General features: G+C 36.7%; 1 protein-coding gene across 1 annotated transcript; it reads right to left on the bottom strand.

Annotated features, from left to right (window-relative positions):
- Window positions 1-43,666: 43,666 nt before the first annotated feature.
- On the bottom strand, window positions 43,667-140,019 carry LOC149069299 (uncharacterized). Its single transcript, XM_089249618.1, has 4 exons — window positions 138,512-140,019; window positions 48,654-48,745; window positions 48,332-48,515; window positions 43,667-44,055 (listed from the first exon to the last, which is right to left on the bottom strand). Exons 1-4 carry the CDS (start codon window positions 139,548-139,550, stop codon window positions 43,763-43,765), a joined length of 1,608 nt encoding a protein of 535 aa, XP_089105744.1. The 5' UTR covers window positions 139,551-140,019; the 3' UTR covers window positions 43,667-43,762.
- Window positions 140,020-144,179: the final 4,160 nt, after the last annotated feature.

The raw sequence follows: 144,179 nt of genomic DNA, 5'->3' as shown, positions 1-144,179 counted from the left end.
AGTAGAATCGTATAACTTATGTTAGAGTTGGTGTTACAACGAAGTTTGCATTCGAATTGACGTATTCGTATCTACACAGAGCAGTCGATCGTTATCTACTTTCGTTGAATTAGGATCTACTGAACTCTAAAATTTTGCCTGGAGATAATCTTTGGCGTTTAGTTTTGGTAATTTTGGGCGGAAAAAAGATGGCTCTCTCTTACAGACACACACACATGCACACACAAGCCAGAAAGATCGCGTCTGTATCTCAATATAACCAAGGTCTTTGGAAAATTTCAGTGGTCCGTGAGCATGGACGAGAAAACAACACGTTAGAAGGTGTCGCGTTGCCGCTGTGGTGGTTGAGTGGTCATAGTGACGCACTCGCACTGCGAGTACCCGTGTTCGAACCCTACCGTTGCCACAGTGGTGGTCGGCTGGTGTCGTTTTTCTGTGGTTTTCAACTTCCAGGCGTGAATACGAGTTGACCTCCCCATCAAAAAGTCTCGCTGAAGAGAGTAACAGGCCTACAACAACGATACAATTACTCAACTAATACACTTCACTCATACTTTGAAAAGGTAATAGGAGATGACAGAACACTACATAAGGAGCATTACACAGGAACCCACTTGACGTTAGGATTGCAACACATACACGCACATTTTCCAGCATGGTCCCTGGTCTTCTTCGACCCCACCTGCTAAAATCTCTTCATTGAGATATGGCTGTGGGCCATCATCAGGTGAAGAGGCTGGGCGTGTCGTAAATAGTTTAAAACTTTATTAAAAAAATGTAGGAATTGGTATATTTGAATGCGGTTTGCGAAAAAGTTATTCTCCGGAAGGGGGAATATTTTTTTTGGTACAAAAAAAAATTTAGTTCAAATTTTCGTTAGTAGTAGCTCAGGGAAACCAGTCCGACATTGCTGATTGGACCGACCCGAACCTTTCTTCAATCTCTTCTGTGTCCGAAACGTTCGTAAAACTTCAGCCGACCGACGATTCGTGACTGAGGGAAAACTACTCTTCACAAAAAAAAGAGTTCTATACACCAAAAAAAAAAAAAAAAAAGTCAACATCGCAATGAAAACATTATGGAAGCACTAGCAACAGGAAAATCCAAAAATGAGCTGTTAATTGTTTATCCTGCAATTTATAGGACTCTGATTTGCCTCTTCATTTTGGGGTTTTAATACGAATGTTGATCATTAAAGATAAGTTAACGTAGAGGTATAAAAAACCACGCACCATATTGGAACGTAGAGCCATAAGTAGGGCTAGGATTTTTACGCTCTAAAAACTTCTAAAAAATGCTCTGTAAAATATGCATTTTTTGTGCTCTTAAAAAACTAAATATACCGTATAAAACGAAAAATATGTGCTAAAATTTTTTCATTGATATCTCAGATAGCATTAGTGTTTGCAAAATAATATGGCAATGTCTAAACTATTTTGAACCGTCACTTATTGTATAAACAGAAACTCTTCGTTTCATTAACTAACCTCATCCAGCCAAAATTTCCCTGAGAAACTTCCCTTTTTTAAGGAAATTTTACCCTACTAATTCAGAATTAATGAAAAATAAATGAAAATAAAATAAAAACATTAAATTGTTTCCTTCATCAATTCTGGAATTATTACTCTCATTTGTTCCAGGATGTTTCTTTCATTAAATCCTGGAATATTATCTCGTATATTTATTTTTTTCAACTCCTTTAAACTCCTATGTATGAGACAGGTAACGGGGATTGCGCAGGCGTCACGTGATCTTCCGACGGTTGATGGTTAGGACACTGTTCTCAGCGCTGTTTGAAGTGGAGACCGCTGACGTCATTCTCCCTGCAGTAATATAAGCTCGGTGTGGCTAATCTCCATTAGAGAGACTTGAACGAACATTCCGAAGGATTCATTTGATAAGAGAATGGAGAGAAGAACACCATTTCCCTTACAATTGCCTTGAAACTGTAAGGAATTGTTAAAATCTCGAGAACAAAACATGATCTACTACATTTCTGTATTTTTCCTGCAAGAGTTATTTGTCTATATAAACCGCCTTGTATAAAATAATTTAAAAATTGGAATTACTTATCCAGTCTCTTCGATCGCCCACCACCACTGCTAAGACGGCTTCTACTGAAGTTGTGACCTTTCTAATACCAAGGACTTCGTCCTCGTATTTTGTTGTGATTACCCAGTATTAAACTTGGACACAAAATCATATAAATGATCAAATAATCTCTTCGCTGTTTTCATTGAATAAAATCTCAAACGTTCGTAACGTATAAACGAAATATATAAAAATAGATTTATGGCTCGGCCAATTGGCGGCTTTTCAAAAAATTAAACGTTCAAAACGTTTTTTGTATATTCAATCCGAGCCGCGAGTGCTCTTTCTTTCTTTTTCTGTCGTTCCTCCATCTTTTTCTTCTTCGCTTCCTCTTCTTGTCTCTTGAGGATGATGTCGATCCATACAGCTCGACATTTGTGCAGTTTCCCTCCGCACCTGTTCCGACCACATCGAATTTTTTCTATCTGGAGGCATTTCGCGAGTACGAATTCGCGCGGGCCGGACTTGAAACATTTTTTTTTCCATAATCGATTATCCACCATAACTCGAAAACGGTTTGAGATAGGGCAGGGTGTTGGTGGGGTGTTTTATGATTCACTTGCGCTAGTCTATCACCCTCTTTCATTTGGCAGAATAGGGTGGATTCACCCTGTATACAGTATAAAGTAAGGCAGCGGAAAACCCGCTCCACCCTTCCGGGAGAAGAAACAACGCGTGCACTATGCGCATACCGTTACGGGGGGGATGCCTCTAATAACTGCACCGTCTGTGCCGATTCTTTCGAGGACCCCTCTTGTTGCCTACGGTTACGTAGGTGCACCTCAATGGTTCTACAATGGCCCTGGATCTTCAGAGTAACTTTCCTGCAGATAGACACTCCTAATATAATTTCATCGTCTCAACTGCGACGGATGCTCGTGGTCCCTACTCGAAGGTACCCAGTACTTCTACTAGAACAATAGAGAGTTTAGACTTTCCTTTGATATAACCACCGATCATCACCATCGTAATTTTGACAGTTCTGTTGATCTATATGCCATATATTCAGAAATTTGTCTTTGTCAATGCTCTATTCAGACCCCCCCCCGAACGAATTAATCTTAATGTCTTAATTCAATGCAATCAGAGTCGCAAAATTTAAAAACGTCTTTGGTTTTTGATTCATTGTGTTTGATATTCTTTTAATATGTTCTTGTAATACAATAATTGTCAGTGAACACCTGGGCGATTCTTGAATCCATTTCCCACTTGCGTTACGGCTAACCCCTAGCATTAAATTTAAAATTTGATTGGTAATTTTGTTAATCCAAATAATACAAGATATACAGTTGACTGGATGTTGTGAAGATATTTATTATTTTAGATGTTAATTTTTTTTAAGGAAGGAAAAAACTCATCTCTGCCTCTACCTAAAAAAAAAATTAACATCTAAAATAATAAATATCTTCACAACATCCAGTCAACTGTATATCTTGTATTAACAAGTGGAGAGCGACATTCATGTCATAATCCAAATAACTTTAGAACAATTATCAATATCTTATATACTCTTTATACAAATCTACAGTTTTAAACCGATCGTCGCCAGAGTTTGCGTATATACCAAACAGGACCGGGATTGAACCGTAGGCTACTTTTAAAGTTCGTCAGAGCTGGGCAAATGCCCCAAATGGGCGAAAAACTATCGGGCAACAATGGTTTTGGGGTCTCAACAATCACTTTCGGAACGTTTATTTTGGTTACCGTGGTTCCCAACAATGCGTTTCAGACGTGTATATATACCTTTATAATGGTTTGTCACACTTTTAATTCTATTATTATAACAGTTTATTCCTTTATAACGGTTTGTAACTTTTCCAATCCTCCTTAACTATTATTAACTGATATCAATTCAGTAGGAATCTCCTTGTGTGGAGATTTTTCAGCATATTAATAAACTTCTGTTTATTTTTTCGTGGTACATCGACTAATTTACATTTGGTAATTCATCCCCATATTTACGAGCTTTCGGCTCTAAGTGACGCACTAGCGTGCAATTATCCTTGGCAATTACTGAAGTCCCCTAAAATTATAGTGGCAGGAAATAAAATTGAGTTACTCGAGAGTCCTTCGTTGAATCACAGAACTACTACAACAATATACAACAAGATTATGAGTATCTGGATGATTTCACTGCGATGCAAATCAATTTGGATTATTGGAATCTTGCGATTCTAAAATGTTGTTATTTCAGCTGCGGTTTATTCAGCTGCCTTCGGTTCGGTAAATAGTGAAGACTCCTATGCAATCGTGTAGCTACTCTCTGAGTGTGTTTTGCAGGTCGGTGTTGATTTTCGCGATCGTCAGTCCAGGCACAATATTTTTTTAAACTAGGACTAGCAGATTCGAAAACTGAGAAAGGAAGACGTCTGCGCACACCCTTAATGACGTCACTTACTCCAATTTCCAAAATAGATGGCGCCACTACTCTGACCAATAAAACTGTCCACCACAATAATTTTTTCTCATAACACAGGAATGCTAAAAAATGCAGAAACAGAAAAAATTCTGAGAATTTCTGTGACTATTGGCGAATGCGTGTAGAAAAACAGAATTCAGAAGAATACAGAACTCCCAAAATGGCCATCTCAATGAGATAGTTGACAATAAATTCTAGGTCCCGATCTAATTAGCCCTCGGTGCAGAAAATGACCGTGGTGCGACAAAAATGATCAAAAAATGGAAAAATAATGAATAAGAAAAAGATAAATTGGGGAAAAAGTTATTGGCAATGTTATTTTCCTATTGCTCGGTATATATGTCATTCTATTGTATCCCGCTTTATCAACTTTGCTACTAGTAATATTGTACTCATTTATGAGTTTTGTGTATTGATATATTTGTTCGGAATACCTTCCGTGGGCCGGACGGAGGTTGTGCACCATGTTTCAGCACATCCAAGTCATCCATTACCTGTTATACACGGCATCTACGCGCGCACATACATAATGTAGATAACATTCCGTTAGACATTTGACGTGACGTTCATTAATATCTCCTCCCGCAGACAAGAGTGAAACGTTAATCCTTCCCAGTCCTGTCAGGCATGACAGGATTCTCGGAAACATTCTGAGAAAACGATATACCCGTACATTTTCCACCAACACTTACGCGAGGTTATCGATCCCTTGGTTTGACTTGACCTCCGTGTTATACTCATGTTACGGCAGCGTTTCTCAACCCAGGGTCCGCGACGATGAGATAAGTGATCCGCAGGTGAACTTGATAATTTTAGATTCTAACTGAATGAAAAATTATTAAATTGTTGTAGTTTTGACATTAGAAAAAAAAATTAAAATAAAAATTACAACTTTTTTCATACTTAGGATCATCGTCCCTCATCGATTGCTATTCTAATTACGGGGTACCGCTGATTGTAGCCAGAGAATGCAATTTTCGACTGATTTAATAATTACTGCCAAAATTTCTGAAGAGTTGGGAAATAAATGGTTTCTTCAAATCTCTCTTGAAGTAACAATTTTTTTTCCTTACGAAAAAGGAAAAAAAAAACATTCACAAATGAATGGGTGACCATATTACATTGAAAATATGGGAAACGGGGATCAAAAATACTACTACTAAACCAGACATGCACCTCGTCCATATTCCTGTGTGGAACCTCTAACGAATTGGTATATGTTGGAATGTGCGGGTACGTGTAGTGAAACCTGGCGTGTTAAGTTTGTTCCTGTGTAATGCTTGTTATGTGTTGTGCTGCCATCTGCCAACAGTTTTTCTAACTATGAGTGAAGTGTAGTGATTGAATGATTTATCGTAGGCCTGTTGCGCTCTGTGGCGAGACTTTTCAATAGGAATATCGGCTCGCATTTGCACCTCGAATTTGGAAACCGCAGTAAACCAACTTCAGCCGACCACCACTGTGGTGACGGTGGGGTTCGAACCCGGATCCCGGCGATGGGAGTCCGTCACTATGACCACTCGCCACCACAGCGGCGGAGGATCTGAAATACTGGAAAATACGGACAATACAAATATAATGCTAATTGTCACCCAAAATGTTCACATGAGTCGACAAAATCACCAATTGTTGCTGAAATGGGAGGGGAAATATTGAGGTATACTACTACTACTAAACCGAACATACACCTCGTACATAATCCACTACGGAATTTCCAACAAACTGGTACATGCCGGAATGCGCGTGTGCGTGTACTAATGCTTGATATGTGTAGTGCTGGCATCTATTGAGCTGTACTGGAAATCGCGGCGATTTGAATATTAATGAACTGAAAAAACGTGAACTTTTATTACCTGACAAATATGTGAGATGAATATTCATATTTGTAGTTATAATAATATCATAATATAATTTATTATGATGTTGTTATATCATTTATGGTGTGATAAAATAATGTTTTATAAAAGTTATCTTCAATTTTAATTTTATAATCCATTTCATACAACTAGCGTTTTAATATTGTGTAGATCTCTATACTTCAGCATATTATCAGCCAATGAGACTATTACTACGACGTCTTACCGTGGACGGTGCAAGTTCACAAAATTCTAATGAATTATTAAAAATCATTTATTTTTCCTCTCACGAAATCGACAATTATAATCTTTCGACGGATTTATTTAGGGGTCATTCAAGTATGAAAATTCTGATCTCCTACATAGTCTTCCTGATCGATGACTATCCTAAATCCTAAATATGACATAGTGGCCTGTGGGTTCCGACTGATATTGGCAAACAGTGCATACCCCTGAGTCAATTCTTAGCCATCCTGGACTAGTAGTGCGATTTTCACCATGGTTGTATATTTTTTTATTTTTAAACTACTTAGAGTTTAATATTTTAAGTGAAATATTGAGTTCACTTAGAGAGATATATGACGCCCAGGAGATTAAACATGAAGTAATTAGCCGGACCTACTTTTGAGTTGGATATTCATGCAATAACATTGATTTCAACTTTTTATTTATATATTCTTAAGCATGAAAATTAATGTCTCCGTATTGGCTTTTAATGTTCAACTGCATAAATTCACCTGTGGGTTAGGATATTTTAAAACTAATTATGGGCCCTTAAAAAGTACATCGAAAAAGTTCCACAGCTTTAACTAAGAATTTTTGGAAGTAGAAACAGGCAGAGACAGATAACGTGAAGTTCAAAGGGAGGAATCGAAATACCTAGCACCCTTTAAACAAGGGGGGAAAAATATATATTAATTTCTACGTTTCTTTAAATCTAGATTTGTTTATTTCATGAGTCGCGCAAGAAGTCGCCATATTGGTTAACTTAGACACGATTTGCATGTCCCTCAAAGAAAGAAGGCGATATCACGTGATATCCAAAAAAGCCTCATTAAAGAAAACCGGGGCAGCGCCGGGTATTATAGCTAGTATATATATATCTGTGGTGTTTGGTCAGAACATGATAACTCCAAAATCACATTTTTGAGATATAGCATTTTCATCGCCATTTAAAAATCAGAAATAAATCATTCACACAAATGCAAATGAAAATATCATACGTTAGTATGTTGTTTAGCTGTACGCACGTATTTGTGCATTTATCTCACTTCTAATTAGTTACAATTAACAAGACCTACTACTAGATCAAAAAGATATTTTTTGGAGATATGTTCTCACCAAACGCCACAGATATATGCGTACGTCATCTATTTGTCATTCAAGGACTTCACGTTAAAAAAAAAAATTGGAAAAACTCTAGACCAGTGATTCCCAACGTTGGCGTTAACGCTTCCTGGGGGGGGGGGCGGTAGAAGCTACGGATATAGCATAGTATTCTATGGATTAGATTGCGTTGGGGGGCGCTGGGAGAAAAAAATTTCTCAAGAAGTGGGTAATGGGGCAAAAAATGTTGGGAAACGATGATCTAGACCATCTCACAGGATGATAGGGAGCAGCATGCTGCTACGCTCATCATCCCAGGATGTGGGGAGGGGGGAGGAGAAAGATGGGAACACACTGAGGGTTAATGAACCCATTGACCATCATGCACTTACTGGTTTCTGATGCTCATTACTTAATTAATAGTGAAGTTATTTGATAATTATAATTATAAATACCTAATAGTTAACTAATGAATTAATATATTAAATTATAATTATATAACCACACCATAGTGAAGTTCGGTAAGTGAGAGGATGTGGGTTCGATTCCCTGCAAGGGAAGTTGAATTTTCTTTCTTTCCTAAATTCATCTTCGCACATCAACCAGCCGTTAAATACCTTTGAAAACGCTAAATTTTTCCTTACAAAAATTAGAACACCGATACCATTGTACGCTTTTTCGAAAGCTGGTGCAATAGACAAGTTTATTGGTAAATTTGACCGATTGAGCTCTATTATTATTTTTTTAATTGGAGGGTGTTTGCGGAATTGACGATTACAGATTTTGGCACAATTCGATTTTGCACTTCGCCAATATTTCTGTCCTCATAACTCGTCATTAAATCCAAATATTTCGATGAAAGTAGTCGCGTCTTATAGGATATTTTCTGATTTTTTCAATTATGCGCTTAGTTTGCGTGTAAATATTTCAGAAACTGAACAACTCACGTTTTTTCGAACATATCTAATTTCACATCCATAATCCATTCATCCATCATGACCCACAAAACGGTTAGAGATAGGACATGGTTACTATGGTATTTTATGTTCCATTTGAGCTCGTCTAACGTTTGGGGGATTATATCTTTATAAGCTCGTGGTGTTTTTCTAGGAAAATGAAAGCTAGAGGCGATCTCAAACTTTACCAAGTCCAGTAATAGATTATAATTAGATTCTTCTATAAACGTAGTGGTATCGGCGGAATAAAATTAGTTTTGGTTTCTTAAGGGTCAGCAACTTACTTACGATGAACGTCTTTTATCGAAGAAACATGTCAGTGTAGATAGCTTAACTAGCTTAAAGTCAGAAACTAATTAAATCAGCTATTAATATATGCATCTATGCAGCACACACGCGCACAATGTTTATCTTTTAAGGTGTTTTGCATGTATAATTCATGCCCTAAAGAGCTTCACACCCTCGCGCGCATCTAGTTCTTTTAAAACCATCAGAGATAATGCATTTAAAGAAAGCCATTATTTACTTATTTGTAAATACCGTACGTAACCCCCGAAGGTGTTAGGAAAAGGTTACGTTTTACGTCATATTTTTCGTTAAAAAAAACACCAACCAAAAATTGTCAGCATGTAGAATAATTTCTCAGGGGAAAATGATACTTGCATTCATAAGACACGTTTCAATAATGATTGAAATCTGTTTTCGAAGAAGTAGTAAGTGATGCGAGTGATGGTTCTTGCTTGAAATCACACTGAAATACAGGGAGTTCCAGAAATGCATGTACAAACTTCCAGGAGAGGTGGAGCAAAATTATAGAAAAAGAAAGAATCCTATGGTAATGCTGGGTCACAAAAGCTATCTTCGACAGTTTGTGTACTGTTAAGGCGAGAATTGAAAAAAGGCAAGGGGTTAACCTTTGAGTCATTTAAGATTTCAGTACGGACGTCCCAGTCCCTTGGAAAACTCCACCCGTTTTATTTGATTTGATATTTTACCCATCATCTCCAAGTTTCTATTCGTTTCTTGAAGGTTTATTCATAAGATTGGTAATTGCCGATCCATCCCTAATTTTTTTGTCCAAGCGACTCTCCCTTCAGGACCCCGAGAACCCCAACGGCCATGTCCTAACCTTTAACCTACATTGAAGCTTCCCATGACTAACATACTCGACATTTTAGATCCTCTGCAGGGTTTTGATCCACAAACCTTTTTTCTTGTTATTCAATGTTTTTTGTCAGTCCTATAATGCACTCGTGACTAAAGTTTCACTGAAATTGTGAGTATAAGCATAGGGTTCACGTGATCGAAATTTCACAACCGTTTGTCTAGTATTTTTTTTTTATAAATTCGAGAAACTCCAAAAAAGAACGCAGACATTTGGAAATACAGCGTATATTTGATAGGAAAAATAACTATTTCACATCATGCCATTCATTTCTCTCTCCTCACAGGCTATACTTGAATAATTTTCCCTGATTAATTCGATATATTAATAATATATTGAACTCATCTTAATGTACGCTGTTGGCTACGCACGTGGACAATGTACGTCAACATGAAATTAAACATGTGTTTATGATTCATGCGGAATAATGACAATTATAATATCATTATTGTAACTGTCTCATATGTTATTAACGCTTCAATCAAATTGATTGGATCTTATTAATTATCAACAACGAGAACCGTCGAATGTTTTGAAACATTCGATGTTTGTATTCTAAGTTTGAATAGCGATGGATATTAATTTAACGTGTATATTAGTTTGCATATTTTCATTGAACTGATGCGAACATCAGGGATGGATTACATTTACAAGCTGCGTCATTAATCAGATGAACTTCACCTTATAATCTGACGGTGAGACTGAGCTCACCTTCAACAATGCATTTAGCTAGAGCTGAATTCCGACGATACATTTCGCGAGAGTTCATTTACAACAACGCATTTTGCGAGAGCTAATTTTCGATGATGCGTTTATTCTAGAGCTCATTTTTAATAGTGAATTTCACGATAGCCGATTTTCAACAATGCATTTCACTATAACCCCCCTCCCCCACTTTCGTTATCATGGTCACCCATTAAAATGAACAATATAAAATTATTTAAATTTTAATTACCTTCAAAGATGAAAAATCTGGATACGTGACACAACAATGTATTTCCATGAGAGCTAATATTCAACAATGCATTTCGCTAGAGCTCTTTTACAACTATGCGTTTCGCCAGAGCTTTTTCAACAATGCATTTAAAGACAGCTAACTTTTTAACAATGCTGTTCGAGAGAGCTTACATTCAAAAAGGAATTTCAATAGAGCTCACTTTCAATAATGCATATCGTGGGATCTCACATTTCAATGATCAGTTGCACGAACTGCATTGTTGAACTCTTCTTCAACAATAAATTTTATTAGCCACCTCGTTGGGCATTTTGTCTGTTGTGGCGTTGTATTTGTATTTGTATAAAAGAACTCGCTTTCAAAAATGCATTTCACTGGAGCTCACTTTCAACAATGCAGCTCACAAGGGCCAACTTTTTCACTAATGCGTTTTTCGCGACAGTTTACATTCAACAATAAATTTCACTAGACAACAAAAATTCAATTCACAGTTTAACAATGCATATCTCCAAATCTCACTTTTTAATAATGAATTGGGCGAAGTGCATCGTTGAACTCACCTTCAACAATCCACTTCGTAAGAGCTCACTTTCAACAGTGCTTTTCACCAGAGCTCACTTTTAACAGTGCATTTCACGAGAGCTAACATTCAACAATGCATTTCGCGAGAAGTCATTCTCAACAGGGCATTTAACTAGACCTTACTTCCAATAATGCGTTTCAAAAAGACATCTCAAAAGCTACATATCACAACGTCCAATTTTTGATTCTGTATTTTATACGAAATAATTTTCAATAATGCGCTTCATATCAATTTTCAATAATTCAATTCAAAAGAATTTCTAACAATGCATTTTATATAGGAACATATTCCTAATTTACGCGCTTTCCCTCTCCCATGGGTAACATTTCCATCATAGACGCTATAATAATGTGGAAGAAGTTACACATATTGATATTATAATTTTGTGTGTGGACGTCTGGTCTCAAAAACTTTCTTCAGTACTCCCCCTAGGAAGTTCTTTGCTTTTGAAAATTATTCTTCAGTTCGACCGATTATCACCATCATTATGCACAAAGACATTCTCACCTGTTCGCTCAACCGAGCGGTATTCAGAAACCGTAAACGAATGTCCGGAGGTCCTGTTTGAATTCGCAAACGCAATCACAAAAGTGTGTTTCCACCATTTTATAACACAAAACCTCTCTCTCGCTCTTCCCGTCAGTGACTTATTAATCATGTTTCGACTGAGGAAAAGACTTAATTAACACTGTTCCGTTTCGGCGGATTCCACGTCGAGGAAGTAAAATTCGAGGAATTCGTTTGAAAAGAGTCGTTTTCAAAGAGCGAACGCTGATCGTCGTATCGGATATTGTCCAAAAGGCAGCTCGAAGGCAATTCAAAGAACGTCCCAGAAGGTTTCGTTCGTCGAAATTTTTAATTTTTATTCTCCAGATGGAGTTGCGTTAGCTGGGAGTTAAGATTTCGCAAATATGTACGCACCAAGAGAGTCTTTTGATGTGTACGAAACATTTGCATATCTGAAGGAATACGTAATTTGTGGAATAAGCTCTCACCTTCACATTCTGATGTATTTCATCTGCTTTATATGATTCGGCGCTGCCATTGAAACTTCCTATTAAAGTTGGTGTATTTCCGAGAATTCGGGGGAAAAATGATTTAGCAATATTTACTTTTATTTTGTGATAGAATTTCCCTCGAAGTATCTTCAGAACATTATTAATATTTTACTTGAGTATATATATATATATAACAGTCATTCAAGTTTTATGTCAGCACCCATGAGGAGAGGGGGAGGGACGCATTTGCTGACTATTGATGACAAGTGTGTTGGAATGATGATTCCAGCTTAAGAAATAAAGCAGTATTTCCCAACATTTTTGATAACGTGGACTCTTTGTAATAAAGGCCAATATACACCGGAGACCCCCTTAGAGAAGGTCTAGGCTCACCGTATCCCCCCCTGTTGTGAAGGTTAATTTCGTACAAAAGGCATGACTCACACTGCAGCAGGCCCCCTCTCGGACTGGGATCTTTAGGTGGCCCTTATGATCGATTTTTCATGCCCCCCCCCCAGAGTGAATTTATTGTGTGAGAAACAGAAAAGTTATGGGAATCATCCCGGGCACCTGGGCTGGGAGCCCTGTAAGCCCCGAACCTTGCGGGGGGCCATGCCCGTGTTCCCTTACATTCTGCAGCAGGGCCTTCAGGCTGTGATCTCTGGTGGATTCCGTGGACAGATTTTCCACAGACACTTCTGCATTGAATTTAATGTGTGAGGGAAAAAAAATGATAAGAATCGTTCCACGGCTCCGGGATGGAGCCTTGTTAGCCTCACCCTCGTGGGAACATGCCCATCCCGAATAAAATACAAAATGTATTTTGTTTTTTTTATAATTTTCATATCATAAAAAATTGAGTAAATTACAATTTCACGTCACAAAATGTGTTATTCATGCCAGGGCCGTCTTAAGAGCATCATGGATCCCCGGGCGAAGTGATTTTTCTGAGGCCCTACCTGGCAAATTCTCGAAAAATTCAACCACTTCCTATTTTTCTGAGGCCTCCGGGCCCATGCGTTAAGACGGCACTGATTCATGTAATGGAAGTAAATGAAAATGAACCCACTGACCCCCCTTACAAAGTATTCACGGGCCCTCTCTCTCTCAGTGGTCCGCGGACCACAGGTTTGGAAACATTGCAATATGATATGAAATTGGGAAAAGATATAAGAGTATGTGGTTTCCAAAAATACAGTAGGAATATAAATTGCTTGTGGTAATTGCAATCAGCTCTAGAGCATCACTTGGCTTTCGGCCCCATGATGCAATTAGGCTTTCTAGACTTCGTGAGTTATAGCACGAGTGGATAACCTTTTTCTTCCCTCGCTCGCCAGAGGAGAGGGAAATAACGCTTGCGGGAAATAAACTAGATATACGTGGGGTGACCATATAACCGGTATTTTACGAAATATTTTTGTAATTTTGGTCATTCCGACTTTTTTATGAGATGTCTTGTTTTTTCCAACGAGGCCTACTCAAATTTTTGAAAGATTATTTTCCTGACTTAGGGTCATAGTTATATTCTATATCAGTGATTCCCAACGTGGGCGTTAAAGCCCTCTGGGGGAGCCATGGAATGTTTCAGAGGGGCGATAGAAGCTACGGGTATAATATAGGATTCTATGGGTTAGATTGCGTTGGTGGGTAATAGGAGAAAATAATTTCTGAAGAGGGGGGTGATGAGACAAAAAAGATTGGGAAACTATGATCTATATCATATTGATTGTGGTCATATAAAAATATTTATCTCATATATTTGTCAAACACCTGCGTTTCCCTTTTTCGGTAAGTTGCATTTTTACCCATTGTAACTTTTCCTGTATCCCCCATTATAGGAAACTATTTCAGCAATTTTAACGATAGTTGGCAACTTTATTTGCGTTTGACAATTTTTTTTTGACTACTACTACTACTACTAATAAACAGCACATGGACCTCGTCCATATTCCTCTGAGAGGAACGCCTAATGAATTGGTACATGTTGGAATGTTAGTGTACGTGTTGTGATTCCAAGGCGAAGTTTTGCTTCTGTGTAATGCTTGTTATAGCGCTGTCATCTGTTTTTCGAACAAAGAGTTAAGTGTGATTATTGAATATTTGTACCGTTGCAGGACTGTTGCTTTTTGTTGTCAATTTTCTTTGACTGAAATTGATAACTTCACTTGCCTTTGAAAGTTTTTTTTTTGCTGTCATTGTCAGCTTTACTTACCTTTGACTTTACTTGCTTTTGACACCTGTACTTGCTTTTTACAACTTTACTTGATTTGACAACTTTTTTGGCTATAATTGACAATTTCCTTGCTTTTCACAATTTTTTGAACGTAATCTATATGGCACTGATGAATCAATGGCAACTTCACTTGCCTTTGACAATTATTTTTAGACATAATGGGCAGCTTTGTTTGCATTGGACAATTTTCTTTGGCGGAAAATGGCAACGTCCCGTATAGATATCAATTTCCCGTATTTTTATGAAAGAAACATGGTCATGTTAGGTATTAATCGTGTTGTGTGAATCGACGCTTTTCTACTGGAACACTTTCCGCAGCCGGGATGGAATTCCTTGGTGAACTCGCGGGCAGGAAGTTGTGCGCTATGATAAATATTTTAGTGTAAACCACAATTTTTTATGTCAAATTGTTGATTTGTTATAAATTTTTAAAATGTATCCTCCCTGTATTATTTTGAACCAATGGAAACTATTCAGATCCATTGGAAAAAAAATTTAATTTTTCTAAGAAAAGTGTCTACTTTCATTTTGCTTTTATATATATATATAAAAAGTTGTATATATCATTTATAAAACATTTTAAATTTCTCATTTTTAGATAAGATTACACGATAAATAAAAGAGAGAGATAAATGAAAATATTTCAGCGTTGTAGGTATGGCTGGGGGGAGCACAGCGTCTGTTTCCCCCCCCCCCCTCAATATTTTTATTAGAATATTCTTGAAGAAAAATGAGAAGCTTGAAGCGACGATAGGTATGAAAGCCCCGACAACATCAATTTCCTCGCATCACTTCTTCCGAAACAAAGCAATTTTTCTTTATTTAAGGAAAGAAGATATAGACAAAGGAAAAAAAACGAAAAGAGACTATTCAGTACATTCTTATTAATGTCAAAATATTGTCTTCTGCCACTTTCGTCCTGTTGCTTCACGTCGCCGCTTTCTTTGGAGGTTTTGCTCTTGACAACGAATTCTGTACCGTATTAAGAATAGAAATACCCATCAAATATTCTTTTACGTGAAGCAGTGATTTATTAACTTTTTTTTTCTGTTACGCAAGAGAAAAGAATTGATGAAATTCTACGGTAGATCCAAAAATATATATTTATAAAGGTTTTCTACATTTATCGACAAAATTTACCCATAAATGCTCTTTTTTTTCGAGCTGATAATTCTTTTCATAGTTGATGACACGTATAGAAAGCTTGAAAAATCATTAAAACAAATTCTATCTCAAATTGCATTGCATAGAGGGATTGGTTCTTGACCTATGGGTCTCGACCCAAACTTGGGTCGCAAGATCTTTCAAGATGGGCACTCAACACCACTAACAACCGGGGTCTCTTATGCTATAAGTCACGACCCAAACTTGATTTACCAGGTTTTCCGAGAAGGGCCGTCCAAATCCATTGAAATCCAAGGAATTCTTGAGCTATGGGTCGTATAAATCCACTAACGGTCAGGGATTCTTGATGGTAAATACACAAGTTTGATGATTGTTGTGAGTAAATACATAATTTTGATCCTCAGAGGCTTCCGAGATAGGTCGTACAAATACACTCACACCTATGAGTTCTTGTGATACGACCCACACTTGATTCGTGGGGGTTTTCCGAGAAGGGTCATATGAATCTACTTACAGCCACGGATTCTTGATCCATGGGTCACCACTTAAGTTTGATACTCAGTGGCTTCCGAAATGGGTCGTACAAATCCACTTACAGTCCTGCTGTAAATTTTCACTTATTTCGAAAAGCAAACATTCCCGTGGGTCGCAAAGCTGATGTTTTTGTTGATTTTGGGTCGCAGCTGATAAACGTCAAGAACCCCTGTTATAGAGCCTCAAGAATCTTAAGCCTCTTACTCCATACATAAAATAGATATATTGAAGTAAAGCCGGATTTTCTTAGGAGCAGGTGTTTGGCGTCGCGTGCAACGAGAATCGCACAGTGCGACACCTTTCACACCGCCTTTCACTAAGGCCGGTATTACACTATAAAAGTTTGATAAAATCCTTTTTATAAAACTTGAAAAAATCTAACCAGTAAGTTTTATTGGTTACATTCTAGAAAATGCAACCGGTGAGTGACCTTATTGGCAAGATTTTTCAAGTTTTATAAAAGGGCTTTTACCAAAATTTTATAGTGTAATACCAGCCTAAGTCGATTCCTTAGTAATGCATGACTACCATGAATTTTTCGAAACTTTGTTGCTGTAGCCGTAATCACCAGACCAAATGGTTTTTTTGTTCTTATTTTCATTCTCGAGCGCTTACTTTGAAACAACTGTATCTCCAATTTCATGTGCATTCGTTCGTTTTCGCGGCACCAAGAGGTTTGTGTATCGACAAAAAAATTTTTTCGACCACCCTGTATGTGAAGGTAAATAGCAAACGAATGGGCGTAGATTGTAATTTCGAGCTAAGTAATGTCATTTCTCTTCTGAAGTCGAGAAAAAGATGAATAGAAACTAACTTGGAAACGTCAAAAGATTCCACTTCGCGCCTTGTTTTCTTTTAATGAAAGTAAATTTTCCGCCTCAGGTTATATTTCCTGTAATTTGTTTTTTTTCAAAAAGCGAGTTTTGTGACATTTTCTAAGGAAATCGCTTTAATTACAGTTGAATGAATCGAAAAATTGAATTTTATTTTTACCCGACACGCGTCCATTCCAATCTCCTTGATATTCGTAAATTAATTTAAAACTAATGGAATCCAGGTTAAAAAAGAAAACTTAAAATAATGTGGCTCTTCTCAGAAGTCATTTCGTGTAAAGCTGTTGGAAATAAGACATTATTATTGTTTTCTGATGATTGTTTGAAAATTTTCGTTTACGGTTTTCTTTGCTCCCGATTATAATGTCTCAAGGGGCGACTAATAAAGCTGCTGAGAATTTGCTTATTATGAAGTGAGTGTAGAAAATTCGAAGGGAAACCTTTGAAATTCTTTTGTGAAATAACTATTGTTGGGGTTCGTCGCTATATAGATATTTAGGATATCGTACAATTCAATTTAAGAAGAGCCAACTATATCTGTAGACAACAATTCAGACCAGTCATGCTCAACTCATAACCCAAGACCTCAACTCGCATCGCGTGGGGTTCCGGGACCGCAGGACCTCGCGATGCGAGTCTGTCACTGCGACCATCACAGCGGAGAGATAGAGGTTACTATAAAGTTTCGCGATCGTGAAGAGAGAAGAAAGAGAACATTTTGGTATATTTTTTTTTATAACCAGAAATTTGTTTGCAACAAAGTTTCAGTAATCGTCGATAGATAATACTGCAGCTTTACTGTATTGGCAATACTAACTAAAGCGCTATCTTTCGATTGTAAAAGTAACGGTTTCGGCAATAATATTTCTCGTTTTAAAACACTGCTATACTAATTTGCTGCTGCAATTTGATTCATTTAGTGATTTTTTTTCTATTATATCTTTAACGGTAAATATGATAATCGGTTATTATACATAATAACTGGTTATTATGCACTTACGAATCGTCTTGGTATTTTGTATTTGTATTTGTATTTTGTATTTGTATTTTGTATTTGTATTTGTATTTGTATTTGTATTTGTATTTTGTATTTTGTATTTATTTGTATTTGTATTTATTTGTATTTGTATTTATTTGTATTTGTATTTATTTGTATTTGTATTTTGTATTTATTTGTATTTGTATTTTGTATTTATTTGTATTTGTATTTGTTTGATAAATTCACTTTTACCGGCGAACATACATAATAACCAAGTGTCGTTCGTAAATTTGATATATACTTGAATTTATCGCCTTTGTCTGTGATTATGTATAATACCCTAGTGTGGTTAAAGAATTTGATAAATATGAAAAAAATTGCAAATATAAGTCTAGTATGTGTGATGAATATAGTTGGACTCCCACATAGTGATAGCAAATTTTACGATCGTATCCCGATATAATGATACATGATAACCGTTTATTATGCATACTTATCAATCGTTTTGGTAAGTTTGATAAATTCATCACTTTTCATACAAATACAAATACAAGGCCACAACTCAACTGGCAAAATGTCCAACGAGGTGGCTGAGAAAAAGATGCCCATAACAAATATGGATGTCATATATTACTAAAATACAGCGACCCAATTAAAAATGCAATTACGGAAACTATAAATATGTATAGTATATTAATACATGTATGAATTATCATGTATAGTGTATCGTATAGTACGATTCATCATGTTTACCAACGACGTGATGCTTGGATATTATACACAATCGCCGGTAAAAGTGATAATTTTTTTTAGTACAGTCGAATCCCGTTTGAACGAATACGGTTGTAGCGAAAATCTCGTTTTAACGAACGCTTTTCTAATCCCCCATATAAATTTACATGAAAACAATGCAAAAAACTGGAATTCCTTTATAACGAAATTTCGTTATTACGAAGTGATTTCTCCGGACTGTTGGAGTTCGTTATAACGTGATTCGACTGCACTTATGAAATTTACCAACGACGCTTGTGGGTACTATCATTACCTCCTAGATACATCATGCTTCCTAGAACCTCTAGGAGGTAATGGTAATGCATAATCGCCGGTAAAAGTGATCAAATTTAGAGAAATTTATCAAACTTACCATGTGACCACCTTTAAATTACCTTTACCACCCATTTACCATAACAAATACATTTTGTGCTTTTCTAATATGAAACTTTCTTCCAACGGCTGAAGTATTTTCCAATTTCTTCTTGAACCTACCGAAGATGGAATTCCGAATATAGCAATATATAAAAATTACGAATATGTGATTGAATATTACTCAAAAATAGGAATCCAATAGTTTCTTCCAAGAGAGAGAGAGAGAGAGAGGAAAAGAATTTTCACAGGTAAAATTCTTCGGGTGGAAAAATTGTGTCTTTCACGGTGTCTCGGAGTCGTATGCAAATTTGTTGCATTGTGAGAAGATTTACACGGAAAAAGAATCCCAGTTCTTGAAAGAAATTCGTCGCACCGAAAAGAACATTAACAAGAATTCTTATTTTACTGTGGGGGGGGGGGGAAGAATAACTCTAGTTTCTTCATGTTAACTTAATTTCAAGATGACGAAACTTCTCGTTATTGCATGTTTTTTTTTGCGTTTTTCCCATTTTCTGAAATAACGAGAGAAAGTAAAAAAAAATTAGTTCCGAAAACAAAAATAGAAATAAAATATTAAAAAGTAAGTCAAGTTTTTCTCGTAATAATAAATTTACAAAAAAAAAAATTGTCGAGTTTTTTATGTATTTATGTGAATGGTATTTTGGTAGGAGTTCGTTGAGACAGAGTGTGGTGGGCTGTGTTCTTCTTACTAGGGGAGAAGAAGTTAATTTTTTGATGTATATAAAAACTTTGTTGAGGAAACTCATTTTAAGTACAGCACCAGTGCATTGTTAGTCACCTACAGCACTTTTATCGAATACAATGTTTGGCAAAAATAGATAGCTACCAGAAAAAGAACGCAAACGCTTTTTGGAAAATGCCTCGTTGCATTTAATGTATTCAATTGATCCCTATGAATTCTATAAAAAAAATGCATTGTTTAGAAAATCTTTCCACAGGATGCTTGTTGCGAAACCCTTTCCACATAATGAATTCCGAAACATTTTCCACAGAATGCATTGCTGCAATGTCCTTTTCCCCAGAATTCATTGTTGCGATGTCCCTTTCCACAGAATGCATTGTTGCAATGTTTCTTTCTAGAGAATGCATTGTTTAGAAAATTTTTCCACAGGATGTTTGTTGCAAAACCCTTTCCACATAATGAATTGCGAAACATTTTCCACAGAGTGCATTGTTGCAATGTCCCTTTCCACAGATTGCATTGTTGAGAAACCATTTGCACAGAACACGTTGTTGAGAAACCCTTTCCACAGAATTGATTGTTGCGGAAACCTTTCCATAGAATGCATTGTTGCGAAACTCTTTCCATAGAATGCATTGTTGCGAAACTCTTTCCATAGAATGCATTGTTGTGAAACCCTTTCCCTTTTTTGAAAATATATTAGGAACAAACCTCAATCGTTGAGAAAACAATTTCATAGAATCTGTTGTTACTAAATTCCTCCGATGAATCCCATTGTTGATAGACTCTTGTAATTTAATGCATTATATAACATACTCTCATAATTTAATGCATTATTAACACACTCTCTCAAAAGAACGTATTTCTTCCAACAATGGGAAACTAAAAATAATGGTTAAAGTTTTATGAAATACATCGATGAAAATCCATTCCACATAATGCATTGTTGACAAACTCCTTCAACGGAATGCCTTGTTAACATATTTCGTCCCTAAAATGCGGTGGTGTGAGAAACCTTTTATATAATAATACATAGGTAGAAATCCTTTTCACAGAAAACATTGTTTTTCACCAAGGGGGGGGGGGAAACAAACCACAAACCTTATGAAGAACGCATTGTTGAGAATCCAATTTCATGGAAGAGTTTGTTTATGAAAAATGGGAAACAAACACAAAACTATAAACCTTTCATAGAATGCATTGCTGAGAAACTCTTTCATGTCCTACACTACTACTACTACTAAACCACACATGAACCTTCGTCAATATTCCTCTGCGGAACTTCTAATGAATAGGTACATGTTGGAATGTGCGTGTCCGTTTTGTGAACCTGACGTGAAGTTTGTTTCTGTGTAATATTTGTATGTGTAGTGCCGCCATCTGTCATCAGTTTTTCTAAAAAACTATGAGTGAAGTGTAATGATTGAATAATTGTATCGTTGTAACCCCGATGCTCTCTGAGGCTCGCCACAGAGAGCAACGGGCCTACAACGATACAATCATGTTATACAATGCACGAGAATACATTGCAGCGAGAACAGCGTTGTTATGCATTGATCTGAAAATGTCGAAAAAATACAACCCCCATCCATCAAAAAAAACACAAAAAAACTATGAATATATATATATATTCATTTAACATAAAGATGGTTATAAACCATTTTTTGGCTTATAGGCCTCATCTGGCAAATAATGACTTTCTCCGGCCATATGAGAAGTAAACAACAGTTATATTCATCCCCTCCCTATACTGTCAAAAAATTGAGATCTAATGCCCTAAACCAGGGCTCTTCAACCGATCAGACATTGCGGGCTGAAAAAGGAAAATATCCATGAAGCTCGACTGTCAACGCTCATACTTCCAATTAGAGAAAAGTACTCAAACAACGTTTGGATCTCAGATACGTCGTCCATATTTGCAAGGGATTGTAGGTTGTATAGTTATTAAAATATAGAAAGTATAACTTTTTGCAAACTGTACAACCTCTTGCAATATGAATGACGTCGTTATTTGGATGCTTCTTCTAATGGGGAGTATGCCTCTAGGATCAACGATTCTCCAGTGACCTGCGGTTCGAGGAGTTAGCTATGCACCCACTTTATATATGCACTGGTGTTCATAATTAAAGGAATGAACATATTTTGTAGAATTTCTCAAAAATTATTGAACCAAAACTGGAAAATATGTGGTTAAAACTTATAATTGACTTAAAATATATGCAAAATAATGTGGTTTCGAATACGATTGTTGGACTGATGGGAGGTACAGAGAGGAGGACTTGAGACATTACACGCGACATTCCAGGAGCACTTGTTGACTCCCAATTCTTTATATATATATATATATATATTCGACAAAACGCCTGTTTAGATAGAGGTTGGATTGACGGGCCAATATCATCAAAGATAAGGTCTAACGATGTATTGGATACTTTACTGCACACCAACTCCGGCCATATATCGCCATACAGCAATTTCCAACCAGTGGAGTTGGATGGAAAATGAAGGCACCATTTATCGGTGGTCGTTTCTGGCTCGATAGGTAAAGGACTTGTTTCTGATGTTCTACTCCCGGATTCGAACCTTGACGATAACCTTCATAGTAGAAGACGAACATCACTGCGACACTCGCGCATGCGATCTCGAAGCACGAAACAGATGGGACAAGTCTGGGATCAGACTTTTGGAAATCTCTAAATACCTTCGAGAATCAACCAGGATCTAAAAATTACTTTGGAGCAGCAGTAGATGCTGTTGCCAAAGGGGGGGGGGGCTCATAATATTTCTCGTTAGCAGTGTGAAGACGTTGTTTAGAGGTGACCCTAAATCATCCAATTCTATTAACCTCATTTTAGGGTGCTATCTTTCTGGACATTCCGGTTTTAATGAGCGCTACTCATATCATGAGTGCTATGTTTCTGTACTGTAAATATGCTGCCTTATTATATCCTGTTTATTAGGTGGAAAACAAAGTTCTTGTGTCAGAAATGATAGGTAGCATCAGACGAGATGCAGCAGGCGTGTTTACAGTTAAATTTGCATAATCGCGATCGTTTTGGAAACGTTAAAGTGTGTTCTGGTAGTATGCAGAATTTTGTTCTTTGTTTGCAACTTTTAAGTGTAATACGGGACGTGTAAAATGTCTGTCGAAAAATTTAAAATTCGTCTCATCATTTGGTTCCACTGAAATTCTAAAGCTGCAACCGCGATAAATTCCGTTTTAGGGGCCATTCAAGTATTATGTAAGCAGATTTTTAGCCATTTTTTGACCCCCCCCCCCCTTGTCAGCAAAATTTCGTCAGCAGCTTAGAATATTTCATATCTTCAAAAAGGGTGGTTGATGACGTAAGCAACCTTCAAATCCCCCCCTCCCCTGTTGTCATCAAAAGTCAGCAAATCCGAAACCCCCCCCCCCTCGATGCTGACGTAATACTTAAATTGACCCCTTAATGAAAGTCCAGTGTAAATACTAGAACAGTAGGATACTATTTCCACACTATGAACAACATTTCCCCAGACAATCCAACTGGAAAATACCCGGTGCGTGGGCGAAAAGGTCGCCAGACGCACAATGACACACAACAAGGACATATTGTCTGTCTGGTGGGATCACCGTGGGAAAATCTTCTATGACTTTCTTACGAAAAGACATTTCTTGCTTTTTTTGTTCTGGACATCCTTTTTTTTCCAAACAATAAATTTCTGGCAAGAACTTTGTGTTCCCCACCTGATATTCACACCGAATTTCAGCGACTTCTCTGCCTGGTATTTCTTTGAAAATTCCAAAAAAAAATGTGTTATGCATATTTATCGTATAAATGAAGGGTTTACAACCATATGTTAGACCAAGTCCATTTATCTTTATTATGGACAATAACACTTTAAAGTCTTTGATAGAATTAATTCAGTTGAAGTGATGTAAAGGAATAATGTATGTCAAAATTCAGTTAAAACTATCATTTTTAGTTAAAAATGTTGTAAAAGCAGGGGTTTTACAAAAACTTTGAGGTGTTGCTGTCCCTAATAAAGATAAATGGACTTGGTCTACTATATGGTTGTGAACCTCCTATACTATTACTGTATAATGTTCATCAGTGCTCTCCTTATATACGGGTATCCTGTAAGTCTTAATTTGGCTTTTATCCGATCATCCCTTCATCGTGCAGTTGCAATTGAAAATATGCTCGAAATGTGGTTCAAAAATCACCATTCATGAGTTTTGAGAGTGTAAATACTGTGTGTGTGTGTGCGTGTGTGTGTGTGTGTGTGTCATAAAAAAATCTAAATTTTTACGCGATCGCTCTGCGCTCTAAATTCCAATTAAAAAGTTGTTTATATCCTGTCTTTTCAAATCTTAACAAGAAGAGTTCCACGTTTCAAAGGGGTGGGATCACAGTGAAAATCACCGGGAATCAGCGGAAAATCCAATGAGATATTTGAATTCGAAAATTGGAGAAAAGAGGGGAAAGAGCTGTATAAACTAACGAATATCCCTCATCTGTGCTGTTTTTCCCCAACTTTTCTCAGTATTTTTTGAATTCAAATATCTCGGTGAATACTGGAGATAAAAACATGGGATTTTGTTATTGGGCTCAGAAGAGACAGGGCAACAACTTTCTGATTGGGAATTGGAGCGAGGGGGGGGGGCGTATGAAAATTCATTTTTTTTCTTTTGTAACACACTGTATTTTCACTCTCAAAACTGGTACAGGTTGATTTCTAAAACATATTCTGAGCATTTTCTTCTAAATTCACACCCCTCTACGTCAAACAGTTGATGAGACATAACGGCTCTGTTATATAGGACGAGCGCCCAAGTGGCGTGGTAGTAAGATGATCGTCTACCCCCGTGAAGGATGGTGTCACGGTCCCGGGTTCGAATCAGAGGGAGGATATCGTTAAGATATTTTCCCTAACAAACTTGAGGCGACCAACGATAGACAGCGCCTTCATTTCCAATCCAGCTTATTAATGGCAGTAAATTCCTGTGTGGCGATATGGCCAGAGTTGGTTTATATAGGACACCTTTTGTTTGTTTGTTTTTTTTTCTTTCTTTCTTTCACACCGAGCACAACTCCGGTCTATCGCCATGGGCAATTTACTACCGATTGAGTTGTGCCGGAAGTGTGTATATCCAGAGGTGCCAACATGAAGAAAACATTGGGAGGTCTGAAAGTTGTGGGTCGTTCCGTACATACGAGACTTGACATTGAATTTCATTGGGTACATTGCATTTTTTCCTAAATTATTAAGGAGGGGGCTCCGCCTTCTCACAAAATTTATTGGGTGGCTCAAATGGACTCAGCCCCCACGTTCCGCTGTCTATGTGTGTACCTAATAATTGTCCGAGTACACATATAGTGCTGTTTGTGATTTTTTGTGCTGCCATCTATGTTTCAAATTGTGAGTGTAGTGTAGTAATTAATATTTATACCCCACTCTCTGCCATTCTCTGTGGCGAGTCTTTTTTGAAGAGGGAGATCGGCAATCGTTTGGGAACCACAGAAAACAAATTTTAGCCGACCACAACTGTGGCGACAGCGGAGTTCGAACCCGGGTTCTCGCAATGCGAGTCCGTCCAACGCCATTTGTAGAAGAAAGCCTCCGCGCGAAGCTCGTGAGACGTCACTGAAGAAGCCTATTTCACGTAGAACCCCTATAGTGGATATGAAGGTGTCTTAATTTCACCTGTAGCCATTGGATATAGCAGGCCGACGCATGCGACATCTTTACCTTTGTTTGCAATATATCCAATGACTATAGATGAAATAACTTCTTATGTGACGTCACGAGCTTCTCACGAAGGCCTTCTGTTGTAGATGGTCCGTCAATCTGACCACTCCGACTACCACAGCGGCACTAGAAGACCCTTGTGTAACTAATGAATATTATCCTTTGTGACCGTTATGTGAGTTTTTATACTGTGTGGTGGATACGTAAAACAATCTCATCTAACGATGCAAGGGACAATAAATGTTTATTAGTTTTCAAATCTTCTACATTACATAAATATATTTTCATGTATGATATTCAGTATATTATATACAGACGTCGTAATGATGTAAACAGACAATAAATATAGCGATGGTTTTATTTTTAAATTACTATTCAGCGCAAAAGCATATATTCAACATCAAAATTTCAACATAACAATTCTCGCGTGTAATGCTTATTACTGTTATTATAATGCTTATATCTTGGATAATACATGCACGAACTACAAAGGAAATATCGTTACTGCGGTTATAATGATCCTGATGGAGGAAATGATGTTTCGCAACAAGTTGGAGCTGGAGTATCCACCGATATTACCGTATATCATAACATTCCTTCATTAAAAAAAAAACGCATATCGTGTATAGATAACATTTCCTCCGCGTTCCAAACATTGTTTCATTTTCTAGAAAAGAGCCGAAATCAATACAATATTCACAAATCGAAAATAGAAACATTGATGAATATTTGGAACGTTTGTTGTTATAAACCGCACTCACTGTGTTGCTGTCACTTCTTTATTGGAATGGATGGGTTTTTTTCTTGGAACCCAACCCCGGCCATGGTCTTAGACCGGGGTTGTGTTTTACTACCGAGTTAGTTGTGCTGGAAATGTGAGTGTGTGTGCACTTAACAGTCTAAGTGCATGTAGAGTATTGCGCATGATTTTCAGTGCGTCCATTTATGTTTCAGAAGTGAAGTGTAGTGATTGAATATTTTTATTTTTGTAGCCACGTTGCTCTCTGTAGCGGGAATTTTTAACGGGGAGATCGGCTCGAATTCGCTCCTCGGAGCTGGGAGCCATCGAAAACCAACATCAGACAACCACCTATGTGGCGTCGAGGGGTATGGATTGATCCTGCACAAGTTATGTAGCAACTTTAACTACTAAACCACCCATGTGCAACTCGTAAACATAAAAAAAATATATTACAGTCACTGCCAATAGGTGATAGTGTAGTGCAGTGGTTCATAAAGTATGGGTCGCGACTTCCTGGGGGGGGGGGGTTCACGTTAATGAACAGTGGTGGGAGATTCTCCAAATTGCATAAGTCAGAATAAGAAATTTATTTTTCGCAAAGTAAAACTATGTCAAAACTAAAAAAAGGGCTCAACTCAGTTGAATAGTTACTTTACCATATAATATATGGTAAAGAAACCAAGAAACCATATGTGGCACATGTTATATATACATGTATCACATAACGAAATTTTATCATCGATTTCTGCACGAACGAGAATAATCAATACGAGACAAGTTAGTACTTGAAATAGATGATTCAGAAAGAATCAACCGATTTTGAAATATTTTTATAAATTGAAAACGCATGATGATGAGTAGAATGTGAGTGTGTAGGGGGGAAATGCCTACATTTTAGATTATGAATACTTAATAGCACTGGTGGTGCGTTTTTGAAGCTTTTTTGATTAAGTGGTGAAGTTATTGAAAATATTGGGAGGACTTGAAAATATCGGAAAGAAGGAGGGCGGGCGGGGTTAAAATAGTGTGCAGAGTACACCGGATACTTGTTAGGGGTCATTCAAGTATTACGTCAGCATTAGGGGGGGGGGAGAGAAGGGGGTTTCGGATTTGTTGACTTTTGATGACAAGGGGGAGGGGGTTTGAAGGTTGCATACGTGATCAACCATCCCTTTTTGAAAGTATGAAATATTCTAAGGTGCTGACGGGGTGGGGGTCACTGAAAATCTGCGCTTACGTAATACTTGAATGGCCCCTTATAATAAAAAATACTTCTGCAGTATAAAAATGATTTTGTAACCAAGGGTGATTGTGCCACAACCATGAAAATTCAACGAATATTGGAAATGACAATAATATAACAAGTAAAAAAAATTATTTTTCTGACTAAAAAGGACCCCGAAAATATTTTTGCACTGGGTGTGGCAATGGTGACAGAGTTTGGTTACCAAGCTATCAACTCTGCACCATTAAGACAGGTTTTCCTAGGAGTAGAAGTAGAATTTCGGCGCCGTATGCAGCGTGAAAACGCTGATTGGTTGAAAATTTGAAATTCATTGTTTTTTGACCAATCAGAGTTTTCACGCTGCACACTCTGTAGAAACCTGCTTCTAGGAAAACCTGGCTTTACGATGCATGTTTCGACCTAACTTGCGGCGCTGTTTTTTTATGACACGGTTCGCAGGATTCAGAGCTATGTATAAAGCATGTGGGTGGTTTGAAATGTCATGATAATACAGTAAATTTCTGCCACACAAACATCGAAAAATGATTTGGTCTCTCTTGTCTTTAATTACGGAAATTATAACACATTCATTAACAAGAAATCAAGATTCGCAAGTTACTTTACCGGTTTTTGTCATCCAAATAAAAGGGTGTGCGGGAAACGAATCTCACCATTAAAATGGGAAATCTTTAGAACGATAAATGGAAAAAAAAAAGTACATGTACAAGGTGGGCAAAAAGTCCGTAGAAACTTTAAAAACTCATAGAAACCGGGAAAATAACCGAAATAAAAAACGGCTTGCAGGATTAGCATCGCTAGGTCACGGGAATTTTTTAAATACGGGCAAAAAATAACTAACAAAACAGCCAATAATGGCGCTGGAACGAGCGACTTCGGTTGAAATATGTAAATGAGACGGTTATAAGAACTTGTGCTCCTAATCCACAACCAGTTCATCGTTGTAAACAGTGCATGTGAACGTACTGCACTCTGACGTTGTTGGATTTGTGACTCGCCTGCATTGTGTTATCCCACGATTTGGAGACATTCTGTTCGTTAAACGCGTATCTTTTCTGTGACTTGTGTATGTCAGCGTCACCTATCGGCCAGAGGGGCAGAGCTGATGACGAAATTTTGCTGACAAGGTGGGGGGGGGGGGTCAAAAATGGCTAAAAATTTGCTTACGTCATACTTGAACGGCTCCTAATCCAGCAAACGTTTTTTTTATTTCGGTTACTTTTTCATTTTAAAAGTTGTTACGGACTTTTTGTCCATCCTGTATATTATTTGATTATGCTTGCAGACAGCCCTATACAAATTTAATAAGGTTTGATGGATCATGCAGTTGAATATTCTGACGATAGGAAGCCCTACAATCATTCATTAAACTTTCATCGATTGTCAAATACAGGTTCATCTATCCACTGCATACACACATATAAGCACAAGCACTTACGTGTCGATCAGAAAGTGGGTTTAAAAAAAAAATCGAAATATGCAGCTGATTATGCACATATGACTAATATCAGTACAGCGCTATCTATTGATCATATTTTAACTAAAGTTGAAAAACCGGGTCACCAATAAAATTCTTGTCAAAATGGGGTCGCATTTCAGAAAGTTTGGGAACCGGTGCTTAAACATAATATGTGTTCTTCGTTGCTCTCATAATTTATTTGTCTGTAGGCTTTGGAATTCACAACTATAAGGAATGTCCAAGGTGATTCAAAAGCAACTGGAAAAAGTAAAAAATTTATAGTTCGAAAAGTATAAACAATGGACTGATGGGGGTTGTTACTGAAATTCCGAAAAAGTAATGGGATATTTTTTGAATTACGGGAAGTTTCTTCGCTGCACAATCGCGACCGACAGATGACGCTGCGCTAAGTATTGAGAAACATTCACCTCTGTTGAAAGCTACTAAAGAGTCATCTATTAGTTTTATGTATAACAATTTTGGCAATAAAATTTTTTGTCGTATAAAAAAAAATCCATGTCTTACTGTGAATTTCTGTAAATACTGGATCACATTATTCATTAAAATTTTTAATTTAGTAAGATTTGATTATTATAAAACAGACCTATCATATTAAATAAAAGTTGCTTGTCTATCAAACTCTTTTTAAATAAAATTAAATTCAATTTTGGAACGTGTAACTTTTCTCAATGTTCTTATTGTAAATTGTACTTGTATTGTACTTGTACATGGTATTCATCAAACCAGTCTGCGTTGTTTGGTCGGAACGTGATAACTCCAAAATCACATTTTTGAAATATAAGCGTTTAAAAATAAAGTGTACAAATATCATACATCAGAATGTAGTTTAGCTGTACACAAATATTTATGCATTTTCATCTCGCTTCTAATTAGTTATAATTAGCAAGACTTGCATTTAGATCATAAAGCCGTTTTTTGGAGATATGTTCTGACCAAACACCAAATTTTCCTTTCAGTTCGTGAATTTTGAATGTTTGTAGTCCGGATTGCTCTGTTTTGTGGAGACTTTTTTTTGAATAGAAAAGATCGACCACTTGAACGAATCAAGTGGTTCACATAACCTTGTGAACATGGAGAAAAGAGGCCGCAGTTTTATCTAATACCTTTTTAATTTGAAAATCTATATACTGTATATATAACATTGATTTTGTGTGTGTGTGTTTATATTCCCTATATACAAATCTACAATTTTAGACCGATCGTCGCCAAATTTTGTATGTATACCAGACAGGACCCGACTTGAACGATAGGCTACTTTGAAAGTTTGTCAGAGCTGGGCAAATACCCAAAATGGGCAGAAAACTGTCGTGCAACAATGGTTTCTGGGCCTCAACAATAACTTTTGGAATGTTTATTTGCGTTTCCGCGGTTCCCTAGCAATACGTTTCAGACATCCATATGCCTTTTTACAATGGTTTGTCACTTCTCTACTGCTCTATAATGGTTTGTCACATTTTGAATCCTCCGAGCAATTGAAGAAAATCCCGGGTAGCGCCGGGTACTATACCTAGTATGATATCATTTTATGCCTTATTATAAGCGCAAATGACTGACACTCGATGCTACGAACTACGAATGAGTTGATATCTAAGTTAAAATTGGTTGAGGAAAGATGTTACGTTCCGGCCTACTATACGCATCAAAGAAAGAGATTTTCCGGATATTAGTGTCCGAGATGATCTTCGTAAAGAAACGTTGTCCCCACCGAGAATCGAACCTAGGTACTCTTTCAATCTGGGCAAGCATGTTTTACGCAACACACCTGAGATATTCCTCTTACCGAATAAACACGCATATTCGTGTAAGGCTGGTCGTCCACTGGCAGCGACTTGAAGCGATTAACAAGTCACGCGCAGTTGTCTGTATTCGCAAGACTGATCCCATTGCACAGAAAATACGAGAACTTCATTCATTTGAAACGACTTTGAGCCAGTCATTTCCGGCTACAACAACAGGCGATGGAGACTTCCGAATCGGACGGGATTTTGAGCCTCTTGCCGTATCTACTCAAGCGCAGTACAGTTGTTTACTTTTTTTGCGCCATTCGTTCTTTTTCCCCCTTTCTCTTTCTCTCTCCCTCCCTACCCTCCTTTCATGAACATGAAAGCTGTGATTTGATAATTGCCGTGCATGGGTTGTGATGTGAGTAGTTATCGTTTTTTTTTCTTCTGGTTGTAATACATTTTGTTATAAATAAATAGATTTATTTATAATTTATTTATTTATTTGTAAATAAAAAAAAATATTTCTTTAGAACAAAAGGATGCCTTCTCAAAAATTGAGTCTGATGTCTCATTATGGCCGGGATTACATTATAGAAGTTTTGCGAAATTTCTTTTATAAAAGTTTATAAAAATTCAACCAATAAACGTATTGGTTATACAGTATTCGTGTGAATGTAACCAATAGGCTTATTGGTGGCATTTTTTTTTGTACTCTATAAAATAACTTTTACAGTGTAATCCCGGAGTTAATAAATTTTCTCAAAAATCTTATTTTCAATATTTCTTCATGATTTTCTAACAAACGCACTGATCTTCATGGAGTGCAGTTACGAACTGAGTAGCGTGTAAAGGCTGAAACACACCGCGCTGACGTGACGCGATTATGAAGTCACGTCAAAGACGTTGTGAATTCTTATTCGTGAAAAATTTGTGACGTGGCAATTCCACTCACAGAATTTACACGAATCAGGATTCACAACGTCTCTGACAATACATGAAATCACATCACGTCTGTGTAGAATGTTTCGGCCTTAAACGTCGCTTTTTCAGTGGACGACATCAGACGTCCTATGTCGTCCGGCACAATGTCGGCTGTCGCCGTGCGTTAGATTGTCGCATGCTGTCGCTTGCAGTGGACGAACGGGGAAATGCGTTGAGTGTAGACGTTACAAACTCCCATTTAACTTCAGCAAATATGTCTCATATGGTAACAGAGAGAAAGATTATTATAATTCCGACGTTCATCTTGGTACCATAGGTGCCGAAATCTAAGGACTGATGCCATTTGAAGCCCCCCTTTCCCAATACATACAATACAAACAATACAATAATAAATTAACATGTAATGCACCACACCCTCCCTCCTCCTGAGTACGCATTTGATTCCCGTATATACGAAAAGACCGGCAACTTTCACAGCGCCCCCTCCCCCCAAATTTTTTCTTCATGTCGACGCCTTTGCTCAGTACTTATATTTAGAAAATCTATTTCTTTAAAGTTGGATGGTTTTCCGATTTTTAGGAGTGAATGTGAACCGGTCATTATTTGAAAAGTCTTTTTATAGAGAACAGGCGGATACGATACTTACATAAACACAGAAATTCGGGCATCAGCCACTTTCGTTAATACTTATATATAGAGAGAGAGCAGGATTTTTCTCAAACACAAACGACGCATATCTTTGAAATCAGAGATATGTTGGAGCCCCAATTATACAGAGTGCGTAGGAAAGTCCCTCTATATCCTCGAATAACTCACGAACCGTTGATCCTAGAAACATACGTGCATTAGAAAAACGTATCCAAATAACGTGAAGACCTTAGACACGTCATTCCTATTGCAAGTGGTTGCAAGGTTATTAAAATAAAAATAATTTAATTTTACATTTGGTTAACCTGTGTTAAAAACCCAATTTGGGGGAGGAGTTGTTGTCTAGTTGTTGACACACAAAAACAAAATTGCACGTTTTCAGTACAGTACTAGCTCAGATATTTGAATTCGAAATCTCTAGAAATGAGGGAAAGAACTCCATAAACTAACTGACAAGCTCATTCTACGCTTCATATGCTGTTCTTTTCCCTCATTTTAATCGATTTTTGAATTCGGGTATCTAAGCGAATGCAGTAGAACTTGGTTAATTTAAATTTTGGATAATTCTAACTTTCGCGAACTTCCCTTGAGATTTCTATATAATTTAATGTTAAAATTTCTTGCTAAATTCAAATTTGGAGGGGAAAAATAATCATGATTTTTTGTATATGCAAGTTTTTATGAGAATAAGTTTGGAAGAGTTCTACAAAAAACCAGACTTTTGCTTTTCTCGATCAAGTTGTTAAACAACACATTTTTAACGACTATTAAAAGTCTGGAAATTCAGTTTTCCTCTACTATTTATTATTAATATTATTTAATGGCCATTTGAACATTGTTCAGCTTCGACTTCCGATTATGCTTTTCTTTGAACCTTTAGATCAAGTATAACATTCAAAATTTCTGAATCTTTTTGTCGCCATTAAGAGTATGGAAAGTAGTAGAAAGTTCAGGTTGTAATACGTTGATGGACGTATATTTCCTTGATATCAATAAGAACGATATATAAGCAAAATTTGGGAAACAGTCTCATAAAGGATGATCATGAATTGTTTCCGTAAATCAGACTCTGAACATGGTCAAGAAATTCGGCAGTAATGGCTATTCCAGAACAGTGAATAGCAGCTACGACGAATTATTACAAATTATTAAAATACGGGGAAAAAGTTTCATAACTGATGATAAAATTTTAATGATTGATAATTATTGTCATATGTGAATGTTGAGATTAGGTTGCAATTTGTGGTCATATTTCATATCCAGGACAGATTAATTGGATAATATCGAATTTTGGATAACTTGAACTTTCTCCCAGTGACTTCGGACTTCGAAATAACAAAGTTCGACTGTATTGCCCTTAAAAACATATATTTTTTTTTGGGGTGGCTCAGGACAGAAAGGGCAACATTTTTCTAATTCGGTAATTTTTAGGATAGGGTGACCATCAAATAAGAAATTTAACTTTTTTACCTTAATAACTATTCAATTCCTTGCAATATGAATGACATTATTTCTAACTCTAAGTGTCCTTCTAGAACAATGACGTGGGTGTTAACGCCCCCTGGGGGGGCGATGGAATGTCTCAGGGGGGCGGTAGAAGCTACGGGTTTAACATAGGATCCTATGGGTTAGATTGCGTTAGGGGGCGATAGGAGAAAAAAATTTCTGAAGAAGGGGGCGATGGGACAAAAAAGGAAGGTTGGGAAACTATGTTCTAGAATCAATGGTTTGTGAGGTACTCACAACCATTGATGCACCCTCTATATATACACAAACACACAACACATTCTGGCATACAACGATTTCTTAGAAATTCTCCCCAGGAATGTATCATCTACGGTTGAGTAGTAGTAGTTGTATTTTCTAGAAAAGTGAAATAGCGTATGGAAAATAACATAAAATATCACACCCACCTCCAAGATCCAGAACTGCGAGGACCTTGCACTGAAAGGGACACCACGGGGTGAAACTCGAAAGGTCTGCAAGTTCGTATAAGATTGAAATTCACTGTAGGTAAAGCAGGTGGCAGCAATTCGGCGAGTGCTATGTATAGTCAATTTTCAAAAAAAATCTTTTTTGATTAAATTTAAAATTTTTCCAAATCTTGGACATACTTTCGAATAACATTAAATTCTTTTCATTAATGAGACGTATTCGTTTGTTTAATTACGGAAAAAATAATTATTCGACATATGTTAGCATAATTCCAGCAACATAATGACTAATTATTAACCAAAGAAATCTTCAGAAATGGACTTTTCAATCTAATTATCCATCAATTATTGATTCCTCTTAATAATGTCTTAATATTGATTTTAATATGTTGAAAATATTATTACAATCCAATCCGTACAATATTTGATTAAATTTATTATAATAATCAATGTAGTTGTATATATTTCGATAAATATTTGTGTATAACAACAAATATTATTAGGGACAGGCAAATGTCAAATATTTATAAATTTTCTCTTTGAAAATATTGTCACAGTCTGTATTTTCATATATATTTTTAGATATTTTTGGATTAATAATAATTTTTGTTTCAAATGTTATACATACTATGACTACTTATATACAATAATATATAGATATTACATATGTATAGTTTACTTCTTTTTTTCAAGATCCCAAATGGGTAATAATAAATTAAATAATGATATGTTCATGAGCACTTCTTCGTAATATTTACACAAATGATCACTAATTCGTCACGCGATAATCACAATTCCATCACTTTTTAGCCGAAATTGGCACAATTCCTTCTGAAAATTGTCTTTATATTACACATACGTATACACTAAATATTAGTTATATATGTACCTGCATATATACAGGTTTATCGAAATTAGACTCTCCAAACTAGAGTATTTGGAAAGGTGTTCTGGTCAAAATGACACTGAATTCGATTAACAGAGATTTTTTTTTTTTAAATTATGCACTCGGAACTTATTATAAGGGTTCCGAACCTTTCTCAGCCGTGACTCAAAATTAAGAACAAGATCAGCTTCACGACCCATGGGCTGACTGAATGTTTTTCGAAATGAGTGAAAAAAGTAACGCAATAAGTACATTTACAACAGGATGTAAGCGGATCGAATGACTCGTCTAGTAAGCCCCGTCAATCAAGTTTGGGTCATGACTAAGATGAAGAATCCCTGGCAATAAGAGGGTTCATACGACTCCTCTAGGAAACTCCGGCGATTAGAGTTTGGTTCGTGATTAATAGCAGAAGAATCCCTGGCTGTAAGTAGATTTTTACGACCCATTTTGGAATAAAATTTTCGTCGTGGCCCATAGCTTCAGAATACCCGGCTGTAAGAGGGTTTTTACGACTTATCTCGGATGCCACTGCGAATCAACGTCGGGTCGTGACTCATAGCTCAAGGATCCCTCGCTGTAAGAGGATTTTTACGACCCTTTTTTGGAAGCCATTGCAAATCAATTTTGGGTCATGACCCATAGCTCAAGAAATACTCGGCTGTTGGTGGGTTTATACGACCCATCTCGAGTGCCACTGTGGATCAATTTTCGGTCGTGAGCAATCCCTGGCTTTTTAAGAGGGTTCGTGCGACCCATTTCGGAAGCCATATCGCGACCCATAGCTCAAGAATCTCTGGCTGAAAGTAGATTTGTACATTGATTCGTTTTGGAAAGACATTGCGAATAAAGTTTCCGTCGTGACTCATAGCTCAAGAATACTCGGCTGTAAGTGAGTTTATACGACTCATCTCGGAAGCTCCCGCGACCTATGGGTTGAGAACTCCTCACTTATTAAATAAAAAGATTTTCACGAAACTTCACCGATGGGTGGAGCCACCGCTTGTAAAATTACTATGTGCATGTTCAAAGTGTTTTTCTTGGTTAACAGCTAAATCGACTAATTCTGTTCTGCATGTATAAATGGATCAGATAATGCTGACCATATTTGTCCAAGAGAAATACGGTAAATTATAATTTACCGTATTTACCGTGCCACATGTAGGCCTATAGAAGAATGGTGGAGTGACCCTCTACGCTGGAATTATTGTACTAACATTTTTTTTTTTGGTGACTGCACTCTCTAAAAAGTGTTTCTTGTCCGAATTCAGTGTCATTTGTACCAAGAAGTACATCTTTCCACGATCATTTGAGTTGGAGATATTTTATTTCTGGTAACCCTGTATTTTTTGCATTTTTTCACTATATTGTTCGCCAACAAATAGCACCAAGATATCGAATAGAGCTATAACTCTTTTATTTATTTCGCGATGCATAACAAATTAAGTTGAGTCAGTTGCGAAATGTGGCCCATCTTTGGCGCCATAAACTATTTCTCACACCTTTCACATGCCTGTTTGTCAAAATGACGCTGATGGAAAACACTAAAAAATGCAATTTGTACTTGCCCTCTCCAGTCCGGAAAATAGTCGATCAGTGAAATTTGCGCCTCTCGCTCTGTTATGCTAATACAAAAAGAAATAGCAATGTTACAATGACAATGTTATACAAGGTGGACGGGAAGTCCTGGACACATTTTAAAATTTATTAACAAATCAACCAATTTACATAAACAGGTGCGCTTTACACTGAAATACTTATCATAACTTAATTCGCGGTTTTCTTTCGGTAAATTGAAAAAAGAAGTTTAAATTTCACTCACAGTGGTGGCAGTGTAAAATGAAAAACTCGACATAACACATAAAAAATCAACACAAAACAGTACATAACTAATGTTTATAAGACTATTTGCGGGTACGTAAAAGTACCATATTGGGCAAGACCCGTTTAGATGCAGCCGAGCTCAAAAAAGTTATAAACATTATCTATACACTGTTTGTGTTGAACTTTATGTGTTATGTCGAGTTTTCCGCGTTACACTACGAGTGTAATTTGAACTTTTTTTGTATTCATAGCAAAAAGACAACAATCTGGGCCACGATTACTATTTTAGTGGAAATTGCACCTTTTTATATGCCAATTGGTTCATGTGTTATTAGGGGGCCGTTCAAGTATTACGTAAGCAAATTTTTAGCTATTTTTGATTCCCCTTCCCCCCCTGTCCACAAAGGTCAGCAAAACGCTGACCCCCCCCCCCTCCCCTCCTCGTCAGCAAAATTTCGTCATCAGCTCTGCCCCTCTGAATCCTAACTCATATTTTCATGAAAGGTGGTTGATGACGTAAGCATTATCCTAACCCCCCCCCTCCCCCCTTGTCATCAAAAGTCAGCAAATCGGAAACCCCCTCCCCCCCATCGATGATGACGTAATACTTGAACGGCTCCTAATTTTTAAAATGTGGCCAGGACTTCTCGTCCAACCTGTATTTTTGTCGTTGTTGATTTTATTTTGGCTTGTAGAGTTTTTGATGTACTTAACATCCACAATTATATATTAATTTACAATTTTTTTATTTTCCAGCCAAATTGTTGGGCAATTTGCCTGTTGTGACTTTTGTCATTGTGTTTGAATGAAAACACTGCTCAACACTGATTTTGTTCTCAAAAATATTTCAATGATTTTGGGCCACTGCTGTGTGATTCCGAATTTGTCATTTGTTCTGTCAGATTGGCTCTAGTTTTTGAAGTAAAGTGAAAATTCAATTTCAATACCGTGGTGTATAAGAAGGCTTCCGATTGACAGACATCTTGGAGTGTCTTGTGGACGATGTGAACTAACACGTGAATACCTGGACATAGCGGTGAGAGCGTTCTCTTTTATTGTCTCATTGTAATATTTGAGAGAAAAGTTTAACTATGATAATTATTTGTAAAAATGTTATACTAATTATTAATAGTTAATAGAATAAATGTTTGTAGTTTAACTAAAGTCTTGTTCTGTTCATTATTTTCATCCATTCAATGATCCCTGGGGTTAAATTAATAAAGAACCGGGAAATGCAAGATGAACGTTGCATTTAAATATGCTGCACTGTTACACATTTTGGATGCAGGCTTATGGTATTGCCATAAGCAGCATCCAAATCACTATGAAACCGTGCGTTATAAGTAAATCATTGGCAAAAGATATTTCAGTGATTTTAGGGTGATTTTGAAGCACCGATTCTAAATTTGACAGTGGTTTCGCCGACTTGGCGCTAGTTTTTCAGATAATACATACTGAATTTTATATTGCGCTTATGTATTATCATTGAAATTTAATTTTCACTTTATCTCAAAAACTGGGGCCAATCTGACAAAAACGACGCCAGATTTGGAATTAATATCTCCAGTATATCCTGAAGCTATTAAAATTTCCTTTAAGAACATGGTTTTTCAAAAAAAATTTTTCGTTTAGCAGTGAAATTTGTTGAGATATTGGTGATTTATCATTATTGACTGTTGCCACTTTTTACTTGCTAAAATAACGAACAGAACTTCGGAATGACACGAAAAATTTCAGAAATCAAGCATGTCTATCACTGATATCTCGGCAAACTCTCATTCAATTGTTACGGAAAGAACTTCTTTCTCGTATAATATCATAGTAGGGAGAAGCGCAAATTTTATTATTCGACAATTTTTTTTACAGTGGGATCGATGACGATATCGATCCTACCACAAGGACTGCCTATGACAGATTTTTTTTGGTTTACGTGAGTATTTCGTTCCATGCTTATTCGAATAACTTTCGTATCTGAAAATAAAGAGTTATAGCTGCATTCCTACTAGGTGCACTTTTATTTCAAGAACAGCAATATACGTATATCCAGCTGATACGAAATCAATCCAAAACTACAAATTATTCATACCTAATTTTTAAATTTGTCACTAAACTAACTTTTGAGTGCACTGTACATAACGATATGTGGTTAGAAAATTATTTATCAAAGAAAGAAAAATCGTAAAAATTTATGAGACGAGTTCTTGATATTTGTCTTTTAAAATTCATCGTAACATGTATAGTATATGCAATAATAGCACAGTGGGTATGAAAGCGTTATAAATACACTCGTATAAGAAAAGTATACCAAATACATACCAATTGATTAATAATGAAAAATATTAAATACGTTATCAATAAGAACTTTATATGCAAATGAAAATGGAATATTGAAAATGATTAGCAAAATATATATTCTACGGCTATTCATTATTCTCGGTTGTGGTGCTGCAAAAACAATTGCAAGCGTGAGAAAGCTGAAGTAATTGTACTAGGAGAAAAATGCCATTACTGACATTTCTCAAGAATAGATTGAAAGAAATTTTTAATTGCCAGTACTGTAAATAAGGTTTAGTTATTAAGAGACAGCAATTGGCAATATTGCGATGAAATAGTTATGCGTTAACTGTTCTACGCTGAAATACGGGGTAATCAAACTTATCCTGTTTAGAGTTGTCTATACGTACAACTGTTTATCAGAAAGCTATAAGAGTGCGGGGAAAGCCATAAAGAAGGGATATTCAACATATCGGACACCGCGGGCCAAATTGAATCTTTCCATGATGCCCTCAGGTCACCAACTCATGTAATTCAGTGACATCTAAATAGAAGAGGCCAATGGGACCATGAGTAAAACAGAAACAAAAGATGTTCTTCTAAAACAAAAGATATAACTTCTGCAAATTGTGACACTACAAATCACACTATACTGATATTGTAGTAGTGAAGATATTATATGTGAATGCATTTATTTACTGAACTGATTATTGTAAAGTATTGAAAGACACACATATACTAATACAGTAAAACCTGTTTTCAACGGAAAAAAACCGTGGTTCTCTGATTTCAATGCCAAAATACACATTAAAACACCTGGATTGAACGGAACCTGTCGAACGTGGAAACGGAAAGGAAAATTTTACCCTTTAACGGAAAATTTCACACAAACACTTCGACTGTTTCGCGACCAATTGACCGAAGGATTGTACAAAATATTAGTTCTATCGAAATTTTTAATGCAACGACTGCTTACCAATGCGAGTTCCATTTCACCCATTCTTATATAGATTAGTGAAATCCGTTACCGTACTTTATTCTGTGGTTTTTGAAATGCCACAAGTAGTCAAACACTTGCTTTCTGAAATTTTTCTGTGAAGCAGGCTTTTCCACGGAAGAAATCAGTGTGAAGGTTAGATTTCCAAATGATATACAGTGGCTTACAAAATCGTGCGCAAGCTGCTTTCCGTGATCGCAAGTGCTGAGCAGGACCGGAATTAGAGGAAGGCGAGGGGGGAGGAGGGACGATTGCTCAGGCGGCAAAATTTAGGAAGTGGCAAATTTTACGTGGGAGAAATCATCGAATTTTACAGCGGTCGGGGCAGCGAAATCAATCCTCTCCCCTCTCGCAAAAATCCTAGTTACGGCTTTGGTGCTAAGGATTACATAAATATAGACGACAATGTACATACTTGACCTGACACGACAGATATTGACACCCTCATTGAAAAATTTCAAAGAAAGTCAAAATGAACGAAAATGTAGTCATTTCAGATGGAAAACAGTGTGGGGTGAAGTTTCATACAGATGCTGTGAAAACCTAAATATTTAGTAATTATAGAGTAAATAATGTACATTAGTTCATGTACATTCAAATTAATTATTTATTTTCACAAGTGATTTATTTTTATTATACTGTACTTCAATTACATACGAAATCGGTGCATAATTATACAAATACAAATACAACGCCACAACAGGCAAATTGCCCAACGAGGTGGGTGACTTAAGAACATCATGGATCCCCGAGCCATTTTTTGGAGGCCCTACCTACTACTGCTACACCACACATGTACCCCCCCCCCCCCGCTGAACCCCCCAACGAACCCCCAACGAATCGGTACATGCGGGAATACAAATACAAATACAAATACAATGTGCGTGTACGTGTAGTGCAACCTGACGTAAAGTTTGTTTCTGTGTAATGCTTGTTATGTGTAGTGCTGTCATCTGCCCCCAGTTTTTCTAACTATGAGTGAAGTGTTATGGTTGAATGATTTACCGTTGTAGGACTGTTGCTCTCTGTGGCGAGACTTTTTAACGGGGAGATCGGCTCGCATTTGCGCCTTGAAGTTGGGAACCACAGAAAACCAACTTCAGCCGACCACCACTGTGGGGTTCGAACCCGGATCCTCGCATCACGAGTCCCGCACTATAACCACTCGACCACCACAGCGGACATATATGTCCTTAAACCTTATGTCAATTGAACCTCTATTAAGCGGAAACCTGTGTTCAACGTAAAAAATTTCTGTCCCTTGCAATTCCGTTGAAGGCAGGCTTTACTGTATAATATGAATGCTCTGAAAATTCTTATTGTAACCTTTCACTATTGTTTATTTTCGTGCAATATAAATGGCAAATGTTCAACGTTATTCATATCTGCAGAGGGTTTTATATAGGCTTATATAAAAAAAAAAAATCACCGATAGTCGTTTTAAGCAACCATTTTGCCATTGACTGATTGCCAATATTCCTACCTAAGTAGAGAAACCAAGACGATAGAAGATGACGAGAGCTCAGTGCTCGGTACTTCGCACGAACTAGCAACGGCATGAACGTTATTTGAGTGAACTGCATTCTAATGCACTTCGATTTTTAGTATCGCTTCAATTCCCACAGTAGGTGGTTTTTCAGTGATAACAGCCACTTTGTTTACCTTTGACAACTTTTTGGCGATGTCTTGTGTTTCACGTATTTTATGTAGAAAATATAATCGGCCTTAGTTTATTTATACCGTGTTGTGCGCATTGATACTTTTCCAAGTGGAAAACTTTTCGCAAACTGGTAGTCGTGTACCTCCTGTTATGAAGTCTGTTTGTGTGGCTAGAGTTTTTCCAAGGGAAGACCGGCCTGATGTTAAACTGGGAGACACTCAAAAGGAACCAAGTGACACTCTCGGGTACTCCTCCTCCTATCCAGATCATGGCTATGACTCAATGAAGAGATTTTAGCCGGTGGTCGAAAACCGTTGCCATGCTGGGAAATGGGCGTGTATGTGTCGTGAACATATCGTGAAGCTTGTTTTCTGTGTAACGTTTGTTAGGGTGCTGCCAGCAATTTTTCAAACTATGAGTGAGGTGTGATGATAGAATATTTGTATCATTGTTGGCCTGTTGCTCTCTGTGGCGAGACTTTTTAACGTTCGGCTCGCATTCGTGCCTCGAAGTTGGGAATCACAGAAAACCAACTTCAGCCGACAACCACTGTAGCAACATTGGGGTTCGCACCAGCACCTCGTAGAAATGGAAGGCCTCCACAGTCTGCTTGTGACGTCAGTAAGTAGTCCATTTTCTCTCAGAATATCCAGAGAAACAAATCCCTGCTCGTGCCAGTATCATCGTTGTGAGGAAAAGAAATGATCTGGCTCAGAATTGTCGATTTCTATGCCTCACATCCAATCACTATGCGGTATTTGTGAACCAATCAGGAAGATTCTACGCCAAAATAAGAAGAAACGAAATAGGATGCTGTGTTTCTAAATGTGGCAAACTTGCTAGGTAGACTGAATGACGTTTATGGCAAACAGTGCAGAGGCCTTCTATCTCTTGGAGGTGCTGTTTCAACCCGGGTCCGTCACCATGACCACTCGACCACCACAGCGGTACTCTCACTCAACACTTCAAAATGACATTTGCGGACAAAAACGTCGGAACTGATTCTCTCCCCTTAACCATGTTTTCATTGAGATATTCATAAAATTCCATAGCTTTCTGATGAACAGTAGCGATTGTAAAGCAGCTCACCAATACATTAACATGGAATATATATATATATATATATATATATATATATTTATTTATTTATTTATTATGACGAGGTGGAATGATTTACAAGAGGTAAAACGGCATGGCTTCTCTAGTTTTCCATTATTTTAATAATAAACTTTAAACAATGGAATACGAGGATCTTGTTTTATGCGTTACTTGGTCCTTAACGTTGGAAATTCAACGTTTTCATATCCAGCCGTATATACACGTAATTTGAAACAGTTGAAAATATGGCTCTGGAAACGGTTTACTAGACTTTGCTTCCATTGGGGGGGGGGGTGCGTTGCCTTATACTCTAGTCTAAAAGAAAAATAGTTGAAGCTCAAGAATTTTTAGAATCCGACAGCACTGAAGTTATATAGCACAAAGCCTCTTGGCGTATAATCATTTATATTGATTATTATTGAAAAGAAAAGAAAATATATGTAATTTATAAATACAAAAACGGGCGGTTAGATTTGAACTGACGCCTCTTAGACACGCGTGGTGTCTGTTCTAATGGTAGGTTCGAATGAAACTTCGCATACACGAGATTCGCAAATCAGAATGAATAGTTTTATTCGAATCAGATCACTATAGAACAAACACTACGAGCGTCCAAGTACTGTTCAGTTTAATCCTAACTACTACCCTGTACATGCATTGACGTCCGGAAACCAGTCACAACACGTGCAAGTTGCCGCACGATTGTGACTTCAGCTTGTTCTTGCCGAGTAGCTTGCTGAGTATGCCACGAGCCATCCGACTCGATCCACCTAACGACATTCTCTTCTGACTGGCCCTGTCACACGGTGAACGCTGCGAATCCCTGAAAGCTTGCCGCTCTTCCTGTTGCGTTTGTTTGAGTCTCATCTGGGTGACTATCCCGACCAACAACTCGTCCACTTGGTGGTTGATGGCTGCCGACGTCTCGGTGAACTTGCACTCGTATGTACAAGCTATGTTTTTGCCCTCTGCAAAAGAATAAACGAATTCATTTATCAAACAATCTAGTGGAAACTATGAAAAATCAATCTTTATCACGACATTAGTTTCTTCCAACGGGGTTCCGTGGAAGAATAGGGGTTCCCGAAACAGTATTAGGTATTCGGCGAAAAACACTTTATTGCAATGAAAATAGTTACGCGGTACTGATGTAGAGAACGTGGATACATTATTAAACCTCTTGTGATGCGCGGGGGGCCGGATATCTCAGGCCTGAATAAATAGAAGAAATTCATTCGAACTCTCTCTACCTCCTTTTGAGAATCTTCATTGGCAACCCTATAAAAAAGGAGAATTGTCTTTTAATCCCTTCCAGGACCTCAGCATTTGTTTTTTTTTCTTCTCTCCCTCGCTACGCTTTGACGAATAAAAAAAAGTGTATAGACCGACTCTGAGAAAGAGGGAGAGGAATAAAAAGCCGTCTCTCATCTAATCTTTTTTTCCCTTCATTTGCTATATGTCAACAAGAACTCCAGTTTTAGAGATTTATACCAGGAATTTCAACTGTGGTGGGGGGGGGGGGGGCTAGTGTTTCTCAACCACCGGGTCCTGACATCAGTCAAACTGGGTCGTGAGTGGTTCATCGTTACATTTTTAAGCATTCATTTCTCATTAATCGTATATACGTATATGGCAGGGCCTTTCACTCACGAAAATGAAATCAACTGGGTTGCCGGCTTTCAAAGGTTTAGAACCACTGCTATGGACCAGTGTTTTCCAAAATATGGGATATCAGCTTTTGGAGAAAATGCATCAGATGCTCCATAGGATTTAATGGATTGGCTGTGCAAAGGGTGTGATGGGAACATTTCGTTTTCTTTTTTCTTAGAAGAGCAGCTATAAGACAAATGAGTTTACAAGACTGCTCTAGGAAACAGAAAGCAAACATTTTACACATAACTCCTAAACCTGGTGATTCATCAGGGTTTAGGAGTCATATGTGAAAGCACCACATGGTTCCTAGAAGAATGAATATTTTTCCCGCGAATTCCTACACAATGAACAACGTGATTCCTTAAGAATGGACATCTTCCTCGTGATTCTTCGACCGTCGATATTTTCCAATTTTCCATGTGATGCACATTTTCCACGTGGCTCCTAGACCCACGTGATGTTGGTCAAGTGACTCCTAGAACATGGATATTTCCCACGTGACTCCACGTGATTCCTAAGCTCCCAATATTTTCGACGTGATTCCATGCGATTCCTAGACAGTGAACATTTTCCACATGATTCCTAGACCATGGATACTTTCCACGTAACCATAATAGTTTTACACGTGACACCTAGAGCTTAAAAATTTTCCACGTGATTCCTAAACCACTGACATTTTTTACACGTAACTCCCTCACCACGTAATTTCTGCAACATGGACATCTTCCATGTGACCACGTGGATTCAGGGCAACATGCATTTTTTTCACGTGACTTCACGTAATTCCTGCAACATAGACGTTTTCATGTTACTACTAGACATGGAAATTATCCACGTCACTCCTAGACAATAGACACTTCGCACGTGATTCCCCGTAATTCTTAAAACATTGACATTTTCCACGTGATTCCTAGATAATTGACATTTTCCACGTGACTACTAGATAATTGACATTTTCCTCGTGACTCCTAGATAATTGACATTTTCCACGTGACTCCTAGATAATTGACATTTTCCTCGTGACTCCTAGATAATTGACATTTTCCATGTGACTCCTGGAGAATTGCATTTTCCACGTGACTCCACACGATCCCTAAAAAATGAACATTTTCCACGTGACTCCACACGATCCCTAAACAATGAACATTTTCCACGTGACTCCACACGATCCCTAAACAATGAACATTTTCCACGTGACTCTACGTAATTCTTAAAACATTGACATTTGGCACATTGCTCCTAGATCTATGACATTTTTCACGGGACTTCTAGACCGTGAAAATTTTTCACGTGACTTCTAGACCTAAATCACTGACATCTTTTACACGTGACTCCCACACCATGGAAATTTCCCAAGTAATGCCTAAACCATGGACATTTTCTCGCACGATTCTTACACCATAGAAATTTTATACGTGGTTCTTATCTCATTGACATTTCCCATGTGGTTCTTGGGACATTTCATCGACTTCGAAAGTTCTTCTTTAGAGCATAGAGATTTTGCTTAAAAGGATCCCTCACGGCTTCATGGATATTTCAAGAACGAATCACTAGAATATGCACATTGTTTAATGGGTTCCTTTTGATATTGATATCGTTGGAAAGGTCTCTTAAAAACATGGAAATCTTGCAGCAATAAAAATGTCAAGAAACGACACTCCAACTAAATTATAGAAAATCTAAGGATGTTTAAAAAATGTTTGAGATTTCTCTTCAAGGATAAGCAAAATACAGAAGAAAAAAAATTAAACTGACGTAAAAAGAATTTCTGAGAAGAGGAGAAAAAGGGATCCTCTTGAAGAATATAAAATGTGGAATCTTCTCGAAAAAAAAAGTCAAAAACTCCTCCGTAAATCTTCCGTTTTCCTCTAAGATAAAGATATCTTCGTTTCTCGAAAAGTTTTCCCATCGAAATTTTCGAAGAGGAAATGCGACTTTTTTTTTCCTTTTCACACGTGCGTTAAGGAAGGAATACACACCGTACACTGACTTAGAAAATGAAGCCTATGTATGACAACGAGGGAGTCATAAAAGTTTTGGTGAAAAGTTTTACGAGCGCCCAAAGGGCTCTCTCTCTATCTTTCTTAGCTCCTGAAACAACATCTTGAAGCCCCGGACTATCCATCTTCACCTTTTACTTTTCCCACCCCCCTGAGCTTATTTCGGAAATTAAACGGACGAGAAAATGTTCCTGTTCATGAGAAGAAGTTGTTTTCTTCGTTTTTAACAAGATTTCGTGGAAGAGGGAAACGTTGTTTCCAGACTTAGGAAACTTTATTGAGACCTTAATATTCAAAGTCATAATTTTAATTAATGAACGCTTGTTGTTCCATCATTAGAACGCGTAATTAGTTCTTTCTAATCGTTCATTAAGAAACGATTCGTGATTAAATCTATCGAGGCAACTCGTTATGAGAGTTGAGTACAGAGAGGATTCTTATCATATAATAATTTCTTCGATTCATGTCTTAGATAATGGAGATTTGCTGGAGATTGGTTCGATTTGATGATACATTAGGGGCTTGATTAAACTTGAAAGTGGTGAGTAGAGCCGGAAGTTTAGGCACTGAAAATTTCCAAAATAGGCAGGCAAAATGTGGTAAAAATTCTTATAATAGACACGAAAAAAGACATTTATTAATTGAAGAAAGGAAAAATTACTAAAAACCTAGATATTAAGTGTTCATCAACAATGCAATTGATTGCATTTTACTCCGTTTACTGTTTCAATTATAGCAGATAATATCTGCAATTGTCCGAATTGAATTGATTTGATGCCAAAAATAAAGTGTTTGTGATCCCTTGGGATTAGGTCGATTTCATAGGGCCAACATAAACAGACGTGGAGCCCGTGGAGAAAATGATTGTGGGACTCCTTCGAGTTACGAATTTTAATTTATTTCTTGCATTATTTGGAAAATTAAACATAATTTTCATAGTCGAAGCACAGTGTTTGGTGAATTACATTTTGAGACCTACAGTACCCATCGTTTTCCGCGATCGGCGAGTTTCCTGCAATTTTAGCGGTAGCTGGCAACTTTACTTGATTTTGACAATTTTTTTTCGGTTTTAAATGGAAACTTAACTTGTATTTGACAATTTCTTTTGCTGAAATTTCAACTTTACTTGGCTTCGGCAATTTTTTTTTTTTTTGTAGCTGGTGACTTTACTTGCTTATGACAATTTGTTTGGCTGTAACTGTGACATACTTCCGTATACTAACCGTACATCAATGTTTTTTTCCCTTGCAGAATGCGCTGTTTTCTACGATCCTCGTGACCTTTGTGTGTGTGTGTGTGTGTGTGATGTCTCTCATCCCACTAAGTTATTTCTTTTTTTAAGGATCCAATGATTTTTTTCCGTGTTAGGGTGGATTCACATCTACAGACACACACCGTGTCGTGTCAGACACGGAAAACATTCTTTATCATAAAACCAATCAATGCGTATTCATATCTATCGGATCGTTTCTGCGCGGGCGCAGACAGATATTTTTATGTTAAAGAATGGTTGCGTGTATGACATGACACTGCGGGTGTCTGTAAATGTGAATCCACCCTTTATCGTTTGGTAATCAACGATCGATCTTACCTTCAACGGTTATGGTTCGAGATCTGACGAGATCGGATTTGTTACCGACGAGTATCACAGCCTTATTGAGCGTCGATCCTCGTTCCCGCAACTTGAACAAGATGTCGACGGCTTTCTCGAAACCGCTCCTGTCTGTAATTGAATAGACTACGATGTACGCGTCTGCTTTCAGTTGGTCATCTAACTGCGGAGAGAGAGAGAGAGAGAGAGAGAGAGAGAGAGAATCCAATGAGATATCGACAAAAAGTACTGTAATGTTAATTACGTCTCAGAAATACAACTTATTATGTATTTGCTTTGAGGACGTATCGAGACGACTTACCGAGAAGTCATCCGTGGCAGGAGGGTCGATGAACGTGATATCACTTTCTTCGCCATCCAGAAGCACAGAAACGTTCTTTTCCGTGTCTTCTTCTATGAGTAAAAAAAAAAAAACACTTCATGAGGAAAGAGAAAAATCAACCGTATAAGATTCTTGATTTTCAGAGAACCCGGGACCCTCTGCAATTTTTTTTCAACATCAAAGAAAGGGGAGTAGTTTATGGTCGTGGTCTAAGCAGGCATCATATAAATGAATGGCCTCAAATTACTCCAGAGATATTAGAGCATACATGCTCAATCCATGGCTCGAGGGTTAAATGTGGCCCCTGGATTTATCTGATGCGACGAATGAGACCTCGATAATTTTTCCAAAGAGAACTAAGTAGCTCATTTGCAGATCACTTAAGTGACCCATGGCACATTTCCAGATCACTTATTTCACACGCGGTGCATGATATGTAAATGATAAAATTCTTTGTAATCATTTGACCCAAAAATTCGTCGTTATAATCAGACAGTTCTATATTGTTGGTTGCCTCGTCATTTATTCTCTGATGCCAATTTTCTAGTAGGAAGTTAGAGTACAGGAGGAACGTATAACAATTTATATTTTTTATTTTGCGACACACTGTATTTTCACTCTCAAAACTGGTACAGGGTAATTTTTGAACACCTTTGAGCATTTTTTAAATCGGAATCATACCTCTACTACGGACGGTTGATGTGATAAAGGCCGCATTAACACAGGATACTCTGTATTCCACTTACAAAATTGATTTTGCATTTCCCCCCATGTCTTGCGTACCGTGTTTGATCTGAGAAGTATTTTTCACCCTCTCTTATTTTGCGTCGCACTTGAATCTATAGTTAAACTTTCGTAACGCACTTGAATTGGGATTTGAAAAATACAGTTTTAATGATTAATTACGAACCAAGACAAAACAAGTCATTGTTAATTGTAATGAAAGGACAATTAACATTACTGAAACACTAATTATAAGTAGAATGATGTTTGTACTTCTTTAGAGATAATTTAGTCAATGTAATTTGAAAATTTTTGCTGCACACCTACGATCCTCTCAAGACACAGCGGTTGAAAAACCCTGGGTTAAAGAGAAGACAAATAAATCTAAGTTTTGGATACACACATTCCTGCTCTTATGAGCATTCAATTTTTCAATTCGATTCAATTTCACTTTATTGTTCCATTTTGTTGCATAAAATACGTACAAAGATGAGAAAAATTCAGTTAAAGGGTCTAGAGACCCATACTGGTTGATATATTGCAAGTTTATAATGAATACTAATGAACACTTACTTATTAGAAGAGATATACAGAAAACTAACTAGATGTGAAGATATTAATTTTTTGCGATGTTGATTTTTTAAGGAAGGAAAAAACTCATCTCCGCCTCTACTGGGAGTCAAACCCGGGTCCCTCGTTTGCCGGACGAGTGCTCTCACCACTAAGCTAACGCGGAAATAGAGGTTTTCCTTCATTGGAGCGTATATATGCCGAACGGAGCCTTGCAATGGACAGTAACACGTCATACTTATTAGTAAATAATATCAACAAACTAGAACGGAAAAAGAAATAAAATAAAATAAAAAACGCAAAAAAAGGGTATTTAGAAATAAAAATTTTTCTTTTTTTTCCCCGTGTTTTTTTTTTGTAGTGGTTAATATGAGGGGAAAAAAATCAAATATCGACACACTTTCGCATGATTTGTAGTATTTTTGGCTACAGTAAAGAGTACGCCTATATGAAATATACATTGCATGGTCTTCAAATGAGTACAAATAAGAATCAATATAATGTTACAATGCGTAAGAACGAATATATTCATAATTTAACTGAGTAAGGAGTATATGACAGTTCAAAAGAAACTCTCAGTGGCACTGATTGAGAAAAATATTGCTTCATATGTCTTTTGAAAGGTAATAAATTAGTAATATTAATGACATCATATCAGGATTCATGATCAATAGAAAAAAAAAGTTGCAATATTGGGGGGGGGGAGGGGAATGTATGAGACAGGTAGTTCAAAGTCTGAATTTCTGTCCGTCTTATACTCTACATCATAGTTTCCCAACCTGTTTTGTCACATCGCCCCCTTCTTCAGAAATTTTTTCTCTCAGCGGGCCCCAACGCAATCTAACCCATAAAATCCTATGCTATACCCGTAGCTTCTACCGCCCCCCTGGAACATTACATCGCCCACGTTGGAAATCACTTCTCTACATCTAAGCCGAACTTCATTAAATTCTATCCGGTAATTTTTTGAGGAATTTCATACAACGTATTTATTCTATTAATTTTGAACACAGCAGAGTAAAACAATTAAAATAAAACTAATTTCAAAAGAGAGTTATACGCACCAATTTTTATTTCATCATATTTATTATCTTTCGAAATCTTTTACCTCAATATAAAAATTTAGCTTAGAATTTTGAACATTTTTTGGTACAATTAATTAAAATCATTCGGCTCTAAGTAATCCGATTATTTGGATTAATCCGGTAAAACTATTCAGCTTTTCATACAGATTTCAATACAGATGATGCGGATGAATTTTCCAAGGCATGCGGTCAAATAATATTTTCATTAATTTTCGAGAAGTTCCAAATTAAAAAAAGAAATTGGAATTCCAATCTTCAAATATTTAATTAATGTTCGAAAAGATATTTCCTTTGAACACAAAAAAAAAAAATTATCAACATTTCAAGAGATTTGAATCCGGATATTCATCATAACCAACGATTTATCAAGAAGAAGTCGAGCCTGAAAACAGAGATTAATTACTTGTTCGAAGTATTTGACAAATTTTGTTTTGAAACAATACTAGTTACTCATAGTTACTACAAGATTAGGTGGAAATATTTTTCTTTTCCGGATTACTGAATCCTATTCTCCTGTTTAAACGAAATACAGCAGACGACGATAGAATGACGGATAATGTTATCATTCCATATTGTTGTCACTTTTGTAAAGTACGGAACGGATAGATATTACAACATGAGATTATTCTTTGTATCTACCGGATTCCGGTTTATGTTATCTTTTTGTTCTTTCGTCGAAAGCTTTTTTTTTTCGCATTTTGATGCTAAGTTTGTGTGAACCATATTTATTTCCCTCCCCCATATAAGTTATCATTATTGACCTGCAGGACAATGTAGGACAAGGGTGCACAACAACCGGCCCGTGGCCTAAATGTGACTCATCGAGGCGTTCCATTTGGCCTGCAAAAGGAGTTTCGGTAAAAAATTATCACTATACACGATAAATACTGACGATATTTCTTTCATAAAAATACGCGAATCGGGAACTCATACGGGATATCGGCAATATAGCGAAAAAATTGTCAAAAGCAAGTGAAATTGCCAATTACAGTCAAAAAGTTGTCAGATGCAAGTAAAATTAGCAAAAAAACTAGTTTATCGTAGAGAAAAAAAATTGTCGAATTCAAGTAAAGTGACAATTTCAGTGTTACTTAATGCACCATGTTGCAAAAATCATCGTTATTTGTAAAACACACTTACAGAGAGTTCCTGGTAATGACTGAATAATAATAATAATAAACACAGTATTTTATTAACCTGGAACAGATTTAGTTTTAAGCCAATATGAGAATAAGAAAGCGGCGCGATTGTACACTTTGCCTACCAATTAGACCTATATGTGGGGTAGAAAAACGCAGCTGTACCGTTCAGCGGAACGGGATGCATAGTGATCGCATTCTTCTCTGCTTTTCTTTCGCGTATAGTTATCAATCGATTATTGTTATCAGAAACCTCGAGTCCCGATGTGATTTTCATTTAAGCCACGTTAACCGTATTTCCACAAACGAGAAGAAAATGCGGAACTCTTTCATCATCAATGAAAACAAATGGAAAAGGGATTCACAAACCAGAAATTGGTCCCTTGAGACGGAATCCAATTAACCTACACCTGTGATTGATTTTCTCTCACAATTAATGGCCTCTCTCTGAGTTAGTGCGTTTTTTTTTTTCCGGCTTCGTATTCGGAAACTTTTGCAGCGCATTTTTGGTCTCTGATGCGGCGGAATTAATGCGATTACCATCGAAGTAAAGAAGCGATTATTCGGATTTTTCCGTCTTGTCGATAACAGGCGTTTTTTTTTTATTTGAGGAATGTTGCCAAGCTCTTAATGGGGAATAATTTACTGTATCTGAGCGAATGCTGAGTTACAGGCCATTCGAATTAATCTCGTTATATACAGTAGTTCGTAAACACGGGTTTTGTATACGTCGAGCTTCCAGGTGTTGAATGTGTTATGTCCGGAAAATAAATCATAAAATTTTACCCCCCGACCCCCATTACATTGTTGCTTTTGGAAGGAAATTCGGACGGTATAAGGGGTGTCCTGAAAGTCCTAATTCGGCCTTTATCTCATCAACCGTTCGTCGTAGAGGTATGGTTCTAATTGGAAAAATGTTCAAAATGTGATGAGAAATCACTCTGCACCAGTTTTGGAAGTGAAAATACATTGTGTCAGAAAATAAAAAAATCTAATATTGCTTTGCTACCATGAAAAAAACCAAACGACCTGTCTTTTCTGAGGGTAACAAAAGAAATTTCACGTTTCTAAAAGCAATATTCAATGAGATATTTTTGAATTCAAAACCACAGAAAAGTTAGGAAAAGAACAACATAAACTAACGGACGCTAAACGCTGCTTACTCTCGTGTATGCTGTCCTTTCCCAAATTTTTTCCGATTTAGGAATTTAAATGTCTCGGTGAATATTGTTATTAAACACCATGGAATTTTTATTGTGGAAAGCAGTTGGAGGGTAGAATAAGCGTATCCATTAGTTTACCCGGTTCTTTAATTCACTTTCAGCGATTTTCGAAATCGAATGTCTCAGCGAATATTGCACTTAACCAGTTATCTGGCTACGACGGTATTTACCGTCGCGGCCATACGTGACGGTGGTGCATGCGGATTTCCGGTCTTTATCACACGGGTATGACGGAATAATTCGTCATACAACTGCTGCCACCTGCGCAGAGACATCCCTCTATTTTATTATCTCCCCACTAGATGGAGTTAAACAATTAAATTTCAAGATCTGAGGGGTGGCTATTGTTATTAGTATCTTCACGACTCTTTGCAAGACTGCATCTCCTCGAGCGATATATATTTATATATATATATATATATATATATATAGAGAGAGAGAGAAAGAAAAAAAGAATGAGAAAAAATGAGGGTAGCACATGGAGCAATTAATTAACCAGATGACTGGTTAACCACTTCACTTACACGGTTTTGGCCAGGAATTTGGAATATCTCTATTTGACAAATCGGCGATAAATATTGTAACCTTGTCGTAACGTAACCGCACGTTAGAATAAGGGAGATGGGATAGAAAAAAAACATATAATACAGATAATAGAGTTTTTTAGAGATCTTTTTTGCTCTTACATGTATGTATATAGCAGAAAGATAAATTAAAAAGAAAGGAGGAAAAGAAAAGGTATCTTCCGTAGTTAATATGGTTACTATAAAGCTTCGCAATAGTGCAGAGAGGGGCGAAGAGAACACAGATAACTTGTTTGACTTTATTACACTAGTATTTGCTCGTTGTATATTATGTATTACGCCCGTGATCGTAAAGAGGTTAAAAGCATGGAATTTTCTTGTTGTTGGGCTCAGGCGAGACAGGGGTCACAACTTTCTAATTTGGTTTTTTAGGATAGGGTGGGCTAATAAAAAGTTAATATTGTACTTCGATAATCATTCAACCCGAGGCAATATGAATGCCGTATCTGAGGTCTGCATTATTTGGATTTTTTCTTTTTCCAATTGGGAGTATGCTTCTGGGATCAACGGTTCGCGAGTTATTCCAGGATAGAGGGGACTTCCTCATGCACCCTATGGTTATAGCCACTTATATATTTATTTCAAGGAGCTCTAGGTTTTCCTATTTCAAAAAGCAGAGCTCTTGCATGCATAAAATCTTACCGAATCATACGGAGATCGATTATTAACGCTTCAATTAAATAATTCAATTACATAAAAAAAAATCTTGATTCTCAAAAATTTCAAAAAAGAGAAAGTAAATAAATATTCATTATATTTAAGGTAACTTACATATTATTAAGTATGAAAAAAGATAAATGCCTTTAAAATTAAAACACTGAAAAGCTATGTAAACATAAGAACTTTGTCCCCACTTCAAAGAACGGCGAAATAAAAAAAAAATCCAACAATAATTTTTTTCAGATTATTCAAACATTATTAGGCCCTTAATGAATTAATTATATCAATTATTTGCTTAAGATGTACCTACGAATACTTAAAAAAAAACATTGAAAGGACCCCAGCTCGTATGATTTAAACACGATTATTAAATATGAAAAAAAAATAGAGAAAAAATATATGTTTAACTTCTTTTATTCGGTGTTTAATGATTTTAATTATTTTCTCTGTTATGAAACAATTTTTGTTCAACAGATTTCCTTTCTAGCACTTGTATATCTTTTAAAAATTAACGTGCATACATATTAACTACATAAATATTGAATATACGGTAAACATTTTTTGTTACTACCTACTTATATATAGTTATCAAATATAATTTTCTAAAAAATGTGTAGGAAAATGAGATTTTTTTATCGTTCGAAAATATCATTAGCCAGAGCCGCTATTCAATGGGCAATGTTGAATGCGTTGTTGATAAAGATTCATTTTTTGAAGCGTTTGTCGGTTGAAAAACCATTACTGGGTACCTTATTACTGTAAAGCCATAATTGGATACATCGCTGCTGAGAAGTGATATTGTTGGATACATCACTCCTGAAAAGTCATTTTGAAAAACATACAGTAATTGTGAGAAAAGCGTTTCTCGGGTAGACTATTATTAGATATATTTTTTTTTTTTTGGAAATTGACTGTTGAGTACAATACTTCTGAAAAAGGATTGTTGTATTCATTTTTCTTAAAAAGAGATTGTTGTATTCATCATTGTTAAAAAGTCATTGTTGCATTCATTATTGTTGAAAGGGGTTTTTTTGGGATATGGTTGTCCAAAACCCGTTTAAAGATACGTTACTGTTAAATTACTCGATTTCATATGTGCTGAAAAAAAAAACTGCGTATACATGTGGAAAAAAAACATTTTTCATATAAAACATTGTTGAAAATTCACTGTTGCATATACAACACTATTGTTGAAAAATCACTGTTGCATATACAACACTATTGTTGAAAAATCACTGTTGCATATACAACACTATTGTTGAAAAATCACTGTTGCATATACAACACTATTGTTGAAAAATCACTGTTGCATATACAACACTATTGTTGAAAAATCACTGTTGCATATACAACACTATTGTTGAGAAATCACTGTTGCATATACAACACTATTGTTGAGAAATCACTGTTGCATATACAACACTATTGTTGAAAAATCACTGTTGCATATACAACACTATTGTTGAAAAATCACTGTTGCATATACAACATTATTGTTGAAAATTCACTGCTGCATATATTTTTATCCAAGATTACTGTTTATATATTATTACTGAGAAATCTTTGTTCACATAAAAGTTATTGTTGAAAAAATAGCTATTTCATACGATATTATTGAAGTTTAGGATAGGTTACTTTGGGGGAGACATTTTTGACGTAATATTTATTATTTTTGGAATAATTTCGCTATTTTTAGACAAAATATTTCTTTGAATCTTTTGTTTTTCATTATGTTGGAAAAACTGGTTTGTTTGTTGAATAAAAGCATTGTTTGCCTGTTGAAATATTGTTGAATTGAGGCATTAGCTATCCTCGAAATAAGCTAACCCAAAACTGGAAAGGCACTTTTAGATTCATTGGATACACAGAATATTGAAGTTGAAATACTATTCATTGGGCATTTTTCCCAAGAAATATTGTAATTTACAGATAGAGTAACTAACGTAAATTCGGGCTACTTCGGCACACTATTTTGTTATTTTATCCCAAAACGAAAAAATTATTGCAAACGGATCTTCAAATTTGCCTAGTAACCGGCGATAATAACAGGCCACATTATTAGATAGGCAAGTCTAACTTCAAATGTTCTAGTATTTACCGCTAGGGTGCAGTAGTGATGTTTCCATAACTTTGTTCACTCTTTAAGCGGTAATGACGATATATCTCGCCTCCGTAAAAGCTTATTTTTGACAAGTTCAGATATTTTGTAAAAAATTATTTAGAAATTGAAAGCTTTTTCCCGTACATCTTAGTTTGCATCTGCGAAAATTGGAAGAAAACCTACTTAATTAAAAAAAAAAAAAATGGCATTTCGAAGTGGGTTTGTCGATTGCCGCTTGAAGAATTAAATAAACATGTTTGGTTTATTTCAAACTACCATTTTGTGCAAGGAACATGTTTTAGTAAAAGTAAGTACCAAATTTTAAAACCAATATCATCCCGATTAAGAATACATAAAAGCTTTTTATTGAACTATCAAGATTTTATATAGTTGCATGAATATATAAAACAAATTATAATACTAAAAAACAGGTTAATTTGTCCCAATTGAAAAATGGGACAAAGTAGCTTAAAATGTTCGAACCAAAACTGGGAACTGGAAGTAGTAAAACAACAAGTCTTTTGGGGAAAATGAGCCATTGGAATCGAGCCCGATAAAAACTGCGGAACCCTAATCACTGAAGGACAGTTTGGAACAAGGGAAATATTGTAGAAGTCTCTTGGTGACAGGCCTACAACGGTACAGTTATTCCAACATTGCACTTCACTTATGATTAGAAAAACTGATGACAGATGACAGCACTACAAATAACAAGCATTTCACAGTAACAAATTTCACGTTCGGTTCACAACACGTATACGCACATTTCAACGCGTTCAAATTCGTTAGAAATTCCGTCGGGAATGTACACAAGGTGCATGTGTGGTTTAGTAGTAGTTGTTGGAAGGGAAAATATGTTCCAGGACTGGTAATGAGTGTAGCGGAAACTGGTATTATTGTGGATTATATGGCGCCTACAAAAAAAAAAGACACCTTTCTTACAAATGCAAGCCCCCAAAATTATTGAAAAGAGGAATTTTTTCTGTGAATATTGTATAGCCAAGAATTGAAAGTTGTTTTTGAACTTGTACTGATACAAAGATTATACTTAGGTACCGTACCTATTTAAGACTTCTAATAAGATTAATGTTGGTTTTTAGACTTTTTTTCTTTATTGATTTGCAAATTTCTTTTTTCTTTGGGACAAAGAAGTACCAGTGCAAACTAATAATAAATGAAGTGTATTTTTGTATTGATATGTGATAGTACTTTTTGTTCAAAACCAGTGGGTCCCATTGCTTCAGGCATGTGTTACAGTGTTTAAAAATAGGAACATTCGATGTGGAACAAAATAACCCTAACGTACGGGCTACTATGTTCCAAAAAAATTCATAAAAATGTTATAAAAAAGTGGATTAGTTATATCGCAGTCTTTCAGAGAAAGGTTTACACTATCTAAAAACTACCTTAAATATCAATGTTTATTATTCTTTATTTCCTAGCAGGAAACTTTATTTATTTATTAAACCTAATTTATTTTGGATGCTTACAAGAACTGATTTTGAAGCAAACGTAAAATAGTAACGTAAGCATAGTAACTGGTATTTTTTGCAGCAGCGTCCCATATTTTTGTGGCAGATATTTTCCGATGTTTTTATTTGAAAGAAAACCGAGTATAAATCTTGCTTGAGTTCTGTATTTTAAGCAATGTTTATGAGCATTTTTCTTTTCCAGAAAAATTTAGAAAGAGAAAAAAGATTTTTAACAAAAAGTTAAAAAACATGCTTAACACAAAGTTTTATAAAAGTTGGCCGCCAAAGTAATACCCATATTTGCAGTACGTGTTTTAAAAACTGGCAATTTTCGTTTTTAATACAAATTCCTTATCTAAATTCTGGAGACTTATCAAAAATCGATAAACGGCCGCTTTAATGGTGTTTATTTATTTTATCTGAAATAAGAACGTGATCAAGTACAAATACATCGAAGGTATCAAGTGCGAGTCTGAACATCGGCAGTTAGGAACATCAAACGGCATTCAATCGTTATGTGAAATAATCGATCGAATGACACTGGAACCCGGAAAATGCAACAAAAATAAATGTAAATCACAGATAAGTGAGCAATGATAATAATATACCAATAAATAAAAATTGATTCTGTCAAAATTTTCCACGATGATGTAGATTTTTGGAAAAAAAAAAAATCTTACTAGAGTTACGTATTTACGTTATTTTTCGTTTTACGAAAAGCTGAAGGTTCGAAAATTATTGAGGGAATAATTTAGAAACCCACGCATATATACATTTCACGGAACAGCTCGTCGAATGCACCAATGAACACGAGAATTCTTTTCGATATCAGAATTTTTGAAATTGTTGATGGTAGTTACAGGCTAATAATACATGGATTAATGAATACCGGACGGAAAAATAATTTTATCAATCTTGATAGTTTCCCGTATCCTCTTCTTCTCTAGCTGCATTCTGTATTAGCTATGTTATATTTTTTTGTATATAAGGCAGTCCGTGAACGTTTGAGCCCATATTATTGCACATTCTAGAAATAATCTACGCACATTGCAGCGTTCTTCAACCTTTTTCCTAGGGGCCGTTCAATTATTTCGTCATCATCGATGGGGCGGGGGGTTGGATAATGCTTACGTCATCAACCACCCTTTATGAAAACATGAGTTAGGAAGTAGAGGGGCAGAGCTGATGACGAAATTTTGCTGACAAGGAGGGAGGAGGGTCAGCGGTTAGCTGATTTTTGCTGACGTGGGGGGCGTGAAAAATGGCTAAAAATTTGCTTTCGTAACACTTGAACGGCCCCCTACTTACGGACCGGTGATATTAAGTTGATATTTATTTTCTTTCTAAGAACTGTTCTTTCCGTATTTGATGTTTTTATACTTGGGAGGAAACAGAGTAATTTGGGACCTGTTGTGTCACCTATCAAATAAAAACAAAACTATATAATAACGTGATCCACACGTACTCCCAAGGGATCAGTATGATCCGTCCAGGGAATTTGTTAGTGTTAGTAAACATCCATGTCCGAACCGGGATTCGAACCCAGACCTGCAGAGTGAGAAGCCAGTTCCCTAACTACTCGACTGCCAGACGGCGAATATTCTAATGTTATTATTAATTATTAATATTCGAATGTTATAATTCTTGCAGTAAATTTGATTGTTGATTTCAAACCAGCCTTATGTAGAATGAAAATGAAGAGGCTGTATGGAATTGTGATACCTGTATAAATTTCATGCGTCACAATGTTTTTATGTTTGCCGAAGAATGACAGCAACTTTTGTGTGTGTGCCGAATATGAATGTAATTGAATTTGAAACTCACGCGTCGTGAGATATTTTCTGCCAGACAAACAAATACGGTATTCAATTCTTTTCTAATTTTTGTAGATGGTAGCAAGAGTCTCAGTGTCACAAATATATGCTCTGCTATTATACACGTGAGAAAAAGTTTTACGCTGATTATCACTCTTACATCTACTACTTAACCGAACATGCACCTGGTAGACGTTCCTCTGAGGAATTTCCAACGAATCCATATATATATATATATATATGACATGACATGATATCGCTCTCCACTTGTTAATGAAAGATATATTCGGATGCTTGTTTCGTGTCATTGCTAGTGCTGTCGTCATCCGTGTTCCATATTTTGATGGTAAATACTCGAATTTTCATGTTATGCATGTATCATGTTGAAGGTCTGCCTGCTCTCTGCGGAGGGACTTTTCAAATGGAAGACCGGCCCGCATTCACACTTCGAAGTTGGAAAACCGCAGAAAACCAACTTCAACCAACCACCACTGTGGCGGCGGTGGGATTTGAGAGCACTGCTGCCATCCAGCAAATAAAAACAAATCTATCTGTTATAATTATCAATATCAAATTGGTTTTAAACCGTGTGCAGCATTGAAATGCACGATCTATAGTATGATGTTGTATATTGTTTCTTTTATACTTCCTACCGGTGTAAATTTTATGCGACAAAATATTGGTTAATTTATTTTTGATTCCTAGAAGAACCGATTTTGAAGCAAACGTAAAAGCGTAGTAACTGGTATTTTTTGACGCATAAAATTTACACTGGTGTGCAGCAATTAAATACACAATTTCTAGTACATAACACATTTCTCTTCGTCTCCATGCTGCATAACGGTTTGAAGCCAACAACCAACTTCGCATAAAAATTTATAGCAGATAGTTTTTATTTGATAGGTGGCAGCAGTGTCCCATATTTTTGTGGCAGATATTTTCCGATGTTTTTATTTGAAAGAGAACTGCGTATAAATCTTGCTTGAGTTCTGTATTTTAATCAATGTTTATGCGCATTTTTCTTTTCCAGAAAAATTTAGAACGAGAAAGAGAAGAAAGATTTTTCTTTTCAGAAAAAAGAAAAGAAAAAACAAGAAAATAGGTTCCCCCTCCCCACAGCGAAATATACCGATACGACGAAACTTAGCTCTGTCGGATCAACAACAAACTAATTCTTTATAAAATGATCATCCGATTTGCCCTCTTATATACCTATTATAATACGTACGAAGCGAAAAATAAGTAAATGGACGAAATAATTAGCAGAATAATAAAAAAAAACTAAATGAAATGCTACTTTTTTTTTCTTTTTTTTTTGCAGGCCGCTGTGGTGGTCGAGTGGTTATAGTGACGGACTCGCGATGCGAGGATCCGGGTTCGAACCCCACAGTGGTGGTCGGCTGAAGTTGGTTTTCTGTGGTTCCCAACTTCAAGGCGCGAATGCGAGCCGATCTCCCCGTTAGAAAGTCTCGCCACAGAGAGCAACAGTCCTACAACGATAAATCATTCAATCATAAAACTTCACTCATAGTTAGAAAAACTGGTGGCAGATGGCAGCACTACACATAACAAGCATTACAGAGAAACAAAAATCTTCACGTCAGGTTTCACTACACGTACACGCAGATTCCCGCATGTACCGATTCGTTGGGGGTTCCGCGGGGGGGGGGTGCATGTGTGGTGTAGCAGTAGTAGGTAGGGCCTCCAAAAAATGGCTCGGGGATCTATGATGTTCTTAAGTCAGCCACCTCGTTGGGCAGTTTGCCTGTTGTGGCGTTGTATTTGTATAATAGTCAAACCAACAAAAAATGAACGAGGAGGAGAAATAATTTGCTTACCGGCACAAAATAAATAAATGGAAAAAAATAATTTGAACACCGGCGAAAAAGAGATGAATGGGAGAAATAATTTGCCGACCGACAACAAAAATATTAAATGATGGAAATAATTTCCAATAAAAGAAAATGGAGTAAAATAAAGAAGAAAAAATGGTAGAAATAATGGGCAAAAAATAAATAGGTAGAAACATTAGTTCACCGTCAGGTACTGGCTAAAAATAAATGGACAAAAAAAACTTCGCTGACCTGATAGTCCAAGACAGAATGAGGAAACATTATAGAGACAGAAAATTGCCTTTCCTTAATATAGGGACTGTTTGACATGTATTAAATTTAAAATTATGTGATGGCTATAAGAATTGGTAAAAAATTTTCTTGGACAAACGGTTGAAGAACACTATACTAAATATTGTATACCCATGTGCCACTATACCTATCTGTGGGATTTAGCATTGAGAATAATTATTCTTCCTTACAGTGAATGAATGCATCATTAGAATTTCAGATCGGCTGCCACGAATAGCTGCGACGTTTTCTAGTATTTCTTAAAGAACTGCTCAAGTGAAACTGCTCGTATAATGTAGAAAAGCCGGTGCCCACTGAGAGGAACATTCATTAAACATACGAATGTTATCCATGGCAAAAAGACAATAAATGTATCAGATTACGAGTAGGTGGGCATAAAATGAATGAGTTGGAAAAATAATTTGCCGATTTTCACAAAATAGATAAATAGAAGAAATAATTTGCGGATCTACGAAAATAAATGGGGAAAATAACTTGCAGACCGGCAGAAATGAATATGTTGGAGAAATGATTTGAGGACAAGTAAAAAATAATAAATGGAATAAATAATTTGCAGACACACCGGCATAAAATTAATTTGCCGACCATCATAAAATAAATATGAGGAATAATTTGCGGACAGCCAAAATAAAAATACATGAATAGGAGAAGTAATTTGCGGTCGTGTAAGAAATAAACAAGTAGGAAAAATAATTAGCAGACTGACAAAAGCAAAAAATGAATTGGGAAAAGAAATAATTTTGCTAACCTGTTGATGGAGCCAAAGCAGAAATGAAAAACAATACAGACACCGTTTAACATTTATTAAATTTCAAATTATGCAGCAGCTATAAGTACTGGTTAAAAATGTCCACGTGAGGACATAGTTATTGAGAGAAGAACACATTACTAAATCTATACCTATGCACCACTGTACCTATCTTTGGAATTTAGCATTGGGCATAATTATTCCTCCTTGCAGTGAATGCATCATTAGAATTGCAGATCGGCTGCAACGAATGACTATGCCGAGAGACATTTTCCAGTATTCCTTAAGAAACTACTCAAGTGCAACTACTCATATACTGTAGACACCAACTACGAGGAACATTCATTAAACATGCGAATACTATTCATGAAACAAAATAACAGCTGTTTTTTTTCTTTTTCATTTCTGTTTCTTTTCATTCTCTACGGAAGATAATTCGACTTTATAGAAAAAACAACAATGGAGGGAATTTTATTCATGAAAATTATTTTTCTTACATTATTCTTATAAGAAAAAATATAAATAAATGGACTCGGATGTCACTTCATGTAATTGGTTTTTTCCCCCCTCCTTTCTATGGACATATTTCTCAAGATTTTCTTCTTTTCTTGAAAATAATTTTCGTGGGCGTTTGATTTTCTTCTTGATTCTTCGAAGAATTTTTCTTGTATTCTTTCGAAAAGAACTGAACTTTTCCTGAAGAGGATTCTTCTCGAAGAAAATAATCATTTCTTTTGAGCAAAGAAAAGTCTAAGCCACCACAAGTAGCACTCCCAAGTTAAAAACTGAAGTGGTAGCATTTCATTCGGAACCCTACGTACGGACGTACGCAATTGCTTCCTTCTCCTTGTGTAATCTTCTAGAGAGTCTTTCCGAGCCATTATTTTCGGGGAACGTACATTTACTTTAATACGGTTTAGAATTTTATATAAGGACGAGGTTTTTTTCTTCTTCTGTGTATAGTATCGATTTTTCACGTGTAAAGCACTCTGCTGTAGTTAAGTCAGGTGAATTCGTTCTGAATGCCGTCCAGTATCAGAGGCGTATTTATGGTATCGCCGATTGTAGGCTACACGAATTTTGCTGCCCTTCTTCTATTCGAGTCTAATTTTCTTGGCTACTCTTGCCTTGAATTCGTCACCCTGTGTTATAACCCGCTTGTTCCCCCCCCCCCATCCTCCAGCAGGTACATCTGTGTCTCTGAAGTATTTGTCTCTCACATGCTTGAACACTCTCTAGGTCACACACACTGACCTGTCCCTCGCTCTGTAAGTTACTCGTTTGGTCATTCACATGCTTGCTCGCACTCTGAGTCATTCTTTTGCTCTTGCGCATGCTTACAAACACTCTAGGTGACACTCTTTTCTTTTGCTCCCCCTCACGTGCTCACAAACTCGATAGTGCCACTTTTACTCACGTGTTTGCAAGTTCTCTAGGTGCCACTCTTCGGTCACTCTCTGACGTGGTCCCTTGCTTTCTGGACAGAGGCAGATTTAATGGGTCATACAAATTTCGCTGCCCTTCTAGTTCTACTAATTCTCTTAGTCACTCATTCGCTTCATTTGCCTCCCTGGCTATAGATCGCTAAGCCTCCCCGTAAATACTCCACTATACAGTATGTGAAATAAGAGAGAGAGAAAGAGTGGGGACTTTTTTGTTATTTATTTATTTATTTAACGATAAGACTAAATAAAGGCAAAAACCCAGTTACAGTTTGCATATATGAACACAAGATAAAGACAAAAACATCTGTATAAATAAAATAAAAATAAGATAAAAATAAGATAAAAATTTTAAAATATACATCATAAGTAATGAGGTTAAGAATATCAGGTGCATCAGTATCAAAGTGAAGAATTTTTACAGAATGCCTAGTAAGGGCCCTGAGACGGCGAGTTTAAAGGGAATCATAACTGAACGATGAGCGAAGTATTTCGTTTGATTAGTAATAATTATATGACCGATGTTTCTTAAAATACACATAGCTTAAAAACTTGTTTTTGAACACGTTCAATTTTAACTATATTAAATGCGTAACACGTATTCCAAATGATGATGCAGTAGTCGAAAACAGAACAAACATAGGAATTGAAAAGCAACCAGATAGTTTCAACATTGTGAAAAACCTTACTATTACGAATTATACAACCAAGACTTCTGGATGCTAAACACAATATAATTGATATGTTGGTTAAACGCAAAAGAACTGCGAAATAATATACATAAATCCTTCACACAATCAACCCTTTGAAGAAACTGACCATCAATAAATACTGTAATCATATGTAAGTGAAGAGTGCCTCCTACTATAGGTATTAAATTTACACTCATCCATGTTTAAATACAACTCACTATTTACACAACATAAATTAATAGATTTTTGTAATTTAGCAGAGTCATCGACATTATGAATAGCATGAAAATTTTTTACATTATCAGCAAACATTAAGCATTTAGTATCAATACAATCAGGTAAATCATTTACAAATAAAATAAAAAGTAAGGGACCCAAATTCGACCCCCCGGGGAACACCAGAATAACATGCGTAACAAAATGATTTACAACCATTAAAAATTACTCTCTGAGATCTCCCAGTGAGGTATTAAACTCAATCCACTTCAGCCAAAGATATCCAAAAAAGCCCCAACCCCTGATCTTCTGAAGAATAATAATATGATTGATTGAAACGAAAGCCTTTGATAAATCATTATAAACAAAATCAGTTTGCTGCATATTATCTACATGTTTGTGCTATAACTTTAGAAAATTCGACTGGATTAGTTAATGAAGATCTCTTGGCAATAAAACCATGCTGACAACTAGACTAGAAAACCAGGAACAAACGGGCCATAAATTCTTTCATGGATGATAAGTTCGAATACCTTACAAATAGAGTATATTTTAACTATAGGTCGATAATTTACTGTATTTAAATAGATGGCACTTTTACTTGCCTCTGGAAATTTTTTGGCTTTATAACGCGCAATTTTACTTGTTTTCAATTCTTTTGGCTGTAATTGGCAACTTTACTTGCCCTTGCAATTTTTCGGCCCTAACTAGTAATTTTACTTGCATTTGACGAATGCAATAATTGTCGATCATTTACGAGGATTGGCGATATCCTGTATGGATCCCGAATTGGTACACTTTTCGCGGGACTGTTGAAACGCCTTGGCGGGCCGCATTTGGTCTGCGGTCCACAGGTTACACAGAAAACTCCCAGCCCTTTGGATATTATGTTTGATATTATAGTCCATACTTTTAAAAATACTCACCGCAGCGAGTAGCGCACTTAACAATGTTCAAATCGTGATTATAATTAAAGTTCCTGTATACCCTGAGCTGAGTAGTTTTTCTCAAAAACTAAACCGAATACAGACAAATTTTCAGGATATCTTGATGAGACCACGGGAGAGAGATTTATGCAATAAAAACAGTAGTTCAATTTTTGACCAAGAGGTGAAAAAAACGTTGACGCTTGTTTATTTCGTTTCCTATGGCCATTATAGCGTATATAACCAAGTTTGAATGGAATACGTCCACCAGAACGGGCACTACGTAGGTCTGATCCGTGTCAATATACCGACGGGCGCTACCAAAGCCTCCTAGATAGTCTTATCTAGGAGTATCCTCCAATGTCTAAGAGGCTTTGGCACTATATTGGTATGAGCAGTGTCAGAATATTGAAACTACTCACATCTATATAGCGCACGTTCTGGTGGATGTATTCCATTGAAACTTGGTACATATTCTGTATGGACCGGGGAGGGGGAGAAAATGCAACGAAAAGCACCACCCGTTCACCCGGTGGTCAAAAACTGAACTATAGTTTTTATTGCATAAATATTTCTCCCATGAGTCCTTCTCATTAAGATATCCTGAAAATTTTGCTGCATTCGGATGAGTAGTTTTCGAGGAAAAACTACTCGGGAAACGGGAACTTTAATTATAATCACCCTGAATATTTGAAACAACCGGGACTGCTTACTATCGACGTTACAGTTGACGTGTTGTTACAGTAGAGGTAGTTAAAACCGAGTTTACTGGATCAAATAGGAATGAAATCGATGGAATCCGAAGGTACGCATTATCATAGCAATATCAATAGAAATAAAAAGGCACAATAATCGATAGGAAAATAAATCGCGTAGTTAAACTTGGTATAGTTCAAGAGAGAGAGAGAGAGCAGAAAATGAGTTTTCAACAATGTCGTTATATGCAGAAAAAACTTCTGTTTTTTACTTCTTTTCAAGTAAAAAGTCTCTCTTTTTCTCTCTCTCTCTCTCTCTCTCGTTGAAGATTCACTGAAAAGAACGGTTACGGTACATAATAGATGTTCGTGCTCAAGTTGCGATTCATGCTTACATCAAACTAACGTTCTCACCGGGAACGAGAGTACCACTTCACGTTCTTACCATTTTCAAAGGTTACAATGGTTATTTTCCACCAGTGTTTTTTTTCCCCTCTCGAACCTTATAAGAGACCATTAGTAGGGACGTAACACTGATAAAACTATCAAAATTTGGTGTATTTAAAAGAACATCGTTAAGCACACGCAAATTTTGTCGACACATTAAAGATATTCACTCGAGATCGGCGATTAATTAACTTTTCTTGAGTTGTGGAGAACTCCACTTGTTATACATGGTGGCATGTATTATATCTGTTACGGGATATGCGATAAATCGGTTATTATGCATACTTACCAGTCGTCTTGGTAAGTTTGATAAAACTAAAAAAAAAAAATCACTTTTACCAGAGATTATGCATAATAACCAAGTGTAATTGGTGAACTTGATAAAAATGAAAGAGAAAATCCAAATGAGTCTAGTATGTGTGATGAATATATTCGGACCCCCGATTTAATGATGAAAAATTTTACGATCGTATCCCTGATATAATGATACAATACATGCATAAATTATCATGCATAGTATATCATATAGTACGATTTATCATGTTTACCAACGCTGTGACGCTTGGACATCATCAATAATCACCGGTAAAAGTGTTGATATTTTAGCAATTTTTATCAATGACGCTTATGTTATAATCACCGTTAAAATGACAATTTCTCAGTATTTATAAAGTTCACCAACGGCGCTTGTTTACTATGCATAATTGCAGGTTAAAGGTGATAAATTTAGAATCGAAATTTCCCAACAACGCTTGTGTAATATGCATACTCACCGGTAAAAGTGATAATTGTTTAGTACTTATGAAGTTTACCAACGACACTACTATGCATGATCACTACTAAAAGTGATAAATTTATGGAAATTTACCAAAATGATCGGTGATCATGCATAGTAACCGTTTATTATGTACAATAACCAGATCTATCAAATTTTCTGTAACCTATGGCACTACTTAAGCGCATATGAACCTTGTATACGTTCGTCTGCGAAATTTTATCAGAAACCATCAGTACCGATGCGATCACATTAAGCGGCGTGCACTGCACCAACACGGATGCTTACATGGAAATTCAGGCATTTCCACTTGAAAATATATGGGAGACAGATTACAGCACCACGTGAACACGAAACAAGCCTAACTCTGGCATCATAAATACGTTAGGGCCACACGTACTTTCAGAACACACATTTCCGGCATGTGCCAATTGGTTAGTAATTCCCCAGAGGAATGTTCCTCTGGTGCATGTGCGGCTATGTAGTTGTAGTAGTATACTGTAAAAGAAGACGAAAAATGTGGAATATACTTCTCAATCGAATTCCTCTACCCCGTGAGTAAACTAAACTCAGTTTTCATCATTTATACTTCCCATGTCGTATCTTCCATGCGGACAGCGTACTAACGTTATCCGGATACTTTGTCATTCAAATGCGATGCATCTCTCAATGACTCTCTTCTTCACTCATTTATATTCCTTTTGAATAAAATGCAAGAGAATAAAAACGGAATTTATCCTCGGCTTTTATGCGGTCACTTGTTCGGGGGAATAAAGAAGGAAGATATAAAGAGATTTTATGGAAGAGTACTTATATATACGATGTAGGTAGCTTACTTCGTTGCCCCCAGAACTATCTCCTCAGAAGAAAAACAAGCGATAAAACCTTCGCCCCCACGAAGCCATTAATCAAGAAGAGTAATGCTCTTCGCTCTGTAAACTGTTACGAAATCAGGACCGCTCCTGGATTTCCGGCGGTAAATGGAATTTTCATTGTTTTCCCTTGAGTGTTGAGTGTATATAAGCCACTGTAATTAAGTCAGTATTTCAAAAAGAGTTTAAACGGCGACCGAGAAAAAGAAACATCTCGGTTAAATGAGTAATATCACAGAGGCATTTTCGCAGATAACAAATTTCAACTTATTATGTGACGCCTGTTCAATCTTTCATTTTTCTTCAAGTTATTTAGTGGTATTCAGAGTCATCAGCAAGCTTCGGAACAAGTCGTAATATTGATATAACGTGTGAAAGCTGTGATGAAGGCGGGAATTGAAAAATTTCGCCCCCGACGTTTCGTAATTTCGCCTACCCTGACAGGGTGTGTGAGTGACGAAGTGCGTGAGTGACCGTACGAATGACCAAGTGAGTGTGCGAATGACCCTATTAGTGACCTACGACATCGTTATATCGTGTGTTGTCGATAAAATATCATAATATCGTGATTTCACTGTATTAAAAATACTTTTCTATTATTCACATTTTTTACAGCCTACTCATTATATTTTTCAAGGGGTGAAATGTCAAAGCAGAAATTTCCGGGGCGAAATGTCTCACTCACTCAATTACTCATACGGTCACTCATATGGTCACTCACATTGTCAGGGTGGGCGAAATGTCCGGGGCAAAATGTCGGAGGCGAAATTTCCGCAAACCGATGAAGGCAACACGTCGTCCGTGTCGCTTTGTGAGGCCGTGCCTATTTGCTTCCTTCCGGGTAGAGAATAGCCCGAAAAAAGATCCCGTACTGACAGGTTCGGCTTAGATTGCTGCTTCACACAATATTGGTGAATATGTCTGAAGTGGGGGAAGTTTTTCATTTGTACATGACAACGACAGCCAAAGAAATGGAAAATGAGGAATCGGAGCAACATTTCGAAGAGGATTCCTGCCGAGATTCTGCACAGTCATAGCTATTACTACTATTAAACCGCATATGCAACTCATCCATATTCCTCTAAGGAATTTCTAACGAATGGGTACATATCGGGATGCGCGTGTATGTCCCGTGAACCTAACGTGGAGTTTGTTTCGGTGGAATTCTTGTTATGCATTGGTTGTCAAGTGCTGCCATCTGGTTTTCAAATTCAGAAGCAAATAAATTGGCTGGTTGTCTTTTTTACTCAGCAGTTTTTGAACTTATAAAAGACTGATACACAAATATTATACTCAGGTAATGTAAGCTGATAAGACTGATCTTGTTTAGACATTTTTCCCTTTATCGACTTCATAAACATTCCTTTCTTTGACGAAGAAGTAACAGTAACTGAGAATAAATAAAGTGTATATTTGTTTTGACAAGTAAGAGTACTTCTACTTCAAAACCAGTGGCGTTCCATCGCTTCAAGCATGTTTTACAATGCTTATGGAAATATTTGACGTGGAACAAAATTAGCCTAACCTATGGGCTACTTTGGCCCGAAATAACAATAAATAAATTTCATAAAAATTTTACAAAAAATAGATTTTTTACATCACAGTTTCTTAGAGAAAGGCTTGAACTATTCAAAAAATATTTTGAACCTCAGTATTTTTCAACTGTTATTTTCTAGCGTAAAGATAGAATAAAAAAAAGTTTTATAAAAGTGGGCCAAAGTAAAACCTAATTCGAATGCACTTAATACTTTTTTTTCTATAGCATTCGTTTTTCTTCCGTTTTAGGCCTAAGAAATGACGCGATGGTGAATTCAGCACATCACCAAATTCTGTAAATTTTTTTTTGTGTTTTCACTTTTTCTTATATTATTTCTTCTCAACATTATGTCTTTTATGTTTATATACTACTGGGAAATGGGGTTAAAAGGAGAAAAAATATATCTCGAGGGAAGATAAACATGGGAAAACGAGAAATAACATCCATCCGATGTTATTATAACCTTGACGTTCTTGTAGATAACACACGTTAAGTGTCATCTGGTCATTGCAAATATCAGTGTCAATAAACCGCGTTATATATCATCCTTCCTGGTCAGTGGGCCAAAGATAACCCCTAAGTGCTGCTCCCATGATACTTTTTCTATGCATTTTCTAAAGAAAAATCTCTAACAAGATTCTTTTTCGTGGAAATTGTTAATATTTTAATACTGACATACCGCTATGGGTTGAAAGTAAGTTGTTCGTCTATCTAAGATAGAAAAGTTGATACTGGTTTGAGATGCTGATTCAAAATAACTGCTATTACAGTAAAACCTTCCGTAATGAACACTTCATTTTAGTGAACACCTCCCGTTAACGAACACTTTTTTTCTTAACTACGTAAACGGACCTCAATGCACAGGAGGTCCCATAAGTTTGTAAATAATTTGAAAATTCAAGAGAATTGAGGGAATTGGTACGTTTGAATGCGCCTTGACAGAAATTATCCTCACTGTAGGGATTTTTTTTTTGGTGTAGGAAAAAGAAAAAAGAATTTGCTCAAATGTTTGTCGACAGTGTGCTCTTCAGCAGGCGATTTGTGGTTGAGATAGAACAACTTCACCAATAGTGCTATGTCTACCAATGAAAACCTTATGTAAGCGCCAGTAACAGGAAAAATTTAGAAATGACCTGTTAGTCGTAAACAGTGCATGATTCTTATTCGCATATTTCCAGTGATTTACTTTCATGCAGGGTATTCTAACGACAAAAATTTGAACTAAATTTATTCCGTGTCAAAAAAAATACTCATTCGTGAGAATAACTTTTTCGCAAATCGCATTCATATATATACCAATTCCTTCAATTCTTATGAAATTTTAACCAAAACCAATCTGTTTATGAGTTTAAGGGGATACCATGTACTTTGCTACCCATTAACGGACAAAATTTTCGGTGCCGTAGGTGTTCGTTATTGAGAGGTTCTACAGTATCATTATTGCTAAAAATACTCGATATTTTTTTTTCTTTCTATGAAATCACTATCGATGATTCCGTTTGAAGTATTTCATAGAATTTTCTCTTACAGAGAGGTGGCATCGGAATTGCTTTACGTATTTCTGCTTTTAATCCGTAATAAATTACCTCCACGTCGTCTCTATCAAGCTTCTTTTCTTTTTTGTGGAATTTATTTTACGGCATCGGGCACCAACGAGATTAACCCTTGTGATCACTAGAAGAGAAGCTATCTGATCAGGAACTTGTTTCGGCAGCGCTTAACGGACTTACCTCGACTTACGTAATCTTATCACGTTGCCTATTTTTATCTTTCTTTCTTATACAAATACAGTGCGTTTTTATAAGAAAGTCTTGGTATCAACAATTCAAGACGTTAAAATTTAAAAAAGGTTTTGCGACTGCCTTTTGATCTCGCGCGTGCCTTTGACCCGATAATCCTCCTAATGTGAATAATTAATACCCTGTTTCCCCGAAAATACGACCCGGCCTTATATTAATTTTCTCTCGAAAAGATGCATTAGGGCTCGTTTTCGGATTACGTCCTATTTTTCTGGTGTTCAAAAATCTACATCAATTATCTGCAAATATCTACGAATTTTGGTGCGTGAATTTCTAATTATTACCTTACCGAGAACCATGAGCCTTAATTTAAGATGTCCAACAAAAGAGCTCTTCTAAAATAAGCGTTCCTTTTACTGTATATGGGACTTTCTTCTAGCGAATTGGCAATGTGTAGGTAGGCCTCCATACGTTAAAACAGCCCTGCTGTCAATAGCTTGTTTAATATGCGTACAATATCACGAATCTTGAGATAGGCAATCATTGTTGAATGAATCCTTACTGTAGAGTCTTCTTGTCAGAGGCGTCTATTTCAGTATTTGCTTATTTGATTTTTATTATTTATTTCGAGTATAAATTTAATAAACAAAAGGTAACCAAGTTATAAAATTTCTATATTTTAATAACATTATTTTATAATTCAATACATTCGTCGAATGAAACAACGGACGTAAAAATGTGTCCGTCTGGCTGACGATTTTGGCTAGGACTTATATTAAGAGCATCTTGAAAAATCATGCTAGATCTTACTTTTTGGGTAGGTCTTATTTTCGGAGAAACATGGTAATTAATTAATTATTCTCAGACCTATATTTTTCGGCATGTAGACAGGGCCGTCTTAAGAGCATCGTGGGTCCCTGGACCAAGTGATTTTTCTCAGGCCCTACCTCGAAAATTCCCGAAAAATCAACTATTTCTCATTTTTCTCAGGCCCCCGAGCCGTGCCCGGTAGGCCCATGCGTCAAGACGGCACTGCATATAGAATGGATGAGAGCCATCTCTCATTTGAAGAAAAGTCTCTCCACTGAGAGAACGCAGACCTTCAACAATATACAGTCAAACCTCGTTAGTGCGTCATCCGGTTAACACGTCACTCCGCTTACCGGGTCACTTTTTGGAAGTCCCAATTGTCGTCAGGCAGGAATCGGCACAGCTATGGCTTACTCCGTTTAACGAGTCACTCCGCTTACTAAGTCATATTTTTGCTCTCCCAAGATTGACTCATTAACGAGGTTTGACTGTACTCACCATTCCTCCCAAAAAATTCAGGCATCTAGTATATTTTTAGTTCAAATTTGTCAGGGCAGGGTGCTCGAAGCATTTTTTCGTGACCCAGAGACAATGTTACGGAAATGCTAAAAAACACCTTGATGAGAGTAAGAATTTAAGAATTTTTGAGAGAGAAATAATTTCAAGAACTGAATAAGAATTAGGAGTACACGTAAAAAAACAAACTCATTATTACTTTTTGGAAAATAATAACTCCAGAGTTCTGAGAAAAGTAATTTCATTATTAATTTCAGAAAAATATTCACAGTAAGTGATAGAAATAATTTCAGAATAACGAGATGGGTTGGAAATGAAGTCCCTGTCTATCGGTGGTCGCCTCAAGTTCGTTGGGGAAAATGTCCTATCTAAATCCTACCTGGGATAGCAACCTTCACGGTGGTAGAGGAACATCTTACAGCCACGCCACTCGGGCTGAGCTATTGCAACTGGATGTTTTATTTATTTAGACCAGTAGTTCTCAAGCGCGATCACCCCATCCCTTTAGACAAGAATTTTATTTATGCTCTCGACCCACCTCCTTTTTTTTCCCAACTTCAGTTATAATTTATTGGATAGATGACGCTGCACACCAATATTATTAATATGTGTATAACATCAAACTGCATTTTTCGAATTTTTTTCACAAAACCGACGTTCTGATCGAGATACGTCAGTGCTCGTTCTTGTATGTGCATATGCAGCGGTTAGATCAACCCTTGTTTGACAACCAATGAAAGTTGAATGATTATAAGGCTATCCTATCATCAAAATCATCAACTCCATGATTACAAGATGCTCAATTTCAACTCACATACGGACAAACATGACCGCCGACCGCCCAGAGACATCATCTTGGGATGATTTGCAACTCACGTACAGTCAAACTCGGTTATCACGGCATCGAAAATTCCATGAATCTTTGTCGTTATAACCTAGGTTGCCGTTTTCACGACCCTTTTTTGATGAAAAATGTAATGATATGCACTAGAATGCTGTGTAAGAAGCTGTTATTTCCTTATTATAGAAATTAGGAAAATGTTAATTCGAGAAATATCGGAAGAAATATTTTCAGACATATATTAAGACATTCCTGCATATATCGATTCGTTAGAAATTCCCCGAAGGAATGTTTAAGAGGGTGCATGTACGACTAAGTAGTAGCATACGGAGTGCTAATGACTTGTATCGATAGATGATTGTAGATAATTTTGAGATTTCTCCTCTCTTCATGCCACTTATCCACGAACAGATGTACCATTTCAAGTGCTACGTGCAGCAAGCATAATATCAAGTGATTCATGAGCTCATTTCATGGCGAATATATTGCTTTAAACCGATAGAATATTTCTGCCAAGTCGAGGAGAGTTCTGTTCCGGTTTTGTGCATAAATAATGATTCTAGAAACAAATGAATCGGAGATTCTAAGGCAAGGGGGATGAACCTTTAGGAGAGTGTAGGAGACTTCATTGTTTGGAAAAGATGTCGCTTCATTGGTTTGTGAATTGTTCGTGACCATTTAAGTTCGTAACAGCCACTTGAATGATCTGTAAATGTAACGTGGGTCAATAAAATGATCTTGAATTGTGCCGCGGACCATCTAAGTGATCTAGAAAACGGCCGTGGGTCACCTAAGCGATCTGCAACTGCACCGCAGCTCACTAAAGTGATCTGAAAATGTGCCTTGGGGTCACTTAGGTGATATGGAAATGTGCCGCGGGCCACTCTAGCAACGTGGTAATCTTTCGTGTTGTAACCACTGTTTTAACCAAACAACTTAAACTTTTACAGGGCTGTAAAATAATGATTTTTCTTTTCGTTTTTTTTTACTCTTTTTAAAATTTTCAATTTTGATGTTTTTAATTTCCTTTTAAAAACACCCAGTAATTTGAAATTTATTAGTCGTGCGCTTATACTTTTGACTAGTGTTGTACATGGATAACGACCAGCTCAGGTAAGCGTTCAGGTCTGCTATAGGTTTGAATATATATTCATTTACGTTGCGAAAGAACATAAAATAAACTTATTTTCAGACGATTAACTTTTGCAAAAGCTTTCGCGCCCCAAAGAGCAAATTCTCCCATGGATCGCAAAAGCATTATTAATATTAGTGAATAATATTTTACATAAAACGATTAAAAATCAGTAAAATTTTCCTCAAATATAACTTGTGTGCTACAAAGCAATCGAATTTTGGAAATTTATAAAAAAAAAATCATCAAATTAACACCAAAAAGTGCAATTTGTACCAAAATGCTTATCACAGCGGGGTTTTTCTTTATTAATAAATTGAAAAAAAACAGTTTGAATTTCACTCACAGATGATGCTGTAAATTAATTTGCAAAAAATTTGGCAACACACAGCAAAAAATGCTACATGAATGGTATAGATAGCGCAGTGGATCATAAAAATTTGCAAACTTTATTTTTCAAAATCCTGAAATGAGCTATCATGCATTTTCGCATGCTTGTCTTTAGCTAGTTGCGAGGCACAATGCAATGCGATCGGAAAATATTATTATTATCGCTTTCAGACACATTCCAGAAATGGCTCGTCCATTGAATTAAGAGCGAACTGTGTAGATTGGCATTTTGAAGCAAATACTGTTACTCGGAGTTCAAAGAACGTTTTGCACCACTTCGGTCTCCAGATTTAATCAACCTTGATTTCTTCTTGGGGGCCATTCAAGTATTACGTAAGCAGATTTTTAGCCATTTTTGACCCCCTCCCCCCCCCCCCTTGTCAGCAAAATTTCGTCAGCAGCTTAGAATATTTAATATCTTCAAAAAGGGTGGTTGATGACGTAAGTAACCTTCAAACCCCCCCCCCTTGTCATCAAAAGTCAGCAAATCCGAAACCCCCCCCCGATGCTGACGTAATACTTGAATGACCCCTTGTGGGGATTTGTCAAGGGTAAAGTTTACGCATCACGTGTAACAACATGAAGAAGCTGAAGACGAGAATCAAGGAAGTTAATCGATGCTAGTGCATATAGTCAAACGTAGCTGTAATGACCTGGGTTGCAACGACACCTCGATTATAACGCCAATAATTGGCGGTCTGTGATAATCCCTGTAGAGAATCATGATTATCAATGTAATCATTCGACTATATTCAGAATGAACCTTGCTTATAACGCCGATGAAAACGAAACGAACTCGAATATGACGACATAATCAAATTTGACGATTTTTCTTGCAGTTGGTGAAATTTTTGGCGAGAATTGATGATACCTCTTATTTGTAACCCACATTTTAAGTTTTCTTTCGATATCAAATATGGTTACCCCTAATCATAATGAAATAACAGCTTCTTACACAACCTTCTAGTGCATATCATTACATTTTTCATCAAAAAAAAGGTCTTGAAAAAGACAACCTCGGTTATAACGACAAAAATTCATGGAATCTTCGATGCCGTTATAACCGAGTTTGACTGTACGTGAGTTGCAAATCATCCCAAGATGATGTCTCTGGGTGGGTCGGCGGTCATGTCTGTCACTCTGTCTGTATGTGAGTTGAAATTGAGCATCTTGTAATCATGGAGTTGATGATTTTGATGATATAGGATAGCCTTATAATCATTCAACTTTCATTGGTTGTCAAACAAGGGTTGATCTAACCGCTGCATATGCACATACAAGCACGAGCACTAACGTATCTCGAACAGAACGCCAGTTTTGTCAAAAAAATTCGAAAAATGCAGAGTTTGATTTTATGCACATATTAATAATATTGGTGCAGCGTCATCTATCCATTAAATTATAACTGAAGTTGGGGAAAAAGGAGGTGGGTCGAGAGCATCAATAAAATTCTTGTCTAAAGGGAGGGGGTGGTCGCGCTTTATTTATTTAAACCACTGGTCTAAATAAATAAAACATCCAGTTATAATAGCTCAGCCCGAGTGGAGTGGTTGTAAGAAATTCCTCTACCACCGTGAAGGTTGCTGTCCCGAGTTCGAATCTGAGGGAGGATTTAGATACGACATTTTCCCTAACGAACTTGAGGTGACCACCGATAGACAGCTACTTCATTTCCAACCCATCTCATTATTGGCAGTAAATTGCAATATAGGGATATGGCCAGAGCTGGTGACGTAGGTTGGGATCCCTTATGCGTTATATATAGTGGTTCCATTGGAATATTAACGTTTGTATGTTTTTTTTTTGTAATAGTTTGGGCAAGTTCGTTCAGCTGACGAGCTTCTCATACTGACCACGTTCTATATGCTATCATTATGAATACCTAACCATGCTGAGCTGCCACCTCTTGTAAATCACGCATTCAGCTCCGTCTATGTCTTACTTGGAGAACACAATACAATTTTATCAGAAAGTCGCTCTAATTGTGGAACAACGTGGTACATCTTAGAACGAAAATCATGTTACTGATTGAAAAATTATTGGAATACCTATTAATGAGCTCTGAATTGATGACAATGGATCGGTTGTTCCCTCAGAACATAAATGTTCAACCACTAGCCCGCACGGAAAAAATGTGGCCTTCAAAGTCTACATAAATTATTAAATGGGCGGCTTCTATCCACAGTGCACCGCGATAGTATGATCTGTTGCGCTTTCGGGCACAAGGTTTACGTTATGTAGTTACTACTGATAACACATCACATATATATATATATATATATATATATGCCACGGTCATAATACTCTGCGGAACTTCTAATACGAATTGATACATGGTTTGTTTCTGTGTAATGCTTGTTATAGTGCTTTTCTAACTACGAGTGAAGTGTAATGAACTATAATATTATGATGATTGAATAATTGTATCGTGCTCTCTGTGTGGCGAGACTTTGTAAAGGGGATCATTCGAGCTTCACTATAACCACTCTACCAACACCACAGCAGCCGTTATGCAATTACTGCAATGTAATCTGACTGATCAACACACTTAATGCCATTTTAACAATTCTTTTTAATTTACGTAAAGGAAAAATTAAATAGTGAAGAATGAAGATACCGATACATTTCGAAAAGTGAAATTTTTACTGCACTCTCTATTAAAAGTATATGCTTTTGGTCGTAAAATGTTTCAGGTCTCTATTGTTAAACTGAATTGGTGTAGGTGGTAGCGTAAGAGACTATGAACCTGAAGAGAGAGAATAAGGCTCGGTGTGAGAGAGAGAAGTCATCTAATTTTTTTTTCACTCCTCACATCTAAAAATGATTTAAAAATCTTTGAATTATTTTCTACTGATATAATACATTGCAACATATTTTGCCGACTCAGAAAGTAAAAGTATTGAATAAATCAATTATTATTACAAAAACAGGTGGGAAAAATTAAGACCAATGATAATGTTCTAAAAATATATCCGAACATAATTCCTTTGTACCTTTACTTTTGATATTTAAATTTTAGATATTCAAATATTTTATAGGTGTTGATGATAATTAGCATGTATAATATTTTTTCACATACTCATTTATTTTTAGTCGGTTTTCTATCGGGGGAATGTATATAGAAATGAGAAATGTTTTTACTATAAAATTAGCAATACTTTTTTCTATCACATTTTCAGAAATTTGAAATCGTGATTCACCTAGAGTTTGTGCTATCGGTGGATGAATTAGTTTGAAAAATAAAATCGTTTACAAATATAAGTATACCTGAAAATAGCGTGACTGCACATTTGAAATGTCTCGCGGAACAGGTGTGTAAATACCCAGGCCCTGGAAAATACCTACCTATAAGTAGTATATACATTGTATATAGTTAGTACTGCTATTGGGCGACGAGAAACGGAACAGAAGAAGAGATCGTACAGTTACGCGAATTATCGTAAGTCTAAAGCATAGTTCCCAAACTTTTTGTTCCATTGCCCCTTCTTCAGACTTTTTTTCCCCGCTCATCGCCCTAACTCATGCGAACCCATAGGATTCTATGTTAAACTAGTAGCTTCTATCGCTCCCCTGGACCATTCCATCACCCACCAGGGGGCGATATTGACCATTATGGGAAACACTGGTCTAAAACAACGTATTGGTTGTATGGAAGAAATAATGGAAAAAGAAATCGTACAATTGCGTAATAGGTATGCACTTCCAAAACATGCATCCGGGTTCCTTCATGGTCCAAGCACACAAGCTGGGACTCGGCTAAACTTTAATTCTGGTATAGACTTTTTTTACAGAAAATGCAGAAATTTGTAAATTTTTTCCCCACCAAAATAGAATAATAATATGTATGATTCAGAAATCGGATACATTGAAATACATAGAAATAACGGATAGGGAAGAAATCAATGCGCGGAAAATAAAACCCAAAAATACGTCATAAATGCTATATCGCCGAAATGCTACAATAAAGTAGATACTTGCATGCCAACAGAGAATAAAAGACTCGTACAAGATCTGGAATTCCGAAATTTACTTTTATCGTATCCTTTTGGTTCAGTGCTTTCTTCTAATACATTTGACGTGCTTTTATTTTCTAATGGGTCTTTTGAAAAGATATAGAAATACAACAATAAAAAAGTAAAATATTTGGGCGCCATATTTTTCTTCTTAAGCAGAATTGTGCATTAAAAAAGACGTGGATTAACTTATCATATCCAAGGGTACATCTGTGAAATTTCCCGTTTTTTGCAGTGCATTTATGAATCATTCTAACGGGTGTAGAAGACCTCCTCATATAAGAAAGAATGGGGGAAAATGGATTTTTGATGTACTTCGGGTTTTTGCGCTGAAAGAAATGACGCTTGAAGAGTTTGAAAGGCGTGAAAATTGAAATAAAACATAAACTTTTACAAATAAAAACTGTATTCATATTATGAGAGCATTTTTATATTACAAATGTTATTTTCATGGTTTTTATCTTTAAAATTTTTAAGAGAAGCTGATGAGAGAAAAGGCATTCCATATGGGAGTTTTTCTTTTTCATGTAACGTCACGTTATATCACCTGCACTCCTTTAATCTCGGGTTATCAGGGCTACTGTTTGAACCGGACACCGAGTACTTTGAAGGAGAATCCGCAAAATGGTGAATATTCATTAAAATTCTTCAGCTGCTGTCACACTTATGATATTTGTAATGTACAGTGTACATCATTTATGTCTATTTATTGCGTAAGTTTTATGACGCATAAAATATTAAAAACTTCCTTTTTTAGTTTCATAGCGTCCCTATTTGTTATCTGATTGTGATTTTTTATCATTATGAAGTATATCGTAAAAAAAAAAAATATTGATTCATCCTGAGCTCCAGGGCTGCAACCCGGGGGAAGAAGCAAATCAACCCATGCCCCAGAAAATCCGTGATATCAAAAAAAAATTGAGAAACCCAGAGCTATTATGTAAAATTTTTCCATATATATAAATAAAAGATATATTTTTATGTTTTCCTTTAGTTAAAGCCAAGAAGCGAATTGTAATGCTCAATTAAATAACAACGTTGGTTGTGCGCTACGTACAGAATACTTACAAATACAATACAAATACAACGCCACAACAGGCAAATTGCCCAACGAGGTGGCTGACTTAAGAACATCATGGATCCCCGAGCCCCTACCTACTACTGCCACACCACACATGCACCCCCCCCCCCCCGCGGAACCTCCCAACGAATCGGTACATGCGGGAATGTGCGTGTACGTGTAGTGCAACCTGACGTAAAGTTTGTTCCTGTGTAATGCTTGTTATGTGTAGTGCTGTCATCTGTCCCCAGTTTTACTAACTAAGAATGAAGTGTTATGGTTGAATGATTTACCGTTGTAGGACTGTTGCTCTCTGTGGCGAGACTTTTTAACGGGGAGATCGGCTCGCATTTGCGCCTTGAAGTTGGGAACCACAGAAAACCAACTTCAGCCGACCACCACTGTGGGGTTCGAACCCGGATCCTCGCATCACGAGTCCGGCACTATAACCACTCGACCACCACAGCGGCTATCACGTAATTATAAATGCCCCCATAATGCACTGAAAATTATCATAATTAACTGAAACAAGTGCTTCAAAAGTCGCTGTCAAAGTATAATCAGAGGACAGCGGGACGTTCTGACTGCATTTGCGAAACTGACATCTATTTTTTGTGATGACGAATTCCACAGATTTTTTTTTTCACCTCCAAACGGAACAGATGGCAGCATCTATCGAACACATTTCTAGAATCAAGCACATTGCATGGCAGGTTCCCTTGAAGGTGGGTTCTTAGGAAAATTTGCTGAATGGGAAACGTTTTGGGCATTAAATTGATATTCATACAAGGTATACGGAAGACTGGATGTTGTGAAGATATTTATTATTTGAGATGTTAATTTTTTAAGGAAGGAAAAAACTCATCTCTGCCTCTACCGGGAGTCGAACCCGGGTCCCTCGATTGCCGGACGAGTGCTCTGTTTGATATTAATATTGTATAATAATAATAATATAATCATAAATTGATATTAATCTCATAAATTTCCAGAAAATTTTATACAGACCCATACGAAATGTAAAATATGTTTCCAGCCTAATTTATAGATAAGAAGCAGCACCCAGAGTTCAAGGTTCTGAATTTAGCCCACAAGTATATGGGGTGTGTGAGACTGTCATAACATGTTTTTGTGACGGATATGTATAATTAGAGTTATCATTTTTAAGCGATCAATTTCACAATTTTAGAAAAGAAGCTCGTCATAATAAAAATATTATGATGGAGAAGACAATGACACCATACTCACGGTACTACTAACCAATAAACAATGGCAACAAATGTTTCCAGTTAAGGTAATACTAGTACTTAAACGTACCTGCATCTCGTACGCATTCCTCTGCGGAATTTATAACGAATTGTCAAATGCCAAAACGTGTGTTCTAAGTGTATATGAGTAGTCCTTAGCTTATGCATTTTGTCAGAGCTGTGCCTTTTTCGTATTCTTGTTTAGGGTGCCATCTGTCTTCAACATTTTGAAGTGAGATGGTGAATGCTTGAATTTTCATGTTATGTCTGTATGTTGCATATGTTTTCATGTTATGTTGCAGATCTTCTTGCTTTCTGAAGAGAGGTTTTTCAAATTAGACATCGACAAAGTCCATTGGAAAATCACAAAAAAAAAACTTCAGCCGATCACCATTGTGCTGCCAACGGGGTTCGAATTTAGATCCTCACAATGAGGGTCCAACACGATAGTCACACGACCGGCCCAGTGTAGGCACTACAGGTCACCCCGTGTACTACATGCAGGTTGATTACTTAATTCCCCTAGCTGTGCATTTTACTGATTGATCCTTCAGGCATACTTCGAAATACACTGCTCAAAACAAGTAGAGGAGCAAGCAAAAAAGTGAAGAAAACCGTGCGAGACAGCCACGTATTGGCATACAATGGATGATAGTACACGCGTATCAATGCGCAATACAGAAAAAAGACGTAAAAAAATTTGGAATTAAGTTTTAATTCTTTGAAAATATGGAAAAAACATGAAAAGATGATTTAGGGCAACAATTTGCTTACATGTAAACAATAAAAAAAAGTACTGTTTAGACATGATGCATGAGTTTTAATAGGGCGTGTGGTCTCCTCGAACAGCTAAGACTGTTGCACACCTGTTTGCCATGGATGCGATGAGGTTATCGATCAGACTTTGGGGAATACTGCTCCACTCCTCAAGAACTGCAATCTGCAAGTCTCGGACAGTAACAGGCGGCCTTGGTCGCGCAGCAATGCGTCGTCCGAGCATGTCCCAAACAAAACATGCTCGATTGGATTCAGGTCAGGAGAGCACGCTGGCCATTCCATACGCTGTATTGTTTCAGCTTCAAGCATGTTCTCCACCAGACGAGCTCTATGCGGTCGGGCATTATCATCCTGGAAAACAAAGGAATCTCCAATGGCTCCAGCGTAAGGGATGACATGAGGTCGCAGTATCTCGTCTGCATACCTTCGGGCCGTCAAAGTGCCATTCCGAATGATATGCAGGCCCGTACGTCCGCCTATGCTGATTCCACCCCATACCATCCAACCAGCTCGTCTGTATTGTGACCTTTCACGAACGAATGCGGGGTTATTTCGAGTGCCCCTGTCCCTCCATACCAGAACACGTCGGGTGTCACACTCCAGACTGAATCGGGACTCGTCTGTAAACAGCACTTGGCTCCAATCATGTTGCTCCCAATCTCGATGTTCAGCAGCCCATCTTCTTCGGGCCGCACGGTGGCGTGCGGTCAACGGAATGCAGACCATTGGCCCACGTGCATAGAGCCCTCCCTCATGAAGCCGATTACGTACTGTTTGGCTGGACACCCTTCGTCCTGTTGCCAAGAGCAACCGTCTTTGCAGCTGCGTAGCATTCTCTGTTCTGTTCCGACGGGCTGTTAACCGTACATACCGGTCATCAGTTGCTGTAGTGGCGCGTGGCCGACCTTGCCCTGGTCGACGTCTAACATTTCCTGTTTCTTGGAATCGATTCCACAGCCTTGCAACAACACTTCTGGCGACTCCAACAACGTCTGCGACACTACGTTGTGTTTGCCCGGATTCTAGTCTGCCTATAATACGCCATGCCATGGATTCCGGTAAATCACGTTGTTGAGACATCCTCAAGTCACCTTGTCTCAAAAAAAAATACTGCGCAATCGAATTTCACAGTTACGGCAGTAAAACAGACGTTTCTGCAACATCCCGATTTCTGCCCTTATCTCCTTTTTCTGGTTTTTGACGTCATGAACTTTGATTTGCATATAAAGTTTTCTTCTTCCGTTTTCTGCTAGGCTTTAAATTATGGATGATTCATTTTATGTTACTTATCGGTATACATCTTTGCGTAATTTTGTGAAAACCATGTGCTCCCCTAATTGTTCTCTCTTGAGGCCAACAAAGAAAATTCCACGTTTCCAAGTGTAATACTTAAATTGTTGAGCTATTTTGAATAGAAAAAAAATTGAGAAAAATTGGAAAAAAATATAAACTAACGGGCAACGTTACTTTACTTCATTTATGCTGGTTTTTTTTCTCAAATTTCCCACGATGTTTAAATTCAAATATGTCAGTGAATGTTGCACTTGGAGACGTAGAATTTTCATTGCTGGCCTTAGAAGAGACAGGACAAACTTTCTCAATATGTTGTTGTTCAACAACTTTCTCATTATATTGTTGAGGATAAGGTGTCTGCATAAAAAGGCTAATTTACAACCATTTTTGGAACATAAATGACGTATCTGAGTTATATACACGTTATTTGGATAATTTTTCTAATTAGAAGTATACCTCTCTAGGATCAAATGATTCGACAATAAAATGTGGCAAGAGGGAATTAAATAATCACCCCGTATACGTGGCCATAACGATCATCAAGAACAACGATTTGAGGGAAGTTTTTGCTCGTAGTAAATGATTACGATTACCAGAGAATGAAAAATGCTTTCGGCTGCCAGAAAACAAGCTTTCAGAGACAACTCGCTCATCTTTACATTACAAAAAATTTCCCGAACAACTCTTCACGGGTGAAAGGTAAATGTGTCGTCAGTTAAGAAAAGCAGGAAAAATGATACAAACGTATAATCAAGAGATCAGAACCAATAAATATTTTTAAAAAACTATAGGGAATGAAAAATAGAGAAATAATACATTTCTATTGGACGTTTTTTCACTGAAGGAAAACGCTTCCGGTTCTTGTTTCACTTTTTCTTCCAAATAAACAACATTCGTGCAACTTTGAAACACGAAAACTGCATTTCAAAAAGAAAAGTTCCGGTATTCGATTTTCCAGTTACAGAATAAATACGTGGATCGGTAAAAACTTTGCAGAACAGTAACAGCAGCCGAAAAGAAAAAAATAGCGAAATGAAATTGAAGCAAGTTCAATATTTTTTAAAGCTTCACGTCTTCGGAAACTACCTCTGAACCACAATCCGACAAAATGTTTGGAACGTGCCGTGCACACCAAAAGAAACATTTACGCTGAGGTAAAATAAAATAATATACAACATAAAGGAAACTGTTCAATTTCTTAACCGCTTTCTGCAGCAGATTCCAAGGAATTTACTTCCAGAAGCTGCTGTTGCAAAAATACAATATCTTCTCGTGGGGGGTGTAACAAAGAAAATCAACGTAACCGGAGAAAGTTTACCTTAGGGGAAAAAGTATTTCTTCAATGTAATTTATTCAAGTTTTTTTTTTTCACAGTAAAAGTCCGATATAACGAGTCCGATGTATTACGAGAATGTAGCCATAACGAGGGATTTGCGAGAGATTTTATCAAATACAAGGCAAGTCTGTTATAACGAGAATCTCGATATAGCGAGTGATTAGCATTTTTAAATAACTAATGTTCACGATACAGACAAAGAGACATGACCGCTGACCGCCCAAGATACAGGAAGTATCCGGTAGAAGAGAGTTGAGAATTAAAAAGTATTCGCTATAACGTCAATCAGGCCAGACCAGAATTGAACGTTTCCCTCGCTGCCCAGCCCTTGCATGCTGTCTTGAGACTAACAGATCACCAGGGGTGTTATGTGAAGGGGAAAGACAAGTTTATGAGTGCGCGTGAGTTGCATAGTGTATGTAGTATATGTACAGAATAAAAGAGACAAGAGAGGATTATTTACAAATCTTTACAAAATGAGTGCTCATCGAGATAAAACACGAAACAACACAGTCGAAAGAATTACAAGTCATAAAAGAGGAAAAAAAGTAGCTGATGTTATACGATCCAAAAACCCGCAAACATTATAAAATTTGACATAATCGAGACACACACATTATTTAATCAATACAACATGACTTCATGCAAAAATTTGAAGTAAGTTCAGTCGGCACTACAGACACTGTAGGACTGGCATCAGTCATATAACTATATTCAAGAACGTCAGCGAAAAAGTTATAATGAAGACATAATACACACCATTTCTGTATTGTATTTACAGCAATTGCAATATCACATAAATTTGATACATTATTTGTTCATCAAAAAAAAAGAAATAATAAAATAAAAAATAATAAAATAAAAGAAAAAATATATAATAATAAAATAAAATAAAATAAAAATAATAAAAGATATAACGTCAATATATTTCTCCAAAAATTCTAGGTTTTCCCTCTCTTCACGAATCGAAAATGGTGACAAATCATGGCACACGTCCCTCGTAGAAAACTACTCTGACGTTTTTCCAACAAATAATAGACAGAAAGAAGTCAAATCGGTTTAACCTACCACTTCCTATTTTCGGGTTATGTGGAGATTTTCTTCGACTCTTTTGTCTCTTTTCCAGTGACTTCTTGGACACTGGCTACGGACCAGGGCTTACGGCTTAAAGTCGTATCCGAATAAAAATGCTGACGAGTCCATACAGCCATGGAAGTGAATATATAATAATTGAGACTTTAAATTCTTCAGTTGATAGACTAAATTACTTTGATAACACGAAAATTGCAAAATTGTTTGTAAACATAGGAAAAATGTCTGATAATTAACTGTTGTGGGACTAAAAATAAATTTGATCACTAGAGATAGAGAGAGATCTGCCCATTCGTTAATATCAGAACAAGAAGTTTTAATGCAGATAAATTAGCATTTTTCTATAATTTTATCACCTGACAGAGTAAAAAAATATCGACTTATAACGAGAAGTCTGCTCTAATGATAATTTTCCACGTGATGGTGTACTGGCGTTATAACGGATTTTCACTTTAGAAAATTTTAAATATACAAAAAATATTCAGTTACAGCGAGTTGGAAATTAGGACTCTAACTTCTAAAAATTCTATTCTCTCGCTCTCTAAAAAATTCCAGTTTTTCCTTATCTTTCTACAGAACTTTAATGACGAATCTTATCATGGCACATGCTTTTCATGAAAATTACTCTGAAATACTTCTAACAGAGAATGGGCATAGAAAATGAAATTTTTTAACCCTCCTCCCGACTCCTATTTATGGGCTTCTTAGTGAGGGAAAATCATATGTACGCCCTGTACGCCATTTATATTTTGAGCCGTTGTTAGTGACAGAAACTCACTTTCAATTAGAAAAAAGTATCTAAATACGTATAACCTGACACCAGGAGGGATCTGTCAGCCGGTGCATTATCGTGATGGAGCACCCATGTTTTTTGGCCTTCCATTCGCGTTTCACCGAATCATGCAGACGTTTAAAAACTCACGGGTCCTAATGACATCAGATTACCTGTTAAAACATCACATTCCCATATTTCAACCACCAGCGTATTCCCCTGATCTTGCACTTATGCCTTTTTCGTTTTTCCATCGGATAAAGAATTTGTTTTTAGGGGCCAATGATTCTCAGGTTCTGAAGAAGTGCAGAGACGAAAGCACTGGAGGATGTGACAAAAAAAAGCTTGCAATTGGCATTTCCATGTTTGTATGGACAATGGCAAAAATTCATAATTACACAGGGCAGTTACTTCGAGAAGGAAACACCAATTTTTTTTTTTTAAATAACGTGATCCTCACGTATTCCCAAGGGATCAGCATGATCCGCCCAGGGAATTTGTCAGTGTTAGTAAACATCCATTCCCGAACCGAACCGGGATTCGAACCCAGACCTGCACAGTGAGAAGCTAGTTCCTTAACCACTCGACTGCCAGGCGGCTAACAGGTTCTATCTACATTCATATTTCCGTAATAAAGTAGGTCTTGGAGTTTTTTGAATGTAGTAGTGCGTGTATGAGGACCTTGTTGTAAAAAGAGAACATTTCCCCCTTTCTAAATCTTTGAGATGAGCTCTGTCGCATTATGCCACAGGGTATATTCAAACAGGGTATTTTTTGTAGAAATCACAATGTAAAGTGGGTCGTTCCGACCGAATGGGAACACATCTAACTTGTTCATTCACTTCGGTATATTTCATTCAAAAGGGTAACATGCCAAAGCGATTGTCTTATTAACGTTAAGGGTTTTTGTTTTTTTTTTCAAAGCGTGGCACATTTTTCAAAAGGCGTTCAAAGTAGCATTTTACAGTAGAGCCTCTCGATAACGGACAGCCACGTGACCGAAAATTCTGTCCGCTAACAAGGAGTGTCCGTTAATGGATGGTAAAATACATTGAACCCTGTCAAGGTAGTTCAAAGAAGTGCCCGTTAGTAGAGCTGTCCACCAACGGAAGTGCCCGTTATGGGAGGTTCCACTGTAAAATGATCTTGTTTCTTATGTTACTTCCCCGCGAGTCGTAAGAGTACCTTCCTTGGCTAGATGAAATCTTCTGTAATCAACAGGTGGTAGAAATTTCCAATTTTTCAGACTTGACCAGTTCTAGTTTTAATCAAAAAAGCTAACATTTCCACCATAATTTTCTTTCAAATTCGAACATTTCCAAAATTTAAATATAGATAATTTCCTTGAATGTTGATCAAAAAACCAAACATTTAAATATTACCTCGTCGTATACTACTTCTTTATGCTACCTGTTGGACTGTTCTTCACTTTAGTAAAGCAGCCCATTCCGGAGAGAAAAAACGTTTTTTACTTCTACTGTGAATTCAGCAATTGTGGAAACGTTCCCTTTTGAAAATAAGCTCCTCATATTAATGTAGTTTTCGAACAGAATATTTGCAGCGAAAACAGAAAGCAGCGTCACCGCAAGTTCCAAAATGCCAGATAGGTCAGCCTGGTAATAATTTGTGAGAGCCCTAGATAGAAGTGTGCTCTTCACTTGACAGAGTGTAATGAATTTTAGTGATTTGTTTCAGTGACCAGCAGATCATTTCGATGTCATTTTTGTTCCCAACGTTTCGCTTCGATGAAAACACAGTTCCCAAAACTGTATTGGAGCATGAATACAGTAATGAATGGAACCAACTTCATAGAATGAAAGACTCGAGTTTGCTGAATCTCATTGATAAGTTTATAAATAAAATAATGTTTTCATGCAAGAAACATAACGCCATTTTAATGTGATTCTCTCTCCACGGAAGCTAAAGATAAACAGAAGAGAGAAAACATGGAAAGAGAGAGAGAAAAAAGTAAATTACAAATATTACTTCTTATATGTGTTTTTATTTATTTTCGCAAGAAGTAATTTAAGGGGCAGAAATGGTGAGATTTTTCGTGACGGAACGCTTGTAGGAATTCCTGGGATAATTGCTCCGAAAATGAGGTCTTTTTCCCCGAAGAAATCTTTGCTAGTAAAGAATAATTGGAGTCAGAATCGCTTTTTTCCAGACAAAATCTCCATCTTTTGTGCCCAAAGATTATATTTTTAGTTATATTTTGTTTGTTTTAAATATGCAAATGGATGAAATGGGGTAGAAAGTGTTATTACGCTATACGTGTATCCATTATTTAGATAGCATCGTGTTTAAGGAGATATTTTCTCGTGTCATATTTGCAATGTTTTAAAATTAGAATGTTACTGAAGAATATCTTGTGGATCCAATAAGACCATTTTATTGGTCATACAATAAATATGAATGGAGAAATTGAGATGTGCCATCGTCTTGGCTGCTAATTCGGGCTTGAACAGGCTTTCGCAACTCGTTGCGATTCCGCATGGCCACTCAGATGATCATAATTGAAGACATATATGCATAGATGAGGTATCGTTAATTCATTCACGAACGACATCTATGAATAGACTTCCGAGGGTCCGGAATTTCGGATGAGTGAAGGTCGGATAAACGAGACTGAACTTTTTCTTGTATACTTACATTTTTCATTATTTTTTGAGGATGGCACCTTTGGACTCTATCCTTGTGAGTCATAAAAGTTTGAGAAACACAATGGTTTAAACAGACAGGGGGCATAGCAAATAGGGTGGGGAGGAGGGTTATGACATTTTACTGGTGAACCGTTGATCTAAGAGGTATACTTCCATTTAGAAAATGTTTCTGAATAACGCTTCTCTCTCTCCGGGGGAAAAGTGTGATATATTACATGGAATTTAGCAATAAAAGTATAAAAAAAATTGTAAATGAAAATAAATAAACCCCATTATTCGGCTTAAAAATTTAAATGAAGTGAATTACAGTCTAATCCCATTATATAGCGAACTCCAAGAGGCCAGAGAAATCACTTCGTTAAAATGAAATTTCGTTATAAAGGAATTCCACGTGTTTTTACATTATTCTTCTGTAAGCTTATATGAAGGATTAGAAAAGTGTTCGTTAAAACGAAAAATTTTGTTATAACAGTATTCGTTGAAACGGAATTCGACTGGTTTTCTTCAGAAAAACAATTGAAGATTTATAAAAAAAAACAATATAAAAATAAAGATTTGCTGACATTTATGTTTTTCATGAATTTTTTTAAGTATCAAAAATGCAAAAACCTTATGAAAATTTCAAAAAATGAATGCTCGGGTCTGAAAGAGTTATTTCAAAATTTTACGATCATATTTCTGAACATCACAATCGTTTCTACATACAGTTGTAATACATAATTTTTGATAAAGCAAATAGCATAGAGATCTCCGAATTTCAAATAAATACTGCGCTATCGGGGAAAGATAATATATTGAACTTCTAATAGATCTTGACACCCAGACAGATTAGATATCAATGCAGAAATTGGATATTGTTCAAACTCGTTTGAATTTAATCAATCATTTTCGCCTGTGTTTCCTCATAAAAATATTAATTCTTGAATTGGTAACAATCAAAAAATGTCAGAAATATTATGATACACCACGTTATCGATGGGGTGAAAGAATCTTTGGATAATATTTCACGCATCATATATATATCAGAAGTTTTCAATGTTTCGGACATTGTGGGCCACACACACAAATTCGGTCTTCCCATGAAGCCTCCGGGCCTCCACATCAAGTCATACAGTTGTTGTATTTTGGATTATAATGTTACGGTGAATGTGATAAATGCGGTTATTATATGCATAATAACCAAGTATTTTAATTTCAGCTATATATATATATGATGCGTGAAATATTATCCAAAGGTTCTTTCACTCCAGCGATAACGTGATATATCATAATATTTCTGACGGATTGTTATCAATTACCTTTTTTGGGGGGGAACAGTCCCCGTCTTCCCCGAAACCCAATTATAAAGTGTTTTCCTTGTTTCTCCTCATTCCTACAAAAGAAATTTCATGTTTTTAAGTGCAATATTCAAATATTCATTGAGATATTCAAATTCGAAAAACGGATGAAATTTGGGGGAAAAAACAGGGTTAAATGCGGGTGAAGCGGTTTTTCCGCATTTGGAGCTGTTCCCCCCCCCCCCAACTTTCCTCCGTTTCTGGAATATCTCAGTGAGTTTTACACTTAGAAACATGGAATTTTTTTGGCATCAGGAGAGACAGAGCAAACAACTTTATAATTGGGTTTCGGGGGGGGGGATACGGGGACCACTTTAAAAGTTATTTTTTTATTTTAATAACTATACAACCACTTGCAACATTAACGACATCTGAGTACTACACGTTATTTGAAAACGTTTTCTTATTTAAAGTGTACTTCTAGAATCAACGGTTCACCAGCAACATGTCATACCCTCTGTTTGCTACGCACCCTGTATTAAACAAAGTATTAGTAATATTATTGAGAAGTAAGTTATATCATTAGTATATAAAACTATACTTAAATAATTTTATGTTAACCATTTATGCGATAGCCACGAAGAACAAAAAATATATTCAACTGTTCGCGCATGAGGAAATAAAAATGGGGAACGTATTCCGAAGATTTAAAAACGACCTCGTAAAGATAAACAAAAAAGTTCAATAAAAATATGGAGTTATATTTCATATATTTATTTTTACTCTGACAAAAATAAGCGGTGAAGTTTGTGATTGGGAAAAATTGATCGGAACAAGCCACGAGATAAAAATACAGTATTATCTTTCAATGTAGAAAAGAAAACACATTTTATCTCATAATGAGGGCCAGGAATGGATTCTGTTCAAACAAAAGAAACAACATACGATCCAACTATTTTAAAATAAACCTAATATTAAAATTACTTTTTTTTCCGCTTTCCAAGTAATATCCTAATCTCGAAACCAATGAGAATCGAGTTTCGTACTTTATTAAAAGAAAATGTAGTCTCTGTGGTAAATTGAGATAGCGTTCGGAAATTAGATAATTTTTTTTTTTAATTTTATTTGAATATTCAAGTTTTTTTTTTCAGTTCACTTTATTTCAGTATTTTACTTCCAGTTTGTTTGGTAAAATTTCAATTCAATATATTTTTTGGGACGTTATTCGAGAATGTTTTTATCAAAGCTGTTGCTTGTAAGATTTCAAAATGCTGCGGCCGATATTGTTTTTAAGCAGTGTCCCAGTCATTACAGTTTCCAAACAGTTCTGTAGCCCGTAAAGTTTTTGAGTAAGGAAGTGGCTTGTATGACTTTGACGTGAATCTATCCTGGTTTCCACTTTTATGGTTCAAGTATCTCCTGTAAATACGTAGAAGGCATGGGCATGCGTACCCCTTGAGACTCATAGAAGGCGTGCTTACTCCTCGAATAAAATAGAAGGCGTGCGCATCGCTTGAAATACGTAGAGGGCGTGCGTACCACATTGAAATGCGGCGAAGACGAGTGTTCTTCTTCAAATGCGTAGAAGATGTGCCTACCCCCTTGGAATTCGTAGAATGCATACTATCCGTTGGATGCGTAAATGGCAAGCATACTCCTCGAAATGGGTAGATGGCGGGCATACGGTTCGAAATTCATAGTAGTCATGTGAACACCTTGAAACGCACAGAAAGCTTGAATAGTCCTTGGAATAATACGCGGAGATAGACTTGGAAGTCTAGGGGGCACGGTCATTATTGCTGGGGGAGAACGATGATGATGTGAATTCATATATATGCATATATACATTAGACCAGTCGACTCCAATTTTGACGCTGGGGGAACAATGCCCCCACGCCCCCCGTATCTCCGCCCGTGCTTGGAATGCGTAGATATCATGAGCACCGTCAAACCGAAAGATACCCAGGCCACATCGCCATATGGCAATATCGGCTCATTGTCCACACGGACTGGATACCTCTGGCAATTTATTCATAAAAAGCACCGCTTGAAATACATAGAAAGCTCTTATATTCTTTGAAATGCGAAGACGAATGGCGTACTACTCGAAATACGAAGGGGTTTGCGAACTCTTCTAAATGTATGGAAGGCATGTGTACTTCTTGAAATGCGTAGAAGTCGTGCGTGCCCGTTTTAATGTGAAGAAGGCTTGCTCATCCCCTAGAAATTTGTAGGTTTGCTTTTCCCTATAAATGCTTAAAAGGCGTGCGTATTCCGAAAGTCAAGGCTTTGCTCTCCGTCCAGTAGTATGTGGGATATTTTATTTTTACCCGTTAGAGATGCAAAAAAGGCGTGCACCCCCCCAAAGGAATTTGTCAGAAGCTTGAATAATTCTAGAAAAAGGTAGGGGTGTGTGTGCTTAGCTGTAGAAATGCGTAGCACCCCTCCTCCCCATATGCTGTGCCAAAATTAGTTTTTACCTTTTTGAAATAATTTGACTGAATTCGTCCGCAATCACCGATTATTTTTTGCGTACCCTTGAACAGTACCCAGCACGTGACCCCGAGATTGCACACGTCAGGTTGGGAATCTCAATGATCTTTTAAAACTATGAATGGTGATTGTAAACGGATGTTTTGAAAGAAATTGCTTCAGCCAACACTTTTCAGACAATATTCTATTATCTACTTTCAAAGATATTTTCATCAGTGTTTATTTGAGAGAAAAATATGCTTATGAAGTGAACGGTTGCGATGTAAATTTTATTTAGTATAAAAACCTTGATTTTTGATTATTATTTTTTCAAAGAAGATAAATTAAATTCGCTCATTTTATGACTCCGTGCAACAGGATTGAATTTATCGAAATAATTAATAAGGAGACTTGAACAACTCTTGCCCCACTTCCCATATGCTGTGCCAAAATTAGATTTTACCTTTTGAAATGATTTCAGTGGATTCGTTCGCAATTCGTCCGCGATTATTTTACGCGTACCCCTGAATAGCCCAAGAAGATAATTTAAACTCACGTATTTTATGACTACGTGCAACAGGATTGAGTTTATCGAAATAATTAAGTTTAATAACAGAGCCGAAAAAATGAAATAACGGAAAATACGACTTTACTTGGAATGAGAGCTTAATTAAAACACTCTCAAATTTTTAAACCTGTCATTTCATGCTACTTTAATCTAATACGTATATTATAAAAACGTATACGCATGATGAATATTGAGAAATATATAGATTTCTCTTCTCAAAGTAAAAAAAAAAATTTTTAATATTCGCAAATACACACAAACAACGTTATCTCACTCAAATATTTCGAATAATCCTAACTAATTCCCATTAAAAACATCATTACGATAAAAATTATTGACAGAATATGCATTTAAAGATCTTTTTATACTCGAGAATTATTCCAGGTTTTAAAATGTTAGCTATTATTAAATAAATATTTTTTTTTTCATTACAATCATTTACACTTGAATTTCTAATTATGATGAGAAAGAAATATATATGAATTTTTATCTCTGATGTATACGAATTTAATTTAGTGAAGTATTATGAACAAATAAGTGATCATGTCCTCAAATTTTTACTGCAAAACTTTTCATTTCTAGTTTGAAAGTTCATGAATTTTTTATTTTTAACAAGAATTTAATATTCATACGAGAGGAATCCAGCAAAATATATATTCATTTTCCATTCATATGAACATCTCTATTAATAATGTATCTATATGATAGCATCGAGAGAAATTCCTCCCATATACATATTATATTCTGTTTCAGTTCAAAACACAATATTTCAAAATACTTGAATGATGTATGCGTTCGAATAATGGATTTACTATTGCGATATTGTTCTATGAGGAGCGCAGTTTCGCAACACAGTATCGAAAAGTCCAACGCAGTCACTGTATTCTCATTTGAATATTTTGGAGTTCAAATTAAAATAAAGCAATCCCTTTCAGTACGTTTTGTAACGTCATTGAAATCATTCCGTGTTGGATAACATTATTAAAACATCTGAAATGTGTGGGTGTGTAGTTTTCTTACGACAATCAATAAGATATTGATTTATCGTGAGAAAATAATTTGTGAATTTTGGATTGAAAGAACGATGCACTAAATGAGGAAAACGTAATTATCCGAAGAATAAGCGTTTTAATTACTGAAAACTCATTAAAATCTTTGATTTTTAAACTCTATGTCCACAGTTTTAAAAATCAAGTACTTTCTTAGCATTGAATATTTTAATACAAATTTCTTATTAATTTTATAAAAACAAAAGATGATAATTAATAGGTAATAAAATGAACTAATGATTTATCTTGTGAATCTCTCGTTATTATTCAGAGCGTCCTGAAACTGAAGACTCAATCTAAAAATTAATAAATAAAACGGGAGGTGATAGCATTTTTCATGACAAAACAGTAAATTTTGCTTTCAGACAGAATTTCAAACAGTTACACATTTTTGCAACAGATGGCAGTGCAGTTTGAGTTTCTGCAAATTTTCTTGCGTTACTTAACCTGCAAATGATGGAAAATTTGAAAATATATTTTAGATCAGTGCTTCTCAAATACCGTTAGTCGTGGACCTCTCGGAAAACTTGGTATCTGCCTTGGACCCCTACATTTATACGCGGATTCATAGAAGTCTTGGGTCTGCCATGGATCCGATTTATAGCAGCAGAAACTGCATCTGTGAGTGAAATGTATTCAGCAGCGAAAATTTTCTTGAACAATGGAGGACATTTTCTATCCAGTACTAGTAAATATGATGCGATAGCGATGTCATCTACTGGACTGCAAAAAACTAAAACAATGTTTCATATTCCTATCGAGGGATGTCATTGAAAGTACAATTTTTGTCAAATCATAACAATATTACTGCTGCAGTCTACCAACGTTGCAGCGTTGCTTCTGAGCCATAGAATTTATTAAAACTTTTCTTTTCAAGTAATTTATTTTTTTTCATCTTGGCATTATTATTATTTTTTATAATTTTACAATTAGGCTGTGGAACCCAACTAGAAAGGTCGTAGACCCCTGGCGGTCCAGACACCTCCAATTGGGAACCATTGTTTTTGATTTTTCCAGACAGTAGCGCCATCTTTCGCAGAATGTTCTAATAAATTTAAAATTCGGTCTGACTAAAAATTTAGTGTTTTCAAGTACAATTGAGCAAAAACTATACTTTTCAATAACTTTTAGTTCTTTTTTCATTAGGTTTTTGAATAACCCCGTCACTTTTAGCACATCCTGTATCTTTTATAGCTTTATTTATTTATTTATTTATTATTTATAAATTTAAATTTTAATTTTATATTAATAATGCTGGTAAAACTCACGAGGGTAATAAATTATTTGACTCTCGCAGCACAGGGGGTGTGAGGGACGCTAAATAATGACTTGGGTTTATTGCACCATTACACACGCTTGAGACAGCGTAAATGCAAATTTTAATACGGAAACGATTTTACTAAAGTTGCATTTGACGTGTTAAATGAATATCCCTTGCAATCGTAAGACAATGAAGCAAAGACAATTCATGCACAAACACTCGTTAAGATGTTTGTTAAGGCTGAACAAATTCCATTAAATGAAATCGTGCGAGCCACATCATGTGAACATTCATTTAAATCTCCGTCAGCAGCCCCACAAAATCAATGAACGGGGCCGCATGTTCTTGGTTATCTCCTCTTCCCACCTGGCCGATGATATTTCTCTTTCAGCTAATTACAAACGGACGCTAGCATTAATGACCCTGATAGAATCTTTGTTACACTCTCAACATTTTGCAGATTTCGTTTCCCGCCATAAATGCATGTGTTATACAGGGTCTTCCATAAATTAATAAACAGTTTAAAAATTAATACAAATTGAAGAAATCGGTATATTCAAATGAGGTTGACGAAAAAGTTATTCTCACCTGAACGGGGTGATCTTTTTTACTTCACAAAAACCATTCAGTTAAATTTTTTGTCGATGGAAGACGCTGTAAATATGCAAATCAGAGTCCTATAAAATGTAGGGTGTGAGATTAGCAGATCATTTCTGAATTTTCCTGTTACTAGCGATTGTATAAGATTTTAATTGTGATGTTGTGGTGAAGTTGTTTTATCTCAGCGACAAATTGCCGGCTGAAGCTATAGGAACGTTTCGAACATAGAATAGATTGAAAAAAGGTTCTGATCCGAAATTCTGATTTGCTTTAATTTAGCGACTTCTGTTGACAAAATTTTGAACTAATTTTTTTTCTATATTAATTAAAATTCTCCTTCATGCAAATAACTTTTTATGCAAATCGCATTCAAATATAACAACTTTTTTAATTTTACACATTTTTATAGTATTTACGAATTAATAGCATTCTAAAATATATTTTTAAGGTATATAATTACTGAAAATAAATTTGAACCTGTTCGATGTGACTTCTTGTTTTAAAAATCGAATAACTCATAAACCTCTAATGAAGGCTTATACGGGGCGTTCATAATTAAAAGACACTAAGTAGCCTACGGGTGGAACCAGTCATCAGAAAATTATGAAGTGATGGGACTGTGTCAGAGGGAAAAAAATTAGTTTCGCACGTCGCCACTACAGGGCGTTTTATGAAAAGAAATGACACATTTTTAGGCAAACGTTTACAATTTTAACAATTACAACAAAACATGTTCCACATGATGGCCATCATTTTCAGATACCATGTGACATCGTAAGATGACATGTTCCACAACTGATCGAAGTGTGTGCTTGGAAATGTTCAGCACGTGATATGAAATGCTACAATGGTCGATAGAGCCTGGGCGGTGCACGGAATGAAATGATATGAAATGCTGCCTTTAAGGTCAGGTAAAGTTCTTGGATTGTCACGACTTACCAGGCGTTTCAAATGCCCACAAAGCCAAAAATCCCATGGGTTAAGATCCGGGGAGGCCATAGATTAGGGAAGTGCCGGCTGATGACACGTTCTTGTGTAAAATGTGTTTTAAGAACATTCTTAACACACACTGCAATGTGTGAAGGAGCTCCGTCTTGCACAAACATTGTGTCTACAAGGCAGTGACGTGCTTATTACAGAGCCCGAACAATTTCGTTCTGTAACAGCAATGCATATTGCTTCCCGGTGATTTAACATGTCACTGGACCTGTAGAAAGTAAGCATCCTCGTAGAAGTAGGGACCCAGAATAAATTATGCAATAAAAATCCACACCATACCGTTACTTTTGGTGAATGCAACGGAGCCTCTAAGATAGCGTGCGGATTTCTGGTTCCCGAATTCGGCAGTTGTGAGTATTGACTGCACCATCCATATGAAAATGCGCATCGTCTGTTCAGAGGATATTCCAAGACCATTCTGGATCGACCTCAACGCGAGCTAGAAACTGTAGTGACAACCGGAGTCGAACGTCATAATCATGTGGAAGCAACCGCTGCACAAGTGAAAGTTTGTACGGATAATGTTGGAGGATATTCCGCATGATCTTGGACATTTGAACGTGGCCTATACAACACCTGTGCTACACGTCTGCCTGACACGTGCTACCACGATAATTTTAAGCTCTGTCCTCTACGACCTTAAGCGAAACCTCCTGTACTGCTTCTATAGAAACGGAATGTTTTCTTCCTCTTCCAGGACGAACAGCCAACGATCCTGTGGTTTCAAATTTCGCTATCATACTCCGAAAGTTTTCAACATTCATTGGGTCTAGAGAGATAGATGGCTTTTTTCTCATCCCAAGAGATAACAAGGAACATTTTATTTTCTGGATATTATGCTGAGGTGAACTCAGAAAGAGAAGTCATCTTGTCTCCACCAGGAATCGAACCCAAGCCCTCTTTCATACCGGACAAGCATGCTACCATCTACACCACTGGAGATACGACCCCGCCTTCCTTATTTCACGCACTGTGGCGTGAGGCACTGAAGTAGAGGCATTAGTAGCCTTTCTTAACTTCAGGAATTGGCCTCCAGGTGGAACGGTTTAGAGCAGTGATTCCCAACATGGGCGTTAACGCCCCCTTGGGTGCGATGGAAAGTTCCAGGAGGGGGGGGGGCGGTAGAAGCTACGGGTATAACATAGGGTCCTATGGGTTAGATTGCGTTGGGGGGGGGCGATGGGAGAAAAAATGTTCTGAAGAAGGGGGCGATGGGACAAAAAAGGTTGTTAAACTATGGTTTAGGGAGATAGATGGCTTTTTCTCAGCCCAAGATATCAATCGTCCCACCTGGGGGCCAATTCCTGAAGTTAAGAGAGGCTACTAGTCTATACTTCAGTGCCTCAAGCTACAGTGCGTGAAATAAGGAAGGCAGGGTCGTGTCTCTAGTGGTGTAGATGGTAGCATGCTTACTCGGTATGCAAGAGGGCCTGGGTTCGGGAGAGTCCCGACGGAGACAAGATGACTTTTCTTTCCGAGTTCACCTCAGCATACTGTCCAGAAAATAAAATGTTTCCTTGATTAATGTGTCTTCTCGAATCCTCTTTCAAGTCCGATATTTCCGTAGAGCAATTCATACCAGATTCTGTTTTAGTAAAACAATTTGACCAAGAAAGCGCGATCGCGTTAACTTATCGTCATTGTGAGCAGCAAACACATGGAGAAATAACGTGTTGACATAATTTATTTTGCAAGGAGCTGTATAGTTATTAAAATAAATAAATATTTTTTATACGGACACCCTGTTCTTAAAAACCCAATGAGAAAGTTTTTCCCTGCACCTCCCTTTTCCCTGTCATGTTTCTGTCCTAGTACATAGGTTTCGGTGGCTTATTTACTTGAAATTACAGCATTTTTTATGGTTCGAAAGGGTATTTTAAATGTTTCTTCTATAATCTATTCCGACTGTGATCAGAAAAAGGTTTTCAAAAACAAATTTTTTTTTAGAGCCTTGGGGGGAGATTTCTATAAATAAATCGTGGATACGAAATCTAACAATTTTATAATTTGAATAAGTGAATTCCTTTAAGAAAACTAACAAATTGAAATTGTCACACAATAATCTACGTATCCATAGTCCTTTCTAAAAAGTTATCATTCTCTTCTAAGATTATATTATCAATATATAGTTTGAATAACCCGAGTCCTGTCTGGAATCTTGATATTACATTCACTTAGCGAAATTAAATTTCTTCTTGCATATAAATTCACTCTCCCTATTCATAAAATTCCTTCGAAATCACGCACATTCGTATGTAAAAGATTTGAAACGTAATGTGATCACATGCGTCCTTTTCAAAACTCAAATTTACGTCCAATAAAGATCGTCTTTCATTTATGTGGTGCATAGGAAACGGATATTCATAGAACTATTAGGGTGTCGTCGAACATATTTTTGATTCAAAATATATTTGAAAGTGATTTAATATATTAACTAAATGAAATAGATTTCAAAGATACCAAACGGTTTTTCTACATACACTGGCTGGCCAAAGAAAATAATCATAGCCTATTTTACTGCACCTACTGTGCAAGCCTAAGTACGTATTAAGCATAAGTGAAGTGAGCTGAGATTGTTGTTTGATTTCTGTGGTTCTGGTGTAGGTTCGGCAATAAAACGAAATCTTTATAGTATTTTAGCATACGTATTGACCATCCTTACCCGTTCGTAGATAATTTTTTCTTCCTTGATGAGAAAATTTTTAATAATGATTAGGACAGTGATTTCCAATCGGTTTGTTACGAGTCTGTGACTTGATTGTACGATTATTTCTCTCATTAGTTTTTAATTGTTTTCTAAAAGTAAATTGGAAATAACATCTTTCATACGAATTCTGGACTGCATTTCTTCATTTCAGTTTTTCTTTTCAGCATTTCTGAGTTCTGTAACTACAGTAACTGTCTGTACTACTCACTACTTCCTGTATGTGAGCCTTTCCATCGGCGGGCCACAGCATACAGCTTCAAGGGCCATGCATTGAAAACCCCTGCTCTAAGCAATAAGCTCTGAGTTCTCAACACGGATGGAAAATTTAATCATCTTTCATTATGGAACATAGCGATTCACAAGTTACACGTGATCAAAATGAATGGGTGGATATGATAATGATTGCATTGAACTCATTCAACAAGTTATCCTTAAATCGGTCTACTCTATGACCATTACTCAATATTCATCATAACTCTGAATGGTCTGTTCTCAGTAACATCAATCCATATTACTATGTATGTTGCAGTGTGCACTCTGATGCAGTCGGCCCCGTTTAATCGGATACCAACGATTCCAGCACACAATATTCGATTATGCGGGGAACAATTCAATTGCCATTTTACAACGTTAGTATAGTTTGTATATTGAAAACTGGTGAATAAATAATAATGACAATATAAAGCTTCTCAAATAACAGACAAAAAAATGAAATGAAAATCGTATTCAATCAGAATGATCGCAATAATTAAGATTTTTACTTTTTATTGGGAAAGTTACTATTGGCTCAACAGGAAACAATAATATAAAAAAAATTGAATGTACGTATTGAAGACGACTTGAATACTTGGAGGCTAGTACCTACTCTCAAATATATTAATTTAGCAACATATTTTCTATTAATATAAATACTTCATTTAATAAAAACATCAGTGTATAGTTGATGAGTATTAACCGTTGACGTATGGATAAAACGTAATATTTGATTATGCGGGAAAAGTCATTAAAATATACCAAAAACTTTAAAATTGATTCTGTAGGGGGTATATCTCCATTTCTGTGAGATTCAAAATTTTCGTCTCATTCTCTGAGCTACCGATGTCATGAAAAGCTTATGTTTGTCTAATGGACGATGTCGATTTAAAGCATTAATTAAACGAAGTAAAATTAATGAAGTTAGATCATTTAATGAACTTTCTCAAATATCAATATAATTTTGTTATTTTTGGAAATTACAGTTAGTTTTTTATATTGATTATGTTAACGGCATTAGTCTTGTGAATGTATAGTTATGAATGTATACGTAAAGTATTGCAAGGTTTGCAATTTAGTAACAGCCCATTAAGAGGGGTGTTCACAGACAGTGCAACCATGAGAAGAGTATAATTATTGTACTATTTAATGAATGATTATCTGAAAAAAATTCTCATGCTGTGTAAACATTAATCTCTGATTAGCATCTCTCAATTATGTCACATAATCCGGGGGGGGGGTGTTTTGGTAACACAACATCAGCTACTCTTTTTCCCCCTTTAATGACAAATGTTCCTTCAGAATACAGTAAATATTTCTCGTGATGAATTCAAAGATCTGTAAATTACCCCCTGGGATTGGCATTAAAATTTATTTCTCTCTACACATACACTTACTACACTACTGACACGCAAGTACATTTGTCTTTTCCTTCATATGCCAATCCCAGGCAATTTGTAGGTCGGAAGACAGCCTGCAAAGGGTAGGAACCGAAGAAAACGTTCAATTCCGGTCTGGTGGCTAGGAACGACATGAAATTATTGGGACCTTAAAGATAATTACAAAAATGGCCAACAGATAGCGATTCATCTTTCAACAAAAGCAAAGAATTTGTATTACAATGCAGCTGTTTGCAAAGACTAATTTTGTATTTTTTTTAAAAAATAGATTGCAAATATCTGTCCGACGTCACCTGTTGCCCATTTTTTGTAACCAGTTTTAAGGTTTCAATGAAACCCCAAGTCGTTCTCAGCATGTGATCATGTTTTTTTATGTCTCCACGTGCATTGTTCCGTGAAATATTCAATTTTCAAAAGTTAACTGACTTTTAGATCACCCTGTATATTCGCCGTTTTTCCAAAAGTTGTGACTGGTGCACCAAGATCACACGCAAGGGATACCTGAAATACTGAGTGGACGAAAAGTTCGTGACCCATTCCAAAAATGAATAAAAAAATCGACCAATCGGCATGAAAGGATGTGTATTGCACTAAAAGACTAATCACGTGGAGTTTTTTTTCACTCTGATAAATAGTTCAAAATTTCACTCCTAGTTATCACGCTGTGTTCTCAGAAAACTACATTACAACACATGAAAAGCTACACGAACACAACAGCTTAATTGGTGTCTGTTTTTTTTGCGTTTTACGTTACATAAAATTACCACATTTCAAAATGAGCACCCTTTGCTGCTCCGGCTACATCTTACACTAGTATTTCTCAACCTTCACTCGTTCATGGTCCTCCCTGCCCAGGCCATGAACGAATAAGACATTTCGGGAAAGACAGTATCAGAAGTCGATATTTTCAAATTGCATTTCATTGTGCTCAACAGTGAATTGCAAACAAACATGCCAAACAGCAAAAAAATCTCATTTCTGGTTCCTAAAAAAATAGGGTTTACAAATGTTGACATGCGTGCGAGATCTTCACCATTTTTGTAACTTTCAATGCACCAAGTTTGTTAATGGCATAGCGTCATCTGTAAGTGAAATTTCCCCCTTTTTTAGTTAATGAAAAAAGAAAAACTCTACGCCACATTAGGAAGTACAGTATTAGGGGAAAAAAAAAGATCAAGAAAAGTCATTAAGCATTTCAACTGTTGCAACTCGAAATTAGAGCGCCACTGGGTGAACCAAGAGAATACTAAGACCTGCGAGATATTTAAAATTCTAATCTCGTTCCCAGGGCCGCGAATATTTATAGGATTCATGTGTTAGGATGCCGCAGAAAGGTCTGAAGGTATGGAGTTACGTTAAATATTTGAAATACTAATTTCGGTCTCAGGGGATTAGTTTTGCCATTTGGGGGCCCAGATCTCTCTATCTTGGCAATATCAATTACTCTTTTATATCATTTAGTTTTCTAAATTCCATTAATACATTAAATTAAATTCCATTAAATATCTACATTATGGTAAGATGATCATCGGTATGCATTTAAAATAATTCCAAAAAGAAAAAAAAACAATGTCCCTCTACGACCAAATATTCTATGCAGATTATGCATTAAAAATGCTCTTTTCCGCCGTTTCACTAATTAAAAAAAAAGGCAGAAATACACAAATTGCGTTCCAATATACAACGGAAAATTACTTTAATACTTGATATGTATATGCAAAATGATAATCGCACGAGTTCTTGAATTTCCCAATGAAAACATATATTTTAATATTCATATTTTCTCGGCACAAAAAATGTAATATTCATATAACTATCTCTTTCAATAATAAAACCTTATTATTACGTTATACTGGAAAACCCTCTTATTACGTTATCTGGTTAGTTAAAGTGCATTTCGGTTCGGAATTTTTTTGAATAATATCAATGTGATTTACTATACATGTAATTAATTTACTATTCCGACGATGATTAAAATCATGACATTTCTCTTATTTTTGAAGTTCAAACTAGATTCAAGAAAAAAATAATTTAGAATGCATTAGTGTAGTTGTAATGATAATAATAATAGTAATTCTTTCTAATGTCGTACTTGAATAGCGAAAGGATTTTCCATGTTGCAGTTTTCAAGTTAAGATAACTCTTAAATTATTCAAGCCCAAAGTTTTTGAGGGAAGATTAAGGAATTCATTGGAAGGTGGCGGTACTAGCGACATGCATGCTGCAGATTCAAATTTTCTTCAGAAGCCCATAAAAATCAATGAAGCTTCTGAAAAACCGACTTGAATGATTATCTCTATTTCCCACCTGCTGATGGTTTCTCTCTCATCCAGCTAATTATAAACGGACGCAGCTGTCGATGACAGTGGCGTAAATGGATGCAATCCATCCAACACTTGAGCTCTTGATTCTTTTCATCTCACCGAGAGATGGGCGGGATCCATAAAATTACATATTTTAATTCTATATAAAGTTATATTCATTTTTCGACAATATACCGATACTTTTTTCCTGGCTGAATACATGGATATTGTTTGGAAAATCTCGCCACTGCTGTGATGATCGAGTGGTCATAGTGACGCTCTGCCATCGCGAGAAGGGCGGCACTTACCAGACGCGTGCAAGGTGCGTCTCAACAATTTCGGGGCACATAAAATGTTTAGGACCCACCTTTGCTCATGGGGAGAATGTAATCGGCATATATTGTTTCAGCATATACAGGAATTCTGATAAATATCTGTACAAAAATATTCAAAAACACAATTGAATGTATATTGACACAAAAAATTGATGAAAATTTAGCTCTGAAGGTGATTTTATTTTAATGAAAGAAATAATCCCACAGAGTTGATGAAAATTTAAAACTAACCGAAACAACAATTCCATGATTGATGAAAAATTAACTGAAGGAAATGTCTAGAATGAATGAAAATACAGAATTATAAAAAAAGAAATGATGCTATTTTTATTAAGAAAAAACAGAACCAATGAAAACGAAATTATCTCAGAGTCGAAGAAATTTCAAAATTAACGGGAGAAAAATTTCAAAATTGATAATAATTCAGAATCAATGTAAAATAATTCAAGAGAACTGGTGAAATCCACCAATAGTTTACTTTATGTTTGGGGCGTCAAAAATCACGGCGCTCAGTGTGACCGCACCTGTCTCACACCCCTAAGGTCAGAGCGGCTCTGACCTTAGGGGTGTTTGACCTTGAGTACCCGGGTTCGAACCCCACCGGTGCTACAGTAGTGGTCGGTAGAAGATGGTTTCTTGTGGTTCCCAAATTGAGCCGAACTCTACGTTAAAAAGTCTCACCACAGAGAGCAACAGGCCTACAACGGTACAAATACTCATTCAATCATTAACCTTCACTCAATTCACTTTTCAAATATAGATGGCATCACAAGGAATCAGACAAAAAACAATATACGCACTCAGGGTGTTAGGTACACTCAATGACCTAGTCCCTAGCCAACGGCATATTTACGGTTTTGCCACCTGTGGGCTGTGGAAAATTTGCCACCCTTCTTCCATTATACCGATTTTGTTGACCCCTCGTTATTCAAATTTGCCGTCCTGGGCTACAGCCCTCTAAGCTCCCCCCCCCCCTCTGTAAATACGCTCATGACTGATCATATCTGAAGCAGTTTTATATTGTACTAGCTTTAATACCCGGCACTTTCCGTGTTTTCTTCAATTACTGAGAGGATTGAAAAAGTGACAAACCATTATAAAGAAATAAACTATTATAATAATATAAATAAAGAAAAAAACTGGCAGAATTAAAGAAGCGACAAGCTTCTTGGTAACAATATATACATACAAGATATATGGAAGACTGGATGTTGTGAAGATATTTATTATTTGAGATGTTAATTTTTTAAGGAAGGAAAAAACTCATCTCTGCCTCTACCGGGAGTCGAACCCGGGTCCCCCGATAGTATGAAACGCATTGCTGGGGAACCACGGTAACCAAAGTAAACATTCCGAAAGTGATTATTGAGGCCGGAAAACCATTGTTGCCCGACAGTTTTTCCGCCCACTTCGGGCATTTTAACTGCTCTGACCAACTTTTAAAATAGTCTATCTTTCAAGTCGGGTCCCGTTTGGTATATATGCAAAATGTAGCGACGATGGATCTAAAATTGTGGATTTATATTGAGAACATACACAGACAGAAAATCAATTTTATATATATAGATATAACTTCACAAACGCATTTTCTCAAACGATTTAAGAGACCTGTACCTAGTAAAAGAAAGAAGTAATTTGCATATTGAAGATACAAAGTGCAGTATAATAATCGCTAATACCTCCTCCAGAACTTCAACCTACACGTTTTGCTTCAAAAAAAAAAAAAAAATTCCTATATTTTTCACAGGCAAAAAATACATAAATATATGATCATCGCGGAATATCTTCAGACATGAATTCAAAAGTAAAATAAATAAAGTATCTTCACAAGGAAAGAAGTAAAGAGTCAGAGAACATCTTATCTGAGAAATTAAGTATTCATGAGGATTTATCTGGATCATTCTCCATGTTTACACAAGAAAGGAAAAAAATAGATAAATAAGTAAAGATAACGTCTTTTGTTCTCTCCCAAGAGAAATGGATACAAGAGCTCGTGGCAGACATTTCGAGAGTTTTTCCTGTGGTCTTCCAAGCAGCAAATAGTTCACCTCTCGAGAACTTTTTCCTCCTACTTTCCGGGAGTTTTATTTGGTTCCCTTTGGAATTTTCGAAACTAACTCGAGTATGTATCTATCCTCTTGATTCCGATTACATCAGGGGAGGAGAAAATATTCTATTTGTAAATCTCCAATTTACGTTCTGTTTTCTCAGTATCAAGAAAACATTCTCGGAAATACCCTTGTTATGTATGGGGGGGGGGGGGAGAAAAAGCTAGAGAGATAAGTAAATATTACGAAGATGTAACGAGAGTGTGTGTTTTATCGATGGGTGAATGCCACTGATTCTTAACAGCTCAGTGGATATCTTCCTGTGCTGTTGATGAGGTACCGGTTCTGTCTAACGTCGGTATTACACTATAAAAGTCTGATAAAAGTTCGTTTATAGAACTTGAAAAATGCAACCAATAGGCGGATCAGTTAAGTTCGCTCGGATGTAACAGATGTGCTTATTGGTTACATTTTTCAAGTTTTATAAAATAATTTTTATCAAACTTTTATAGTGTAATACCGGCTTAACATCGATATTGGACTGTAAAAGATTGGTAAAAGATCTTTTATAAAACATGAAAATTACTACCAATATGCGCATTGGTTACATTCAGTCGAATCTAACCTATAGGCTTATATTGGTCGTTTTTTTTTTTTTACGTTTTATAGTGTAGTCCAGGCCTTCTGAACCTCTTCAATCTTACAGACATTGCGGGTCAAATTAAACTTTCCACGAAGCACGTGGGTTTCCAAGTCATATCGCGGTATTCTCGTTTATTATATTGCTCTGAAATTTACTCTTAACAGTTAAGAAAATTACTCTTAACAATTCTGAAATTATTTCTTACAGTAATGGTGTTACTATTTCTTCATTAGTTATAGATTTATCTCAATTATGAAACTATTTTTTCCAGCAATTCTAAAATTATTTCTTTCTACAAGGTGTTTTTTAGCATTTTTCTGTAAATTCTGTAATTATGTATACTTTATGGATACCGAATTTGGCTTCTCGATCAAAATATGTTTGAAATGTCATTATTATTATTTTGAATGCGAATACCAAAAGATATTATTAATTCTTACATCATATTTCTTGGATTTAATCCATTTCTTATAAAATGACTATGAAAATATGTCACCCGCATACTTGTGACACTAAAACATGAACTAGAGTCCATTCACTTAAAATAAGTAACTGAAGTTAAAATAATTCCCGTCAATACAGCGCATTTTGCATGCTGATGTCGTCTGCTAAATAAAAATTTTTGAGCAGTTACGCCACGCAGTAGCTCCGAGAATATTCAATCATTACACTTCACTCATAGTTAGAAAAATTGATGGCAGAGGGCAGTACCACATATAACAAGTATTACACGGAAACAAAGTTTACGTTCACAACACGTACACGTACATTCCAATGTGTACCAATGCGTTAGAAATTCCGTAGATCAACGTGTACGGATCTACGACTGCTCAGTGCGAGACAATTCAGCGCAGACAACTGACACCGAAACACTATGGACACTGAAAAATTAATTTTTGAAATAGTTCGAAATTACGTTAATCGAACATCAGAGGAATTTCTACGAGGGATAGCACATACTTTTCAGCTGCAAGCGTAACTACTTTTTATGGCATGATAATAAATTTCTCATGACGACGACATATTTGTGTCAAAAAAACAATTCTAACCACACACACACCTTATTTTCAAAATCATTTCAAAGCATTTTGAAAGTATACCAGTACTAAGTCTAGAAAAAGTGGGAAGGGAATTTTTATTTACAAAATACAATCACACTCCGCTGAATTGTCTTACGCTGAACTGTCGTAACACCAACGTGTACGAGGTGCATGTACGGTTAAGTAGTAGTAGAAGTGATATCTACGAGACCTCGCCCACTGAGCCATGGCAGCAAGCACGACTTCAAAGGAATGAAACAGCCCTTACTATGTAGCCCAGATATATAGTACATTGTGTTCATATGGAAAATATTGCTTTTATTTTCCTGATTATTTCAATTTGAAACATAAACTGGATACCCCTATATTTATATAAAATTTGGTTTCTTGTCTTTACATTGACAAGTGTATCGTATTTGAAAATAAATATTATAACTAAGAGAAAAAAGCATTTAGCAACATTTTGGATTGCTGTAATCTTAGTTATATTTTAAATCCATATTTTTTAGGGAGTATATCTTTTCAGCCACCTCGCTGGCCATTTTGTCTGTTGTGGCCTTTGTATTTGTATATGTTATTTACTTTTCCCAATACGCGTATACATATTCAAAATTTACTGCTTTAGTGTCGTTGCACCACAGCACCACACACACACATTGAAAATTCCGTTTCCACCATAAATAAAATATCACAGAAAAAAGTGCATACACTTCATGATGACAGACAACAATATGAAGGTTTCTTTTTCATTTTACGGGGAAGGGAAAGAAAATGGGAGGTAATATCAAAAAAGATTTTTATCTATCGGCTGATGGATAATCGATATCGAAAATTGAAAAAGATTCTCATGTCTACGAACACATGAAACTTATACGGTATAGTAGAAGAGAGTGGATTAAGTTCGAGGCAACGGACAATGCCTCGAAGTGAAGTATGGTTTTTCATCGGTGGAGATAATCTCTTTCCATGAAATAAATGGACCGCACATTATTCTTTGTTCCCTTTCTACCGTTTATTTATTTATTTACTTTTTTTTAAATATCCACAAAAACACAGAAAAGTAGGCTTTACTAGAAAAACTAAAGCAATAGCCATAACGGGAATGAATAGTAAAAAAATATTAAAGAAAAACATTAGCTAAAAACTGAAAAAGAAGTGGTGAGATTTGGGAAAAGAGGGAAAAGGAAAATGGAAATTTAAAAAAAAATCAAAAGGAAGAAGAGCTAGGAAGAAGAAAAAATAAAGGTATTTATTCTAAGGCTTTGCTAAAAAACAATAGCCAAAACTGAAGTTAATGATAAAAATTTAAAAGAAAAAGAAACTGGAAAACTTGGGGGGGGGGGGAGGGAAGCAAAAGAGAGAGAGAGAGAGAGAGAAACTGAAAACAAAAAAAGAGAAAATAAAAACTGAAAGGGGAAAATGGAAACTGGAAAACAAAAATATGAAAATTTGAAAAAATCATGAAAAACTAAAAAATAGAAAGAAAAAAGAGAAAATGCAAAACTGAAAAATAGAAAGAAAAAGAGGAAATGAAAAATTAGAAAAAGGGAAAATAAAAACTGAAAAAAAGATTTAAAAATTAAAAAATCAAATGAAAAACTGAAAAAGAGAAAATGGAAAAGTGATAAATAGAAAATTAAAAAAAAAAGGAAAAAGAAAAAATTAAACACCGCAAAAGAGAAAATTAAAAATTTAAAAAGGGGAAACTGAAAAAAAAAGGAAATGAGAAACTAAAGAAGATGAAAAAAGATATAAGAAAACACAAGTTAGAAGCAATAGAAAACCTGAAAAATTAAAAGGAAAAAATGTAAGTATATTAAAAAAAATTAAAATAAATATGAGGTGGAAGAAAAGCGAATACACTTTAGAAAAATGTAAAAATAGCAATGAAACCCATCTATCGAACAAAATAATATTTTTGTTTATTTAATTTTATGAAGATTTCGGTTTCAAATCATTCCAACTTATTTCAAGCTTTTTTTTTTGACAATTACTTGATTTTTCAAATCAATTCCTTCTTAATAACCCACGAAAAATATGCTGATTAAATTACTATGATATGGCGTATGAACTAATTGGAAGAGTTTCGCGAATTACTTACATAGAATGAAATCGGCTTTATAATTTGAAGAAATACTAAAACCGTATGAAAAATGTGTTACTGTTCAAACGCTTTATTTTAATAATTTTCAGCACAAATTGAACCATTGTTATATACGTTATATGAGACACCATGAAGTCACTTAATAACAACAATAAATCCAAGCAGCGTGCCATCACAGCCATAAAAGTTCCCTTGATGATGCTATATGATATGTATATCCTCCCTCGATTCTGGCCAAATAGGCAATGTTGCCCGGAGGATGAGCTCAATATCCAAGTAAATGACCTCCGGGAAACGCATATTAATGACACTAGAGTTAGCCATAAAATGTTGATATAGAACCCCATTTACGTCAAAACCGCGTGTAAAAGCCTGGTGTTTAAAAGCGGCGGTTTTCCTCGAAGCAATGCATATCGGTTTACGTATGGATTAGGCCAAAAGTCACCAGGCTCTTACGAAAGTCGGGAAAATCAAACGAACTGCCATAAGATTGTGAGATTTGTACTCAATTCGTGTCACAAATTTTGAATGTAATTGATTGATAATCAATATATGTTAGAAACTTTTCTTGTAGACAATGTTTTCCATTTGAGGCGTAGATATATGAATAAAATAACTTTTCAAAAACTTCTGCCCAACTGCTAAAACAATATTTTTTGCTCTATTTCGTGCTTTTGAACTTGTTTTGTTTGGTTTGCAAGGTTAAATTAGTCGACCTGAACGGGTTATAATAAACTGCTCGCGCTTTTCTTACTTAGAATATTTTGAAACATAGAACCAAGTGCCAATGTCACCCTTCAACCAAAAGTTTGTAATTAATTTTTGTTATTAAAGTACGAATTCTAGTGCAAAAAGCTTAATCGTGTGACAATTCAATCCGACTTTTCCGAATTTTCGATAACTCCAGTGACTTTCGGTCCAACCTATACAGGATGGTTCAATGAAGCGACTTTCGTCATACCCTTGCGTGGTCGTAATGCAAGCGGTGATCCGCTATATGGCGCTGTCATCGAAAGCAAGAAAATCCGGGTTTTCTCTCACTTGTAATTATTTCTATCGTGGATTGAAAAATAGGAAAGGATTTGAAAGAATTGATTTAAAACTGGGAAAGGCGGATATGCATTTCATGTATGATGCTGCCAGGGGCTTACGCAGGATCGACCTTTGTAGGGGCAGAAGGAATTTTGGTGTGGGAGTGAATATCAAGAAGCCCGTTTTGCACCGACATCGGTGCAGTCATACAAAGGTTTATCGAAGTTGTCTTGTCGAAAACTCCTCCGTTACGGTCTTTCGCTTTCCAAAGCATTCCCGTCCGCAGCACCATACATAAAATGCGTGTCCGTCTTTTCCTGATTCGTGAGAAACCACCCATTCTATCTTCGATCTACGACAGAATTTAAGACATGTGCAAAGACTAGGTTTCACGCGTTTAGCTGTTCACCACTTGCGTTACGACCATGCACGGTATGACGAAAATCGCTCTTTACGATGTGCTCTATCACTTCTAAAAGTTTTGCACATGAGTTTGAAATCATCGTTTCTCAACAGGGATACGAAAAAAATCAGATATTTTAAAATTCAAATCAGATTTTTGTGATTCAAATCAGATTTTTGTGATTCAAATCAGATTTTTGTGATTCAAATCAGATTTTTGTGATTCAAATCAGATTTTTGTGATTCAAATCAACTGATTGCTTATTAATTAAAGCAAATATTGTAATCATTAAAAATGCATATTTTCTTATCACTTACCTCTTATTATCTCTCAAATTTAATTCAGCATTAATGAATAAACTACAAATTAACAATAAACAAAGGAACTACAAGCGTCAAATATGAACATAAAAATTTTGTGTTTATGCAACATGAAAGATTGTTGAGCCAAATTAACTTCATGGATTAATATTTATCTTGTAGAAAAAAGTGACGTAAAGACTCACACTTAGATGATGTTTTTTGAAATTCGACCCATGGGAGGGGGTTCAAAGGTTACATAGAGAAATTACGTCGAGCCGAAATCGCTGAAGAGAAAATTATGAAATTTTTTCAGTAATTTTATTTTGTAAGGTAGGGACCCACTGAAAATGGGATTTTTCAATATTCAACTCCTAATGGAGGGAGAGCTCAAATGTTATATGGAGCAATCATCACTGAGCCAAAATCGTTGAAGCTATAAATATGAGATTTAGTCAGTTGTTTTATTTTATGATGGAAAGACTCACTAAGGAGGTACTTTTGGCATTTCATCCTCTAAAAAAGGAAGGGCGTCATAAGGTGGTTCAAAGGTTATATGGGACAATTGTGGCACCGAGCTGAAACCACTGAAGCTATAAATATGGAATTTGATCAGTATTATACATCGTGATGTAGACATCTACTTAGACGGGATTTCTGAAAATTCCACCTCCAAGGGGATCGTGATTGATTAAAATACTATATGGGAAAATCATCACCGTGTGATTTTCTGATTACCAAATCCACGCGAGGGAAGCCACGGGTAACAAGTAATCAGATATATGTGGTAAGATTGTTAAATAAAGCAATGGATAAAATAATGTTACAATAATATTTCTACATAAGAATGAGTTTTTAACTATGATTAAGAGGTAGGAGACCCTCCAAAACGAAGCAGGAATCGCACCTACTCGAATATTCTCAAGAAAAGTGGAATTTATGGCCCATGGAAAAATAAAACACGAAAAATGCCCAAACTCATGGAAAATTTACCAGGAAACGCTTTTATTTCTAAGAAAAAAGAAAGGAAATTTATGTTTTTTATTTTTCCAGCTCGTTCCATATCACAATCAATCATATGCCTCTTGGTATAGGCTATACACCCACAAAGTTTCAGTCTCGGACAAGACGAATGTTTTGACGAGAATTTGCTAAAATATGGATGAATATTTAAGAATTCTGAGAACATTCGAAGGAGGTGTTATTGGATTCCGATATTTGAACTCCTGAACATTTTTTTTTACATTTCTTTCGAAAAAATAAAATATAATCCGACTAACCCCCATGTTCTCGTAATGTTTCTTCTCCAGTGCTACTCCTGAATAAAAACATGAGTTTTGAAAAAGGGTCTGATGGTTACAAAATATATGCCATGAATAATTTACGAAATACTATTATGCGTTAATGCACATGTCTAGCACTATCTAGTGAGCCCCCGGGTCGATAAGATACTGGCCTAAAGTACAGAAAGATATTTAGAGGTGTCACGTGTTCGATGACCGGATCGTCCCCGTCAGAAACTTTCCTGACACAAGGGGTACAATAGAAATGGCGACATGACTACAAAAAAAGATTGCTACCGCAGGGAGTCATACACCAAGGGATTGTTATACCAACCTCTCGGGAAGTAAAAAACGCCGCTGTTCGGAATCGGCAATTGTAAGTAGTCCCGGTCCAATTAGACATCGTGCACAGAAAATGACTGTGGTGCGACAAATATGATCAAACGATCACTATCCAGTGCAGCGTTCTTCAATATTTTTGCAGCTACGGACTGGCCGAAATGTCAGAAATAATTTGCAGTCTTCTAGCAAAAAAATAGACGACCCGGGTCGGAACCCTACCGTTGCCACAGTGGTGGTCGACTGAAGTTGATTTTCTGTGGTTCCCCAACATCAAGGCACTAATGCGAGAGCCGATCTCCCCTTTAAAATTCTCTCGCTACAGAGAGCAGCAGGCCTACACAACGGTACAATTATTCAATCAATGCACTTCACTCATAGTTAGAAAAATTGATGTCCGATGGTAACAAGCATTAGGCAGTAACAAACGTCACGTTAAGTTCACAACACGTACATGCACATTCCAACATGTATCAAATCGTTAGAAGTTCCACAGAGGAATATTGAAGAGGTGAATGTGCGACTTCGTAGTGGTAGTAGTAGTAGAACGAACACGAGTATTACGAATTTGCACATACAACCAAGTTTTTGCATTCTCCATGTATTCCGTATTGCTTATATCTAGACTTATTAAGAGGTTACGAACGAAGCTCACGTGTAACGAATGTTTTAGTCAGTTTGCCCTGGATCGAACCAGCGGACCGGATAGTAGCCGTTATGATGGTAGCCAAGTATCTTATCACTGCACCGCTCGGACGCTTCGTAGCTATCATCATGATCATTCTTCGGTTTCCAATTTCGGAAGAGCTCAGGCAATATTGCCCATTGCTCTGACACCAACTAGTATAACATGGATTGTGAGTCATGCAGATGTGAAAAAGTATCATTCTGAGGAGATCTCCCTGCGCTTTTGGAACAGTGATGGAGGAAACGAAAGGCATGGTAACTTAACATTTTGTTGAACCCCTGTATATATAAGTGCGATATTATAGTATAACAGCAAACGATATACATAAATAAGTGTGAGAAGGCTGCTCCTACATGCGATACCCTTTTAAAGAAAAGAAGCAGAGGAGATCTCCTAGGGATATGGCCAAAAACTCACGATGAAGTTATTGAAAAATAACACATGAGAGTTTTGAGTCAGAGCAGAGCATTTATACGCACCATGAATTCAGGTATTTAGCATAATTAAAAAAATTTTACCAAAAGTTGTAAATGCTCTCTCTCTCTGACTGCATTTACTACTTCACGTAGCGTCCGTCATCTGATGATCACCAAAGTAGTTCCCTCGCGGAATAGAGAAGGCAGGGCGTCGTCCAACATAGTGGAGTGGAGTTTCATCTTCCTCTCCATACATACAGGACAAACGGACGAATCTGCAAAGCCACAGTTGTGTATATGTTTCGCTAGGTTGGCATGACCAGTGACGATCTATTGGGTTCCCAAGGCCAACTTGGCCGCTTCGTAGGTTCATAGCTACTGTACATTACGTCAGCTACTAATTTGATTGTCTTGACCGCAAAAAAGGTCTATTCCTAGATACAGTAGCGTCTGTTGAAACTGTCCGAATGGCGTGGTGGTAAGATGCTCGTCTACCACCGTGAAGGTTACCGTCAGGTTCTAAGTTCGAATCTGGAGAAGAATATAAATCGCAAAAAATGTTTTCCTCTATCAAGTTTCAGGCAACCATCGATAGATGGCACTTTTATTTCCAACGAAACTTGTTGAAGACAGTAAATTGAAATATAGCTATATGGCCACCAGGGGATGATGTGTGGCAAAGTAGCAGCATCTTTCGAAAACGAACACCCATAGTGACTAAAACTTTCATCCGCTAACGGGGATTGCGTTTTAAGATATTCAGATTTATATTCAAGTCCACAGTTCCACAATTTTTAAAAAACTGTTCGTTAATGGGAGGATTCCGCTAACGTTGACTGTCGATTATTGGAGGCTCTATTGTATTATTTAACTAACAGTATTTATTTAACATTACCTATGCATGTTGCATTTTACATGATATTCTTTAACGAAAACTACACTGCTTCTTACATTTAAAGCAAGCAACCTAAAATGAATATTATATATTTAGATTCAAACTAATTTTGAAAAGGAAACAACGCCTGCTTTTGAATTCACAACTACAAAAGCAAACACGCAGTTATCCAGGGAATATCTCGACATGTAACCAAAACGGACACCCTTTCGACGAGAGTCTCAAGAATGCATATGAGAATTGATGCAAAAGAAACCACACATATAAATGCACATTTCAAGTTATTTTTGTTCAATTAGAAAGAGAACCACGCCTCGCAATCCTGTGGTCGCGGAGAGAGAAAGAAAGATTCTCGGACTACATCTGAAGTAGTTTCACGTTTGACGTGTCTGATACCATTACAGTTGTGCTGCACGTGAAGGTAATGGAAAATAGATCCTCTACGAGAAGGAAAGAAACCGAGCATATTACTCACACAATTCAGAAATTTGATCTTTCCTTTATTAAGATGAGATATTGCTGCACATGTTGCATATTAATTGGAAGATTCAAATACAAAAATCATTTCCAATGGGAAATTATTATTCCTCATTAATCCGGAAGGTATTCGTTCGTTTCAAAAACTTGAACACTTCAATAAAAATGAGCTGTTGCATGAATATCGTTAGGCAAATGAACTCCAAGATATCAATATACATACAAATGTTGCACGTCCTTCTCGGGTTACGCGTGTAAATAACCCTAGAATACGTTAACCCTAAGATTACAGGTAAGGAAAGAACATTTCTGTAAAAGTTGAATTACGTGTGTGTTTGATAGAGTGGAAAAACATGCGTAGGTATGATATGAAACCATTCTACCATATGACTATCTTTTGCTTTCATTATTAGTTATATGCAGTCAATCATTAAATTAATAAGTTTCTGGTACGTATCCGGATCGAAACCTTAACCATAGCTCTACTAGTCGAAGATGGATAGGCTTGCATTTGGCAACCATGTACGATCGTCTAGCTCCTTTATTTTCTCCCCAGAGAGAGATCAGGCCTAAAACGTAAAAAAATCCACCCAGGCACAACAAGAAAAAAAGCCTCGTTGCTTGCCTCCGAATTCGAATGACACATGGCAGCACTAGACGAGAAACACGTAACAGGCATTTCACTGAAACAAACTTCACGTTAGGTTCACAACATATACATACACATTCCGAGACCGGTGTTATCCGAAAATACAATTTTGAAGAAAGTAATTTCAGTCCTCTCCAAAATTTTAAGGAGTATTTTTAAAAAAAAGAGATGTGTGCATTATTATTATTATTATCATCATCATCATCATTAGTGGGAAATAATTCTACTTAAAAAAATTTCAAGGAGTATTGTCACTCATCACCGAAATTTTGAGGAGTAAAACTTAATTTTGGATGTGAATTGGCGAACACTGATTCCGACATTTTCCCCCATACTTTACAAATTCCCTAAAGGAATATGGACGAGATGCATGTAGTAGCGGCTTAATGTTAGCAGCTTCTTTTTCTAATATGGCAACATTGTTCTATAGGATTCAGATTTAGGTACCATCATCGGATAATACGAAATCACTGAATCATACATGAAACTTCGTCCGAGTTCAAGATTGAAACTTTGCTTTATATATCGAAACGAACATTTTGAAACAGAGACCAATAAATCAGAGGACTGCACTGAATGTTGTTGTATGTTGTTCAATACTTTCTGACTCCACTAGTTTAAGGCTTTTTGGGAGAGGGAACATTTCACCCTTTTGAATTGCCGCAGCATTTGATGCAACTACGTAGGTATGGGAAAAAAAGTTGACGGCAAATGACCACTTCTAAACAAACATTCTCCGTCATTGCGTGTTTTTGTCCATGATCTTTGATGCATGCAGAAAAAAGGGTATGAAAAAATAGACACTTCAGAGATAAAACATTGTCTCTTCCACGTAAAACCCGTTGGTTAATTAGCGCCATCACTGGAAACTTTTTGCTCTTAAAAAAGTATGTTTTATTTTCTTGAATGATGGCTCACTCCCACTTTCCACGTGATTGATTTTTTACCTTACTCTAAATTTCGTTGCGCAATTTCTCAGTGAGAGTATATGCAAGCACATGTCAATTTATTTCTGTATTTAATGTACTGAATGTAGTGAAACATAAATACAGGTTTTGGCCATATGCAGTATTGCCGCAAGTACAATGTTTATACTGTATTACGTATTTAATTTTTTTTTCACGGCCAGATGCATTTTGATTGCAACATTATAAGAAAATATATATGTTTTATATTGATATACGTCAATACAATAAAGAATTTTCCGGGGAAGCTAAAATGGGGTGCGGTAGCCCAGATCGATAAAATACTCGCCTAATAAGTACCAAAGGTTGTTTAGAGATGTCGTGAGTTCGATACACGGGGTTCGTCCTTGAGAGAAACACTCCTGACGCAGGGGTACAACAAAAACAGCGACATGACCACAGAAAAAGATTGCTACCGCAGGGACTCACACATCCAGGGGTTAGCGCACCAACCTCTCGATGAGTATTAAAAAAACTGTCGTTCGGAAACCGGCAATGAATTAGCACTCAAGTACATGGAACCCGTCCTCCCCCCACAGTACCTGGCTCCACTGGCTCTGATTCTGGCATTATTTCCGTCTCACCCTCGAGATTTGTATTGTACACCCACGCTGAGTTGGCCTCTGGCTACGTCATGAAACGTCACAGTTTTTTCTTCACTCCCCACCGTTGTCCCTCCTAGGAAAATGAATCCTCCCTTCGCGCGTCAAGGTCAGAGGCCAACTCAGTATAGGCATACGACACTGAGTGGGATGGCGTTGTCAGATCAACAGAACTTAATCTGTATGCCCTTAGGGGTGAGCCACAATGCACCAGAAGCATACATAACCGCTAAACACGTGGAAGATTTACTCGAATGAATTAGTGTGCATTTGCATAAAAATGTTCATTTCTATTCAGATGTTCTGATTTCCCACCTGGCAGTCCAGTGGTTAGGGAGATAACCTCTGACTGTGCACGTCTGTGTTCGAATCCCGGTGCGGGCATAGATGTCTACTGACACTAACAAATTCCCTGGACAGATCTTATGGCTCTCTTGGGAATACGTGAGGATCATACTATTATTATTATTCATAGTTAGCGAAAGGGGAAAAATATATCCATGCAATCAGAAGGCATTCGATCTATTTCATGCAAAAGTTTTACCGCTAGTGCGCTAAAAAGAACCTTACACAGAAGATTAAATGCTGTCGGGGCGCCTGGTCGAAAGACTTGCCGTACGGCCGAAGGCACCAGGTTGGATGAAGTGGATCAAGACTGTCTGTCTTACAGAAGATTATAATGAAAGTTTGAAACATGCTGTGAAATTGGACTTCCTTAAATTTGGCATTTCATGAGCATTCGCAGGTTTCTAGAATATTCTAATTTTTTGAGATAAACATGTATTATTTCCATTTTCTTCCTTAAGATGGTAACAGTGTCTATCAACGAATACAAGCACACAACTCGTCGGGAAAAACTCGAACAAACCATGTATAGAAGTCGTATTCACTCTATAAAAGGGAAATAAATCAAACAGAACGTATACGTCTTCCGGTCATATTTATTCTTCACGCAGCTCCCAACCAATCAGCATGCGTCTGACATAATTCAGTGATTGATGAGGATACGAATAAATGTATCACCACACCTACGCAAAAACCTGCAGGATTTTTATTCGTATTCATATATAATTTTTTTAATAATAATAATTCATTCCCACGAGCACGCTTCCCTCTCTTAATAGCGTGTTCCGGACCTACCTGAAGAGTTTGAAACAAAATCGCAGAAAGATACCGTTTCGTACACACACACACAAAACGCACGCGGAAGGCTGAAGTACCTCATTAAACGGAATGCTTGCATGCGAATCAGGATATCATTATACGGATATCTATCTTACTCTCGACAACACAAGTTATAATAACGTTACCCGTTAACTAAGCGGCAAGGAATCAATCCACGGAAAGCAGCGCTTAATAAAACGCAACTTCAACCTTCGCCGTAGCGTCACGTACTTCAGTTTAGTTCAGAAACAGGGATACGTGACCTGGGGTCCATTGCCGTGCATATATGTGTTTATATGTATACATATAAATATTAGAAAACTACGTAAAGTGTAACAAGAAAATAAACGCGGAAGGATTTTGATGATCACTGCGCAATCTCGTGTAATGGAGAGAGACAGATGTTGCAACGCCGACGGGAGGTCCGATGAAATGGTATTTTCATGTCGGGTGGACGCAACGTTATACTTAGGAGTAAAAAAATACTTCCAAATGTGTGTTTGCGCGTATACTTTCCTAAAATGGGTTCAATTTTCGTGTTCAGTGTATTTATATATAGGTTTTCCTGTTATATAAACGACAAGTAAAAGCGTTCTAATGGAAGCTCTTATTTCACATCACCGAAATGGAGTTATTCCATCAAATCACGCGATCGATCACTTAAATGGATATGGAAATTCTTGAATCAATGTTATTTCGAGCAACAAATACCATAAAACACTGGAGAACAAATTTTGGCGACGTTTCCACATATAAAACAAAAATAGCCATTTCTTTTGTAATTCGGTGTGCTGAACATGAATTTGACCATAAATTAGCTCGATTGGCGACAGTTTTCTTTGAAATTACACATATAATAACAGGATACATTGAAACAGAACATAAGTATGTACAGGGTATATAGGTAACACGGCGAATGGTATTTTACTGATGAACCGTTGATCCTCTAGAGGCATACTTTCAATTAGAAAATGTTTCCAAATAACGTGTAGCACTAAGATATGTCATTCATGTTGCAAGGAGTTGAATAGTTATTAAAATAAAAAATCACCTTTTTATACAATCCCCATGTGCTCAAAATCCTAATTAAAAATTTGTTGCTCTGTCTCTCCTGAGGCCAACAAAAACAATTCACGTTTCTAAGTACAATATTCACCGAGACATTCGATTTCGAAGAACGGAGGAAAGGTGGGGGAAAAACAGCTCCAAATGCAGAAAAACCGTTTTATCCGAATTTAATGTTGTTTCACCCCTCAAATTTCCTCCGTTTTACGAATGCGAATGTATCAGTAAATAATGCACTTTAAAACATGAAATTGTTTTGTTGGCATCATGAAAGACAGGACAACAACTTTCTAATTGGGTTTTGGGCACAGGGTGTCCGTATAAAAGTTACCTTTTTTATGTTATTAGCTATACATCCCATTTGCAACATGAATGACGAATCTGACATTCATGACTTTGCGCTTTTGTATTCCGTAAGAATGCCTGGTGGACACTCTGTATCTCGCCTCCTCAAAAGCCTCTTATTTTTAGCAATGACAAGCCTAGACGTCGTGTAAATATTTCTCAACGGGAAATTTTTTCTAATACCCAGTAGTTTGCACGAGCTGAAAATCGGAAGAAAGCCTTCTTCATTAAAAGAGATGTGGCTTTTTTGAAGAGAGTCAAGTGATGATTTCTCTGAGCCACTTTTTTTGAAGAGCTAAGAAACTTTTTTTTTAAATTTCGATACAACTCCAATATAACGTCCGTTTCTTGCGGAACGTACAGACTGTTGAGGAAGAAACAGTGGATAAGAAAGAACGTCGACTGACTGCATTCCAGGGATTATTTCCTTTTTAGAGAGCTCTGAATAACCATACTTTAATTACATTTACCTTGCATATACGTGAGTAAATATTACTAAAAAAATAAGGACCATCTTGAAGTAAATTCAAGCTCATTTATAGTCTGAAAAGATCATAATTAACGTTTAATTAATGACTTTCAAGTTTTCCACCCAGAATTTTTCTCCCAATTATAGAAATAAATTTTTGAGATTTCGACTAAACATTCAAGTATTTAAATCATCCTTTTAAGCTAAAATTTCGTGATGGCTCCGTAAAAAAATGTTGCCAAATGTCAAAAGCTTAAAATTCCAAAAAAAAATTAAAAACAAACAACAACGTGCTCTCGTGTCTTCAACTCATTAATCCCCCCCCTTCGCAAACATATACACAAATTCATCATTGGACATAAAAAATTAATGTTAAATTCGGCACGAACACCTGAAGCGTAATCATTATGATCACCATCAAGGCGTAAAGTAGAGAGGACGGTACTCCCTTTTTGAACGTGCGTATTCTGTGCTGTTTGGGTGCAGCCATTTTTTTTCTTTTGGAAGTTATGGTAGAGATAAGCATTATAAAAAAAAGAGAGAAACACATCGATCTGTTTATTTTATTTATACCATCATCGATACCAATATAAAAACCTTCCATTATTATAAGAGAGAGAAAAAAATAACATTATTATATTTTTTTACCATGGAGACATTATGGTTGCTAAGTTGCAAAATGTCGGGACAGTGAATGAACGGACTAATAGGAAAAAAACACGTTAGGCATAAGACCATATTGAAAATAGAATTCAATTTCAATCTCACGTGACTAGATCTAATTGAATGAGCACTATCCTCGATGAGACTCGTTATTGTTATTCATGGATTAATTAATAGACTGCGGGAATCCGATATATGCAATAATAATAATTATTATTATTATTATTAGGGAGGAATACTTTTCATTATTATTATCATCATCGAAATATTCAAGGTCTTAAGAATGGATTTCTTGAATTTCTCGAAAAAAATTTCATTAAGATTTTTATAATGAAAAAAGTTTTAATCAGGTTTTTTTTCCGGAGTGGAGTTACTTATGGTTTAATGAGTCATGTTTTATTTTTTGGTTATCCTTTGCCATTATTAATATAGATGCTTTTGATATACTGATGGATATTAGAAATTATTGTTAATCAGAGCTATTCAAGTTTGTATTTGTTTATTGATTTTCCAGGAAACACATTCGGTAATAGCAGCCAGATCCTTACACGCCACCGTGATGTATAGGCTGAATCTGCCGTGTCGGTTTTAAAGCACATAGCTAGATAAAGAGTCATTTCTCTCTCTCGCGGGTATATGGTTAACTTGATGACCCTCAAATAATGATTATGTGGATATCTTTCTTCGGCCGTCTGGAATTGAATCTAAGCTGCGAATACCAATATGATAGGCTTGGTATCAGAGTTTTGCATGTTCCTTGTTCCAGAAGGGCTGCTATTTGTTTTCCTTGTTAGAAGTAAAGGTGAAAGCCTGACTGACAAGGAAAGGGTCCCCGTTTTTAAAAAGCTTTGAAAAAATTACCATTGATTCTACTCGTTCAAATGTGCACAAAAATATGATTTAAAAAAAATCCGTCTGAATTATGGGCCACTCAAAAAAAAGAAGTAAATATTAATACAGTCGAATCCCGTTTTAACGAACACCGTTATAGCGAAAATATTGTTTTAATGAACACTTTTCTAATCCCCCCTAGGTAAGTTAACATAGGAACGATGCAAAAACCTGAATTCCTTTATAACGAAATTTCGTTGTAACGAAGTGATTTATCCGGTCTCTTAGAGTTCGCTATAACAGGATTCGACTGTATTTTGAATGTTAATAGAGGACAAGAATGAATTTAAAAATTCTCGCAACCTTAGAATGTTAGATTAACGTCATTCAAACAATACATGAGACCAAGTACAGCTCAGACCAAGAAAGAGCAAAAAAAAAAAAAAGACTATACGATTGACCGTTTTCGTGATTAATGTGATTGAGTGACCGCATGTGCGAATAAGTTAGTGACTGTATAATTCACCACACTCGGTCTCTCATACGGTCACATACAGTCACTCACTTATACGGTTATCCACCCATCCAACCGCTTGGTAAGTCTTGCAGTCATTCACTCATACTGTCACCCTCCCACTCACTTCGTCACTCTGACGGTCAGGGTAGGCGAAACAGCTGGGGTAAAATTTCTGGGTATGAAATGTACCGGGGACAAAACATACCAGAGGCAAAATGTTGGAGGCAAAATTTCAGTAAATCTGATGTTCATTGACAAAATATTAAGACGGGACTCACCTCATCGTGGATTGGGAGCAAGAAAATATACTCAATAGCAATAGAACGGGGTCTTGGGACGATCACAAATATGGAGGTCTAATTAGCAATTGTGTAATACCGGGTGCTTCAGAAATTCACAAAACTTCAAAAACTAATTAATAAACTAATGATGACAAAAAAAATTGGGGATTGCACGAATGAATGTCAGAGGAAGATTTGATTCAATTATTAAATAGTCAATACAATAGCACGGACATGTAATATTCGAAGCATATTCATGCAAACATCACGACATCAATAAACTGTATTGCACTTGCATACTTCATTCAGTGCCGGCAGCCAGATTTACACAGTAATCTGTTTTATACGGGATGTTTCATAAATTCGTAAAATGTTAAAAAATTCACAAAAATTCAAGGAATGGGGAGTTTGAAAGGATTTGCAATAAAGTTATTCTCAGGAAGTCTCGCCGTGTGTGTGTGTGTGTGTGTTTTGTGAGGGGAAAAAAAATTAGTTCAAGTTTTCGTCGATGAAGGGTGGTTCACGAGAGTCTGGCAGGAATGATTGGACGTGAACTTTCTTCAATCTCTTCTGTGTCCGAAACGTTCATAACGTTTCAGCCGACTATTCGTGGCTGAAGTAAAACAACTTCACCGTTGCTGCTTAACCCACCAATGTCAACATTACAATGATAAACTTATGTAAGGACCAGTAACAGGAACATTCAGTTTATCGTACACCTTGGATTTTATAGGAATCCAGATATTTCCTGCGACTTTCGTGCAACGCTCTCTATCAGCAAAAATTTGAAATATTTTTCTTTTTCTATATCAAAAACATGCCCCCACCCCCTCCCACTTCGTGAGAATACATTTTCTCAAACCGCATCTAAACAAACCAAAACAATTCCTTCTATTTTTATGAATTTCCAAACTATTTATGAATTTATGGGACGTCGTGTTTAGTGCGTGCCTGTTAGCGTCATCTAGCTTTGAGTTTAAAAACTAATTTTTTTTTGTTCCAAAAAATCAATTTGTAAATATTTATTTGCCATCAATTTAATTTAATTAATTTAATTTATTTTTGAGATTTTAAATAAATCTTTTACCCACACAATATAACAATTGTTTGATATAAAAGGGAAATTAACTCATAATAAAAATATTATAGTGTCTCAGGTCAGGTCAATATTCACTGTATTATACGTTGCAAATTCAATAATGTGCTTTAAAGGATAGGGAATAAATTGTTCCATTAACTAATTCCTCTATTAATCTTACGAATTTGGAGCAGGAACTTTTTAATGATGTTGGAGATATCTCGTAAAATAAAACAAAAATGTCCGTTAATGGATTCCTAAGTGAAATTACAAAAAACTGAATATTTTGAAATTTATCTTGCTAATGGATTTTCCGGTGTAAATGTAAACTGCGTAGCAAATCCTTTTCTAACGCACTCAAAGTTTAATAAATTTGCTTATTAAGGGAAGTTTATCACTGAATTAAGAATATCGCTGAATGGGACTTATCTCTAATTTTTCTTTCGTGATTAATTTTTTATTCTAAAAACGAGTTTCAAAATTTTTAAAAATAAATTGTGAATTTTTGAATTTCCATAAATTAAATTTCGGAATGTTTTTCATCAAATTTAATGAATTTTCTCAATGTTTTTAATTAAATTGAACAAAAAAAGACTAAATTTATAAAGGAAACAGATACTTTTTCTGGATGTCATGCTGAGATGAACTCGGAAAGGAGAATCTCATTTCCGCCGGGACTCGAACCCAAACCCTCTTGCATTCCGGGCACAGGCATGCTACCATCCACCAATGGAGACGCGACCCTGCCTAACTTATTTCAAGTACTATGGAGTGAGGCGGTGAAATAGAAACATTTTGTTAGGCTCTCAATCCATATGACATCCATATTTTTATGGGCATCTTTTTCTCAGCCACCTCGTTGGGCATTTTGCCTGTTGTATTTGTATAACTTCAGAAAACACCCCCCCCCCCCCCCCCAGGAAATGTATTGAATTGCGCGAAAATATTTCAAAACGTGTTTCAATGTTGCTGAACAACTTTATATACTTGTTGTTTTTTTCACATTTTACCAATAAAAATGTAAACTTCTGAAAGTGTTTCAATTAATTTTATAAAAATTCACAATTTTTTCAGATTAGTTTGGAAAATTTTCATATTGCATTCCGGTTTCTGAATTTCTAAAATTCATTTCATTACTTTCAATGTATTTTAACTTTTTTAAAACCATTTGATTGTATTTTTAATTTAATTTTGATAAAAATTCTTGAAAAGTAATTTTGAAATTCAATTTTATTTTTTTATCATTTAACCTCAAAACATGCGTTGAGAAAATGACATGTATTCAGTTTTTGAGCTACGGAAAAAGGTTTTGTCGTGTATTTAAATTCTTCTTAACGTTTCTCCAACTAAAATGGTTGCTTCTTCAGGAGTTAATTACGGGTCTTAAAACCAAGGCAGAATGATTTTTTTTCTGTATCTAATAGCCGTATGGATCGACGCGGCTTGAGTGGAATTTTCATGACAAAGTCGACCAGATCCATAAATGTGTGTTAAAACCTAAAGGAAACATTTTGCGACCATTTCAAGACCTGATAAATAGAAGAAAAACCCCACGTATAACAGTGATTCTTAACATTTTACGCTCACGGACCCATTCTACGAATAAAATTAAGGTAATGAACTCCTTGCAGCAATAAAATGAGGGCCGCGGATCCTTAGCACCAATAAGTTAAAAGTCATAGACACCATTGCACCAATAAAAATGAAGGCCGTGGGGACCCCTTTTTAGAGGACGCGGTAGCCTATTTTTCGATACTCAAATAAAGTACCAAAGGTTGTTAAGAGGTGTCGCGAGTTCGCTACCCGGTTCGTCTTTGTCAGAAGCTTTCCTTACACAAGGGTACCACAGAAACAGCGACATGACCGCAGTAAAAGATTGCTATCTCAGGTAGTCCCACACATCGGCGGGTTAGCACACTAACCTCTCGGTGAGTATAAAAGAAAGCTGCCGTTAGGAATCGGCAATAAATTGTAGGTCCCAGTCTAATTAGTCCTCGTATGCAGAAAATAACCGTGCTGCAACAAAAATGATCAAACCTCTTTTCAGAATAGTATTCAGTATTCACAGGAAATAAAAGTAGACTATTTTCTCATTCAAGCTTAAGGATCCCAAGGGATCCGTGGCCCCCTTGTTAAGATCTAATGACTTATAATAGATCCTACGAAGGTCATTTCGAAAGTAATTCACAAGGTGGTACCATTACGGAGTGGATGATGTCAGCTCCTGATTTCCACATCGGCAACTGCGGAAAAAAGATTTCATTCATTGAATAGTGAAAGTTTCAAAGTATTGAAAGGTTGTTTCTTTTTAAAGAAATCCATATTAACTATCACTTAGTGCTGGTATTATACAAGGTGTCCCGTAAATTCTAACACGGCTTTTATCTCATCAACCGTTCGTCGTAGAGGAATGGTTCCAATTTAAAAATTGCACAAAATACGTTCCAAAACCACCCTGTACCAGTTTTGAGAGTGAAAATACAGTGTATCATAAAATTAAAAAAAAATCTAAACTTTTATAAGACCACCCTGTCCTAAAAAACCAATTGGAAAGTTTTTTCCCAGTCTCTTCTTCTGACGCGAACAAAAAAAAAAAAACACGCTCGCAAGTCCGGTATTCGCTGAGTTATTTGAAGGCCAAAACTGAAGAAAAGTTTGAAAATAACGTTGTAAAAACTAACGGACAACGCTTCTTTCCTTCGTTTATCCTGTCTCTAAAGTTTTCTCCGTTTTTGGATTCAAATATCTCGGCTAATACTGCTCTTTGAAACGTGAAATGTTTTTTGTTGGCCTCAGAAAAGACGGCAACAACTTTCTAATTTGGTGTTTTTAGGACAGGGTGCTCTTATAAACATTTAGATATTTTATTTTTTGACACACTTTATTTTCACTCAAACCTGGTACGGGGTGATTTTTGCACTTATTTTGAGCATTTTATAAATTGGAACTATACCATTACGGCTAATGGTTTGATGAGATAAAAGTTTCATTAGGACTTGCAGGACACATTGTAGAATCATACTTGCATAAACAGGATGTCCCAAAACTTTACCGCTGAAATAAGAGTGGGTTATAGTACACGTGGGAAGACAAACAATTTTTTCAATAATACCCAGGGTCGCAACTCAATTATCCAAGGAATACGCGCATCAACCCACTTCAGAAGCCGCTACAATATAGCAAGCTCGTTCGCATCACCGGGAAAATTCATACAGGGTAAATATTTCATGACATTTATTTATTTCCCCCATAATCTAAGGGCTAAATAATTTAAACAACACTGACTTAATGACTGTTAGTCTATACACTGACTAACAAAAAAAACACAAACGACACCACTCATTAAAATCACAGATATTGTCATCATTGGGGTATTGTTATCACTTTTCAAAAAGAACGGAGCAGACAAATATCATAACATGGGAAAAAAATACCTTTCAGTTATCGGGACAACGGATAATGCTATCAACTTTTTTCTGTAGACTTTTTTTTGCATATTCTGAAACCTAAGGTTTAACCAAACATAATTTTTTCCCCTTTAAGTTATCGTTACCAGGCTGCAAGACTATGTAGGAGGTTGGAAAGTGTTCTCTCCTTCCTAAGGCGTTAGAATGGAACCGTATGATGTATATCACGAATTAGATATTTATTTTAATGTACAGAACACGTTTCATAGATCCCTTGAGAGAACTTCTCGGTAAAAGAAATTTGAATCTGATCAATTGAAAGAAACTGATCAAGAACTTAAGGAAAGCGTTTTTATTCGTTATACATTTGGTTTTTACTATAGAAAGGTCATTACAAATGCAGCTTCACACGCATATGGATCAAAGCGGATGATACTGTAGACTGATTACGACGTCAAGTACGGAAATGTTTGTCAACAAGGAAGGGGGGGAAGAGAACAACTTCTAGCCTCCTACATAGTTTTGTAGCATGATAACGGTAATTTTTCTTTCTTTAATTTGTTTTTTTCTTACTTTTCTACTTTTCCCCCTTCCTTTTTTCAACATGGCATTACGTTAAAACAAGGTTATCAAAACTTGTATTTATCGCCGATTGGTCAAGCAGAGATCATCAGAATTTCTCGCCAATCGCTTGTGAGCGAAGCGGTTAATTTACATCTATATGTATATATTTTTCATTTTTGTGCATACCTTTCTTTTTGTGCATACTTTTAATGCGCATTTTTATGCACATTTTTCTTGTCATGCTTTGTTTGTGAGTGTTTTTCATTTTTAAACGCATATATATATTTTTCATTTTACGCATATTTTTCGTTACACCTATAATGTATTAAACTACGTATAATGTTGAAGAATTTTTAAGGAAAAGTATATTTTTATCTCATGCATATTCCAGCATTTTGAAATGCATATTTTCAGTTTTTATGATTTTTTTTGGCACTTTCAAATTCTTGTTTTAGCGCATATTTTTCATTTTTGTGAAATACTTCGACAGGCATTATTGTTAGATGAATTTGTTTTAATTTTTCGTACATATTTTCAATTTCATGGGATATCTCAGCATATTTAAATGAAAATTTGCCTTTACTTTTAATGCATATTTCGACATTTTTTAATGCACACTTCAGCATTTTCAGCCCATATTTCAACGTTTTTTAGTGCATATTTTGCCACTTTTTCAGCGCATATAATCCGGGCTCTAGTAATCATCTTATATATTTAACTTTCGCATCGAGGAAAAACAAAATAACAAGAAATCATATTCTTCTATAAATAGTTGCAGAATGCGGTACACAGTATGCTCGGTATTGGAAAGTGAATTCAATGGATTTAGAATATGGGCCTTATCCCCCCCCCACCCCCACATACCCCTATTTGACAGATATCCTGTCTATGTCAAAGCTTTTAGCCTCTTATCCCGACAGAGGACTGTACGAAGATATATTTCTATTGCGAGTGTGTATAAAATATTCTTTCCGCTCTTCCCCGCATTATCCTATAGCATTGTATTTTCTCTGGGACCGCCCGCATTTTGAATATAACATGAATTTGATTTTCCTTTTCTCCCCATCTTGTTATCTCTCAAAGTCGGATTTATCTTTTATCTCGTTTCACGAAATATATATATATATATATATTCTATTTCATTCTTTCTTTTCTTATGCGAAGTCGCGTCGGTTTAAATAGTGAAATATCGGGTACGGAATCCCAAGTATTGTGTTCCGATTCGGAGGATTCTTACATAAAGTATTTACGATGTCTCTCGAATGTGTATGCGTGGAAAAAATCCGCTTTCTTATAAATATACGATTTCCTTCATCGAAAATAAAATACTTTTCTTGTTTATTAATTCGTATTGATATTGTTGATTAGCCAATGCTAGTGTTTTGTTGAAAATCTCATTTGAAACTTGTGCTCTTTTTTTTTTTAACATATTTAATCATCGGGCTTTTCCTGGGAAGCAGCCGGCAAAAAAGGTGCTAAAAAAAAATGTGCTCGCGAGGTTTAAGCCCTCCTGGGCCGGTATACTCTTGCTTTTGGGTACGGCTTAGTGAGTACAGCGTAGTACCTTACACACCCTTTTAGTAGTCAGATAAAGGGTTTTTTTTTTTAACCAGAACGTGAGCTAGACGGTCGGGTGTGGTGTAGGTGACTCGGCCAAAAAAATCGAAAGAAGCCCTCAACTTCAGTAGACTCGACGGATCCTACGCCTATTCGTTGAAAAGGTATATGTGTCGTGATAAAAAGGGTCTCTAATTCGGAAACTACTTCGGACACATTAGGTAAACTGGGTGGCCCGTGGCCAGGGCCTAATCTTGCACTCGGTGACTCCTGAACTCTCCTAAGCAAAAGAGTATTCGGGGGGCCGTCCAGCCCCTTGTGGTGGCTTTGTCTTGCATTCGACGACTCCTGATCTCGTCAAAACCAGAGACAATCGGAGTGGCCCATGACTAAGGGCCTGAAAGTGGCTTAGTTTTTGTCCCGAAGACACCAACCTCAACTATTGTATGCCCATACAGAGTTGGCTTCTGACCTGGACACTCGAAGGAGGGTTCATTTTTCTAGGAGGTGAAACGGGCAGAAAAGGGAAAAAATTATTGATCGCTCCTCTCAGAAAAAAAAAGATGCATACCCCCCCCCCCCAGGCTAAGCGCACCCATAACATCCTTATAACATCCCTTATGGAATCTGTAGTTTCGACTGCCCTCCTGGTCCAATCCATCGGACCGCCCTTCCAAAAGAACAACACCGCCCATTTGGTAAACACTAGTCTAAGTCGCTACTCTCAGAGCTCTCGTTACATGTGCAGCATACTATGATGGTGACAGTGATAGGAACCGAGAGACACCCAAGCTCTGTCACACTCGGTGATATAAGCACATTGTCCCTGGGGTATCGGGTGCTTCCGGGAAACCTAACCATTTATTGAGCTTGAAAAAAGAATATTGAAGAGATATAATATAAAAAAAGAATTCAAAGAGCTTGAAAAAGAAGCAGCATACTATGAACCAATTTGCCACGACGCAACTCATTTCACTGCACTTAATTTGTAAAATAAATCTATGACAAATACCCCTCTAATAACCTGAAACCTCGATAAATTGGTTCATGAAAAATTCACCGATAACAGTCTACACGAGTCAGTGAGCCATAGCAAGCATCATTCCCTTTAGCAAGGAATGACCGAACGAGTGAGTCAGAAAATGATGCAGTAGATAGTGAGTGACTTAGAGATAAAGAAAGTGACCTAGTGAGTGAGAGTGGGCGAGTTTCATAGTGAGCGGCACAGTAGCAGACTGAGTGAGCGATCTAATGTGCAAGTGAATGACCAGGTGGTTGAGTTTGTAACAGAGTGAGCAACCTAGTGAGTTGATGATGACAGAATGAGTGATTAAGTGAGCGAGATATGGAATGAGTGACCTAGTGAGTGAATGACAAATTGAGTGACTTGGTCAGTAAACGAGTAACGTAGGGAGTAAATGAGAGACCGAGTTATTGAGTGAGCGATCTACTGAGAGAGAAAGTGATCAAGTGACATAGTGAGCGACCAGGTGAGCAAGGGAGTGGCCTAGGTAGTAAATGAGTGACATAATTGCCTTCTGGCAGTCGAGTGGTTAGGGAGCTAGCCTCTCACTGTGCAGGTCTGGGTTATCAGGCATGCATGTTTACTAACACTATAACAAATTCCCTGGACGGATTATGCTGACCCCCTTGAAAATAAACACGAGAATCACGTTATTATTTAAAAAAAAATTAGCGACCTTGTGAGTGAGGGACAGAGTGAGTGGCCTAGTGAGCAAGAGAGTGAGACAGTGTGAGTAAATGATAGAATGAGCTACCTAGTTATTGAATGAGTTACCTAATGATTGAGTGAGCTCATTCATTCACTCACTCGCTCGCTCATTCATTCACTTATGTCGAACTGTTGTCGGTGATAAATTTTCCTAGTGATGAATCGCATGATGGTGAATTTCCCGAACACGGATAAATCGAGGTTCAACTAATCGGGATCCTACTGTATATTGAACTGCATACTTGATTAGTAGCTCAAAAGAGGGGCTCAAGCACTTTTCTTATAATGTATAGAAAAATAATTTTCCAACAAACAAAATACTTCAAAAGTAAATTAAATTTGCTCACCAGGTCACTCACTCACAATATTGCTCACTACATCACTCAATCACTACCTCATTAGAACGCTCAATCATTTTATAACTCGGTCACTCACTCACTATCTACTGAATTTGTGAACTTCAGTTATATGCGCGGAAATAAAAGAACATGTCTGTCGCCGAGTAATTGAGCAACGGTATTCGTCCATATGAGATGAAATAATTTTTGCATTCTGGAGTGAGAACGAAGTCCTTGTTGAATGTCAATAATAGAAAGCCTTTCAAAAGTCTTGAAAAAACAAATGTGTATTCGAAGAAGATTTTAATCGAGAAGCTGATCTCGATCGAGTGCTTAATGCTCTTTAACTTTTAATTTCATATTTCAAGGATGGCAAATGAAAAAGGTCTTTGATGTATTATTTGAATTCTCCAAGCAAGTAATATTCGCATTCGGTTTATTCGGATGTTTGGATGTTTAACTAAAATATTAACAACCCCTGGGAACTCATTAAAACTCCGAGCAAACTCATTATTAGGTACTTTTATTCCCACTTAATACTTTTGTTTTCCGTCGTTATTTTAAATGCAAACAAAGCAATGTCTGCAAATCCGTTTGATTTTAACTCGTTGTTTTCACAAGAAACTTAATATTATTCCACTAAATTAATTTCATTCGGTTCGTTCAATGTGCGGTTTGTAATAATTATTTTTTTTTCATCATCTTGGTTTTCTCTCTCGTCCCATTATTAAATATTTTTTCCCAAGGAATTGTACAGGGTTTCCCGTAAATTCGTAAATAGTTTAAAAATTCAATAAATTGGTATATTTTAATGAGATTTTTGCAAAATAAAATTGTTTTCAAGAAATGGAATTCTGATTGGGGTTGGGAAAAAACATTTAGTTCATTTTTTTTGTCGGCAGTTCACGGAACTAAATCAGGAGTGATTTGACCTAAACCTTTCTTCAATCACTTCTGTGTCGAAAATTTTCGTAGAGACGGCGATTCGCGGCTGGTGCAAAACAACTTCGTCAATAGTGCTTTATCCACCAACGTCATCATCTCAATGAAAACCTTATGTAAGTAACAGGAAAATTCTGCATTGAGCAGAAAATCCCATCCAATCGCAAGTCCATCATTTTATAGAATTGTCGTTAGTACAGTTCCAGTGTTCCGCTTCTGTGCAGCACCCTCTATCGACAAAAATTTTATTCTTTTTTCCTGTAGCAAACAAAATCTCCCTTTGTGTGAATGACTTTTTCGCAAATATTCCAATTCCACAACTTTTATGAATTTTTTAACTATTTACAAATTTATGGAACACGCTGCATATGGAATTGATAACATTAATGCATCGTGTCATGTACGTGAAAAAATACAATGTAAGATTAGTTCAAATAAATATTAACCCTCCTTTCGCTTACAAGCGATTGGCAACAAATTCGAATGATCTCTATTTGACGAATCGGCGATAAATATGGTAACCTTGTCCTAACCTAATCGCATGTTAGAAAAAGGAAAAGAAGGGGGAAGTAGAAGAGAAAAAAGAAGAAAAAAAAACAAAAGTAAAAAATAAAACATTGTAATAAATAAGTTGGTGAGAGTGTAGAGGGAGTGAGGGTACAAGACATGGAGGGTTTCTTCGGTGTTTTTCTACGTTTGGACGCGGCTGTTTGGACACAGTTCTCTGGACACGAGACACTTGGGCGCGTGCCGTTTGGACACCGGACAATCGGCCGGATCATTGTAATCGTTAATTACGTCTTATTCATTTAATGTGTATTCTTTAGTAATTAATTTATATACGAACAATAAAATATAACTGTAATTAATTACGTCTTACTTAATGTTTTCCCTAAATATATGCATGATAAAAAATGAATACCGGAATCAGCAATCAGGGTGTCATGTACCCTTCATTTCATCACAAGCATCGGCAACATGTGTTTCCATTGTTTATTTCGCCATGGCTGACGCAGTATTATCGAACGCAACAAAGAAATTTTCGCACATGACGGTCACTTTTATTGGTTCGGTAGATATGTTGCTAACGTTAAATACACTGCTCTAAACAATTAGGGGAGCACATGGTTTTAACAAAATTACGCAAAGATGTATACAAATAAGTAACATAAAATGAATCATCCATAATTTAAAGCCTAGCAGGAAACGGAAGAAGGAAACTTCGTATGCAAATCAAAGTTCATGACGTCAAAAACTAGAAAAAGGAGATAAGGGCAGAAATCGGGATGTTGCAGAAACGTCTGTTTTACTGCAGTAAATGTGAAATTCGATTGCGCAGTATTTTTTTTTTGAGACAACGTGATTTACCGGAATCCATGGCATGGCGTGTTATAGGCAAACTGGAATCCGGGCAAACACAACGTAGTGTCGCGGACGCTGTTGGAGTCGCCAGAAGTGTTGTTGCAAGGCTGTGGAATCGATTCCAAGAAACAGGAAATGTTAGACGTCGACCAGGGCAAGGTCGGCCACGCACCACTACAGCAACTGATGACCGGTATGTACGGTTAACAGCCCGTCGAAACAGAACAGAGAATGCTACGCAGCTGCAAAGACGGTTGCTCTTGCCAACAGGCCGAAGGGTGTCCAGCCAAACAGTACGTAATTGGCTTCATGAGGGTGGGCTCTATGCACGTAGGCCAATGGTCTGCATTCCGTTGACCCCACGTCACCGTGCGGCCCGAAGAAGATGGGCTGCTGAACATCGAGATTGGGAGGAACATGATTGGAGCCAAGTGCTGTTTACAGACGAGTCCCGATTCAGTCTGGAGTGTGACACCCGACGTGTTCTGGTATGGAGGGACAGGGGCACTCGAAATAACCCCGCATTCGTTCGTGAAAGGTCACAATACAGACGAGCTGGTTGGATGGTATGGGGTGGAATCAGCATAGGCGAACGTACGGGCCTGCATATCATTCGGAATGGCACTTTGACGGCCCGAAGGTATGCAGACGAGATACTGCGACCTCATGTCATCCCTTACGCTGGAGCCATTGGAGATTCCTTTGTTTTCCAGGATGATAATGCCCGACCGCATAGAGCTCGTCTGGTGGAGAACATGCTTGAAGCTGAAACAATACAGGGTATGGAATGGCCAGCGTGCTCTCCTGACCTGAATCCAATGGACTCTCCTTGGACGACGCATTGCTGCGCGACCAAGGCCGCCTGTTACTGTCCGAGACTTGCAGATTGCACTTCTTGAGGAGCGGAACAGTATTCCCCAAAGTCTGATCGATAACCTCATCGCATCCATGGCAAACAGGTGTGCAGCAGTCTTAGCTGTTCGAGGAGACCACACGCCCTATTAAAACTCATGCATCATGTCTAAACAGTACTTTTTTTTATCGTTTACATGTAACCAAATTGTTGCCCTAAATCATCTTTTCATGTTTTTTCCATATTTTCAAAGAATTAAAGCTTAATTCCAAATTTTTTTACGTCTTTTTTCTGTATTACCCATTGATACGCGTGTACTATCCATTGTATGCCAATACGTGGCTGTCTCGCACGGTTTTCTTCACTTTTTTGCTTGCTCCCCTAATTGTTTTGAGCAGTGTATATTAACAAAACTATATACGAGCGCCTACAGGGAACTTCAAAAAAAGTTCTTGATTGTGCTGATTTCAGTGAAGACGATCGAAATCGAACTTTAATCTTTGGGCGAAAATTACTCTATAACTTAATAATAATATTATTTCTATATGTAATATTGATCATGTGATACTATGAAATTGTTGTTGATATGTGAATGTGATGTGCGATACTGATATGAAATATTTTTATTTTACTCATAGTTTTATTATTTCATATTCATTTTATTATGCATATGTAGAGAGTAAACATTAAATAGAAAAGTAATTAATTACAGCTGTATTTTATTATTCGTGAATTTATTATCAAAGAATACACATTAAATGAATAAGACGTAATTAACGATTGTAATGACCCGTCCGATTATCCGGCGTCCAAGTATCGCGCATCCAAAGAGCTGTGTCCAAACAGCCACGTTTAATGTTATATAAATATATAGTCTATAGTTTATATGCAAGTTTTCAACAAAACTTCGCGATGATGAAGAAAGAGGAAAGAAAGCACAGGGGGGTAACTTTCTCTTTTTAACTCATTCGACTAGCGTTTGGACGTAATACTACGTCCTTCTACTAAAAGTGGTTAATTATGTGGTTTATATTTTGAGAAAATGTATTTCAAGTTCACATCCAAAACAAAACACAAAAAACCCCTCCATTTAGTTCCCTGGGCAAGAAATGAAATCCTGAGTAAAAACGCAATTTTCCCGGCGAACTCTATTATAAAAAATCTCTTTCTCTTCTGTAGGATTGCACTGTAGGCCATGTTCTACTCTGTTGTCCAATGACAGCTTGCGTTAATTTATAGTGATTTAACATTCTTGGGACCTACAGCTGATGGAACTCAATTCTGAACTCTTTTTTTTTTCTCCCTACATTTTCCACGTTATAAATGTACTAGAAAATTAATAACTGTAACAGGCACAACATCCTTCTCGGAGGCTCGTTTCAGAAGGGATATTGAGATAATGCTTTATTGTCAATAATAATCTACGGAAATTGAACAAGAATTCATGGGAATTCACGCGATTTCTCGTTTCTTATTCTCGCATGTCCAAAAATGTCAGAAAAATTTAGAAATCGCTAATCCATATCCTAACAAAAATAAAGTTAAATCTCTTTGAAATATGCAAGTAAAACCTGTGTATAACGATACTGTCTATAACGATATTCTCTATGGTCCCGGAAGGATTCCTATTTAATAGAAATAGCGTAAGTGATCAAAATGTCTACTACGATAGCCTGTCTATAACAATAATTTTTTTTTATGTCCCTTGAGTATCGTTATGGACAGGTTTTACTGTATAAGCAACATATTTGTATTTCATTCTGCAAGTAGTGACTAGTGGTGTCGGAGCCAAAAATCTTGTGTGCCCTCAAGGTCTTCCTCCCCCCCCCCTCCACTGCACTCTGTATAATAGAGCTCAGAAGCTCCAAGATTAATTCAGTAAATAGTCGCTCAAGCCGAGCACCCGTGGGTCTAAAACACTTCCGACGCATCCTTGGTAGTACCGATTTCACATGGTATAACATTATGCATGAAATGTATCTGACATTTAGAAGTAATATTGATACAGTTGCACACTTACCCATAGAGTGATCATAAGCGTTCATGTATTCCGACGACATGAATTGCGTGACAATCGCCGTCTTACCTACACCGACGGCACCGAGCATGACGACTCTTTTCGGCTGTGCGTTGACCCCAGATGACGAACAAGACGTACCATTCGAGGCCACGGTCAGGCTCGAGCCTGTAGACGCGACACTGTTGTTGCTTCTTGACCTGTACCTGTACATGTCTCCCTTGTTTATAACGTTTCCTTTGGATGTGATTATGAAATTTCTAAGCGTGTAATAGTTATCGTCCTCCAAGTCGTATGGCAACATAGGGTTCGGACTGAGACTCCGGTCCCTGTCTCTATCCCTCTGCATGCTGTGTGCCCTTCGGCTTCTGGTATGGTGGTGGTATTCCGTGCAAGGGACGCTGTTTCCACGAGGCCTGCCTTCCTCTCTGCCATTGCTGTATATCTCTTCGGTTTGAGTCCAGCCGGGTCCCAGTTTCCCGCTGGTTTTGAGGGCCCGGAAGGACAGGGATCTGCTGTGATGGGGCCTGGAGCTCCGGCGCCTCTGGTGCCTCGACGACGGGTCGTTGACCGTCAGCGTCTCCGAGAACCTTCTAGACAGGATTTCTGCCGGTGGCCTGTGCACCGTAGAAGCCAGGGACATGGAGTATTCCTTTGGATCGTCTTTCCATGGGTTGATGGTGTTCGGACCCGCCTCGTCAACGGTGAGTTCCGGGGCACTCCTGGGCAGGCGTCCCCGCTGGTCCACGGTTCCCTCGACCGACAGCAGATTCGCGTTGTTCGCCGATTCTCCAAGGGGATAGAGACCACCGGGCGCATTGAGAAATCGGTTCCTTACGCCCCTTAGAGCCTCGGGTGTCACCGGTATAGATGCTGAGCGATGTCGAGCCGGGGGTGACGTGCCAATGCCGTGAGTTGGCGAACGGCCTGGTGAACGTCCGGGGGAGATATTCGGCGATCGGTTCGGAGATAGAGCAGGAGAAAGAGCTGGGGATCTTGCGGGTGATCTCAGAGGTGACTTCAGCTCACCGATGTTATCCATATTTCTCGAATTACGTCAGACTCAATAATACTGCCGCACGACCTGAAGAGATATTTCCATCATCCTTGAAAATCAAATGCACTTGGAGCATATTAACAGAAAATGCATCTCGTTTCAACCAAATATAAGACTGAAACTTAAGATAATTCAGTTTTTCAACCACGTCTCACAAAAAATTCCCAAGAGGAACGAACAACTATTATAATATCCACTAACTTCCCGTATCCGTTTCAAGGTGCTTGATATTCAGCAGACGCGTTCAACACCAAGTAACATCGATGGAAATATTAAAGTTACACAGACTTGCATCGAGGAAGCTCCGAAAACTTTCCAACAGAAAACACGCCTAGGGAGGATTCGAACATCCGAAGCTTGACAGCTACAGGTTACCTGCGATCAAAACAGTTAAAAATATGCAAAATAAATGAAGCCGTGCAGAGAGAAAGCGATTCTGACATCCGGAGGGTAATGCTAGCGGCCGCGTTGTGCAAAGCGATCTCACTTCTCTGACTCTCTCCCTCTCTGTTACTCTCAGAGAGAGATGCAGAGTGGGGTGGGGGAGGAGAATCTCGAGAGAGGGTGGAGTCATGTCACGTGACTCAAACCACCTGGCGTCCACGAAGTTTGGTCGAGGCAGTGGCGTAACTGTGGAAAGAGGGACTACATATCTCTCTCTCTTGCTGCGGCTGACATTCCGGATCAAAATAAGAGAGACTCGATCATTTCAAGTTTACTTCAAATATTTTCAACGTTGATTTGTTATATAGAAAACTAGGATGAATACTCGGCATTGCCCGGATAATTTCATTGACTTTCTGTGCATAATTACCAAAATAGGAATGGAAAAATGTGAGGAACTGTCTGTGTTTGTGCGCGCGCGCATAATTACAAAAATGGCAGAGAAAACATGTTGCAAACTTATGTACAGTCAAACTTCCTATCTTGAAACCGACGAAAATAATTTCGAGATGGAGAGTATTCGAGAAATACTGTTTCTCAGTAAGAAAGGAAAAAAACACGCCAAAAACAGCAAAAAAAGTTCGACTGATAAAAACTAAAAAATACGGTGCTATACATACCGTACACTACATGGTGAATGAAATTTATTGGTTAAGTTATACAATCAATGTTCAACCACACCACTATGAAAATGCACGAAAATACGTTCGAAGTTTTGTTTTTGTTCAATTCAGTTTTATTTGCGTACCTTATTTAAAATAATCCAAAAGTTTAGATTGATGCACATTTTTTTTTATTATTTGACCCTTCACAGTTTCATTTACACTAGTAAGAGCTGCAAATATTTCGAGCCCTATCTTCTGAGTTTGCTTCAAAAGATTGCGCATTTTGTAGCATGTTTTCAGTATTTTACACTCTTACTTTTTTCTTAGTTCCTCTGGAGCATCTTCTGCTGTATTTTCGTCGTCAACTGAGTCCCATTCATTCAGAAATAATATCGGTGTCAGTCAAGGTGATACAAGTTTGTAGTGAACTGTTTTTATTTCCACAAAATCGGAAAATAAAATTTCTAGCCTCAAGTGCTTCTTAGTAGTGCCCTGATGTTCTGAGATTCGTTGAAATTCTAGTGAAAGACCAGAACTGATCGCTGAGATTACTGGTTCCAAACCCGCAGCTTTCTTGAAGCAATTTTGAATTGGCTGTGGCTGACTTTTCACCATGCTGAGCAAGCTATAGACACGATATCCACCTCCTGTCGATCATAGTATCCGCCTATGATTGACAAGATCCACCAACACAATGGGCTATCATAATACGAATAATTCTTTATTATCAGTTTCATTCACCTCCGGGGAAAAGTCAAATTTACGTGAAAGAAAATGTTTTTTTTTTGCTTTCTTTTTACTATCATTGGGGGGTTGGCTTTCGAGATAGAGCGGTTTTTGAAAATTACTTCGATACAAAGAGATGAAAATGCATTGATTTATTACAGTAAATGCAAGGTTTTTTTATGTGATATAGCGTTTCGAGTGTTAGAGAAAGAGAGGTTTGACTTTAAAATGGGATACGAAACATATTGCGAGAAAAAAAGAACTTGCAGGATAACAAAAATGGGATAGAAAACATGTTGCGAACATAATACTGAATGAATGAAGGCTGAAACTCAGCCGCCGGACTAATCCCGTTTTCGAAATCTCAATAAATAATTAGTATAAATATTCAAAAGTCTTGTATTATGATTAATGGGGATTTTTTTTAGATACTTGCAATGTGTGTACTGCCGGTTGAGAGTCTGTAAGTAAGCTGTGTGTGCTTACAGTACATGAAGGAAAAATACTGAAAAGGAGCTGTTTGTCTCTTATATACTGAGATTTATCTTCAAGACAAAGGTGTTGGTGGAAGAGCTGAAAAAAAGATACAAAACACCGTTGGCGTTTCTTTCGGGCAAAATCCAAAAGAATCATTTGGTCTCGGTGTAATTTACTGTGTTTATCTCGCGATAAGGAAATTGGTTCTATTCATAGGAACTTCTCTCGACGTTAATGCTTCCGTTTCCACTTTTATTGGAGCACAAAAGGCCAGATCTAATACCCTACCAACATACTGCGATTAATACGAAAATACCGTAGGAAGATTCTATTTCATGGACACACATCCGGAATTCTTGCTGTTTTTCTATCTCACTATCACGATGATTCTAATGCTCTGTAATTCCCTTTCACACTTGTTGATATTTAAGGAGTCTATGTAATAAGGTATTTTATTCTTACAGACTGTACTCACACACAGTTCTAGTCCCGTCGCATAGAGTAATCTGTCTGTAATTGTTTCCGATAGAAAGTCTATTTACTTTTACAAGAAGCTTCCCCTTAACTTTGACGAAGCTAATATAGTGGAAAAGGACCTCTAGAACATGCATGCATGCTCACCCTATGGACAGCCGGCCAAATGTGCCGATTGACATAACACTTAAGTGACCCACGGCATCGTTCCAGATCACCCACGTACCGCGGCTTCTGATCACTTAGTTTCTCCACGGCATATTCACAAATACATTTAGTGACCGGTGGCATATTCCCAAATTGCCACCGCACATTCCCAATACCCTTTAATGACCGGTGGCACAATTTCAGATCAGCACATTTACAGGTAACCTAAGTGACCCTTAGCACATTTACAGATAACCTAAGTGGTATATGGAGCCGTTCCAGATTTATTAAGTGGTCCGTGAAACGTTTTCAAATCAACGAAGTAGCCCCCCTTCCCTTCCCACTGTAATAAAGGTTGAGCACCTTTGCTCTAGAAACAGCACGAAAGGGTATTGGCAGCCCAAGTCGATGCTCTTTTGGAACGCCCGAGTGACGAAGTGGTAAGATGCTCGCCTTCCACTATGGAGGTTACCGTCATGGTCCACGGGTTCGAATGCAGGCAAGAACTTCAGAAACCAGTTCTTTACCTACCGAGCCTGGGGCAACCACCGATAGATGTCGCCTTCATTTCCCACCCAACTCCTCTGGTTAGAAATTGCTGTACGGCGATATATGACCGGAGCTGGTATGTGGTGAAGTAGTAGTTGATATACTCGCTTGAAGTTATCCGAGTGGGTGAAAAAAGTCCATAAAACATTTCAAAAAAAAGATTTGATTAAAAAATCCAACTTATTGAGACAAAGAAAAAAGCCTGCTCTGAACTGAAATGCTTATCCATCATTCGGAAGTTTTCTTGATAAATTAAAAAAAGACTAAATTCAAAAATTTTATTTCATGATGAAAAAACTCGGAAAACCACATTGCGAGATATTGCACGAGATTCATTGTTCACGAGATGGTCACCTGCTACACCTGTTGCTGTTCGAGAATATCATAATAACATTCTCATTTATTATCCATTGGCATTTGATGATGTCTCTGTGTAATCTTTCAATAACATTTTGTACTAGCAATAGCACAGCTTTTAGGGCGACTTGTCCAACTAATCCACTGCCAGATCTTTTGTCTTAACGGTGTGTTCCTGAATTTATTTTTTTCAACCGTTGTCAGTATGTTTCAAGACACTGTATTTCTAATACTTATATCAGATCAAGAAGAGATAAGTAAGCAACAATTGTTTCGAACTGGGCCGTTAAGTAAAGAATTTTTTGGGTAAAAGGTCATTATAGTAAGATTCATAACCGATGGCAGCTTCCACCTGATCAATTCTTTTTATGCAGCTCTGAGAACGCGTAGGTACTAATCGAATTGACCAATTACATTTTCGTTTATTATAGACATTTCTGCCAATACAGGCTCTCCCAAATTGTTTACACCGTAGATTTCTGCAACCGTTGGCTTCAAATACAATACAAATACAAATACAACGCCACAACAGGCAAAATGCCCAACGAGGTGGCTGATAAAAAGATGCCCATAAAAATATGGTTGTCATATGTTTCAAAAATACTTCAGAAACACACTTTCAATTGCGTAAAGTTTTCAAATGACGGTGGCTCAAAACCTCAAGATTTGTTTGAAGGGTCGTACACATAAAAAAAAAATTAACTTTTTATTCAATCCACGTGTGCTAAAAATTGCAATTATTGAAATGTAGATATCGCTCTGGAAGGTCATTTGCAGGTCATTCAATATTTTTTATAAAACTCATCGAGATCGGTATGTTTTGGCAACTTATCAC

The sequence above is a fragment of the Pholcus phalangioides genome, unplaced genomic scaffold, assembly GCF_987345545.1.
Source record: "Pholcus phalangioides strain wild (caught in Gottingen) unplaced genomic scaffold, Ppha-v1.0 ptg000022l_1, whole genome shotgun sequence".
NCBI classification, from domain to species: Eukaryota; Metazoa; Arthropoda; class Arachnida; order Araneae; family Pholcidae; genus Pholcus; species Pholcus phalangioides.
Note: the sequence above shows the minus strand (reverse complement) of the source record. Positions and strands in the feature narration are given on the sequence as shown.

Coding starts and splice junctions, on each gene's coding strand:
- LOC149069299 (XM_089249618.1), bottom strand. CDS start 139,550: ATGGATAACATCGGTGAGCTGAAGTCACCTCTGAGATCACCCGCAAGA. Junction 48,746..138,511: donor CGCTTATGATCACTCTATGG/GTAAGTGTGCAA, acceptor TTTTACTCATAG/AAGAAGACACGGAAAAGAAC. Junction 48,516..48,653: donor CTGCCACGGATGACTTCTCG/GTAAGTCGTCTC, acceptor CTCTCTCCGCAG/TTAGATGACCAACTGAAAGC.